The 129,645-nt window shown below is 36.0% G+C and overlaps 4 protein-coding genes and 1 long non-coding RNA gene across 8 annotated transcripts; 4 read left to right on the forward strand and 1 right to left on the reverse strand.

Moving 5' to 3' along the window:
* Nucleotides 1-8,832: 8,832 nt before the first annotated feature.
* LOC122047008 (probable DNA gyrase subunit A, chloroplastic/mitochondrial) lies at nucleotides 8,833-54,636 on the forward strand. The gene is made up of 27 exons (XM_042608004.1): nucleotides 8,833-9,397; nucleotides 9,924-9,993; nucleotides 10,164-10,229; nucleotides 10,776-10,877; nucleotides 20,196-20,240; nucleotides 20,327-20,425; nucleotides 20,538-20,624; nucleotides 22,675-22,745; nucleotides 22,832-22,940; nucleotides 23,022-23,084; nucleotides 26,434-26,499; nucleotides 26,599-26,687; nucleotides 28,093-28,141; nucleotides 33,385-33,471; nucleotides 33,546-33,639; nucleotides 36,444-36,514; nucleotides 36,597-36,686; nucleotides 38,134-38,259; nucleotides 38,363-38,520; nucleotides 39,488-39,569; nucleotides 39,678-39,842; nucleotides 39,915-40,016; nucleotides 44,448-44,581; nucleotides 45,009-45,129; nucleotides 51,431-51,485; nucleotides 51,574-51,682; nucleotides 54,319-54,636. Exons 1-27 carry the CDS (start codon nucleotides 8,979-8,981, stop codon nucleotides 54,410-54,412), a joined length of 2,823 nt encoding a protein of 940 aa, XP_042463938.1. The 5' UTR covers nucleotides 8,833-8,978; the 3' UTR covers nucleotides 54,413-54,636.
* A 1,496-nt stretch (nucleotides 54,637-56,132) lies between these two features.
* LOC122047009 (mediator of RNA polymerase II transcription subunit 21-like) lies at nucleotides 56,133-61,971 on the forward strand. 2 transcript variants are annotated; one of them, XM_042608005.1, is made up of 6 exons: nucleotides 56,133-56,245; nucleotides 56,420-56,637; nucleotides 56,936-57,007; nucleotides 57,161-57,212; nucleotides 58,465-58,552; nucleotides 61,653-61,971. In XM_042608005.1, the coding sequence occupies exons 2-5, from the start codon at nucleotides 56,434-56,436 to the stop codon at nucleotides 58,539-58,541; spliced, it is 405 nt and encodes a 134-aa protein (XP_042463939.1). In that variant the 5' UTR covers nucleotides 56,133-56,245; nucleotides 56,420-56,433; the 3' UTR covers nucleotides 58,542-58,552; nucleotides 61,653-61,971. The 2 variants fall into 2 exon arrangements, with proteins under 2 accessions (XP_042463939.1, XP_042463940.1); XM_042608006.1 differs by having other exon boundaries at nucleotides 56,154-56,245; nucleotides 56,452-56,637.
* A 21,951-nt stretch (nucleotides 61,972-83,922) lies between these two features.
* On the reverse strand, nucleotides 83,923-101,498 carry LOC122047010 (NADH dehydrogenase [ubiquinone] 1 alpha subcomplex assembly factor 2). Its single transcript, XM_042608007.1, has 8 exons — nucleotides 101,274-101,498; nucleotides 98,842-98,898; nucleotides 98,625-98,677; nucleotides 96,706-96,757; nucleotides 94,474-94,533; nucleotides 88,078-88,149; nucleotides 87,795-87,837; nucleotides 83,923-84,452 (listed from the first exon to the last, which is right to left on the reverse strand). The coding sequence occupies exons 1-8, from the start codon at nucleotides 101,383-101,385 to the stop codon at nucleotides 84,389-84,391; spliced, it is 513 nt and encodes a 170-aa protein (XP_042463941.1). The 5' UTR covers nucleotides 101,386-101,498; the 3' UTR covers nucleotides 83,923-84,388.
* A 3,819-nt stretch (nucleotides 101,499-105,317) lies between these two features.
* Nucleotides 105,318-107,083, forward strand: LOC122049508 (bax inhibitor 1-like). The gene is made up of 4 exons (XM_042610882.1): nucleotides 105,318-105,474; nucleotides 105,676-105,819; nucleotides 105,903-105,994; nucleotides 106,936-107,083. Exons 1-4 carry the CDS (start codon nucleotides 105,367-105,369, stop codon nucleotides 107,066-107,068), a joined length of 477 nt encoding a protein of 158 aa, XP_042466816.1. The 5' UTR covers nucleotides 105,318-105,366; the 3' UTR covers nucleotides 107,069-107,083.
* Nucleotides 107,084-107,242: 159 nt separating this feature from the next.
* LOC122049509 lies at nucleotides 107,243-108,499 on the forward strand. Of its 3 annotated transcripts, none has more exons than XR_006130979.1 (3): nucleotides 107,276-107,465; nucleotides 107,540-107,766; nucleotides 108,270-108,499. It is a non-coding gene; the product is annotated as an uncharacterized LOC122049509 (long non-coding RNA). The 3 variants fall into 3 exon arrangements; XR_006130980.1 differs by lacking the exon at nucleotides 108,270-108,499 and adding an exon at nucleotides 108,210-108,239; XR_006130978.1 differs by lacking the exon at nucleotides 108,270-108,499 and having other exon boundaries at nucleotides 107,243-107,465; nucleotides 107,540-107,705.
* Nucleotides 108,500-129,645: the final 21,146 nt, after the last annotated feature.

The raw sequence follows: 129,645 nt of genomic DNA on the forward strand, positions 1-129,645 counted from the left end.
AGCACTACAGTCTACAGGCGACGTGGGATGAGTCCTCCTCCGAAGATTCCGACGAAGAAGAACAAGCAAGCTTCCACGCTCTACCGGTACAAGTGAATTTTGTCGAAACCGAGTCCGATTCAGAAATCAAGAGTGAATCAGAAACCGAGTCCGAGCGAAGCCACGAATACATATCTGTTTCCAAAGGGCCTAACCCCACTGTAAGTTCTCTATTCGTCGGTACTCAAGTAGACGATTTACAAAATTTGGTTTCTTATTTATTAAAGAAATTGACCAAATCTAACATCCGGGTCAAGTCACTCCAAAAGGAGATAACAACTCTTAAGGAAGTAACTAACTCAAGTCCTTTGACTGAGCCTGTTCAAATTGGAAGTTCAACCAAAGTCCAACAACTTGAGGAAGAAAATTTCAATTTGAAAGCTTAAGTTAAAGAACTTAAGGACATGTTGGAACGATTCATTTTGGGTTCCAAGAATCTTGATCTGATTCTTAGAAAACAAAAAGTCGTTTACAACAGATCTGGATTGAGATTCAAGGCTAAAAGAAAATATAAGTCATATTTATCACTTGTCAATATATCGAATAGAAAAATAGTCCAAGCATGGGTACCTAAGTCCAACTTGGTCAATCAAGTTGGACTTGGTCAATATTGGGTCCCCAAGGATCAAGTACATTACCTTGATAGATCATATCGAGGCTATGATCCAGGGGAAGCCAATAGAAAAACTGTCTTTATAAATAAATAGAATTGTTTGATGATTGTTATTTTTTGCTTTATTTTTATGCATACTTAGATTAGGCTAGATTAAGGACCTAGGGGTGTCTAGAAGTGATGGATGATCTCATACCCAAGAAGGCCTAGTGCCTCGCTACAGCCTGGAAGTCAATCTTAGAAATAAATATTTAATTAACTTATCTTAAAACTTGAGTCTAACATAAATGTAAATTAATCCTTAGATGAAATTTAAATTGAAAATTAAAATTAACCATCTCACAAAATTATTAAAGTTCTCTGATTGATAATCTAGAAAAGATGAGATGGATCTAGGATTAAAATAGTTAATCAGATTAACTTAATTAATTTTTAAAAATTAATGGTAATTAATTTTAAAATTAGTTTTAAAATGATAATTACTTTAAAATCATTATCATAATTAATTTAATTTTAAAATTTTTAATTAATTGTAACTTTAAGTTTAATTAAATTAAGCTTCAAAATTATTATAAAATCATTAATTAAAAAAAGGCTAATTATTATTTTTCAAATCATAATTTCAAATTCTTCTTATATTCTTAAAATAATATTTGATGTTAAAAATCCTATTTAATTCTATAATTAATTTTAAATCATAATTAAATTATTTTTAAATTATGATTAATTTCAAAATCATTATTGTCAAAATTATAATTTCAAAATCATAAATATTTGATCTTTAGATCAAAATTAAAATTTCCAAATTAGTAATTATTAAATTTTCATTATTCAAAATCTTAAATGATAATTACTTTTAAAATCATAAATGATAATTAAATTTAAAATCATATTTAACATTAAAAATCTTAAATGATAATTATTTTCAAAACATATTTAATATTCAAAATTTTAAATGATAATCAATTTTCAAAATCATATTATCAAAATCTTAATTAAATTTTCAAATCATATTTTCAAGCTATAATTTTGAATATATTTTCAAGATCTTCAAAATTTTAAATATTTACTCATTTTGAAATTCAAACTCAAACTTATTTTAAATATCAATTTCAATATTGATAAAATTAAAATAAAGACAACTCCGTCTCATACTCACTCATAAGCTGAACATGCTTGATAACCAAGAATGAGTGAGATGAAAAATTAGTAAAATAAATAGTAATCTTTAAGTTTTTTTTGCTTGGGCTCTACAATCCTCAAAATTTTTAAGGTATTAATTAAGAGGGAGTGAAGAGAGTCAAGTTAAATTCTTCTTTAACGTTAAAGTTTTTGTTCAAAATATTCTGAAAAACAAAGTTCATTTTTTACTATTTTTGGAATAAAAAAGGAACTAAACTAAGTTTTGATCAAGCTTTTTATCAATTTTTTAAGGCGAAGTACTTAACTAAGTTTTTCTCTAACTTATTTTCGAAAACAATTTTCAAAAGCTTAGATAAGTATTTATTAAAATCTAAGTATTTTCAAAGCAAAAAGTTTAGCTAAGTTGTGAAAAAGAAAGTTTCAAAACTTAAGTTTATCAAATTTTATTTACATATTTTAAAGCTAAGTACTAAATTTATCAAAATGTTTTTAAGTTTGTTTTTAAAACTTTGGCTAAGTTTTCTTTGAAAAATCAAGTTAAAATACTTTTGAAAATATTTTAAGTTTGTAAAATACTTAACTATGTTATTCAAGCTAAGTATTTTTCAAGCTAAGTACTTAACTATGCTTTTATAAAAAAAAACCTTTAAGCTAATTACTTAATCAAGTTTTTTTTTAAACTAGACTTAGTTAGATTATTTTCTAAAACTTAGCTATTTGGCAAGGTGCTTTCTCAATGCAATCATTTTAAAACTGAATATTTAGCTAAGTTGGTTTTTCGAAAAAGATATAAAAAGTTTCAAAACTTATGTTTATCTAAGTTTTTGTTGAAAAAGTTAAATATTTTTCAAAGCATTTCTAAATTAGCTAAAGCATTTTTAAAACTAAATTCAACTAAGTGCTACTATTCAGGGGAAGCTTAAAATTACATAGAATATTTTTCTATTTTTTTCTCTAGCTATCCTTTTTATTTATGTCAAAGGGGGAGAGAAAAGTCAAAGTTAAGTAAATTAAGAAGTTAAGTAAACATAAGGAGGAGCATAAGTTTTACAAATTTTTACATTCATTCTCATAGTTAAAATTTCTTATCTATTGTCATATTTTACTTAACTTTGAACCGTGTTGTCATAATAAAAAAGGGGGAGATTGTTGGTGCAAGAAGCATCTGACGATTGAACCTGTATTTTGATTATGTTAAAGAGTTCAAAATTAAGTTGATTTGTTATCTGATATGTTGAATGAGCTTTGCAGGAAAGACTTAAGTGTACTTAGGCAAAAGCCATAACTCCGGTTAGGCAGGTGGAAAATCCTAGGGAGTGGTAATCCTAGGTCCTAGGGGGCGGTAATCCTAGGTGAAGAAAAGTCCTAGTTGTGGTTAGGCAAAGGGAAAACCCTAGGGGGGTGGTAACCCTAGGTCCTACGGGCTGGTAACTTTAGGCGGAAAGTCTTGGTGAGTCGAAGCTTTGGGCAAAAGTCCTAGGACGTCGTAACCCTAGGTGAAAAGTCCTGGTGTCGCAAACCGGGCGAAAAGTCTGGGCGGGGCGTGGAGCGGACATCCAGCGAAAAGACCTGAAGAGTCAGGCACTAAGCAAAAATCCAGTTTGTTTGGAGGACCGGACTGACAAACAGGTATACTCTCCTGAGTGGAGTAGGTGAGGATGCGTTCCCCGTAGAGGAAACAGTAGGCGTCGGTTCGACCTAGGGTTTCCGGTCGAAAATTCGAAGTCAGAACCGAACAACCTAGTGACTATCGAACATCCTTTTATCTTCATTATTATGTGCTAACTTTGTGGTGCAGGGTATTTTTGGGACTAACATATCTTGCAGGGACAAAGGAGCATGTTTTACCTCGGATGAACAATACCCGAGCCACCCTCCATGGAGCTTGGAGGAGCATCGGGTGCAAGGCAGAAGCTGTGCAGGAAGCCAGGCTAGAGGCACCCTCATGGAGACTTGAGGTGCCTCGGACGACATTGAAGGCACCCTCCAGGGGATTGGAGGCGCCCTCAAGTGGATAGGCGAAGACTGCTTCAGAGCTTATCTGCGCTGCGGATCCTGCGGAGATTGGAGGCACTCTCGAGGGGCTTGAAGGCACCTTCAACAACCTTTATAAGGCAGTCTCGACCAACAACTTGGGGTGACACTTTCCCAAACAATCATTCTTCCGTGTGCTGCTCAAGAGACATTCTATAAGTGCTTTAGCAACACCCCGACAACCCGGAGCTTCAATTTCAGTATTTTTGTTGTCGGTATAATTTAGTTATTACTGTACTTATTTTATACTTGTAACTTTGCGATATTATAGTTGTTGCCCAAAGTAAATGCTCAACGAGCGTGGGCCTTGGAGTAGGAGTCTCCCTAGGCTCCGAACCAAGTAAATCTTGGAGTTCACTATGTGTGTGTGTTTTTTATTTTAATTTCCGCTGCTCAACTCGATACGTTTACGAATCGAAAAATTGTGAAAGTCACGAGCGCTATTCACCCCCTCTAGCGCTTCTCGATCCAACAGTTACTTCTTTCAATATGTTGAAAGGATGACCTTGTCATTTTCGCTTCAACACAAATCTCACACTTGTATTTTGGGTCAAGGTGGAATGTAGGTGTACTTTGCATATTAATTAATCTACGCAACACATCGTAGTTAACATATCCTAATCTATCATGCCACAAACACGAAAACTCAAGCATATAAGTGGAAGAACTTTCAGTTTTATTTATCTTAGACCTAATCACTATTACATTGAGCTTAAACAGCCCATCAGATACATAACCCCTTCATACAAACACTCCATTTTTGGATAATACAACTCTATCCGACTCAAAAATAATACGAAAGCCATGCTTGCTTAGCAGTGATCCGGACACTGGATTCTTCTGAATCTCCGAAATATACAACACATTATTCACAGTAACGTCCTTGCCTGAGGTCATCTTCAGCACCACCTTTCCTTGGCCCATGATGTCCGAGGTTGCTGAGTTCCCCATGAACAGTTTGTCTCCAGTAATTTCTTTGAAGTTGTGGAGTAGCTCCTTGTTGCAGCACACATGTCTGGTGGCTCCAGTATCAATCCACCATTGCCGCGGGTTTGAACCGACCAGGTTCAGTTCTGAGACCACTGCGCAGAGGTCGTCCATTTCTGGTCCCTCGTTCATGTTGACCTTCTGCTTCTTCTTCAGTTTCCTGCACTCCGAAGATTTGTGACTCACTCGGTCACAGTTGAAGCACTTCCCAGAGAACTTCTTTTTGTCGATGCCTCCTCTAGGTCCCATCTTAGAAGACTTAGGGTTCTTCCGTTTCAAGCTTTGACTATGCTCGACCATGTTGGCTTTCACAGTAGCCTGAGAGAACAGTTTCCTCTTTGAACTCTTGTTGTCTTCTTCGATGCGAAGTCGAACAATAAGTTCCTTCACATTCATCTTCTTCCGCTTGTGCTTCAGGTAGTTCTTGAAGTTCTTCCAGCTGGGAGGCAACTTTTCAATTATAACAGCCACCTAGAAGGTTTCACTCAGAACCATCCCTTCTGAGTAAATCTCGTGCAAGATCACCTGAAGCTCCTAAACTTAGCTGATCACCATCTTGGAGTCAACCATCTTGTAGTCCAGGAATCGACCCACGATGAACTTCTTGGTCCCTGCATCCTTAGTCTTGTACTTCTTGTCCAGGGATTCCCATAGCTCCTTAGCCGTTTTCTTCATGCTATACACAACGTATAGCGAGTTGATAAGGCAGTTGATGATGTAGTTTCGGCAAAGGAACTCAGAATGAGTCCATGCTTCCTCTGCACTGATGGTCTGCGCATCAGCATCCTCAGCACGCTTGGGAGGGTCCTCGGTAAAGAACCGAGCCAGGTTGAGTGTGGTTAGGTAGAAGAGCATCTTTTGCTGCCACCTCTTGAGTTCAGTCCACTGAACTTCTCTGGCTTTTCCCCGTGGTTGATTGGCACAGTTCTAATCGGGGCGGAGGGGACCTGCACATGTTGAGTCTGTTGCACCTCAACATTCCGTCCTGTGTCCATCTCAACAGAATCGAGTCTGTTTCAAGATTGTTGGACAAAACAATCTGTAGCCGGAGATTTTGAGGACTTAGCTGAATTTTAAAATTACACATAATCTAAATTCAACTTACAATCAAGATGACCTTAGCGGATAATTTCAGGCTGCCAGCAGGGCTGGTTTCTGCTACGTGTTGAAGAGCGGTAGATCAGACTCAGTCACTGAGCAAGCATAAAGGCTTGGCGAGAGGTAGGTCGGGCGAGCCGACAGGCAAACAAGCCGGTCGGGCGAAGCAGTCTGGCCGTGCGCGAACAGACCGGTCGAAGTAGACAAGTCGAGTGGCAGACAGGCCGGTCAAAAACTGGCCGATCGGACGAAGCAGACAGGTCGGGCAAAGATTGGCTGATCGGGCGAAGTAGACAGGCAGGTCGAGCGCTGACTGGCTGATCAGGCGAAGCAGACAGATCAGGCGTAACGGTAGATCGAGCGCAGATTGGCTGATCGATCGAAGTGAACAGGTTGGGCACAGAGACCGAGCAAGTGGTCGGTCAGGCTTCGACGTCGAGTGGAACCGGCATATCAAAGCGAGCAACGAACCGAGGCCCGTGAGAGTCACAATTTCCTTGAAATAGATTCGCCCCACCTCCGGCAATGCTTCGAGGCACCTATTATTTAATAATTAGAAAATTATAGTTGTTATAACTATATAGTTATAATAGGTGTAAAATCATAACCACGGTAAGTAGCATACTATAATAACGTAGTAGTTATGCGCCTAAATTGCTACAATAATATAAAAAGTAAAAATGATTTTAAAAAATAAAATATGTAGAGATGGAATGTGATAACTTTTGATAATAAATAAAAAGAGGTTCTTTATTTAGAGGTGTATTCATTCTAGATTTCTAATGACTTTTAATGATTTTTTAAAATAATAGATTATTGTAGAGTTGATAACTTTTTATTGACTTTAATAGAATTCCACGTACTTATAAACAGAATTTCATAGACTCTTGTTGTCTTTTTTGCAAGATTTTTATAGACATTTATAATATTTTTCATAGAGTTCCATTTCGTGGTTTTTGTAACTTGTATAATTATGTCACAATTTTATTGATTTCTTTGAATCAGTAACTGAATGATAACATCTTCAACTTTTTATTATTTATTTGTATAAATGAATTCTTCTTAACTTTACTTTAATATAAGAAAGATGATGAATAAATCACTATTCAATTTATTAAAATCAAATTTCAATTTTTTAAGTCAATTCAACGTATATAATTTATTAATCAATATTTTTTAATAATACATACCAAAATTAGATAAACAATTACTAAAATATTGAGAAAATTTAAGATTTTTTCATTAGTCTTGTATGGAAAAAAATCTAATTATTATTGACAACATGATCAATATCACTCCACTCCACATTTGATTGGCTATACTCTCTCTCCATGAGTTAGCATTCATTCGTTGTTGTTCTTATCACGTCATCCTCACCTTGCAACATCAACTATAAATTTTAATAATTCATTGCTCTCCTCAGTAGTCCATATATTATATTTTGCTTGTGAATCTCCCATTGATAGTACTTCTTTAGCATGCATAAGATAGAAAAATGGTGGATGAACGCATATATAACAATATTCTTTGTTGTTTTATAATAAAAATTTGTCTTATGACACCAATTAAATAGAAAAAGAAAACTTCAACAATCAAATGCTTCTTAATTTATTAATTTCACTATTAAATTGTATGAGGCTTTCATTGACTCCTTCAATGAAAATAAAATACTATGTTATTTATATGCTCTCCCTAATGTCTCAAAGTTCATACCATTCTCGGTTACATATTTGCACATATTTATGAAAGCAAGCCATCATCTACCTTTGCAGTATAAATAAAAATTGACAAATAATTGATATATTTTTGATCCTTTGTTCTTTGGTAAAATGAATATTGGAAATTGTAGAACATAGAGCAGCTGCTCCATTTTTCTCAAATTACATAAATCCAAAACTAACAACATTTCAAAGTCGATTTTGAGTTAAAATGATGCAAAAACAATAACCTATGAACCACAAAAGAAGAATATTTTACGCAGAGTTTCTACGATTATTTTTCCATACACAAATTGTGCTCCATAAAATAAAAAAATGAAATTGAACACCCACTAAAAAATGAAATAAAAAAAAAATTTTGCTCCACTATTCATATAATAGTAATCGTTAGAGGTATAACAAATTATACGATTAATTTTCCATATACAAATTGTGCTCTGTAAAATAAAAAATGAAATCAAACATCCACTAAAAACTGAAATAAAAGAAAAAATTTTGTTCTATACCAATCGTTAGAGATGATGTTAGAGATTGTAGACAGATATATAGGTTTACATACCAATCGGGATGAGAAAAATTATAGATATATAAGCGAACAATTGAAACAGTACCAATCGTTATGAAATAAGGGGAAAATTATAGGTGAACAATCGAAACAATAACAATCATACCTTTGAAAGAGAATTGTATGGTCATGAGAGGAGACAACCCTAGAGACGTCATGAGAGAGTTTAGTGCGATTAAAATTTGTCAAAATATCTAGGATAAATGGAAGACAATTTTTTACTTTTTATGGTAGTACCTAAGACATTGAAATTTATATTAAAGAATTTTCTAAGAATCCTTGGAAATCTATTGTAATTTTGGATACCTCTGAATTTTTATGGAGTCTTTAAAAGTCAAGTTTGCATATCACATGATTTTTTAGAATTCTTTAAAAATCTATTTTGAATACCACTACATTTGTAAAGAGTTTATAAAAATTTAATTTCAATACCTTTAGACTTTTAAATTTCAAAAGAGTCATTAACAAATCTAATTTTAATACACCCCATAGATTATTTTAATAAACCGAATTTAAAAGGACGTATTTACAGTTTTGCACATAAAGATAAAGGGGCATTTTGATTTTTTGCCAATAAATAATGCTTTCCTAATTCCCAACGGTCAAATTCAATTTGATCCCCACCGTTTATTCCACCAGGTTTGGGGATCCGAAAACCCCCAAAACCCTAACGACGCAAAGCTCTTGCGTTTCATCGTTTTCGGCTCCTCCCGCTCTAATCCGAATGAAAGCGCTGCTCCGATTCGACTAACTAGGGCTTTCACTTCTCCCGTCTGTTGCTATGGCATTCTCCACCATGCTCCGCCTCGGCTCTTCCTCCGTCCTTCTTGCTCGCGGCCGCCCGTTCCTATTCTTCCCGGCCATCTCCGCCTCGCTCCCATCTTCCCGCCGCGTCTTTGTCGAGCTTCGCCCTCTCTCCACTGCGTCGCGCCGGGCCGTTCGGCCGGTGAGGGCGAAGCGGAGGGATCGAGAGGAGGAGCCCTCCAGTGCGGCGAAGCAGGGGAGGGCGGACGACGGCAGCGGACCCAATGGCGGGGTGTTGGTGAAGGAGCGCAGTGGCACCAGGGACGCAAGGATTGTTCCCACAGAGCTCCACACGGAGGCCAAGGAGTCGTATATGGCATATGCCATGTCGGTGCTGGTCGGTCGCGCTTTGCCTGATGTACGGGACGGTTTGAAGCCGGTGCACAGGAGGATACTGTGAGTGTAAATACTGAACTTGTGCTTGTGATTACTGGCGCAGATTTATTCTTGCGTGAATTTTTTTTGGCTTCTTTACAAATTATGTTGGTGTTTTCTATCCTCCTTCGTGTCTCAATGCCGATCCAACACATTGTCTGCCAATCTATCTGTTTGAGCTATTCTGCCAATAACCCTTTTATTATGCGATGCTTGGTTATCTCGAGTCAAGTAAAAAACAAAGCAAATGTCTTGCATTTTGGTATTGCAAATCCGTCCTTGCACCAACTTTGAGCATTATGTATACACATAGGCATTCAGGCTTATCATCTATAGTAACTGATTTATCTCTTTTGCAAAATCATTTGGTTTAACTGCCATTTTCTGATAGTAAGCATTGCTACCAGTTTTGTTTTTAGCATTTTGCCTGTTTAAAGTTTCTTGGTTGATTATTTTACAACATCTTTTTTCTGGTTGATTGTTTTCTAGTTTTCTCTATTATATCTGGTGCAATGTTATGCTGCTATAATTTTCATTTTGTTTGCAGGTACGCAATGCATGAATTAGGTCTTTCTTCTCGTAAGCCTTTTAAGAAATGCGCTAGGGTTGTTGGAGAGGTGACAACATCATTTTTTTCTTTTTTATCTTTCTATTTAGGTTCTTCTGCAATTAATGCTAGGTCCTAACTTCTCATGTGATTTTTGACTTTGCAAGTATATGGAGTATTTGCCTCCTTGCTACTGTAACCCTTGTGGGCTTAACAAATCATTCACATGATTTCTTACAGGTTTTAGGTAAGTTCCATCCCCATGGAGATACAGCCGTTTATGATTCTTTAGTTCGAATGGCTCAGGTATTCTCTCAATCCTTCTCACTTCTTTCCTGCAGTGTTTTACTGTTGAAAAATTTATGATCAAGGGCAGTTCCATGTCTATGGACATTAATTGCAGGTTTTTTTTTCCTTCACTCAATTTATCTGTTTTCCATTCTGATGCAATGTGTGTGCTGGAATCTATTGACTATGTTGTCTACCACATGAGAATACTAGTGCTAAGAATTGACCACCACCACCATCAAGAGACTTCTAAACTTCCTATTGTTCTCCATTTTCAGAAACTCTCACCTACCAAGTAACATAAATTTGTTAGTTTTTCCTAAAATTTCATTTATTGCTTGGATTATTATTTTTGTTGTTGTGTTTTTCCACAATGAATTTTGATGCCCATTGCGAGATGCACATGGATAAATATTGATTTATAATTTATATATTCAATATCTTGTCTTTAACCTTATGTTAGTATATAACATGTCATTTTGTTGTTGCTACAATTTGAAAGCTTATCTACATTGTTTGCTCTTATACTAAATCGCTACCTACTATGCTTTTACATCTTTCTAGGATTTCTCTCTACGATGCCCTCTCATTAATGGACATGGTAACTTTGGATCAATAGATGCTGATCCTGCTGCTGCAATGAGATACACAGAGTGCAGATTGCAAGTAGGTTTGGAGTTTATTTTGTTATCATTCACATCAAATGAAACTGCTAACAATTTTGTCCACTTTGACATGCATAAAACTTTTGGCGCACAATATTTAATATTTTAATTGGCTATCTAATCTATATTCTGGCTGTATTCCGTGGTGCAAACTTGTGCAGAAGTAGAACATATACTTTTGACATCCGTCTGCACACTTTAGTTAATGGATAACTTGCTTGTAGCTCGCAGGGTTAGTTCTCATGCTGAAGTACATCATTTTCTCAGAAAAATGTGCATGCTGGTAGATATCTTTTTTCTCCATCACTAGGAAAAACTGACTGAGGATTAGCTTCTTATCATTGTCAAACTTCAAACATATTTATTTGTAAGAGATGCTATTAGTTGTAGATCTACTTATCCTAACCATTCACCAATAGCAGAAACAATTTGCCTCTATATATATTGATATTTATTTTGGACATCATTATTTTATTTACTTATTTATTTATATGTTTGTTTCTCAAAGTTGCTATTAGTTCCAATTCTAATTATCCTGATTAATCTCCAAAGCAGAAACAATTTGCTGCAATACTACAACAACAATCAAACCTTATCCCACTAGGTGGGGCTGATTATATGGATCTTTTTACGTCATTGGGCTCTATCTCCTACTATATCATTATCAATACTTAAATAAATTTTATCTTATTTTATTATTGCCAACCAAGTCTTTTTTGGTTTTCCTCGTTTGATGTGCGTATTTGTTATAGTTTTACGTCACCTAACTAGAATATTTATTAATCGTCTAAGTATATGCTTGTACTATTTTAAATGTATTTCTCGGAGTTTTTCTTCAATAGATGTAACTATGACTTTCTCTTTATTGCTCTCATTTCTTATTCTGTCCATCCTCGTATGTTCACACATCCACCGCAACATCCTAATCTCTGCAACTTCATAACCCAACATTCAACTCCATATAACATAGTAAGTCTAACTACTGTTTGTAAAACTTTCATTTAAGTTTTAGAGGTACTTTATGATTATATAAAACATCCGACACTTTTCTCTATTTCAACCATCCTATTTGTATTTTATATAAGATATCTCTTTTAATCCTTCTATTGTTCTGCAAAAATGATCCTAAATATTTAAAGCTCTCAGTCCAGGCAGCTCGTCATCTCCTATCTTAACAATTGCCTCATTACATCTAATATTATTAAACTTAAATTTCCTTTATTCTACTAAGCCTAAAATCTTTCACTTCTAGGGTTTCTCGTCAACATTTTAGTTTAGCATTTATTTCCTCACGTGTCTCATTTACCAAAATAACATCATCTGCAAATAACATGCACCATAATACTGTATCGTGAATGTGTCTAGTGAGTTCGTCCATAATTAGTGTAAAAAAACAAGGACTTAAAGTTGATCTTTAATGTAATCCTATCTTTATTAGAAATGCTTTAGTTACTCCTTAGTCATCACACCGATCATTACTTCCTTATACATATTCTTAATTAGTTTAATATATGTTACGTTAGCATTTTTTTTTCTAGAATTCTTCATATAATTTTTCTTCAGACTCTATTATAAGTTTTTTCTAAGTCAATGAATACATGTGAAGATCTTGTTTTTGCTCTCGATACTTTTCAATAAGTTGTCTGAGAAGATGGATAACTTCTATTGTCAACCTTCTAGCTACGAATCCAAATTGATTTTTGGTAATCTCCTTCCTTAATCTTCTTTCTATTACTCATTCCCAAAGTTTCCTGATATAACTCATTAGTTTAATACATTTATAATTTACATAATTTTGTATGTCTCCATTGTTCTTATATAAGAGAACTAGAGTACTTGCCCCCCACAATCAGGTATTTTTTTCATTTTCAATATTATGTTAAATAATTTTGTAAGTTATTCAACACTTTGTTTCCTTATGCACTTCTATACCTCTATCAGAATATCATCTAGTCAACGACTTTTTCATTGTGTATTCCATTTAAAGTTTGTTTTACTTCTAAAATTTGAATTATATGATACAAATTTAAATTTCTATATTCATTTGATCTATTTAAATTATCTAAGTTAAGTTGGTCACTTAAACCTTCACCATCGTTTATTACTATCCTATTGCATTCTTTAATACATTTTATTTGGATAAGATTGATGGATCATGGTCGGCCGACAAGAGGGGGGGGGGTGAAAGCCTGAAATCAGAGTTAAAAAAGATATCTCTTTCTTTTGCTTAGAAAGGATGCACAATTTAATTAATCAAAATAAATTGTATAAAATAAAATAATCAACTCATAAAATAAAAAGAGGTACAGAAATTACTTGGTTCCACCTAGGTGGTTGTTAATTCAAGGTAGATGAAAGTATACTAAAATTCTTCTTCGTTGAAGGAGGAGAAGCCTCTTACACATTTTGAAAACTCAGAAAAGACTAGGAAAATGATTACAAGAGTTGTTGTTTAAGTTTTATTGAATCCTTAGTTTCAGGGGTCTTTTTATAGTCCTTAGAAAAATATTACCGTTGCTCGGAGGCGCCTCCAAAGAGGTCCAGGGCGCCTTCAAGAGGATAGAGTTTTATCCTCTTCGTAACGATAGCCTAACGACTACTGTTTGCTCGGTCTAGGGTGCCTCCAACATTGTTGGAGGCGCCTTGCCTTCCACAAGAAGGCGCGAGGGTGCCTCCAAGCCTCTTGGAGGCGCCTTCTGTGAAGTAGATCAGTCTCCAAGCTGATTCTCTTCGCGTGGGTGATGCTTCAGTTAACCGGAGTTGAGCTCACTTGAACCCAACTCTGACCTTCTCCTCGAGCAGGCTTCCTCCTTGGTTGCTCGTCCCTCGAACCGCCACGCGTGTCTTCTCGTCTATCGATGTACTCTTCCGCAACATCTCGTCCTTTGGATGCATTGAGCCCGCCGATTCCTTTCTCATGTTATCCTTCTCGCTAGCTACATTTTCCGCTCGACTTCTTGTGTTCCTAAGCTCCTATACACTTAGACATAAGGATCAAACACAACATGATCTAATTTAACCTAGTTGACCACATCAAAACTAAACCGGGTACGTACAATATCTCCTTTTTGATGTGCATCAATCTAAGTTAAGGTTAAATAAAAATGGAATAATTGGTACTAAGTAAACGAAATTGCAATTATAACAAGAATTTTACAATAAAGTACAAAACAAAAAAATCTCCTCTTTGACTTAACCTCCATATCTCTCCCTTTGATTATATAAAAAAAATAAGGAAAAATAGTTATAAAATTTTTGAAAAATTTCTAAGGGTTGACAGAATTAATAGTAAAAAATTCTCTGTTTTGCAATTAACAGAATTAATAGAATTTTCAAACATAATTTTCACAAATATTTTTATTTTACTAATTAATGATCTGTTTTGACAAAAATAATTTAAAACTTATTTTATATTTAGAAAAATCCTAATTTTTTTTGTCAAAGTCAAACAGAAGCAGTTAGATCAATAAAAAAATTTTCATGAAAAAAATATTTTTTATTTTAATAGAAATAAATCATTTTACTACAAAACCTTATTTTTAGAAAAATAAATATTAAAATTTTATTTTGATCTAGAAAATTTTTGATAATTTTGATAAGTATGTAAAACCAAAACTTTTTTTTTTTTGAAATTCGATTTTTGAAAATTTTCAATATTAAAAATTAAGGGTGCGTTTGATACGCGCGTTTTCCATTTTCATTTTCTGGAAAACGCGCGTTTTCTAGAAAACAGAAAACGACTTTTTGTCATTTTTTGTTTTTCTAGAAAACGCTAGTTATTTTTTTAGAAAACAAGCACGAAAAACGCAAATCAAACATCTTTTTTCAGAAAACGCGCGTTTTACAGAAAATGAAAATAGAAAACGCGCGTACCAAACACACCCTAATTTTTTGTTAACTAATTCATAGAAAATTAATTATTAATATGAAAATTCCAAAAAAAATTTAATCTAACAGATAGTCTGCTGTTATATCATTATTCAAGTTTTGAATAGAAAACTCTAACAGAAGAATTAGATACAAATGTTTTGCTAAGTTAAGAGATTTTATCATTCAAAAAAAAATGAAGATTTAGTTTAAACATGTTCCTACCTACTAGATCTATCACGAATTTTGGTGGAATATAATTTTTAGAGATTTTTCTAATTTGACTCCTATGGTTCTTGATATACCAATTCGGTCATTCATAATTCTTAAATTTTGAATTTCGAAGAATATTCGAATTTACTCATGCATAATTATTTTTTAATTTTTCTATTTGTGCTTTCAATTTTTCATTTTTAATTTTCAAATTATTAAAATCTCTTAGTCTAGTTGCATTTGCTAAGGTTAATTTTAACGTTGCATTTTCTTTTTCTAATTTAACCATATTTCTAGCAAACATTTTAATAAACTCAAATAACTCTTCAGGAGATCGGAAACGTACCTTACTTACCGTGATGACTTTGTTATCCGATGCTCCCCTTCGTCGTTGTTTTCTTTCGAAGACTTCACCTTCATCAATTCTCATTTTTGAGGTACTTTTTTCGTCCTTCTGATGGTTCGCCATTAGTGCCAGTCCGACATATGCCTCGATCTCGGACTCAGAGGACGACGATTCATTGCATGTAGCTTTTAAGTCCTTGTGCGTTGTTCGTCTTCACTCTTTGTCTTTTTTTTCTCTTGTACTTTAAGGCAGTCGTCCTTGATGTGCCATTCTTCTTGGCAATTGTAGCATCGTACCTTCCTTTTGCTCCGCATGTGTTTCATAGCATGCAGCTTGTTGAATTTGTTAGATTTGAGATATCTACTAAAGTTTCTTACCTCATCTTCGTCGATAGAGGCTTCGAAATTTGTAGGGGTGTAATCGAGCCGAGCCGAGCCGAACTCTTGAATGTTTGAGTTTGACTCGTTTATAATCGAGCTGAGCTCGAGCTTTATTTAATGAATATATTCATAGCTCACGAGCTTATTTGAGCTTTTATCGAGCCTAAACGAGCTTAATAAATATAAATTATAAATTTAAATATTCATTAAAAACTAAATTATATATTTAGAAAAAATTATAATATTCTTATTAAAATTTATAATTTTATTCTAATAAATAAATTTAATATATCTATCTATATTTTTCATAAGTAGAGTATAAAATATATAAATTCAATATCAAAACTATTATTTTTTTCATTTAAAAGTTGATTCATAAGTTTACTAACGAACATGTTCACGAGTTAACGAGCCAAATATTGTTAAATTTGAGCTTGGTTTATTTATCTTAATGAGCTTTATCAAACGAGCTCAAACGAGCTTTTATCGAATCGAGCTTTGAATAGCTTATGAGCGGCTTGGTTCATTTACACTCCTAGAAATCTGGTTCGTCCATTTTTGCCCTTTAGGGCAATGTTCTGATTTTGCTCCTTCATTAGTTCTGCACATCTAGATTCGTGAAGTTCTAAAGTAGAAATAAACTTTCTAATGACCTTACCTCTAGATCCTTAGAAATATAATAGGAGCCAATTATTGAGGACCATTCCAGTGTTCTTGGACAAGCATTTAGTGCATATCTTTTTGAATCTCAGTTCGTTACCATTTCTTTGAGATTTATGAGTCCGGTGATGAACTCTTTCAGTTTGGCGTGCAGTTGAGCAACAGACTCTCCTTTTTTTAATCGGAGGTTGATGAATTAGTTCCTGAGCAAATCCCGTCTTGTGAGTTTTGTTTCCGAGGTTCCTTCATACAATTCTAGGAACTTCTCCCAGAGTTATTTTGTCAAGTCGTAGGCGTCGGCCTTGTTGACTTTTTGCGGCGGTAGCACGCTTAGGAGGTGGAATTTTGCTCATCCGTTCACTACGAAATCAGCTTGTTTCTATTTGGTCCACATGTATTCTTATTTTTTAGCTCCTTGCTTGTCTTTAAGTGCTACAAAACCATACTTCATTATTAAAAGACTTTTGAAATCAGTTTTGAAAAATACCTCCACTTGGCATTTCTAGAGTGCGAACTCCCTCTCGAACTTAGGCAGGTAGATGCTTGGTTCGACTATCGTTGTGTTGCTTTAGTCGGCGGTTAGTTTTTCTGAGTTGGTTGAACTCTGATATCAATTAATAGATCATGATTGACCAGTAAGAGGGGGGTGAATTGCCTGAAATCAGAGTTAAAAAAGATATCTCTTGCTTTTGCTTAGCAAGGATGCACAATTTAATTAATCAAAATAAATTGCATAAAATAAAATAATCAACATATAAAATAAAAAGAGGCACAGGAATTACTTGGTTATAACGTAGGTGATTGTTAATTTCAAGACAGGTGAAAGCGTACTAAAATTCTCTTTCGTTGAAGGCGGAGAAGCCTCTTATACACTTGGAAGCTCAGAAAAGACTAGGAAGATGATTATAAGAGTTGTTGTTGTTCAAGTTCTATTGAATTCCTATCTTCAGGGGTCATTTTATAACTCCTAGAAAAATGTAGCCGTTGCTCGGAGGCTCCTCCAAAGATGTCCAGGGCGCCTATAAGAGGATAGAGTTTTATTCTCTTCACAACGGTAGCCTAACGACTACTGTTTGCTCGGTCTAGGGCGCCTCTAATGTTGGATGCGCCTTCCACAAGAAGGCGCGAGGGCGCCTCTAAGCCTCTTAGAGGCGCCTTCTTTGAAGCACGAGGGTGCCTCCAAGAGGCTTGGAGGTGTCTTCCGTGAAGTAGATCAACCTCCAAGTTGATTCTCTTTGTGTGGGTGATGCTCCAGTTAACTGAAGTTGAGCTCATTCGAATCCAACTCCAACCTTTTCCTTGAGCAGGCTTCCTCCTTGGTTTCTCGTCCCTCGGGCTGTCACGTGCGTCCTTTTCATCCACCGATGTACTCTTTCGCAATATCTCATCCCTCGGATGCACAGAGTTCGTCGACTCCCGTCCCATGTTATCTTTCTCACTAGCTGTGTCTTCCGCTCGTCTTCTTGTATTCACATTTAGACAGAAGGATTAAATATAACAGGACCTAACTTAACTGGTTGATCATATCCAAACTAATTTGGGATACTTATAAAGATTTCTTATCTTTTTTTCTTTCCCTTTAGCTATTCCATAAATGTCTTTTTCCCCTTCTTTTATATCCAATTTTCGATATAATCGTTAAAAAATTTCATTCTTTGCTTCATTCACTATTTTCTTTTTCTTTTTTGCTATTGTATATTTTTTTTAAGTTTTCTTTATTTTTACAAATATATATAATACATTGTAATATGGTGCTTTTGACTTCTTTCTTACGTGACAAAATAATATTCTTTGCTAAATGAATAATTTGACCCAGAACTTATCTACTCAGATATGAATTTCTTTTGAGTGAATAAATCACAGTCTCATTTTATTTTGGGATAATTGCTAAATATAACCTTTTTTTCCACTTTTTAAAATTTCATTTCTAATAAAATCTACACACATTCCAAAATATATAATTTTGAGCCATGTCGGAGTTTTAATCTCGGACCAGAACAAGATGGTTTCTGGACCGCATTGGGTTGTGTCGGCAAGATTTTTGAACCTAATATATTAATTAAGAACTTATTTTATTAATATTTTTTTATAGTTATAGATGGTCATGTTTGAATATTTAATTTTTTAATTTATTGAAAATTACGAAAGTAATTCTTAAAATAATTGATTATAAAAACTAAATAATTCTATTTTTTTTTTCATAACTAAAGCTAAAGCTAAAGCTAAAGCTAAAGCTAAAGCTAAAGCTAAAGCTAAAACTATAAAATTATTTTCATGTTATTTTTGAATATGTTTAATTTTTTTTTAAAATTTTTTTAAAAGTTGTTTGAAAATTTTAAAATTGTATCTTTGAAAATTGTTAGATTATCTTAAATTTACAATCAATTTTTAACATGGATTAGAAAATTCAAATTAAAATTTTTAATATTTTAAATATAATTTTTTAAACTTATGCAAATTTTAGAAATTGCTTTATATATATATACATATATATAGCTAATAATTTTAAAACTAATTTGTTATGAATTTTTAAAAAATATGACTATATTCTACCTAGGCAAAGGTGAGGACTCGGTATTTGGGAGAAAAAAAATCTAACCTTATATATATAAGACTTAAAATTAAAAAATTAAAATGGCTTAAATGCCAATGCAACGTGTTAAATTAAAAATATGCTAGACTTTTTTTTTATAAGAAATTGGAAAAAGATTTTCAAAAGATTGAAGCTTGTGCTAGACCAGATTAAGCAATTAATCATTTCATTTAGTTTTTTTTTCCCCTAGAAGCATGTTTATGAGTTCCAATTGTTTGGTTACTACAGTATGTTCATATCTGTTTATGTTAGATACTAATATGGTTATCATGATGATCTTATGCAACAAATAGATATATCACTAGATGTGTCAACACATGACTTGGCCGCTTATGCAAGTTCGGTCATATCAGTTATTCCCTATGTGTTCCATGGTAATGAGTTACATACATGTTGGAGATGCCCACATAGACTAGGTTGGAGGTGAAAGGTTGCCTATGTGAAAAGAAGAGACTGATTTTGCTGCACACAATATGCCAAAAAATATCTTTATGTAACGTCTAATGCTTTTTGAGTTTGATAAAGGAATATATTGTTGTTGATAAAGGTGGAGATGCAGATTCATTATGTCTGTGATATCATGACTGTGACAAGGGACATAGCTAGAATACCTAGTTTTAGGTGCAAAACCTTTGCATGCTATCCATTTCCATGAATGCTAGGTAAGGTGGAATATACAAATGATGAATGATATCATTGGGCTATTGCATTCATGCACTATCACTTTGTTTAGTTTTCCAAAGCATTAATTGTAGTAAATGCAACAACATCAAGTCAACAACAAGTTGGGCCTTACATGCATTTGGGGATCAATTCTAGTACTAGCACAACCACCAGTTTATATAATCACAAAATTCAAGATCCCACATTATTGTTGGTAACCATATCTTGGAATGGAGAACTCATCAATTTAAGTGATACTTGAAGAAAAATTGAATTTAATTGTGTAACACATTACCAATTTGGAATCTTCTGAGACGTTAATCCTGTACCAATGAAAGAATTCATCCTCGATGGAGGATGTACCAATGTTATTGGAAGAAAAGCAGGATTGGCTGATTAGATCTACTGCCCGATTACTCTAGTATTGCTTTTAACAAGTATCCTTTTTCAGTTTTGCTTTTAATATTATTTTCTATATTGCTTCGAGGTTTGCTAAGTAATATTGGTATCTGCCAGTGCCAGTGACTAATCTATCCTCACCAGATTATGTCCATATATGATTATGATGTTTCTGTCTAATTTCTACCCATTTTACAGGCTCTTACTGAGGCTATGCTCTTAACAGATTTGGACTTTAATACTGTATGTTTTAATAGTGCTCTTTATATTTTGAGAACATTTGATTTCTTCTGTTATGTGCTTTTATTTGTTCCCTGTTTGTTTCATAGGTTGATTTTGTTCCCAATTTTGATAACTCACAAAAAGAACCTTCTCTTTTGCCTGCTCGTCTGCCAAATCTGCTGTTAAATGGATCTTCTGGAATTGCGGTACAACCTGTCTTTCTCATGTTATGATTATACTAATTTATTGTTAAAACATTCTCTTACTGCATGATAGCCGCACAATGTGACCCATTAATTTGCATTTTGGAATAACCAGGTTGGAATGGCTACAAATATACCACCGCACAACCTTGGGGAACTTGTAGATGCACTTTCTGTTCTGATCCATAATCCTGAAGCTACCGTAAGCATGATTTATTTCCTCGACTTTTGTGCATTATTGTGGGAGTTGGTATCTAAACCATTTAATTCTGCATGCCTTTTTCTTTGTTCTGTTCTAATGGGTCTGCCTAATAGTGCGACAATCAGGACAATTGCCCACGTAGGTACTACAGAGATCCATCTAGATGCTCTCTCCTAATGATGTGTTGGTTGTCGAATATGCTTTAGCTGTAAACCTGTTAAATTATGCAGATTTTTGTAAGGTTAAAGTTCCTATTGGATGCAGTGACGCTCATTTTCTTGTTTTGTTGATAGGCAGGCATTTCTGTGATGTGTGGTTTCTTATATGTTTGACATACGGAGATAATTCCAATTTTTTTTGCAGCCTTGAAGTATTTGGTCGGAAACTAAATAATTTATTTTTTGATAGGTCATCCATGTCTAAACATGGTTATCTTGTCAAATTGCACTTAATTTAAATCCACCTTTTTGTTTTTATTGAACCATTTTGATTGGTTCTTTAGTTCATAGAGTCAATATGTATTATTAAGGAGATTTCTTGAGCTAAAATCTTAATATTAGCCTTATTTGATTGTTAGAATCAACAAACATAGATTAAAAAAAATTATATTATTAAAAATTATAATTTAAAAAGTTAAAGAAACTATCTAAATGAAATTGTTTATAAAACTTGTAAGAAAAAGTTGGAATATATATAAATAAATTTTCTAGTTTTTACTTACTAGATAATATCATACTATTTAGCTAGCTTTGATATAATTTTAGAAATTAGTAACATGATTTAAAAATTTATTGTGTGTCATTTGGGAGAGGTGAGATATCTTGTCGTTCTACTGGTTGTTAGCCATGCTAAACTGGCCAAGATAATGGAACCTCCATGTGGACAATGACAACGCCAATTGCAACAATGTCAAGGCCTTTGTGCAAGGTTTTTTTTTCTCTATGTAATGACTATGATGAACATTGCACGATGTCAAAGCCTTTGGGCGAGGCTTTTGGAAGGTCTACATTGGTGATAATGGCATTAGAGTTTTTATGCCAAGCCTTGGCAATGATGATCGTGATGACTATGTTAGAGCTTTAGCATGAGGCTTTTGCAAGCAGCATGAGGCGATCAGACAATGGCTAGAGATTAATATTGGCAATTCTCTTCTCATTCCCAATTCCTTCCTCCTGGTAAGTGCCTCTAGCACCGTGTGTTGGCACGCCTGACGCGACACCAATGCATCTAGTTTTGGCCAAAGATTGAAATCTCAGCATGGAACGAGATGTCAAAGCTTGTGTAGAAAACATTGTATGGTATTAAAATGAGAACCATTACATAGATATATAAACTCATGATCAATGCTAAACTAATGTGGGACTAAACCTACTAGACCAATAACACTATTAATATAATGGCTCTAACACTCACCCCTTTAGTTGGAATATATGTATTATCTATGTTTAGCTTGTTATGTTATCTGCTATTGTAGAATAAGACATAACATAATGAAATGATAACATATTATATGCTTCCAGTGAGCTCTTATGAACACCAATTAGCACACAACCGGCTATATTTTCAACCTCAAATTAACCCTTAGACAAAGAGAATATAAAGAGAGAAAGGATGAATTAAAATGGGAATGGCATTCTAAGATTTTGCTTTGCCATTATTCAGAAATGTACAATAATATGTTACATACAATTAATCCTCCTGTCAGCCTTTATTTTGTTGTATAAACAAATATTATGGGACATAATTATGCTGAAGAATTTCTTGCTTCAGCATTAACATATCCAAAGTTTTGGAAGATGTTGTCTTGAACGAATGAATAACTTGTTCCCTTTTAAGTAGTTAATACCTTTTTTTGGAATTATACAAATTTGTCCTTGTTGGAGTAATGCTCTTTGAAGATGACATAATTGTGTTTAATTTATAAATTTCTATTCAAACAGTATGTTTGGTCAACCCACGTTGCTTTTGTTGTGCATGCATAGATGCTTTACTTTGCCATTCAATTTCTTGTGTTCTCTGAAGGAACTAACTTCTTTGTTTTGTGCAATAGCTCCAAGAATTACTGGAATACATGCCTGGACCTGACTTTCCTACTGGAGGGCTGATTTTAGGGAATTCTGGGTAAAGTTGTGTTGAGTGTTTCATCCTATTTTACCTTTTGGCACAAGATTCATTTATACTATATGATTCTGTTTCTTCCTCTGAAGGATATTGGAAACATATAAGTCTGGACGAGGCCGCATAATAGTAAGAGGGAAGACAGATGTGGAAATGCTTGATGAGAAATCCAAACGCAGTGCCATAATAATTAAGGAGGTGATGATATATTTTATTATTAATCTCTGTGCTTGACATACTGGGTATTTTAGCTTATATTTGTCTTTTTCTTTCTTCTAGATCCCTTATCAAACAAATAAATCTGCCCTAGTTGAGAAAATTGCTGAACTTGTGGAACAGAAGGTAACTCTATGTTTCTGTCTGTTTATTTGTGCTATTTCCCTAATAGTGAGGTCAAGTAAAACTCTGTACAGTTGTTTGATATACCTTATATTATTTTTATGGAGTTGCTTCGTGTCTCTAAAATCCGCATCTCTAATTTAAATGATGGAATTTTGAATTGTTTTGTTGCATTTAGGAGTCTTATTTCTGATTTATCAAACAAAATATAAAAATTATAGTGATATTTAACACTTAAACTTTTTATCAGATACTCATAAACAAATTTCATTGTAGACATAATTACACAAATGCTTAAAATTATACGTTAATGTTTACAAATTTGTAGTAACTTATGCAACTCAAAATTTAAAAAATTACGATGAAAACAAATTTTTACTGAAATATTAAAAGAGCACTTTGAATTAATTAAAAGCATTATTAATTAATACCTTAATGACGAAGGTTTCTTAGGCCTTTAAACCTAAAATTATTCCAATGCTGTAGAATCTAAAGTAAAAATATGTCCAGTTTATAGAGAACCAAAGAAGGTTCTAGTCTTTCATCGCTCAATCTTGCATCGTACTATAACAATTGAATATATTATAATTATAAATCATCATGGAACGTAAGAAGTATAAAGTTTAGAAATGATTAAAGATAAAAATTAAAACTTAATTGGTTCAAGGCATTTTTAATTTTGAGTATAACAATGATAACAACCAAACCTTTATCCTATTCAGTGGATCCGATTATATAGATCCTCGTATGCCATTGGGTTCTATCTTCTATTATATCCTCATTTATATTTAAATGAATTTTATCCTCTTTTATCATTACTAACCAAGTGTTCTTTGATCTTCTCTCCCTCGATTAATCTGTGTATTTGTTATAGTCTCATATCGATTAATCTGTGTATTTGTTATAGTCTCATATCGCCTAATTGTGCCCTTATTTGTTGCCTAAGTATATGACCACATTATCTTAAACATGTATCTTGGAGTTTTCTCTCAATAAGCCCTACCTAACTTTCTCAATGTTCTCATTTCATATCTTGTACATCCTTATATGACCGCTTATTTTCCTTAACATATTTATCTCTATGACTCTTATTCTCATTTCATAATCCAACATTCAACTTTATATAATATAATACGTTTAATTATCGTTTTGTATAACTTCTCTTTGAGCTTTAAAGGTATCACAAAGAACACCCGATGTTGTCCTCCATTGCAACTATCTACCTTTATTCTATGTAAAACATCTCTATCAATCTTTTTTCCTTTTGTAAAAATGATCCTAGATACTTAAAGCTCTCAATTACAAAGAATTCATCATCTCTTATCCTAGCAATTTTCTTGTTATGTCAAATATACCATTCCAATGCTCCTTTTTGCCATGCATAAATTGAACCAAACTCAAATTTTATATGTTTATATTCAGTTTTTACTCTACTAAGCCTAAAACCTTTTATTTCAGTGCTTCCCGCAATGTTCGAGTTTAATATTTACTCCTTCACATCTCTCATCAACTTAAACAATGTCATTCACAAATAACATGCACCATGGTTACTTGTTTTGGTTGTATCTAGTGAGTTTATTCATGACTAGTAAAAAGGTATGGACTTAGAGTTGATCCTTGATGTAATCCTATTTTTATAAGAAACACTTCAGGTAATCCGCTTGGAGTCTTTATTCTTGTCGTTACATTATGATATATATCCTTAATTATTTCAATATATGCTACATTAACATATTTCTTTTCTAAAATTCTCCATATAATTTCTCTTAGAACTTTGTTATAATTTTTTTTATGTAATACCATGTGTAACTCTTGCTTTTTTTCATGATACTTTGTGATTGCTTGTTTGAGAGGATGTATAGCTTCTATCATCAACCTTTCATATATGAATCTAAATTGATTGTCTCCGGGGCTATGGTGTCGCGGTTGGATATCCAGGTTGTCACCTAGGCACTTGTGGTTCGATCTCTAGCTATGTTGTATTAGCAGGAATTTGCCCTCCAAATGGAGTGCGTAACCAAAGGATTCTGTGTTGGCCGTCGTATGCACTTCTCGATTTACTTGGTGACTGGTGGGAAACTTCCGTGGGGTCGGGCCGGTCACGCCAGGGATAGTCAATGAGGCTAATTGAGTTTATTATTTTTTTAAAATTGATTTTCGGTCACCTTGTTTCTTTATTTTTTTTTTTCAATTACTCTTTTCCAAAGTTTCATGGTATGACTTCTTAACTAATGCCTTTATAGTTCACATAATTTTGTACGTCTCTTTTGTTTTTATGTAGGCGACTATAATAAGTATGTTCCATTAAACGTTTTATTCGTTTTCAATGAGGATAAATAACGTTTTAAGCCATTCAATATCCTAGTTTACTAAACATTTTCATACCTCATTAAATGACTATTCTACTTCTAAAGTTTGAATTCTTTATAAAAATTTAAATTTCTATACTTTTCAATCTATTTAAATTATCTAAGTTATGTTGGTCACCACGTAAACTTTTATTAAAAAGTTGATAAAATGCCTCTTCGATTGCTCCTTTGTTTCTTTATGCTTCATAGTGCTTTATTGGATTCATCTTTAATGCATTTGATTTGGGTAAAGATTTCTTATTTCCTCTCTCACTTTAGTTATTCTATAGATGTCTCTTTCCTTTTTTGTATTAAATTGTGGATGCAAGCGTTGGCTATTGCATATTTTTTAAAGTTTTCTTCATTCTTACTAGTGTTGTATAGTAATTTATGGGCCGCCACTTTCATTTGTACTTTCTCATTCCACAATTATGATTCTTTATTTGGTGGCTGTTTTCAAAATTGATGTCATTTTATTCTATGTTGTATTCGAGAACAAATATAAATAGTTAATTTGCAATATAGGATGAAGTGACTAAATTAATAAACAAATATAAGTACAAGAACAAATTTGCATTAAAAACCTATTAGTTACAATAAAATAGTTAATTAAAAAGTTTATTTATGCTAAAGTAAAATTTAAATAATTAATAATTTCATTAATTTACTGAATGTACCAGAATAAACCTTTCCTTAGTCAATCTTTTGTACATCGTTTTACATGAAAATTTGATCTTGGTGGTTTAATTTGTTTCAATCCTCGGATGATTAGGAATATGGGTAAGCCACTGTAACACACTAATAAAGGATATTTTTCGTAAGGTATTTCATTAGATTAGTTAACCATACAATTGTTGTCCAACTGTCTATCCCCCATCTATGTGCTGTTTTACATAATTTTTATTGATAAATATATTTTGCAAATATCTAGTCTCCTTACCACTTTTTTGGGAAGTTGAGGCGCAGTTCATCTTTTTCATTTAATTATGTGATTTTTATAACAGATTTTAGATGGTATAAGCGATATTCGCGATGAAAGCGACCGCTCTGGAATGCGTGTTGTAATTGAGGTTAGTTCAGTTTATAGCAATTCTTCCTGACTTATCCTTCTTTTGCGTTATAATTCCTATCTATTAAATTACAGCATACTGATATTATTTTTCCTTCAGCTGAAAAGGGGATCAGATCCATCAATTGTTCTCAACAACCTTTATCGGCATACTGCTCTTCAGTCTAGTTTTAGCTGCAACATGGTAGGGTGAGTACTATGTCTTTGTTTGGGCTTCAGTTTGTTGTATCTTGGAGTTTTTCGCCATCCTTCCAATCTTGATATTCCAAGGTCCTGGTAATGTTCCTCAAAGACCAATATAACAAATTATACAACCTCTTTACTAGGTAAACTGTATATATTCATATTAGCACTGCACCCTGACATTAGACAACTAATATTTGGTATTTATTTTGTTGGTTGAAAAATCTTAAGTTATATTGTGTTTTTTGGTCTCTACAGTAGTGTTGTTCAGAGCTTATAATATGTTAAATTTAAGTTCTTTGCCCTAGTGCTCCTTTTTAGTGAGAATTGTGATTCTTGTCCTATGACCGTTGAAGTTTTGTTTGCCTGATGTTTTGCCAATAGTTTCAACTGACATGATCATTATGTTTCATCCTAGTAGTGAAATAAAATAATCTACAAACTGCTAATCGAAATATTGAAGTTGGTCTTTGACTGTGTAAGAGAAACTCATTTGATGGACAAAAATTTGCAAATTTGTAAAGATAATTATTCTTCTCTAATTCTCATTTTTTTTGTTGCATACAAATTACTAATGAAAATTTATGTGTGTTGGCCTTGTTTGTGCAATTTTTATTAGTATTGGCATTTGGGACTAAACAAATATTTTAGAATTTTCTCATAATGATGTCAGCTGTTAATCTGCTTAGTAATTATTATTTGAAATCTGTAAACGTTGGAATTTCTTTGTTTTTTGAAACTTAATTCCATGTGGTACATTTGTAATTGATTTTCAGTTAATTAAAGAATCTTTTTATAAATTGCTTCTATTTTCAGCTCTGTTTGAATTTTACAATATATGTATGATAGACATAGTGTTATGATAATATTACTAATTCTCTGGATTTTGTATTATCTCTATATCACCTTTATCTGTCTCCCTATGTCAAGCGTCATACTCCTTGTTGAATAGCACCTGCAAAACTATCAAATAGGCTCTATGTTGTTTTTCCTTATATTTTAATTGCATACTAGTCTAATGGTTGGATTAGATTTGTTTAATTTGAACATTGTGAACATCAAATTGAAATTCAATCAGGTGCTTGGTTCTGTTGCTGCCTATTGCTTGGTTCTAATGCTGCCTAGGAGCTCATGGTTATTGATTGTGGTAGTTATCCATAATTAGGGTCTTAGATCAGTGGTAGCTAATTCAATTGCTATCTCTCGGCCATATCTACTGTTTGATGCAATTTCTGAAATTTGAGTCGTTTCCTGTTTTATCTATTGATGGCAAATTTATATAATCCAATTTCTATGTTTGGTAAACTTTTTTCACTTGGTTATTGCAGTTTACACCTTTCCAATTCCATTTTTGAGGTTTTTGTGCTAATGTCCAATTTGCTTACTTTTCTTTATGCTTTTGGTCTTGCAGTATTCTTGACGGTCAGCCAAAACTGATGGGTTTGAAGGAATTACTTCAGGTATCCCTAAATGACAATTTTATTTTTAACTTTTTTTAACAATTCTAAAACATTACCATCACTACTTTGTACTTTCTAACAATTGACGTGTTTAGATTAGTTGGATGGAGTGGTATATTCAAATTGGATTTAATAACATTCCCTTCTAGGATCATGTAATAAGAGGCTTCCCCTTTAGGTTAGCATGGAGTGGCATGCCTTAAACTGGGAGTTCCTTAGTATCAATTTATAGGAATTGAGTTGAATTGGTGATCTGTCATACAGGAGAGTTATTGAGAGGACAAGAAGAAGAGTAGGTTAAGCCATTCCATAAAAATATCTATTTAAAATTAAAAAATTCTAATTAATTTAATTAATTCATATAAATCAGATTTATATTTTGATAATTTATTTTTTCCTGTTTTATAATTTTTTACTTATTGATTGTTTATTACTGATTGTAGCGGTCTTGATTATTGATTCTAAAGTTAATCATGTCAAATATAACAATTCCATCCACTTGAAAGATATTGCTTGGAATTATGCAACATATTTGGATCCTAAAAATCCAAATGTTGTCAGTTGTATTTTTTGTGATAAAATAACAAATAACGGAATTTATCGACACAAGCTACATTTAGTCCGTGTGCAGATTGTTGTTTAGATTTGTTGCTTGAGGATACATTCAAAATTCCTCATCTTAGAAAATTGCATGAACGGGCGTTGATGGTGAATGATTATATTTACAACAGACCATAAGTATTGAGCATGATGAGAGAGTTTACGGGACAAAGAGACATGGTAAGAACCACAAAGACACGTTTTGCAATCGCTTTTTTGACTTTAAAGCGGTTTCATATACCATAAACAAATCTGAAAAGGATGTTTACATTTGAAAAGTAGGCAAATAGTCGATTTTCTGAAGAGGCTGTAGGAAAACGTGCAGCAGAAGTGATATTGATGTCTTCTTTTTGGAAAAATATAGTTTTTGCATTAAATGTTGGTGGCTCATTGGTGAAAGTATTACGGCTGGTAGACGGTGAAAAAAGGTCTCCTATGGGTTATATTTATGAGTCAATGGACAGGGCCAAAGAAGCTATCGTTGTGTCATTGAACAATAATGAAGAGAAATATCGTAACATTTTTGAATTCATTAACAAAAGATGGAATGTTCAACTCCATTGACCTTTGCACGCAGCCAGATATTTCTTGAATCTAGAGTGTTTTTACTCAAACCCTGACATACAAAATGATGTAGAAGTGATGGATGGTTTGTACGTGCATATCTAGATTGATGAGGTGAGGATTTACGAGATAAGATCACGAATCAATTGGAAAAATACAAGAAAGCAGAAGGATTTTTTGGTTTGCCAATGGCTATCCGACAAAGAACTTTAAAATCACCAGGTAAATTTATAAATAATATATTGTGCAATATCAATATTGGATGGTAATAAAGTTAATCTCATAATTTATATGTTTTGTATTTAAAGCTGATTGGTGGTCTTCTTATGGTGCATCAACGCCTGAATCAAAAACATTTGCAATGAAGATTTTAAACCTCATATGCTCTTCTTTAGGCTGTGAATGTAATTGGAGTGTTTTTGAACATGTAAGTTGGAGTTTTTTTTAGTACATATTAAAATTTATATTATGAACTTAACCTTTTACTTTTTAATTTTTTTAGATACATTCTAAGAAAAGAAATAGGTTGTCTCAACAACGATTGAATGATTTGGTATATATCAAGTACAATAGAGTTTTGAGGAGAAAATATGACATGTGAGATTAAGATTGATCCTATTTCTTTATCAGAGAGACAATGATAATGATTTTATCTATGAAGGTGAAAATTTGCATTAGAGTGATGTAACACGAGCATCTGGGGTTGATGAAAGTGCATATGACTTTCGTTCTCGAAATGCGTCTTCTTTAAAAGGGGCATTATCATTTGTATTAGCAAAAAGAAAGCAATCTTCAGCATAAACTAGTCTTGTAAATGAAGAAGAAATTAATCTTGATGATGAAACTGAAGAAGAAGATACTGATGGAGACAAATCAAGCGATGGAGCTGATGGCGTAGATTTGGACAATGAAGAAGAAGAAGATGATTATTTTGATATTTGATATGTCCTCTATCATATTTTCAAAGACTTTTGATTTTCAATAATCTACAACTTCATCAAAGAATATTTTGTTTATGGTTATTTGGGTTTTCAAAGATATTTTGAAAGATTTTTAATAGATATAATAGTGCTTTTGTTATTAAGCTTTTTTCCGTAAAGCCCGCGTTTCGCCTTGCGCTTTGCGCCCCAAGACCCTTGAGCACTTTTTTACGCCTTGCGCTTTTGACAACTATGGGCGAAACATCTCATTTTGCCTAGCAACTTGCACCGACACGACCTCGGCACCAGACCCATGACAACTGCGACATGTTGCGCGACCTCGTGGTCGCAGCGAAGGGGTCGGTCGCTCGACCTCGCAACAGCAGCGGAGGGGTCGCATGACCCTTCAGTTGCTGTCGTAGAGGTGTCGTGCGACCTGTGGCCGATGCAGAGGGGTCGCACAACCACCGCAGTTGCGCCGGAGGAGTCACGCGATCCCCGCGGCCATGACTGAGGCAGATGCAACCCCGCGACAGCGCTAAAGTCGCGCTAGCTTGTGAGTGGTGTCGGATTTCGGATTTTTTAAAATTAAACTTAGGTTAATTATTTTAATCAACTTCTAGCTATGATGGAGATAATCTAAAGAGATTTTATTAAATCCTAATAAGATTATTTAATTAATTTTATATTTCATTTATTTTAATTTTAAAATTATAATAAATTATTTATTTATTTATTTTCATATCTTTTCCTTTTTTTAAAGATGATTTTTTATATTATTTATTTTGTTTACTTTTAAAATATTTATGTTGAATATTTTATTTTTTAATTAATATATTTTATATTTAAAAAATATCAAAATTATATCGGCACGACACGATACGGTACCGAAACAGTATCATTCCAGTCTAGGACCGAAACTAGACTGAAACTTCGGTACTGGTCGAAATTTTAAACCTTGAGAGCGGGTGCAGTAGAGAAAAAGAGCATCCCTTGAAAAAACTTTTTGGCCCCGCTGCTTCCTCATCTGCCGCACATCAAGTATCAAACTTTTTATGAGATAATATCCAATTTAGCTCCATGGAGAGTATCTATAGCAATTAAATATTAATAAAAATATTGTTTAATTAGTATATTTTTTATTTTAAAAGTACCAAAATAGTATCGGTATAACATGATATGATATAATACTGAAACTTTATCGTTCTGATCATAAATCGAAGTTTCATAAATTGCAGTTTCGACACAGCTTGAAATTTTAAATATGGAAGGAGATGACTACTTGGGGGAACTCTAATCATTTTCCCAACTCTAACCATTTTCCTACTATATTAAACTTGAAAAATGTTTATGATAAAATTCTTATACATTTATTATGGTGGATTTTAGAAAGGAATATCTAATAATTATTTTGATGCGATAAACAATATGCATGATAACATCATTACAATGATTAAAGTTACAAGGTGTGTGATATTATTTTCTTATAATTGTTGGCTTATATGATAAGCTCTTTGATAATAGCCGAGAAAAATCTCATTGGTGGAAGTTCTTTGTTGATGATAATTTTTTAATTGATGTGAGTGTAAACTTGAACCTCTAAAGATTTTGTATTACATAGAACTACAACCAAATATATATATGTAAGTTTGATTATTAGAACTGAGGGAATAGTTGAGATGGATGAATATAAATACTAACTCTTTTAGATATGTTGGATCTATAATTAAACAATGAGATATTGATGATATAATCAATAATAGTAATGAATGAATTGTTGAAATAAAAAATCATCTGAAGTATTGTATGAACCCTTTAAGGCTAAAAGGATCTTTTTTGTAAAATGTTATCTTCTATATTATAATTAGTTAGAATGTTAGTCATGTAAAACATACACAAAAGTTAATATAGGAAGATGAGAATGCTATGTTCATGTGTAGGGTTATTAAGAAAATTAAATATTAATATTATTACCCAAGAGCAATTGGATGAGCTCTAGTGGTTGTTAAAATGAAAGAAGTGATGGTCGGAAATCTTCAAAGGTGTACATTGAATTTTATATGTAGACACGTTGAATTCATTAGGGTGGAAGTTGTATAGGGTAAAGTGAGGCCAAAAAAATATTATAATTCATGTGACAAAACATAGTTTAATCAGTTTGATTGTTACTAATGATATAAATGTTGTATAGAGCTCAATGGACACATGAGATATATCTAATCAACACCAAATAGGTGGGACAAAGACTGCTATTCCTGCTGCTCTTAAAACAAAGTTAGGAAACTAATTGGAAAATAAGGATTTTCTCAAGAAACAAAACCTTGTGCTTTTCTTTGATGGAAGAAAAGTTTGAAAAGAATGTTGACTCGTTATTGGCCCAAAGGTGTGTTTTCTTGGATGAAGATATAGGAGAGGAGAGAAAAATGACACAAAAGATTTATATGAATTGAGCTTTACATGCAATTTTGTGTTCCTTTCTCTTCCTCCTCCTGACTTCGCATCCAAGTAATGTTTCCTAAGGGCCTGATTACTTGAATGCATAGATACAAGGGAAAAACACAAAGTTACATATCTAGTTTCATCATTTATGCACATCTTTCTAGTACTTCCCTCCCTCTCCCTTATATCTTCCATCCTAAGTAATTGGATTCTAAAAGGAACCAAAATATACAAAAATAATGTAGCAAAATTTAAAACTTGACAAGTGATATATATCTGTATATTTTATTTTTTGAAGTGAAATTTTAATCAATAAAAAATAAGGTTCCATCTACATTCTTCTTGATAAATTTTTTTGTGAAAGAGGCATTATGTTGTCAGAATCTTGTTCGCCTTTTATACAGTTGGAAAAAGATTACAAGACCTATTATGCTCATTCATTGTTTGATGTTGTAATATGTTTGTGCATGTTTGGTGAATTTAAGAAAACGTAAGTTCTTTATTATGCCATTCATATTTACAGAAATCATCCTACCAAAGTTCCTCTTATAGAATTTGGTAGGGGTTTGTCAGATATTGAATGGGTGAAATATTCATTTCAGCTGATGATATCCCAACATAAACTGCTATTTCAACATAAACTGATATTTCCTGTTAATAGATTTTTAGCTAGGCCACTTGAAATATAGCAAAAGTAAATAAATTTTTTTTTTATTCCAGGCGTTTCTTGATTTTAGGAGTTCTGTCATTGAAAGGCGTGCAGCATTTAAGCTTAGTCAAGCTCTAGAACGAAAGCATATTATTGAGGTATATATTCTACTATTTCAAATGCTTAAAGTTTCAAAAAATTGAGGCTTTTTATCCATTAATTTTATTCTCAGGGCATCATTATTGGTCTTGATAACTTGGATGCTATTATAAACATAATCAGGAAAACGTCTAGTAACACTCTGGCTATTACTTCTTTAGTGAAAGGTATGTCTTTATTTGTCTAGTCTGTCTCTGACTATGCTAATGTGTGATTAGTGAACGAACACTATTAATTTAATCATCATGCAATTGCTCTTGGAATAGATGAAGAATCTGTGCTATATATTTACCATTAGAAGGAGAACATGCATTCAATTTTGTTTGTGGGTTAGGTTCCCTTGGTCCCATTTTTTACTCTTGATTGTTGATTGAGAGTTTGGTCGCCTTTTTTTTTTTGGTTGAAATCCAAGTATTTTATGTTACCTTTGTTAGGGGTGGGTGATATTTACTTGTTGATGACTATTGTCTAAACATGCATAATCTTAATGGTAACCAGTGTTAAAGCAGAATGCGATAAAAAAGACAACATTTTATGGTAACTACTGTAAACATCAAATAAACTAGTGAGCCAAGGCCACCACTATTAATGAAATTGTGGACAATATATGAATGTCAGTGTGGAAGAAAGTGTTGGAATATTATGAAACGGATGCATATAAAATCATAAACCATCAGAAGTGCTATCAAAACAATTAACATTATGCATATAATTTAATCAGATTGTCATAACGCCATAACAATGCAGCCTCATAAAAAATGATACATCTAACCAATGATACATTATCGCATGATGCTATCATGACATTCACACCATGTATCAAAGTAATTCCATACTATTACAGTAACAATTTATACAAATTGCATTAATGCAACTCCTCACCAACATAGCATAAGCTCAAATGCATCAACACCGACTGTTATACCACAAAATTCATTGAATCATCAACCCGTAATACCTAAAATTCATCAATACTTGCACAATGATATCACTGTGTTTTCACCCACAATATTTGCAAGATGATGAATGTTCTACCTAAATTTTTAGTCAGGGAAAGGAACTTGAACTTACTTTGTTGAAAAAGTTATTGGCAGTGATGTAATCTTCATTATCATTGCATAGGAATAGGGCATTATCCCTCCAACCTTAACATGAATCAATCTGATTCACCTCTGCAACAAGTACCGGTTCATTTATGTTATGGTTGGATGAATGGGCTTATGTGTAAATATGTAATGTGTAGGAATCTGTTTAATGTTCTATATTTCTTAATAATACCTATGTATAGTAGAGGAAGCCTACCTAATATTCCACTGCAACTTACTTAATATGCTGTGTGCCACGGTCAGTCACTGGACATCTTGTGGTCTCCTGTGAGCCGTTTGTCTCATCTGCACGTTGTTTACCCCAGTCACAACATTCAGGCATCATTCAATCAATCGAGCACTGCCCGTCAAGAGGCATCATCTGCATGCTTTTCGTTCTGTCGATGTCACAGTAATCGGACAACCAGTTGAGGGTTACTGTCATCTCCTTTCATCCACTGGTCATCCTTGCCAATGCAACATGTGGCCATCTCCTTTCATTACGATGCAATTCGTGTTGAAGTTTTCAGGATCAAGAACAGGAAATCTGTTTTGTTTCTCAATCTAGCATTCACTGAGTGATGTCTTCCCTGGTTTCACTAGATTGTGCCACTGGTGAAGCAGTCCGACCTCTGGATTGTGTCATTGGCGTCATCTGCTGGATTCCAGCAGATCTGGTTGTTTTGGCCAGTAATCTTTCTTGGGCCAGCAGAATTTCATCTAAGTGCAGTCCAGCAGTTGGTTTTCGTTCTCTATCAGACCTATTGGGCTGGCAGACCTCAGGCTCATTTTCAGTTTGGGCAGCCTATTATCCAACATCTGTTATCTCCCATTTTACTGGCCCATTTACTGAGTGATCTAATTTAGTGAACAATCCGCACCTTTGGCTTCTTGAAAAGTCAGATTCCTCTACCACTTCCACAACGCCTTCCCTTCCAATCTCTCCTACCATTTCTAGATCTTTGATGATTACTAGAGAAAAATTGAATGGTAAAAATTATGCCTCCTGAGCCTTTTTGGGGCACTCTTATCCGTGAGTGGTTAATGGGCTAAGACCAGCTGAAGCACCTTAGCACCCTAGCTCCTGAGATTCCTGAGCATGCTAAGTGTGTGAGTGAAATGATGTTCAACAACTTGCTTTCTTATGACAATCCATTGACATGTCTTACTTTCTTTGCTGTTTCTTCTTCAATGAGGCTTGGATAGAGGCTCGAGATCTATAATATGGGCGCCATTTCTCAGATTTATGACTTGACAATCTATTCCAGTTATATAGGATAGATATGGAGATGTCCACTCACATAGGTCATTTCTAGACTATCATCGCTAATTTTAGAATAATTTTCTGATTAGTTCACTTATCTAGGGCATGCATGATCATTTTGCGAAATCCTTGGTGGCTCCATCATTCCTTTGTGCATATATATCATTGCTTCTCTCTAATTGCATAGTCATCTTGGGTATCCTACCCTTCAATATCTGAAGCAAATAGTCTAGTCTTTCTATTCTTCAGTGCCTTGAATGCAAATGCTGTCAAGTAGGTAAACATATTGGGTCTCTTTTCCTTAGGAATCTCCATAAGTGCGTTTGTGCTAAATGTTGCGACCTAAGTTTTGTCAGTTCTACTTTAACTTCAAATACTTTATAATTTTCATCAATAACTATTCTATAATAACAGTTTTTTAATAAAAAAGCTTACTGAACTTTGTTTCTATCTTTTTCTCTTTTTATTTTAAACTTAAATATCAGTTCGACATCTCCATCAAGGTTTACATAGTGTAATGCTAAGGAATTCTTTTTAGTCATTCCTATCAAGTCATACTATCTTTATATATATATATATGAATTCACTTCAGTTTATATACTGAGACTGACTATCATTGTAGAGTACCATTTATCTGAAAAGCAAGCTGAAGCTTTGTTGGACATTACTTTGAGGAAACTTACTCTTCTTGAGGTTTATACTGTATTTGCTATTGATAGTTGGTAATATATTCCAGTCATTCTTATTTCTGATGATGCTTTGCCCTATTTTGTAGAGAAAGAAGTTTGTGGATGAAGCAGAATCATTATCAGATCAGATTTCTAATTTAAATGAACTCTTGTCTAGTAAGAAGCTCATCTTCCAGGTGATTGTTCTTTTTCAACATTTCTCATGCATACAATTTTAAATGGCATTTACTACTTAGTTAAGGATTCTAATTCTCTACCACTAACTGCATAGAGATTAAAACTCTTGTATCTTTTTATAAGAATAGTGGCAATTTGTTGCTGTTAGCTTTGTTTAGATTTTTCAATCATTAAATTTTGATATTTAAATGATTAAAATAGCGATAAAAATGTTTGTTGGAATGAACTACGAAGTTTTTTGTGTGTATAACACGAGGGTAATTTGAATTCAAGAAAAAAAATGAAGCATTTAGAAATATGTTAGACATATGTTTTACAATAACAAAATTAAATTTGCATTGAATAATATATTGAAAGCTTTTCTACAAGCCATACAATTAATGCCTGTTATTCAATATCTTTGGAAAAGTTCCCTCCCCAATACATTCCTGATTCATGATATAAATATTTCATCATGTATAATCCAATCTCGAGCTATCTTTTATAGGGTGATGCAGACCTGATTAATTATAAGATGTGGACTTAGGTTAACTACTTTTTGAGTTTTTTTTCCTTCCTATGGACTTATTTCAGTGCCATTGTCTATTACAATAAAGCTTCTTGGCAAGAGTAATTGAGTCACGGAACATTGCTGGTTGTTTTGGAAACTTGCCTTCTATGATCTTGTATCAACCTTGAGTATCTTCAGTTTGGAATTGATTAAGCTTAAGATGTGAACACTCAGGTTAACAATATTTATATTCATTGCTTTGTTTTTCCTCCTATGAAGTTATTTGTGCACCATTGCCTGTCTTGTCTCACTGTCGAGCTTCTTGACTAGAGCCATTGCATCCTAGAAGATTGTTGACAGTGTTGAGATCTAGAGCCTTGAATTATATTGTGGCAATGCAAACATATCACTTAAGTTTTTGAAGGTGTGTGCCAAATTTTCTAGATTCATCATTCTTGATGCCTTACTCCTATGAGCACCATACTGCTGTAAGAGGGGTTCTAATGTACATAAGTGTGCAGCATATCTGCTCATGGAGAATTTAATGCAACAAGTTGCTCTTGTTTTTTCTTAAGTATAGAAGTTGACATTAGGCCAATTTAAGATTTTAAAAGTTGATCTTTTGTACTGAGGTTGGTGGCAGCTTTGTGAAAAATTTAAATGTCCAAAAACATGTTAAATGATTTTTCACACTCCTCTGAATTCAAGCTGAAAACTAATTGTGACAGTCTGCAATATTATGCTTTTTATTTTTGAACAAGATTGACACAAACAAGTATGCAAATGCTTTGGCAAAAGCTTGAGCATAGTAAGTTTCTTAATATACAAACTTGAATGAAATATTTTGAGATAGCTTGATCCAAGTTAATATATTTTTCTAAAAAACAGGCTTGAGTGTCGTCGATCCCATTATTGGCCAATGTTCATATTATTGTGTTTTTGTTTTTCTATTTCAGCTTATAGAGAAAGAAGCAATTGAGTTGAAGCATAAATTTGGAAGCCCAAGACGTTCATTTATAGAATATTCAGGGAGTAGCCAACTTGAGGAAATAGATGTTATTCCGAATGTGGAGATGCTTCTAGTATGAGCATGGAGTTGTTGATTATTGCTATGTAGATTTGCATTGATTTTTATAAAATTGACTTTTTCTGGGTTAAAAATGACTAACTTTTCTTTATGTGAAGACACTTAGTGAGAAAGGATATCTCAAGCGCATGAAGCCAAACACCTTTACCCTGCAACATAGAGGAACCATTGGAAAATCTGTTGGAAAGATGCGGGTTAATGACTTGATGTCTGACTTCATCGTTTGTCATACACATGACCACATTCTTTATTTCAGGTAAGCAAAGGATGGAGTTTGTGGACTATGTTCATTAGAGTATGCTTTTTACCTAGCCCATCATGTTAATATATGTCTCTTTAACTACCATGGCTACACATTTTGGGGTCCCCATTTAGCTATGTACCAGTTAATATTGTTTCCTTTTCTTTCAGGTACACCTATTGTTGTTCTGAGTCTTGATGATTGAAGAAGAGTAGGCTAGATGCTTTTCCTTCATAAATTGGAAATTAGATCTGTAGGCTAGATGAGTATGTGCTTTTTCTTTGTGAGAAAGTTAACTCTTGTCAATTTCTCACTAACTTAATAAAAAAGAAATATGGTGATGTTCCACCTTAGTGGATAATATGCTAGGAAACAGTATTTAGTAAGAGGATTTTTCGAGGACTAGGTGTGTATATATATTTGACTCAAGTCAAGTTTGAATTCCTAACCTGTTATCTGGTACCATGTTAAAGTAATAGGAAAGAGATCAATTTATATATATTGATATTGTTATAAAAAATTATTTCATATCTACTATTATATGATTAATATAAAACATTAACATAAATGTGGTAACCTGGTTAAAATATCTAAAGTTCAACATGAAAGGAGTCTCAATTCTATTGCACCTTCCACTCTAAACTCTGACAGGATTGATATACTTTATTCTGATAACATGGCTGTTGTGGTCTGGTTGGTCAATCTATGGTTTAACTTGAAGGGAATCCTCTCTAATGCAAATTTGTGCAGTGCATTGGATGCTGGACTGTGCAAGTAGACAAACCTTTAATAATGGTTGTTCATGGTTATATATATTTCAATGATGTGTAAATATATCAAAAGAATCATTACATTTTTTTTGTGTTACTCTTGAATATCAAATTTAAAGTGTTAGGAATCTTAATTCACAACGTCATGGGAAGACTAGCATTTCTATCACAAATGCATTGCATGTTTCTGATGAGTCAAATGTGTGATGCAGTGACAAGGGCATAGTTTACTCTGCTCGAGCTTATAAAATACCAGAATGTTCTAGGACTGCAACTGGCACTCCATTGGTCCAGGTTTATTAAGCCCTTTATAGTTTTATATTTTTTTTGGTTAATATGATATTTTTAGCAAATTAGTTGTTGTATCTCTTTCTAATATTACTTTTTCTTTGGTTTTTCTAGCTGCTATCCTTGTCTGAAGGGGAGAGAATAACCTCAATTGTTCCTGTCAGTGAATTTATTGATGATCAATACCTAGTAATGTTAACACTGAATGGGTACATCAAGAAAGTTTCTTTAAAGGCCTTTTCAGCAATCAGACCTTCTGGAATCATTGCAATTCAGTTGGTTTGTCCTGTTAACTGTGCTGATATTTTCTTCTTGGTTATGAAATGGAATGATAGCTTTGATATGCTACAGGTCCCTGGTGATGAGCTGAAATGGGTTCGTCTCTGTGCAGACGCTGACCTTGTTGCTTTAGCTTCCCAGAAAGGAATGGTCATTGTGAATTTTTGTAGCAAGGTCAGTGTAAACCTAGTGGCATATGTTTAAGCTGCATTTACTATTTTAGTAAGGTGCATGATCGTGCCAGTTCATCACTGAACACGTTTTAGTGAAGCAAAGGGCATTACTTTGCTGAATTCAATAAACAATAATAAAATGATTCTGGTTTGATTAATTTTTTAGAGAACAGTAGAAAATATCAATATTACATTTTGGAGCCATAAATGTTTTTCTTTTAAATTATTAGACAAATAATGAAGCTTGACTTCAATTCTAGGAATAATCACTAACTTAAGGAGATTTCCTATATATATATATATATATATATATATATAAAGATGTTATGTTGCGGACTTGTGCAATTTTTCCATTTATTTTTTATTTTTAATTTTTTTTAGCTTGCGGCTATGCCATGTAGGGTTTTGCTTTAGGGGTTAGGGGGTTGGGTTATATTATTAAGCAAAAAAAAAAAAAAAAGGTGTACATGAGGTGTGCGGCATAATAAGGGCCCCCCCCCCCCCCCCTTCTCTCTCTCTCTCTCTAATATACCAATTGGGAAAGAGAGGAATGCATATTGCCCCATTAATAACTCTTGGTGCAATACAAAGGTCTAAATCTATACATAGAAGTCCTCCTTTTATTGTAAATAAAGGAGTTGAACAGAAAAGAGGACAATCTAGAATAATATGTAATTATAAACGTCTCAATGACAATTATCATAAAGATGATTATAAAATACAAGACAAAGACCAACTTCTTAACAAAATTCAGAATTCAAAATGGTATTCCAAATTTGATATGAAATCTGAATTTTAACAAGTTAAGATGCATCCAGACTCTATAGAATGAATTGTATTCTCTTATCTCAAAGGACACTTTGAATGACTATTCTCTTATCTCAAAGGACACTTTGAATGACTAGTAATGTCATTTGGGCTTAAGGTAGCTCTTCAAATTTTTCAAAGAAAGCTGGATGATATATTTAGAGGAGTCTCCTCTTTCACTTGTATCTATATAGATGATGTACTAGTCTTCTCCAAAACCAAGGAAGAACACTTTCCACATCTTCATATGATATTTAACTTATTTGATAAACATGGTTTGATAGTTTCCATAAGGAAGGTGAAACTAGCTCTTAACTATATAAACTTTCTTGGAACTGAAATTGGACAAGGAAAAATTTCCCTCCAAGCTCATATCTCCACCAAAATACTTGACTTCCCAAATAAAATGGAAATATAAAGACTCTTAGATCTTTTCTTGCACTTGAATTATGCAAGACCATACCTTAAGAACATTGGAAAAATAAGTGTCTGCTGAATAATAAAACTTCGGCTACCAAACAAAGATACTTCAACCAACAGGATATTGATCTAGTAAAACAGATCAAAACTATGGTAAAACAACTTCCACTCATTACTTTACCCCTTGATTCTGATTATTTAGTCATAGACAGATGATTGAATTAGGATGGGAAGCATTATTTAGAAAAAGTTCTAAATATGATCCCAAAACATCTGAATCCCTATGTAGATTCCAGTTTATGACCGCTTCTCTATGGTACCAGTTATTGTTTCATTGAATTTACATCATTAATAGGCTCACGATTCGACTTTGATGGTTATGGATTGGTACCAAGATCGAGTCCTAGGCAAGCAGACCTAATTTTAACAGCCGTCACATATGCATCGGGAAAATATAAAGAAAAAGGACATCTCACTTCCTTGGATTATGAAATATTGACAGTTATTTACTCTTTTATACTATTTATTTGTAGAAAGGCCGAAATTACTATAAGAACAGATTGTGAAGCAATTGTTGGATGCAGTCAGCAAACTAATGGAACTAGAAAAGGATTAGGATCTAAAAGATGGATTAAGTTTGCTGATACAATCATCAATAGAGGATTAAAAATAAATTGGGAGCATATAAAAGACGGCAATAATTCTCTAGCTGATACACTTTATAGACTTTTGCACTAATTATCTATGCTTTGCATATAGGTACTACATACTTATCCACCAACAATGGATAGACAAAAGAAAGTAAGAACTTATGGTTACAAAATTATGAGGTTTGACAATCAGGAACTTCAGCAATTTACTAAAAAAGAAGATACTTTCCAATTTAATCTTTGATCAGCTATGCCTGATAGACAATGTTTGGAACATTCCTACAGCTCCGGGAATTGCTAACCATAAAATTTCAATTATTAATGTACTCTCTAACTAAACCACTGCAGGAAAGGAATTTTCGTGTTACTTTGTTTTCTCAGGTCTTGAGGCATTCTAGACTAGGAAGTCGTCAAAACAGCCATTCTAGAATGTGAAAACCTTCTTATAGAGGTTTTAACTTTTTAGATGAAGCCTTTGAAGTTGCCAGGGCAAAACTTGGTCCTAACTTCTTCATCAGTACTTCACTAACAACTGATGAAAAAATCCAGCCAGAAAGAAACTCTCCCCAACAGGAAGCCGTCAAAATAGCCATTCTAGAATGTGGAAACCTTCTTAAAGACTTTTTAGATGAAGACTTTGAAGTTGCCAGGGCAAAACTTGGTCCTTACTTCTTCATCAGTACTTCACTAACAACTGATGAAAAAATCCAGCCAGAAAGAACTTACTGCATGACAGCCACTCCTGTGGTAACTACTCACCAACTCTCCCAACAGGAATTATAATCCAATGGCAGAAAACTTTGATGAATTATTTCTTACACCAGCCACAAAGGTCCCACAAAGGCCATTGGATTATCAATCACTTGAGATCATGGGAGCTAAGGCTGGAAAAACTTCAGAAAGAATGTTTTATGGGCAGAATAATCTACCAGAACATATTACAACTTATATTTGAGCTCTTGGAGAGAATTCTACTTTTCAGACATCTTAGAATTATGCGAAGCCCTTAAAATGGTTTCATAATAATCCTACTCTTAGTATTCATATTATCTATGCAGAAGAATATACTATAAACTAAAATGCGATAAAGCCTTTCCTCAATGTTCTACTCCAGATACACACTGTATGCAGGTGCCAACTTTCTTATTCTTTCCGAAAGGCCAATGTTCATTTTGAAGAATTCAAACAAAATTATTACAGAGGAAGGCTCATTACACCCTTTACTTTGAGGGACTTCGGACTTCTATAGCAACTATGGATCCATGACCTTGATTTAGTACTAACATTTCCTTATAAATTGGGACTTGTCATCTAATATGCTCTAGAGGAACAAGAAAATTATGTACTCTGTACATTTGACAGTTCCTTTCTTAAATGACTCAATTTAAAAATTGAACTGGTCGGATATGTGATTAACATGGATATACCAGGTATTAATATTCCTGCTATCAAATTCGAAAAATATTCTTCGCATCTGGATCAAGACTGGACAGCAACAAAACCTATTGAAGATCAGCTTAGACATTGGAGAGTCTCAGTTCAAGGCAGTTTTAGGTTATGGGACAAATATCAAGATCCATTCGAATTCACATTAGCCAAAGAAACCTACACTGAAAAAATATATTGGCCAAAAGGGAGTTGTTTTCTTCCCAATCAAATACTCTACTAAGCACTCTACCCTTCGTCAATATTATCACAAGAAAAATGAAGAATGGTTGCACAAAAACAAATACAGTCCAACACCTTCTACATCACAAGAAAAATGAAGAATGGTTGCACAAAAACAAATACAGTCCAACACCTTCTACATGACCATCAACTTTACCCCCCTCCATGTGGTAAGAAGCCAACCTAATTAATTTGATGGAAATTTAAAACTTACTTTTGCAAGCACTAACTCTCACTACTACTTTATTATCTAACATAGCCAACACTAAAGAAGATGCTCCTTATCTTCTGACACTAAAGAAGTGCCTTTTCTCACTTCTCCATAAAAAAGATTCCTTCTTATCTAATGACTCAGCTTTGTTGGATTGCTTTTCCTTTCCTAAAGCCTGCGTGCTCATTCCTTCCTATAAAAACCCCTGAAGCCTGCGTGCTTCAGCATCGATGATTGCCCACACTTGAAGCATCCTCCATAGCTATTTCTTCTCGGTCTGTACTCGTGAGTTTGTATGTTTATAATTTCCTAGCTAGCATGCTTGTAATTTCCTAAGTAATTTCCTAGTTTAGATGCTTGTAATTTCTTAGTTTGTTTGTTAGCAATTTCTTGTAAAATTCCTATGGCAGCTTAATAAAATATTTTCTAGGCCGGAGGAAAAGTTACGGGCCATGATCCTTGAAAATAATATTTTCACTTGCACAACTTTTCAAGTTTAATTATGGTAGAACGAGCTAGAAATTAGAATGATTTACTGCCATCCTACTACTAAGGCTTAATCCTAGATTTCCTCATGTCTATTCCATTTGCAAAGTTTTCTTGGGTCTACTTTTCTATTAATTCCTTATAAATTGACCATCTAATACTTGTCATACATATATTTTCTACCCTTCAGCTTCGAGCACTTGGGAGGAAGACAAGAGGTGTGATTTCAATGAAATTAAAAGGAGACAAAATGGCTTCAATGGATGTCATACCTGCGTCTATACAGAAAGACTTGCAGAAATTGTCAGAGAATATTTACAGCAGGTTGTTTTGTTCTTCATGTAGAGTTTAGTGAGAATAAATTCACCTACATTCTTATGTCTTACTATTCAGATTAATAGGCATTGACAGGCTTATAAGAACATGTTTCATCCTATGTTGCATTTTTGCAACTTGTTTGCTTAAGCTCGCAAGCAATTACCATGCTACATCTGCAATACTCACCAAAATCACAGATACCAAGTTTCCAACTATGCATACCTGATAAAGAAGCATTAACAAGTTCCTATGAGTTCATGTTTACTCTTTATGGTAATTGTATTGCTAATCCTTTTTTGCTTTTAGGTTGCTGCTACTGTACTCAGATACTTCAGTGATACTATATCTTGCCACAATGATATCAACTATTTACCACCATCCTATCACATGTTAAAATAACAACAATTCTAATCCCTCCACAAACTTCTTGCAGAGGTAAAGATCTTGGACCTCCATGGCTGCTTTTTGTATCTGAAAGTGGTCATGGGAAGCGTGTACCTTTAAGCGCATTCAGGCTATCTAACTTCAACAGAGTGGGCTTGTTAGGTTACAAGGTATATTTTTCTTATATTTTGTGCTCTTAATCTTTAATGAATGGCTGGTGTGAATAATGTGAGATGAAGTTAAATATTTAGTTATACAATATAGTCGGGGTTGTCTTGTTTGGATCTTCTTTGAAGCAATTGAGTCATCAAGGCGCATTTCTAAGTTCTAGTCCTGTGGTTAAAGTCAATGTTCTTTGTTATTAGAAGAAGAGTTACTTTGTCGGATAACTAGTTTAGTGGTCTTATCATAATTATCATACATTTCCATTGGATTTAAGTCGCATGATTCAATTAAAAGTTTGTCGATTTAAGAGTAGAGTTTCTGGGAGTTGTCTTTAGTATACAACTTTATGATAGGATTTCTTATTGAAGTAGACAAAAAGAAATTGCCTTCTTTCTAAATTTTTAGCCAAAGTCTCCTCTTGATGCAAAACATAATAACGCTCATGCGAAACACCTCTCATCGTCGGCCCCACGATGAGATGAAGGGAGGTAAATCAGGTACTGAGCAATCCCCCAAGTGAGAGGGCTATTTGCCTTAGTTGTGTCTGGAACCCTTGCCCATTGATGCAAGACTATTACTTGAGTAACAACTTAGCCTAAGTCTGCTCATTAATGCAAAAAAACGTGATAATGCTCACGCTAAGCACCCCTCATCGCCAGCCCCACAGTGAGATGAAGGGAGGTAAATTAGGTATTGAGCGCCCCTAAGTGGGAGGGTTATTTGTCAGCTGTGACTCGAACCCTTGCCCATTGATGCAAGTCTACCATTTGGGTACTAATTTAGCTACACCCTAGGGCAGCCTAAGTCTACTTATTGGAACAAAGGTGATATCACTCACTCTAAGTGGCCAGTATCGCCAGTATCACCGGCCCCACGACAAAATACAGACAATTAAATCACGGGGGCATTGACTCAAAATGAGCCTAAGTTTGCTCATGAATCTATAAACCATGGAGCGATATTTTACAATGTCAGTATAAGATTTGATATTACAATGTCGGTGTAAGATCTAAAATTAGGATTAATATTCTTCCATTTAAGACTGATTGTTTGGAATTTTCTCAATTTACTATTCTTCCTTATAGTATGCTGGAATGTAATTTTCAGTGGGTCTTCTTTTCATTTTGAGTCAGTTTGTGATGAGTTATATTCTAAGCTCGTCAAATTTGGCCTGAATATTATGCCAAAATTTCTTAATAGGTCCTATAAGTTTGATTTTGGCAAATTGTGCTCCTAAAGCAGTCTTATCATATGGTGCCAAATACTCGTCCTCATTTGTTACTCAATTAAGAAATGCATTCGAGTCTAATCAGTTGTCAAAGATAAGGGCAACTTCTTTAGCATGCCTAGACCTATATTGACTATTATTTTTCGAAAATGGTGATTCTTTTCTAAATATAAAATTATGTGATTGCTGAGGAGGTTGCATGTTTATTTCCATGAATCACTTGTATCTATTTTAAGGAAAATATTTATTGAAGCTATTTAGAGGGTTCAATCTATTCTTGTGAATCTAAAGCACGCTCTCCATATAAAAGAAATTGGTTCTATGTTACGATTAGCATCTACCATATATTCAACAATAGTAGTGGTGTTTCCTTAATATGTAAGCATATTGACCAGCAATGTGCTTATAAAATTAAGCAATACGTGAAACAAGGGCATAATGATAAAATTTTGTGGCTGCTAGAATATGATGGTATGCAGAAGTTTTATGATAAAAAGGAATCAAATGGCAGAAATTTAATTATACCAAAAAACTAAATAAAATAATTTTCCAAAAAAAAATGAAAATTTGTTGTGTCAAAGTGATGCAGCCTAGTCTGCTGTTGAAGTTGTCATTGTCTATCTTGATCAATTGGAGTGATTGAATTTGGGTGTGACTTTCTCTTCTGACATTTGCAATCAATGAGGCACTAGATTCAATCAATCTTCTATTAGATCCTAATTCTTATATAAGGTCAGAACTTAACCAAGTCCAGACTCTTGTACCAAATTCCTATAAGGTGCGGTGCCACCATTTAATGGATGAGGTCTACATTAGTTAATTTAAAATTAGACTGCAAAGTTTGCTGTAGAATAGATTTGGCTGAACAAGTCGGCCAAATCAGCAACAATGAAGCAGTGTGTGTCAAATACACAAAGTTAGGCAACAGGTGCAGGTGGGCTGAAGAGGAGCTTAGGGCTTGTCTTCCTGACATTAGCGATGGGAAGAGAATCTCGCTGAAGAGGAAGCTTAGGGCTGGCCTTCTTGATATTAATGGTGGGAAGAGGATCTTGCAAGTGGGGCCATGTGGTGATGGTGTGGGGTGAGCTAACTAATGGCTACGGAGGACAGATGGGTAGGCCAATGAAGGTGAGTGCCATGATTGTTGTGTTGGAATTACCGTGCAAGGGTACGATGCAAGTGCTAGGACAGAATGTGGATGATCCAAATGAAGGAAACACAAAGTTGCTCGACCATTGGCTTGGTGAAGGAGGCAAATTGGAAAGTGTGGGTATGAGGAGAGGAGACAAATAACAAAGAATGGAGTTGAGTGGTAGTTGTGGATCTAAAACAAACCCGTGGAGGAGGAATTTCTAGTGTCAAATTCTAGAAGAGGCAATGGTGGAAAAGTTGGAAGGGATAATGTGGATCTCTAGCTCTGGGGAGGGGGGGCAAGTGGTGACAACAAGGTAGATGTAAGAATGAGAAGTGAGGAAGGTGTTTTACAATTGAAGGATTTACAAGAATTGTATACTGCAATGGGTGAAAGGAAAGACAAATGTGAAGAAGAGGATTAGTAATGTCTAAAAGGAAATCACAAATAAATCTAATTAGGAATTCAAATATGATTATCTACTGGCACAATGCGAAGTACACAATCGCACATGGAGAATAATACTCATGAAGAGGAAGCATTGAAGATTCCTTACATGAGAGTTTGATGTCTTGTATATATAATAACAACTAAGCTATATCTCATTAGGTGAGGTCGGTTGCATGGATCCTTCTATGCTCTACTATGTCATCATTTATATTTAACTAAATTTTATTTATTTATTACTAATTAAGTCTTTTTTGATCTTCCTCTTTTGATGTACATATTTGTCATAGATTCACATCGCTTGATTGGAGCATTTATGGGTCGTTAAGTATGTTTATACTATCTTAAACATGTCACCTATAGTTTTCTCTCAATAGTTGCAACTCTGATTATCTAATATTTTTATTTCTTATCTTGTCTATCCTTATATGCCCGCATATCCACCTTAACATTCTCATCTCTACAACTCTCATCTTGTGCTTATGTGCTCGGGTCATAGCCAACATTTAGCTCCATATAACATAACAAGTGTAATCGTTGTTTTGTAAAACTTTTTTTCAAGTCTTTGAGGTACTTTATGATCACAAAGAACACCTGATGCTCTCCTCCATTTCAATCATTTCACTTGTATTTAATGGAGACTTGCAATCTTTACAAATCTTTCTAACCTTCTCCCTAACCATAAGATAGTCAATTTGTCATTTATTATTTCTTCTTTTGAATGTGATTGAGAGTTCTTTTCTTAAAAAAATGTATTAGCTAGTATTATTGTAAAATCTAATATAATTTTTCCTTCATCATTTCTTGTTTCAAACCCATAACCCTTATGCACTCTATCATATTCCTTATTTTTCACTTCTACATGTCCATTTAGATCTCCTCCTATTAAAATAATTTCAATTGACAGAATGTTTTGCAATACCTCATTTAGGTCGTCCCAAAATCTAGATTGATGTATTCATCTAATCCTACTTGAGGTGCATATATGCTAATTACATTAATAGTTTCTCTTGTCATTACTATATTGAGAGTTATAGTCTTATCCTCCTTTCTAATTATTTTACTACTTCATCCTTTGGCGAACTATTGACAACAATACATACTCTATTTCTTATTTTATTCCTTATGTACTATAACTTAAAATCTAAATTTTCTATCATCTTTACCTTCTCTCCTACCCATTTTATATCTTCTACACATAAAATATGAATTTTCTCCAAATGATCGTATCTACTACCCCCATACCAAATCTTAGATAATTAGTTTTCCTATAGTATTTGTTCTTTCTCAACCTATGGTGTGAGAATTCTTGCATATTTAACATTACACCCAAGTTCTCATGGTATCAGTCCTTACTAAAACGTTATAGACACACCCTGCAACGCGTTCCTTCGGGGAACATCCTAGCATTAGCACAATAATCTAATGGATCTATTCATTGAACATTTACCTGAAAGTTCATGTTGTCTGACAGCCTAATACGTAACCCTCGCCCTTTTTATCCGGGCTTAGGACTGACATTGACGATTATTTTTTTGTATGTAAGGGAAAAAATGATCCATTCTCCATTCTTCCAATGCCTTCTCTTAAAAACTAGATAAGAAATAATCAATCCTTTAATTACTTGGTAAATAGATAACCAAACAGACTTCCTATACAAGGGAAAAAATTATCCATTCTCCATTCTTCCAATGTCTTCTCTTAAAAACTAAATAAGAAATAATCAATCCTTTAATTACTTGGTAAATAGATAACCAAACCGACTTCCTAAATTAATTCATTGCCCTAATACTAAAATTAAACTACCTAGTTTGTGAGGAGTTTGTTAAAATCCTACAATTATAAAAAAACTTTTGAAATTTAAATTTTGTTAGTTTTAAACTGCATCATCTCTTTTATAGGCATTTGTGTGCAAATCTTGTACAACTCCATTTGCCTGGTGGTTCCTAAACCTTCTATATTATCTTAAATCATAGCCAACCACACAATGGGAAGCTGTCTTGGTCCGAATCATACAAACATGTATTTTCAAGGTTTATTTTGCAACAGGATTATATGGAATAGGGCTGTAAACAAGTCGAGCCGAGCTTTGGGATGTTCAAGCTTGTTTGATAAGGTAATCGAGCCGAGCCAAGTTGAGCTTAAAATGAACCAAGTTTTTGAAATGATTGTTCAATCTTGGCTTGATTAATTTTTTATAAGCTTAAGCTTGTTTGAAGTTTAGCTTGAGCTTGGTTCGTTTAGATGTTATCGAGCTCTTAATTAAAAAAAAAATGTGGAACCGCCACATCAGCGACCCCCCTAGAGCCGGTCCCACGGATATGGAGGGAGGTAAATGCAGGTATACAGTTGAAAGTGCATGGCAGAGACGTTAACCCCAGGCTGTGACACTCCGAGGATCGAACCCTGGATCTCTCAGCCACAAGACCATGCGCCCCCAACTGTGCTACGCCCTGGGGACTATCGAGTTCTCAATTCAAGCTTGGCTTGAGATTGGTTCGAGCTTGACTTGAACTTGGTTCGAGCTTGGTTCATTTAGATGTTATCAAACTCTCAATTTAAGCTTGTTTGATTGTTTGAAACTTTTAGTTGTTTAATTGATTATTGAGTTTGATAGTTTAAATTTATTTTATTTTATTGTTTATTTAGCATATTGAAAAGAGTTTTATTAATGAATATAGTTTATGAATATTGTTCATGAACGTTGTTTACGAACGAGCTGAACACGTGTTCAAGCTTGTATGTTTAGTTTAACGAACTATTCAAGCTTGTTTGTTTAATTAATCTTGTGTATATTGAATGAACATAAACAAATTCTTACCAAGCCCAACACCAAACTTGTTCATGAACGTTGGTTTATTTAGAGCCCTATTTTGGGGGTGTATGGTTGACATGGTTGGGACCACACACAGTATTTTCAAGTTTTATTTTGCAACAAGATTATTTGGGGACTATGTTTGGCATGATTGGGATTATTGTGACTGGGAAGAAAATTTTAATAGGATTGTAGTATGTCAAGTTCGGAATAATTCGGTTACTGACTAAATTAATTGATTTTTTTATTAGTTTGGTTTGCTTGGTTTTAATAGTAAAAATTTGTCGATTCAGTTGGTCGAAAAAAAATTAGGTTAGTTTGGTTTTAACCGAACGCTCACCCCTAACCACCCATGGAGAGCCCTCAGTTTGATGTTCACTGTTGAAGATAGTAAGTAAAATGGCAGAAGACTTTAAAATGGCTCTATAGATGCTGGACAATGTTAAAGCAGAAGTGATGAAAAACATAAAATATGATAATGAAATAGACAAGACTTAAGTCTAAAATTTTTAAAAAAAATTCTAAATATATCTCAAATTTTCAAACTGTCACTGCTCCGGTCAATAGTAATTTCTCAAGTTTACTAAGCTCTTATAACTTAAATTTCAATGTAGTGTTTATGTGCACAAGAAAAGTACATGATTGACATTCTTACAGAAATTTACTTGTATTGTATTTTTGCAGCTTCCACCAGATTGTCGTCTTGCTGCAGTCTATGTGGTTGGGTTTTCATTGTCAGGTTATTTATTAACTTTAGCTGGACTAGTACAAGGTATTTTTAATTTTGAAGCTGACATGTGAACTGGTTTTTGTTATGTCAACTAAAGCTACCAATGAAGATGGAGAAAGTGATGGACAACTGGTTCTAGTTAGCCAAAGTGGGACAGTAAACAGAATCAAAGTTCGAGATATATCCATTCAGTCACGTGCTAGCAGGTAATTGGTAATATGACTTGTTCTAAGTCCTGCTAAATCATTTCTATCAACACACTGATAAGGACTTCCCTTTTAAATACAAATGTTTGGTTGCCTGTGTCAGACATATGGAGGTGTTTGAGCCTGTTAGTTATCCAAAATTTCTGCATTTGCCATTAATCAATTTGAGATATCATATCAAAATAAACCCAATCAGCCTTTGCATTTTTTTTTCATTTCAGTATCATCTGATTAATTTGACTAATATCTATTGGTGTGATCTTGTGGCTAAAAAATATTTTGGATGAAGTGAAGCAGAGATTGTTGGATCGAAAGCGCTAGAGGGAGGGAGGGTTTGAATAGTGCTGTGGCTTTTTATATTTTTCGTAAAAACTCGATCAGGATAACGCAGCGGAATAAAGATAGTAGTAAACGAAAACAAATGTTAACACTTTTCTTTTACTTGATTCGGAGCTTGTGACGACTCCTACTCCAATGCCAACGATTGATGATCGCTTTCGTTGGATAATTCACTATCAATTCGTAAATTATAAGTACAAAGACGAGTACAATAAGATTATAATTTAAAGTGCTAAAAAAATTATACCGACGACTTAAGGATTTAGAGAGTCGTGCTTTCGGTAGTTGGAGTCGTGTCACAGAGTCGTCTTTGAAGTAGCGCGCAAGAGAGAGATCGTAAAAAATGAGTTGTGTAGAAAGGGCTGCTCGAATAGGTCTTTTATAAGACTTTGAGGGTGCCTCTAACACCGTCTGAGGTGCCTCCAGCTGTAGATTTTATCCCCTATGTCTCGGTCGTGATAAACACCGCAATCTGCGAATTTTATCCTTCCGTAGGCGTCTTGAAGGCACTCCAAGGCAGCTGCTCCAGGGTGCCTTCCATGCTCTCTAGGGCGCCTCCCCGTGGTGAAAACCTTATTCCCAAGGTTTACCTACGCGAGGGCGCCTCCGGCTCATCCAGGGCGCCTTCCACCAGGTCGGAGGTGCCTCCGAGCAACTCTAAGGCACCTCGAGCATTGTTCACCTAAGTCTAATTTCTGTGTTTCAGCTCCTGCAAAATATGTTAGTCCAAATACATAAAGATACCCTGCAAAACATATAATACAAATATAGTATTTATTAATTTGACAGTCTCTGGACTGTCCAGTTCTGACTTTCAGATTTCCCAGAAACCTTAGTTCGATGTCTACTGCTCCCTCAACGGGGAGCGCGCCCTCCTCCTCTCATAAGAGTTTTACTTTTGCCAAATCGGTCCTCCAGTCTGTTTGGGCTTTTGCTCAGCATCCGAGACTTTAGGACTTTCACTTAGCGCGTCCTCGACTCTAGGATTTCCCACCTAGTGTCCGTGACCTCTAGGATTTTCACCTAGTGTCCTCAACCCTAGGATTTTTACCCAACGTCTTGACTTGTTAAGACTTTGCCCAGTCTCATGGACTAGGACTTCATTGTCTAGCCGTAGCTAGGACTATCCACCGGCTTAGTGTCCACTAGGACTTTTTTATCTAGTCTCAACTAAGACTTTTACCTTTCCTAAGATCATTTGGGACTTTCCTGCACACTTAGTTAGACTTGTTAGATCACAACGCAACTAGCTTTGAACCTTTGTCAATATCAAAACACAAGTTTGATTAGCTAGTGCTTCCAGCACCAACAGAGATGACAATTTTCACGATGGAGGTTATGCTATATTGAAACTAATTGCCTTTCTCCTGTTTTTTTATTCATGTCAACCTTGAGTGTGATTTGAGTGTATTGATTAGTGGGTACTACATTCCATCTCATGTAAAACACACACGTGCGCGGTTTGGTCTTCCTATCTGGTTTTTGTTATGACAACACTGAAAAATTGCTATTTATGATTCAATTGCGACAAGTTGGTTGTTTCTTATGTAGTTCTAGACAATTATTGTGCATAATAAGAATAGTTTTATGTGAGATATAGTTGTATGGAGCGGTGTATGATTTGTGCGGATGCAAATGCAAATGCCAATTGATGATTGACATATTGCATGCAATAAGTTTCTAATACATGCGAATAATATACCTAACATCTATTATTTATGCCAAACAATTATTTTTGTTCAATTCCCATCATTTCTGAAGATATCTTCTATTCTCATTTTGGTAATTCTTTATTTTTTTCCTGAAAGAAATTAAACATAAGTTAAATTAGTCAACTCCTTATCAGGAATGACCTGATTTGAAGTGTTATAGCTGCTCTAAGTAATGAGGTGAATGATGCACTGTCAATAATGAGCCAAATCCTGATTGATCAACTCAGCTGACATCTGATATTCATAGAATTGTGATGGGTCGACTGTTTCTCATGGTTAAATTTAACTAGTCTTCTACTTGTGCATTCAAATAGATCCTGCTATCATATATTCAGATGAACTAGGAAATCAAACCTAACTCTAATGCTTTGCTATTACAAGAAAATAGGTAATCAAGTGTAACTTTAATAGCTTAGCCAGCTTGAGACTGTTCTGTGCTAAATAGTTTAATCCGTTGTGCTCTGTGCTAAAGTGTGATTGCTTTGGTCTCATAAAATTTTCCATATTCATTTGGTTTTCATGTTGTTTGTTCTTCTTTCTGTTATCTAAACAATACCACTAAATCCAAATTATAAATGTGCTTAGGGGAGTTATCCTAATGAGATTGGAATATGCTGGAAAGATCCAGTCTGCATCCTTGATCTCTGCATCTGCAGATAATGTTGGCGATGACGATTGAAGTAAATAATTTCATACCAGCTTGACTCTGCAGCAAAATTGTGTTCTGCTGGCACGAATAGCCATTTTTGTAGTTGGAGATTTGTGACCAGCTGAATGTATTCATCTTGATTTACCTACATATTCTCCAAAAAGATTGTGATGTATGTAATGTATTCCACTCATGGAAGAGTTGCTATGCACCTTGAGAATTAATGATTTGCATCAAAATATTGTTTATGCTAATAGTTTTAGCGTACTGTCCGTATGCCTGCTTGATGGGTATCATTTCCTCTTGCAAGCAATTGGAAATATTATCTGGAACTGATCTTTAATATGTATGCTGTAAAGCATCGGTGAGTTTACTGGTTAACTTTTTATTGTACTTGACTAATTTACAATGTTATTGTTTCTGTTAAATTATTAATCTAGATTTTGTTAGATAATACTATACTTTGTAATATTAAGGGCCATGTATCTGTATAAGAAAATTGTATATTGAAGAGGCGTGTCTAGTATTAATTTTTGAAATGGTTCTCTATTCATCATTATGAGGAGATGATGTAATAGCGTTGCAACGGATGAGAAATCCATCAACTGAAGAAATTCGTGTGACAATATAATTTAAACATGTGTACTGTCCATTTTCTTCATTTTTTAATGCCGTGTTATTCATCTTGTGCTTTTTCGCCTTCAGTCAAAGATACACTTTGGCATGAAACTCTTATGTTGAGAACGATAGCACAAATGATGATTCTATGATGTTTGACATGTAAAACACCATATCAATTTTTATAGGGATATGGTCTGATGGTAAGAGGTGGGATGAATTTATGAAGAGTTTGAAAAATTTATGACGTTGAATTGTTCGTCAAGATTTATTTACGCTTCTCGATTTATTTTGATGGTTGGTGTAAAAATTTCATGGGGTTGGATGAGTTATTTTTAGGATTAGTCAAATGGTAGGAATTTAATTATAAAAAAATGTCAACAGGGGCAAGTTAAAGGTAGGGGTGTTAAAAACGAACCCACTCTGTTGACCCAATCTAAGTCGATTTGAAAAAAATCAAGTTCAGATTGGGCATTTTCGAGTTCGGGTTGAAGGATTTATGAGTTGAAAATTTTCGGGTTGGGTCGGGTTCGGGTTGACCCGGGTTGATTTGATTTTTTGGAGTTAAATTGAATTTTATTTTTAAAATTAAGATATTTTTATGTATATTAATATCAATGTTAGTATGATAATGATGAAGTATTGGGATAAAATTAAAGAATTATAGAAAAATAGCTAAAAAAAGTCATTTTGAATTAGATTTTTGGATTATTCAGGTTAGGTTCGGATTTAATGGTTTCAAGTTGAATTCAAGTTCGGATCGAATTTAGATTAGGTTAAAAAAATTTAACCCGATTTAATCCAATCTAATTCATTCAAATTGACACTTTTAGTTGATGTTAATCATCTGTCCATCTTTACATATATATGAGCGATTGTGAGTAAAAATTATGAAATATTTTCTCAATCTTTTTATTTTCTCCGACATTTTGTTTTTTAAAAAACAAAATTAAGAGTTCTAGACAACAATTTAAGAAAGTGGTGATAATCTATACCTTATTGTATTATAAATAAAAAATAATTATCTTTATAAATGAGTCTAATTATTTCAATCAATTGGTTTAGCTCTAATTAATTGTATCTAATACCGTATTTTTTAAAAAATATTTTTGAGCCGTAAGATATATAAGAAAAACACGGTCTCCCTAAAACCCTTAAAAACGCTCTCCCGGCCCGACCGATCTTCCTTCCCCCTCCGTCGACGACGCCCCTCCTCCTACCTCCTCCTCCCGTTGCTTGACGCAGGTATTTCCTTCTTCCTTCATTCTCTCTAGTTGTCCTTAACATGATTCCATCCTTCGAGGCTGCCGGCGAGGGTTTTGTGCGGACTTTATCATCAACATGAATCAGTCTTTTCCTAACTTCTTTTTGTCGCTTGTGTGTTTCTTATCATCTGGGGATGTTCTATTTCTGGGATAGATTGTGTGCGCATCATGGATATTGTTTCTCAGCTACAAGAGCAAGTGAACGCCATGGCCTTGCTGGCCATGAACACCTTTGGGACTTTGCAGAGAGATGCTCCCGCTGTACGCTTGTCACCTAACTATCCTGAGCCAACAGCTAATGCCTCAGAAGAGACAATTGGCGCTGAGTATCCAAAGACAATGAGCGCAGCTCTAGTGGAAGCTGCAAAGAAGGTAACTTTTTTTTTTTTCTGATCTTACTGAGTCACAGAGAGTTCGACTGAAATTGGGTATTTAAAATGCCTTTAAGGGAAAATGTAGTGATTGCGTTGGAGATGTCTTGTTTACTTGGGTGGAGAATAAGATAGATGGAAAGGAGTGAATGAAAGTCAGCAGATGAAATTCTCTGTATTCTTTTTATTGATCAATGCCATAATTCTTGTGTTTGAATTTGTATTTTCTTGTACCGATCTGCAGCCTTATCCACATTTTTTTCTTCTCTACATTGATACAAGGACTGTTTTTTTAACAGTTTGATGTTCTTGTTACTGCCTTGCCCTTGTCAGGGGAAGAAGCTCAGCTCAAAAGAATTGCAGAACTCCAGGTAAGATGAATCATTTGTCCTAATCTTCTCAGTTCTCATTGATCTGTAGAACAGGAAAAATTGGAATTTTAAATGGCAAAATGGCACAACTTTATGTTAGTACTTTTAATGAGCTGAAAGTTCTGACATGTTTGTTTGTCTCTTGATTTTCAGGAAGAGAATAAAGCAGTAGGTTTGGAGCTTGAAAAACAACTAGAGGCTGCAGGCATGTTGTTTTTCTACCATACTGGAGTAGATATTCTCCATTTACTTGTTTGTTTGTAATCTGACTACTTTAATGTTGTATTATTGTTAATATGATAGTTCATTTGATCTGCAGACATGCAATAAAATTTTTCCATCATTGCGGTATATGGACCAAATTTCGTTCAAGTTTGAGAAATTGGCATGAGTCACTTTTCGCCGATCATCTTATTTTACATGGTATCAGACTATCAGCGCTATCACCCTTCTTCTTCTAATCCTCTTGAGAATTAGCTTCAAGGCAATGGCTCTCGCTTGGCCTCCTTTCCATCTTATACCTATCATTCATCCTCTTAGCTTTCTACTCTTCATCAAATTGTCCTTAGACTACCTTGCCATCCACTAGATTACTGCTCCCAGTCACCACTACACCAAGGTCAAGATTCTCATGAACGGGATATTCATCAGCACTTGCTTCCTCAGATTTCACCCATCCAACCAAAATCCTTATGGCTCTGCATATTCTGGTTCTTTCTCATATTGCTTGATAAAGTTTAGGTGAATTGCAATGCTAGTCACAATGAACTCAAACATTGTATTACATTATTGTCTCTCAAACTGATAAATCTTATTATATCCACATGATTTTGTTATTTTGGCTTTAAGATGTGCTGACCATCTTGGACCATGTGTATCATCCGAGTTGGCATTAGATGGTAAACTCGAATCTGTGGATGTGTTGCAGATGTCCTATCATCCTGAAGTTGGTACAAATCATCCTAGGTTAAGCTTGCCACTGATCCAACTTCAGTAATCTGAATGCATTTGCTCCTCCAATCATTTTCTTTTGATTCACTTCAAACTGAAACTTCTTGCAGCATCTTCAGTTTGAAAGGGGGTATTAAAGGAAAGAGATGATCTCATAATCTCTTGCCAATCTTTACCAATTTCATTTTGATTATTTTCTGATCCACTTCTGATATTTTCTTGATTTGTAATATATATTTGCATTTAGTATTACCATATATTTATTTCCTTTTTTGTTATGTCACAATCTCTATAAATAAGGCATCATTTATACAAAAAAACATATTGATTGAATAATTATTTCTGCCAATCATTTTATTTCACAGACAGTGAATGATGATTAGCCTAAACAGGCACACAGATCAATAGGGAATATTATATGATTCATTTTGAAAATGGTCTATAATGCTATTAAATCGTTTTGTCTCATCTTTCTGATTCTTTTTGAATTATCTATCTAAATACAGAGAAAGAGTTGAAGCAGGTACAGGAACTCTTCAATCAGGCAGCAGATAACTGTTTGAATCTTAAAAAAACAGACTAATTAAATTGACTGTAAGTTAATATGCTAACTTTCCCACTATTTTCATATTGCAACTTCTATTTTTCTTGCTGTTTGATTTTACATTTTGGATTTTTTAGAACTCATTTAATATTGCAAGAGTTAATTCAGTTTTATGGGTGTTTCAGTTATTAAGATGATTTATTTTTTGCGTAATTTCTTCTCTAATATCTTGACAACTTAAGCACAGGATATGGCAGTCTAAGTTTCAATTTGAAGAATTTTTGGCTATACATTTCCACCCCCTTCCTGTATCATATTGTTTCCTCATACATTAACCAGCACCTTCTCTATTAGACATGATGTCCGTGATCCAATTATTTAGCTGTGCCTATATTTTAGCCTTGACTATATAAAATTATTACTATAAATATCCGCAGGTAAACTAGTATTGCAAATATTATTTTGATAATTTTCGATTGCCCATTGAATCCTTCACTATTTTCATCCAAGCTTACTACTCAAAGGGTGACATTTAATAATGGTAATAATCTATGCTATTCCTTCAGTTGAATTTGACTTGTATACATAAAAGTAATTGATATTATTTAGCATCCTGGATCTTCCTTTTGACCTTCCTACTTTTGCCTTTTCTAATTGACTTGAAACAAATAAACATAGGCCGGTCAGGATGAGTTAGTTATCACATTATGTTCACTATCAAAGCACTTATTAATGCCAATAAAAAAACATGTTTAATGCAACAAACTTAAATTCTAATAATTATAAATTAAAAAACCATGACTAATGATATCAAAAAACCTACTTAATGCAATATAATTATAAATAAAAACCATATAAAATAAGAATATAATGGCCGTACTATGCAAAGCCTAAAAACATAAGATTCTTACTTTTTTGTTAACCACGCTATTTTATCACTATTAGTGTTATTACAATTTATTTGGACGTACACATTTTATGGTGTAAATTAACTCTATTAATTAGTGACAAGGAAGAGTAATGAATGCTTGCTATCTATGCAATCAAAATTTGAGTAAATTATATATGCATATAATTAAACTTGGGTCAGTTCAGTGAATTGGTATTTTGAACTAGATATAATCTAAGATCTAAATACACTATTTTTTTTTTATTCACTAACCAACTCAAAACCAAAATAATCTGATTCAGATCAGACATTCATTCCACCCCTAGATGTATTATTCAAAACCATGTATAATAGATAAAATATTATCAATTCAAATTTGCAGCATTCATCAAAATTGTCATTATTTCTATGTTGGAAAGATTTTTAACTATACATTTTTGCATTATTTACAAAAGAAAAAAAAACACAGAAAAGTTCATTGTTATGTAGAGTACACAAATAATATGATTTTTCATTTTTGCCATTTTCTGAAGTATTGTTGTCTATTTTATTTGGTTGATGATGCAAAAGTGATAGTTATGTGGCACTTGTTTATTATATCGCTAAGATGTCATGATTTGAATTTGTTTATATCACTCCAAGTTCATTCATGTGATAGGTGATGACTAGTGAGGAAAATTTATAGGCGTTGATGTGTGAAGAGGAATTCAATTTTGCTGAAGTATTTAGGTTAGGATTGCCAATTATTCGGTCCAAACAGAAAAAATTAAACCAAAGTTTTGAACAAAACCAGTTCAATTTGGTTTAGGCTAAATTTTGGTTTCAATTAGTTAATTGTTAAGGAAAGAAAATCAAAATTTTCTCTTATATATAATAAAATACATACTTGCTATTAAGTTTTATTTTGAATAACTCAATATTTATTTGATTATTAATATGTGAAAATTTTACAAGATTCAACAACAATTTTTTGACCCAAGAATTATAATATAATAAAAAAATTTAAAAATGATTATGTTTGAAAGCCAATTCAATTCAAACCGAGTTAAACTGAACCGAACAATAGTTTCAGTTTGGTTTCAATTTACATTACGTGTTATTTCAGTTAAATTAGGTTTCCAAAAATTAACACACAAGATATTGGTTTAATTCAATTTGGTTCAGAGTGAACTGAATGGGCATCCTTATAATAATGGTTGATTCTCTCATCTAGTTGGGCTGTTCTCATCTGTTTGAGCTGTGACTTTGACCTTGGAACAAATCTTGGTACAGGGAGTGTGTTGGAAAGAGTTCGATTTGTGATGTTGGCGCCATGATCATAGCCTCACTTGTCATGAATTAGAGATGACTCTTGACTTAGACTTCAGGTTCTGGTGACGGCCTCTCCAACCTTTTGTTAGGCCTATAATCTCATATGGATGGTGTTGAGCTGACACCGAGATTTATTTTGATCAATGAATCGTGGCATAAGCCTAATATGCTGATGGGCTAGTTTTCAGATTGTGATATTTGGTATTGTACTGTGTCGACTCTTAGGCATGCTAATGTTGTAATTGAAGTGTTGTCTGTAATCTGCATGCCACCATTTGTTAGGTCTCACATGTCATCGATTAGGATTTTTTTTTTTTAAACTATGGATTAAACTGGTAACCTTGGCACCCAAGATGTCAAGACTTGAACAGTGAAACTATGGATTAAACTGGTAACCTTGACACCCAAGATGTCAAGACTTGAACAGTGAAACTATGGATTAAACTGGTAACCTTGACACCCAAGATGTCAAGACTTGAACAATGATGAAATTGCGATACCAAAGATTTAATCCCACGTTGGATGTTGTGGACTGTATAGAAGGCATTTATAGGCATTGATGAGTAAATCTAAGATACTCGTGTTCATAACCTACACTTGGACACTAATATTTGAAATGGAAATTCAATATTTCTATTGGTCACACTCGATGTCTTTGTCGATTACATTATTTACTTTTTTAAAAAATAGCAATGTCAATCGCTCCGGATGATCCATACCCATGAGATAGCCTCTATCTGAGTAACATTAGCAATGAACTATCAGTAACTGTTGTGGTTGAGTCCAACTAGTTAATGTGCCTATTCTGTGGAAACTTCTTATTTAATCGTATTTCAAAGGATGTGTTGATGCCGTTTGAGAATAGCTTTTAAGAACTGGTGATTGAAGTGCCTGATTAATTCAATCATTGTCTCACTGAGCTAATTACATTTTTTTTCTCTCAAATGCAGAGGGAGGGGGTTGAGCAGATGCAAACTTTGGCCATGGAATTTTGTATCTTGAGTTTTTGGACACCAAGTTCTTTACCCGGTAGGCGAATTAGGAGAAAGATTATCTATCTACAGGATTATTCAGGCGAAATCTGAATACCTAGATTATTATCATTTTATGTAGGCATCGCTTTAATCCTCGAATTAGTGATCATGTTTCACGTGATAGCTTGTTGGTTGAGTACTCACTCTTTATTTTTTTCTTCACTGCCTGTGTTCTCCTTCAGTGTAGACTTTGAAGCGCCTGAGAATGTTGGGAGGAATTATAAATTTTGTATAAGAGGCCAATCAAGCAAAGAAAATTATGATTTAAACGAGCGCGTTTAATTTTATAAATTCTTAATAGATATTTCTGAAATCTATAAACATCTTTTAGTCGAAGTAACTATCCATGTAAACGCACCTGCTTTATAGGTGTGATTTAATTAATTAATTTTTTTTTGGATCTGTACGTGTCATGATATGAAAAGTAAGATTGAACGCCTATTAATTTTTTTTTTCATAAAGTGATTTGATTTAGATTATTTTGATAGATAAAAACATATTAAAATGTAAAAGAGATCATGATTAAAATGATGGTCTCCCTAAAAATTATGTTTGTAATATTTTGATCCCTATCTTTACTGCAGGTCTTAAACGAGGTTAGCCGAGTTTAGTTGATAAACTAATTGAGTCAAGTTAAATCAAGCATAAAAATGAACTAAGCAAATGGTTATTTAATTTAAGTTTACTTGATTTTTTTTTTTTTTTTTGAGCTCGTGCTCGGTTTGAGCGTAACTTGTGCTTAGTTTCCTTAGATATTATCGAACTTTTAATTTAATTTTATTTAATTATTTAAATTTTTTATATTTTTAAACTTATTTATTTATTTAGTTAGTTTGTTAGTGAGGGTGATAGTACAATTTTGAAAGGGTGCATTTTTTTTTATTGGAATCATTGTAATAAGGCCCATTCTTCATTTAATATCAAAACAGTGTCCTATCCCACATCCGAATTTTTCTTCTTCGAAAACTATTTTTTATTTTAGGTATTGTTATAGCAACTATGAGTTCGTAGTTGTTATATAGTTTTAACAGCTATGATTTCATAACGGTTAGAGCATAAACAATTAAATTATGATAAATACTATGATTTCATATCTATTATAGTACATTGTTGTTACAATATGAATTTTTCAATTTTGGTCGATATTGATCAATATTAGTGTAACAAGACTTTAACTTATTAATAATAATAACACTGTAATAATTATATAGCTATCACAATATGAGCTCCTTATCTTGGTCAATATTGATCAACACTAGTTAACGTTGATCAATATTATATTATAGTAGTTACAAATTATAGTTAAAATTTCATTTATGATTAACATTGTGTTAAGAGGCGTAGTCAGGATTCAAAGTTACCTAGGGTTGACCACACACTATAATTGATATAAAAAATTAATTAATTCAAAAATACAAATAAAATAAAAAAAGTATGTGAATATTAATTTTTTAAAAACATGACATAAAATATTTAATATTCAATACATTCAAAAGTATAGAATAAAAAAATTATTGAAATTGTGCTCTTCAATTCTTCTTAGAATCAAACTCATTAATTATTATATCGTTATTAATATTTTCCACCAACTCCAGTTCAATGTAGATGACTATAGAATCTGTTAAAAACTCTTCTTCCATCTCGTTACGAGGAGTTATTTTAACAAGTTTCATAACTGAAAATGCTCGTTTCATTGTTGTTGTAGAGATGGAAAGATTTAAAACAAGACGAATCAACCTGTCAATTAAATAATATATTAGATTCAATATATAAGTAAATGATATAGTTATAATTTTTAAACTAACAAATGAGAAAAAAATACCCGTCAATCAAATTGTAGCTTCCTGATTTGTTTGTTTCAATTAATCTTCAAAATCTTTCATGGCCAACAACATCAATCTTATAGTGATTCAATTGCATTCTCAAGTGGTGTATATCCTGTGTATCAAAATCAAGGGGATAAAATTTCTCAGCAAGTCGATAGATGTGATCAACATTAAGAAACTTAATGTCTCATCCTTGAATCTACTATTAAGCTCTTCAATTTGAAAATCTATTGCAGCAGTAAATATATCAAATCGATAGTGGTGCTCAATTGTGATTAAATCATTTTATTGACAAGAACGACATGTAGCAGATTTATAACAAGCTTCTATGTGAGGTATCTCAATGTCATACTTGGCACAAACTTCTTTCACATAACTAAGTAGAATAACAGATCATTCTTCTCTCAAAGTATGAACCAAAGTTTTAGTAGTTAAAACATAGTCCATGACATTTAAAATATCTAAAAATTTCTCTTGCAATGCTCGACCAAGCAGATTGGTTAACCCCATTATCTTTTGCATCAAATGTAATATGAATATGAAATCAAAAGACTTCATCACTATCAACAAACCACTAGCTTCACCACGGATGGAATTAGAAGATCCATCATACACCATGTTTTCTAATACGCTATACATATCAATCATGTTACAAATTGAGTCAAAATTAGAACTCCAACGAGTCTTTCCAGGTCGTAGTAAATTTCCAATTTGATTACATCCTCTACCGGTATCACGTTCACCAATAGCTACCATATGCGCAACTTCAACTTTTTGAGCAAAAAGTAACTCAGCATGACATTTAGGAGATGCGTTAAAGAGATTACAAATGGAATTCAATTTTGAAAAGAATAACCAAATAGATACCTCTTTTTTAGCAGCTGCAATTAATGCTAGTTGAAGTTGATGAGCGAAACAATGTACATAATATGCACATGAACAATCTTTCAAGAAAAGAGCTTGTAATCCATTCCAAGAGTCACGCATAGTGTTAGCATCATCATATCCTTGTCCCCGCATGTTGTGGATGTGCAAGTCATAACAACCAAGAGTCTTAGATATTTCTTTCTTAAGTGTTGCAGCAGTTGTATCAATCACATGTACAATGACAAAGAACTGCTCTCGTAAAAAACCATCAATATCCACAAATCTTAATACCATAGCCATCTACTCTTTGTTAGATGTATCTCTTGCTTCATCAACTAAAATACAGAATTTTGCATCCTTGATTTCTTTATGAAGCTTAGTTCTCATTTGATTGGCAAGAATATTCAAAATATCTTCATAAATATCTGGTGAAGTATATTTTACATTTTTTGGAGCTTTCTCTAAGATGATGCCCCCAATATTGCCATTCATTTTTCCCATATATTTTATCATCTCAATAAAATTTCCGTGATTATTAGAAGATGGAGATTCATCATGCCCTCTAAATGTGCATGCTTGTAAAGTGAGCTATCAAATGCTTTCAATAGTTGATGTAAGTCACAATCTGTTCTTCTATTTTTCTTCTGAAGATTGTGCATTCATCACTTTATCAATATGAGAAGGTATATTCATCAAATTATCAAGATATTCCATAGCATTATTATGTGGTGAAGTATTGCATCCTATATGCATCTATCACCATCATTAACTCACTTCCAATATTTGAATCCATCCCGTAAATGCAGGATTAAGAGGATGCTTATGATTAAACAAGAAGCATGGAAAACAAAATGCAACATCTTTCGAAGGAGAATACTCTAACCAAGTGAATTTTTTAAACCAATGACTTTGGAATCATCGATTTTGACTTCCGAATTTGGTCGGTGGATACTCATTCTTAATAGATTGATATCACCCCATCTTAATATAAGCTTGTCTAATTTCATCCCTTTGATTAACTGGATATTTCCATATCAGAGTACGTAGTGCTGGATCAGGTTTAAGAGAACTGACATCAACATCTGTCATAGGAGATTTGTTAGATTGTTGATCACTTGAATTTGATAAATCAATATTGGATGGAGAATTCCCTTGACTTGTCAATGTTTTTGCTTTAAAAAAAATGAGTTAATAATTTTTCTTTTCTTCATTTCCTGAGTTTTCTATATTAAAGTGAATAAATTATCATCATCCGATGATAAGGAAATACCCCTTAATAGCAAATCAGATATAACATGATACGAAGTCATATGCATAGTTGTCAAAAGCGTAAAGCATAAAAAAGCGCTCAAGGGTCTTGGGGCTTAAAGCGCAAAGTGTAAGGCGATGCGTGGGCTTTACGGAAAAAAGTGTAATAAACAAAAGGGCTATTATATCTATTAAAAAGTTTTCAAAATGTCTTTGAAAATCCAAATAACCATAAACAAAATATTTTTTAATGAAGTTGTAGATTACTGAAAATTAAAAGTCTTTGAAAATATGATACATAAAATATGAAATATCAAATATCAAAATAATCATCTTCTTCATCTTCATTGTCCAAATCTATGTCATCAGCTCCATCGCTTGATTTATATCCATCAGTATCTTCTTCTTCAGTTTCATCATCAAGATTAATTTCTTCTTCATTTACAAGACTAGTTTGAGCTGAAGACTGCTTTCTTTTTGCTAATGCAGATGATGATGCCCCTTTTGAAGAAGACACATTTCGAGATCGAAAGCCATATGCACTTTCACCAACCCCAGATACTCGTGCTACGTCACTCCAATGCAAATCTTCACCTTCAAAGACAAAATCATTATCATTGTCTTTATCACTGTTATCAAATTTTTCCAACAACCATTCATTACTATCATCTATCTGACAAAGTAATTGGATCAATCTTATCTCACATGTCATATCTTCTCCTCAAAGTTCTATTGTACTTGATATATACCAAATCATTCAATCGTTGTTGAGACAATCTATTTCTTTTCTTAGAATGTATTTACAAAAAAATTAAAAAAAAAAGTAAAAGGTTAAGTTCATAATATAAATTTTAATATTTATTAAAAAAAATCCAACTTACATGTTCAAAAACACTCCAATTACATTCACAACTTGAAGAAGAGCACGTGAGGTTTAAAATTTTCATTGCAAATGTTTTTAATTCAGGTGTTGATGCACCATAAGAAGACCACCCATCATCTTGGAAAAAAATTATAAATTATCAGATTAACTTTATTACTATCCAATATTGATATTGCACAATATATTATTTATAAATTTACTTGGTGATTTTAAAGTTCTTTGTCGGATAGCCATTGACAAACCAAAAAGTCCTTATGCATTCTTGTATTTTTCCAATTGATTCGTGATCTTATCTTGTAAATCCTTACCTCTCACCAATCTAGATATGCACTTGTACAAATCTTCCATCACTTCTGTATCATTTTCTATGTCAGGTTTGAGTTGGGGTAGCCTAAACAGGCTTTCCCGGTCCCCGTTTTTATCCCCGTTAACTCGTCCGTACGAGCTCCGAAAAATTCCCGAAAAATTCCCAAAAATTTTGGAAAATTCCCTCCTTAATATTCGCCTATTTTCCGGTATTTTACACTTATCTTGTAAATCCTTACCAATCACCAATCTAGATATGCACTTGTACAAATTTTCCATCACTTCTGTATCATTTTCTATGTCAGGTTTGAGTAAAAACACTCTGGATTCAAGAAATATCTGGCTGCGTGCAAAGATTGATGGAGTTGAATGTTCCATCTTTTGTAAATGAATTCAAAAATGCTATGATATTTTTCTTCATTATTGTTAAATGACGCAATGATAGCTTCTTTAGCCCTGCCCATTGACTCATAAATATAACCCATAGGAGACCGTTTTTCACCGTCTACCAGCCGTAATACTTTCACCAATGGACCACCAACTTTTAATGCAAAAACCATATTTTTCCAAAAGAAAACATCAAGATCACTTCTGCTACACATTTTCCTACAACCTTTTTGGAAAATCGACTATTTGTCCACTTTTCAGATGTAAACATCTTTCTTAGATTTGCTTGTTGTACATGAAACCGCTTTAAAATAAAAAAAGAGGTTGCGAAATGTGTCTTTGTGGTTCTTACACTACAAAAAATTAGGTGTTTTTGAATCAATTACGTACTTTCCGCTGCAATAGATCTTTCGTAGGAGCGGTTATGATATATCGCTTCTATTTGGCACATTTAGATGTGGTTTTACATTCTGCTTCTAAAAGAATCCTTTTGAAGCAGTTGAAACCACTCCTAAAAGTAATAGGTTTTATTTTAAGCAAATATAAATAGAAGAGTTCACGTTGATTTAGACATTAATAACTCACCTATTTCATTGCTTCAATCGGCCAACCACCAAGTCCACTATAAGAAGAAATTATTTTTCTAATTTTTAGATAATTTCTCAATTTATATTTTGGATCAATTATTTTATTTCGAAAAACTTGAGATGATATTCAAATCGATTTCCCTTCATCTGATGATTTTTTGGATTTTATTATGTTCCATTGTTAGATTAATTGGGAGTGAGGTTGATAGATATCGTTAGAGTTTTGACTCATATTGTAATTGTTGATGCTTTAGATTATTAAAATTTTTATATAAATGATTTCTGTACATGTTCAAAACAAATATAAACATTTGTATCTAATATGTTTGTTTAAATGACTAAAAGAAGTGTTTGAAATTTTTTATTTCTTCACATACCTATGTTGTACCGTTTTAGTGTTTTAGGACTATACAATAGTGAAATTGATTGTGAATGATTTATATTACACTTTAAATAGTGGATGTGTATGAAACTTGGATGAGTAAATAGACTCATGCTTAGTCGTGTAAACATCTTCCAAAGTGATTGTATACTAGAGTGAGTTCGACTGCTTAAATAAAGGTGTACATGCTTTATATTAAGGTAGTGTCCTCTATTCTAAACAGTTGCTAATTAAAATAATTATGTATAAATCATGATGTTTGGATATTGTAAATGATAATAATGTACAACAAACTACAAGGATATGATAGAATATTTAAGTAGATGTAAGAAATAGAGCAACTGTACAGGATATATGGTGATTGAAATTATGAATAGGACATCCATAACATATGCATTTCATTTAAAAATTAACAAAGTTATTTATTATATTAATTTCTTCATGAATTCTTTCTACTTAAATAAATTCTTAAATTTTGTAAATAATTGAAAGGTTCAAACAATGAAGGCATGGATGGATTCTCCCTGTGGCAGTCTGGAGTATCAGGTTGGAATTCAAAATTTTTTACATTATGCATTTGCTAACACGACTAATGAAGTCACAAAACCATGTCCTTGTCGTAAATGCATCAACTCATTGAATCATGATCGTGAGACAGTATATGAACATTTGATGATAAATGGTATTTTACAATATTATCGTATTTGGAATTTCCATGGAGAAAAGTTGATTGTACAATCTCATGATACCATGAGAGATGAGCTTCATGCCTTACCAAAAGTTTATGAGACAATTAACCATGAATCAATGGTCCAAGAAACGTTACATGAAATATTTGGGATATCTGAAGGATCGCCTATGAGGAATGAAAATTACACTGGTGCATCAACTAGCCATACATCGATGGAGTCTAATGTGGAGGATCTCTATAGATTGGTAAAAGAAGGAAAACAATCATTATATGTTGGATGCACTGAGTTTTCTAAATTGACATTTCTTGTTGAGTTATTTCAGTTGAACGTGAGTGGAAAATGGAGTGATAAGTCCTTCACAACATTATTGGATTTTCTTCGACGAGTACTTCCACCTGAAGCACAAGTACCAAATTATTTTTATGATGCAAAAAACTAATTTCTAATTTGGGACTTCACTATGAAAAAATACATGCTTGTCCGAATGATTGCATGATTTATCGAGGCGAGGATGCGAATGAACTAGCTTGTAGAGTATGTAATCTTTCAAGATGGAAAAACATGCTGAAACAACCAAAGAAGTCATGCAAAGGTGGAAAAAATCCTTCAGATGAAAACTCCAACCAAGGTTTTTTGGTATTTTCCATTAAAACTGAGATTACAACAATTATTTATGTCATCTCAGACGTTTGATAATATGCAATGACATTCTAAGAAATGGGTTTCAGATGGAATTTTAAGGCATCCGGCTGATTCACCAGCATGGAAGGCATTTGATGAGCGACACAGTGAATTTGGAGTAGATCCTAGAAATGTACGTTTAGGACTCGCCACTGATGGATTTAATCCATTTAAAAATCAAAGTACATCAAACTGTACATGGCATGTTGTTCTAGTGACTTACAATTTGCCACCTTGGGAATCTATGAAGCCTCATTCAATTATTTTATCCACCTTAATTCCAAGACCCAAAGCACCTGGAAATGATATTTATGTATATTTACGCCCCTTGTTGGATGAATTCAAGGACTTTTGGGAAAATGGGATTACCACTTATGATGCTTGCAACAAAGAAATGTTTCAAATGCGGGCTGTATTGCTTTGGACAATTAGTGATCTTCTAGGTTTGGGATGTTTGTCTGGGTGGAACACATATGCCAAGAATGCTTGTCCAACATGTGCTGATAAGATAGATGCAGTGTGCTTGAATAATGGAAGAAAATGGTCATTTAGAGGGCATCGCCGCTTCTAACCGACAGATTCAAAAATCCGAACTATGACAAGTTATGGCAAGCCAGAGAAATGTGAATTAGATTTGATACCATTGTCTGGATATGATGTTCTACAAATGACCCAAAACCCAAATGTGGTATTTGGTAAGAGTAACATATCGAATCCATTGGTGCGAGCAAAAACAGGTTCCACTGACAAATCTGGAGGAAACAAAGTATTTTTTTTCACTTTGCCTTATTGGGAGTTTAATTTGATAACACATAATTTGGATCCTATGCATATTGAGAAAAATGTTTGTGATAATATCCTTGGAACACTTTTAGATGATTCTAGCAAGAGCAAAGATAACGTTGCCGCACGTAGAGATTTGAAAATATTGGGAATTATGAAACAATTATGGCCACAGCCACATCCAAATGGTACAAAATATTTGCCACTAGCATGTTATTGTTTGAACAAAGTTGAAAAAAAGTTGTTTTGTTCAGTATTGAAAGATATTCGTGTCCCCGATGGTATATCATCCAATATTTCAAAATGTGTAGATGTTGGACATTGTAAGATTTGGGTCTGAAAAGCCATGATTGTCATGTCATAATGGAGCAATTTCTTCCAATAGCTCTTCATCGTGTGTTATCAAAAAAGGTAACTGCACCATTAATTGTTTTGTGTGAGTATTTCAGAACAGTGTGTGTAAAGTCACTACGAGAAGATGAATTAAAAAAGGTTGAAGAAGGAGTTGTATTGGTCTTATGCCAATTAGAAAGAATTTTCCCCCAATCATTTTGACAATAATGGTGCATTTGGTGGTGCATTTGGCATATGAAGCAAGAGTAGCCAGGCCTGTACATTATCGATGGATGTATCCAATAGAAAGATATCTTGGAAAACTAAAAAATTTTGTTAGAAACAAAGCACGGCCCGAGGCCAACACTGCAGAGACATATTTGGCAGATGAATATGTTGTGTTTTGTTCCCATTATTTAAAGTATATAGACTCGTTTGGCAATAAAGGTGCAAGACACCAGGCGACACTTGATAACGAGTATCCTTTACTTCCATTGTTTCTACAAATTGGACGAGCTACAAAAAGGCGTCAAATAGTTACCATGGACAACAAAACTCTAAGCCAAGCTCACAGATATATCCTTTCTAATTGCACAGCTCCACAACCATATCGTGAGTAAGTATTATTTTGTAAATGTAATTTCAATTTTATTGTTTTGTCAATACTACAAGTTTCTAACCATCATGTTGTGATGAAATAGAGAATTAAGAGACGAATTGAAGAGAAATCATAGATATGGTCATCGCCCAACTAACTTTCAATTGGATGATATGGTTCGAATGCAATTTCCAGAATGGTATGCTAAACGAGTAACATATCAATTGATTTATTGGTAAATGGACTGGTTATTATTTTAAAAAAATATTAATATTAAAACTATCATTTATGTATGTATTATAGGTTGATCGGGCAAATGAACGAATTGATGACTTAACTCTAAGGGCACTTGCACGTGGTCCAAATCTTGTAGCATTTACTTATCATTGGTTCAATGTGAATGGTTTTGCATTTCGCACAGTAGAATCTGAAGGAAACAAAAAAGTGCAGAATAGTGGGGCATAGTACTGTCGATGCATGATAATGATGATAATGAGTCAACCTATTATGGTCGGTTAACCGATGTTATCTCACTTGATTATAATGGCCATGGACGGATAGTTCTGTTCTGATGCGATAGGGTTAACACTACTGTTGGCATGAAAATTGATCATTTAGGATTTACAATGTTGAATTTTTAGCGTTTGACACATGCAGGAGAACGAGAAGAGCATGAACCTTTTATTTTGGCTTCACAAACTCAAATGGTTTATTATGTTCGTGATCAAAAAGAAGAAGATTGGCATTGTGTTATTCGTCACACACCAAGACACACATACAACATGGGCAATGAAGATGATATTGATATAATGCAGTTCATTACTAACAATTTTTTTAATGCAGGATTTTTGTTAGATGATGTAAACACTATAGATATTGAGTTAACAAGAAATGATGTAGAAGGCTCAATTGTTGATGGCATGGCTATTGTGAACAATGAAACTGATGATGAAAACTTGGATTGACTTTTATGTTTGGTTTCATGGTTATTGAAACTCTCTTGATGTGTTAAATATGATTTGGTGTTGCATTAGATATTTTAGTTTCATTTTATTCATTAACATGCGTATCTCTTTAAGCTATGTATTGGTTCTGTAGGTAGCATGTGGGGTCGCATTTTTAAAAGTGATGAATTGGAGAGAATGGTTGATTAAGATTTGGCACACTTGTTCCTGAAATAGGCAGCTATTTTCAGGATAGTGAATGTGAAGAGATATTAAGGCAAATGATGTTTCTTTGGTGCCTTGGACATCCGGAGTATGGTTGTAGAGCTTTAGATACTCTGCATTGAAGCACATGAACTTGTATGAATGTGTAGAGAAAGAGAAGCCTATTGAGAGGCATAGGTGAATTTCATTTTATTGTTTTTGTGCAATTTTTATATGAATTTAAGTGTCACCACACAAATGACTATTGTCACATGGGCAGAGTTTTCAATTACTTTTCATTGTTGATTTAAACTTTGTCAAGTGTTTACTATAAATTTTACCAATCTTAATAAATTTATGAGCTCAATTTAGTTATTATTAATAAATTTTACCAGATATTTAAAATGAAAAAATTGGCTAAGTGTAAAACTCAGCAAGGTCTACTCTTCAAGTCAGATCGTTTTTTTAAGTCTACCAATTCTTGGGCAAACAACGTTATTATCAAGTTTATTTACTTTGCGGATTTTTTTGTACCATCTACTGAGTTGAGACGACTACTAATTAATTAAATTGGTATCTGATTAGGGGATTGATGAGATTTTATTTAACTAAATGAAATTCTTATAAAATTGAAAAGATTTATTAGGATTTGAGCTATGGAGAAAATATAATTACTTTTAATATTAACTGTTTAGATCTATCTCGTAAATTTCATTATTTCTTAAAAATCATAAAATATTATATTTTTGGAATCGTGTACAGTAAATTTACAATTTTTGGAATCATAGCTAAAACTCTGCATATACTATTGCCATATTTTCTCATGTCTAATTTAATAATCTAATATTTTATAAAGTTAAAAATGATATGCCTTAATTAAAAAGAGAATTTGGAAAACGAAAAGGCTCTTATCTGTCTCCTAAAAGAACTTGGGAAAACGAAAGGGCTCTTATTTTTCTCCTAAACCCTAAAACCGCCACCTTATTTCAGAATCCCATGATAGTATTTGATATTCCAGCTTGTAAGTTCTTTTTTTTCGAGAAAATCCACCTGTAAAGTAAATCTACCTCACGATCGATTTTTTCCATCTTGTGTAAAGAAAATCTATGCTCTACCGTAAGTTACAATTCGTTTTCAGGTTTTGAGGTAAATTCTCTTAACATTATGTTTTAAACGAATTTGGTGTTCAGATAGCTTAGAATGGACATTTGTAAATCCTCCATAAAATTTCTTTTATGTTGTGAAGGATTATGAGTGGTGATTATTTTAATATTGTGTTTGTTCTTTATTTGGTTGCAAATATTTTTCATTTGACATTGGAATGTAGAATTTGTTCGCTAGGAGAGAAATTTTCATACGTATTGTTATCCATCCAAGTTCATGACCAATATTGATAGAAACAAACAACCTGTTCATCTCTACAATTGTCTATTTGTTTATTTTTTTATAATTATTTGTTATGTATCTTTACCATCTTCCTTACCGTTGTATTATTATTATTATTATTATTATTATTATTATTATTATTCTCAGGTACATATGAAAAATGACAACCAAAAGACTTCAAAAGTTGATTAAGAATATCAGAAGGTGATCTAAGGGACAAGAATCAAATAATAGGCATGACGATGAAGTTGAATCAATGACACAACATCATATTCACCATCTGGAAACCCAAAACAATGCACTAGAATCACAACAACATGATGAGGAGTTCCATGAGGAAGGCTGGAAATATATTTTAAATATATTTAATTAAGTTTAAAGCATGACAAAACAATCATATTTTGCATGTATATTTATCAGGCGAAGATGCACTGTTGCGTTTGCAGAGGCAGTCAAATAGTCATGGGAGGACTGTAATGAAGGATGTTCATGCATTGCATCACAATGATTTGCTAAATGTCACATTTAATGAAAGAGGCCAGCCTTATGGTGATTTACAGCTAGTACTAGCAAATTATGTGGGGACAATAGCTCGAAATGGAGTTTTGTTGCCCCTTGATTATTTAGACTAGCGAAAAATTCCAAAGCATCGGTTGGAGGAGGCATGGAAACTTGTTACTGTAAGTTGAGAAGTACTTAATATCACACATGAGTTTCCAACATTAACATATTTAATTTTATGCTTATAGGCACGATTCATAATCTCCGATCAACATCAAGATTTTGTGATGCAAATGATGGGAGTTGCATGGAGGCGATGGAGGACCCAAGTTAAAGCTATGTCTTATGACTCGAATATCCCATTAGAGGAGCTTGTGTCTATTCGTCCTATTCCTCATGGTCTGGCTACAGAAATCTGGGAAAGATTATGTGAGCACTGAAAGGTTACTGAGCTAATCACGAGTATTGATAATTTTTTATATATAGTTATGGATATTCCTATTAAAACTTAAACTTTTTTTTAGAAAAGTTCAAAAAGTAATTCGAGAAAATGGAAAAAATAAAAAAGGAACTCATGCAAGGGACGAATAAATATTGCTTCTCTGGAAGACAAATTTGTAAGTATCAAATCATATTTTTTCTTTGCAACAAGTTTCATATTACCTATTTGTTGTTTAAACTTTGATGTTATAAATAACTGGTGTTATATGCTTCTATGGTGTTGTAAAGTAAATATAGATTAACAATGATATAGAATGTAGTTAAACTTTAAAGATATGTTGTTAACGATTGATTCTACTTTTTCTTTTCATTTATTTTGTAATTTGTGAATGTGCGAATTAAGAGTATAAGTTTTGTTTGCAATATTTCAACTGTCACATTTGTTGTATATGTGTTATTGTTCTTCTATTTGTTGAAAGAAAATGGTAGGAAGCCGACTCGCATCGAAATAATGCATTTGAGTCAAAGCAGTAAAAAGAAAGGAGGTGCTCCAGTTGATGTTGAAGTCATACGCTATGAGGTACTGATTTGTTATAATTTTTTTAAAATGGCTTTTGAATAAATTTTTCAATTAATTGACGTTTTGTTTTTTAGCATTTGTTGGATGAGGCTGTGCAAATTCGTCGACAAGACATGCCTGAGGGAACACAAGCAATAGAAGTGCATGAGGATGCATTTCGGTTATATTTTCTTTAAAATTTAATATCATTTTTGTTAAGGCTATTACAAAATGTATATCTATTAATTATAAAGTTTATGCAGTGATGTATTCGGAACTGAGCATTCTGGTCGAGTTCGATGTCTAGGAGCAGGAGCACTGCCTAACCAAGTCTTCCCTGAACAATGTAAACGTAGTTCATTCTACAATAGGCAAAACTATCACTCCACTACGAATATGATAGATAAATTCAAAACAATGCAAGAACAAATGAACAAAGATATGGAGATACGTGAATCATAGCTGCGAGCAAAAATGGAGGCTCAAAAAGTACAATTTCAAATAGAAATGGAGCAAATGAGACAAATGCAAGATCAATTTGAAAGTTTTACACGTGTTATGCATAGTAGTATATGGAGCTGCTGGAGGGTCAAATGGACCTGAATTGTTACCAACACATGTATCTACATATTATATAATATCAAATTAACAAGTTGGTTACTTGTTCAAATCTATGATTTTAATTTTGATTTATTTTTACAGATGGCAATTGTAACGACAAACATCATTCAGAAACACATGCATGTCACATCAAATCCAAAAGAAAATAACACCTCTCCCAGAAGATTCATCTAATAATTAGATATTGAAGGAAAAATATATTTTAGTTTATGCCTTCATTAGTAATCATTAGTATGCTTTTGTTTTTAGAATTTCATGTTTCTTGAAACTTAGATACTCATTTGTGGATTGTTGGATTTTTGTTTGGTTTATATCCCAGTAAATGACAATTCATTTTTGTTATATTTTTGTTATTTTTCAGTTATTTCTCTTAGATGTACCATAATTTTTTTCCATCATGGAGTTGCTTGTGCAATAGGAACGGAATAGAAAAATCTAAAAATATTTTTTTAATGACTTCTAAAGCGGTTAACAACCACTCTTAGAAGGGAAAATGTATTGCACTGCTCATGGCTATACAATCGATTTACAATAGCTTCAGAAGTTTGTACAAGTGTTCTGAATAACCGCTCCTATATATTAATTTGAAGCGTTAGTTAACCACCTCAAGAACAAAGCAACCACGACGCTAGAAAACCGAATGTGATGCATGTTTATAGGTTCGGTTATCAACCACTTCCAAAGATTAGAAACACCAGCGGTTAAACAACCGCTTCTGTGACTACCTGTTGGAGTTGTTTATAACCGCTTCGAATAATGTTTTTAGGAGCGGTTATTTTTGTTTCACCACCGGTTGTTGTTGTGGTACAATACATGCTAGGAGCGGATGAAATTTTGCCAGTAATGGAACCGCTTCAAATTTATATGAAGCGGTTAGAATACGCTTCAAAAGGTCCCAAAATCGGTTTCTAAAGCCCTTGTTTTTTTGGTGCTACCATGTCTCTCTGTCCAGTAAACTCTCTCATCATGCTCAATACTTGTGGTCTGTTGTAAATATAATCATTCACCATCAACACCCGTTCATGCAATTTTCTGAGATGAAGAATTTTGAATATATCCTTGAGCAACAAATCTAAACAATGAGTTGCAGGAGTCCAATAAAAGTGTGGAAATCAGTTTTCCAAAAGACGACCTGAAAAAACAAAATATATATATATATAATTCAATTATTAATTGGAAGTAACATCTAACAAAAATTTTAAATACTACCTGCACTGACATTGTAGCTTGCATTATCTGTTACAATCTAAATCACATTTTTTTCTCTAATGCGATACACAAATTTAGAAAGTAACTTAAACATTTTATCTGCTGTGTGAGAATAGTCTGAAGTATCAACTGATTTGACAAATACACTTCCTTTGGGACCATTCACCAAAAAATTTAGAGTCCTACCCTTTTTATTTGTCCATCCATCTGTCATGATTGTGCACCCAAACTTAGCATGATCTTCTTCATAGGATTTAAGAAGTGAGTTCGTATTTGTCAACTCCTTCTTCAAATACTTAACCCTCACTTCATGATATGATGGAGGTTTCATCCCCGATCCAAATTATGCAAAAGCTTCAATACAAGGCTTAAAAGAATCATATTTAACAACATTGAAGGAAATTCCAGCATCATACATCCATTTCGCAAATTTCTTAACTGCAATATCTATTAACTTCTTTTTATTTTCATCAAATTGTCCTTTGCTTTTTGCACGTCTTTGTTTGACAATTTCATTGACATCTTTCATAAAATAAAGATTAATAGGTCCAGTTTGTTTACACTTTTTACCTTGGGTCGTAGGATGGTTGTTTGAATCGGATATTAGTCGTTTCCCTTTTACTTTAGTTTAATGATCATCTTCTTCATGTTCTTCCAAATCTTTCAAATTATCAACATCATCAGAATGAGGAATTTCATCTATTTGGTTCTTCAAATTATTCTTTTTTGCATAAACTCTCTAATTTCTTTTTTAACATGCTCGGGACATTTCGGGCAAGCTTTCACATTTCTATTGCCCCAACTAAATGTAACTTGTGTCGATAAATTCCACCATTTATTATTTTACCACAAAAAATACAACTGACAATATTTGGATTTATAGGATCTGAACCTATTGCATAATTCCAAGCAATATCTTTTCGAGTGAATGAAATTATTATATTTGACATGGTTAATTTAAGAATCAAGAGTCAAGAGCATTGTAATCAGTAATAAATAATCAGTAAGTAAAAATATATAAAATAGTAAAAAAAAATATCAAAATATAAATATGATTTACATGAATTAATTAGAACTTTTAATTTTAAATATATATTTTTATATATTTAAATCTGATTTATATGTATTAATAAAATTTATTATATATTTTTATTTTACATATATTTTTTATATATTTAAATGATTAAATCTTATTTATATATATTAATAATATTTAATAAATTATTTATTATATATATATATATATATATATATATATATATATATATATATATATATATATATATTAATATATTTTATTAAATTATTGTTTATTAGATTTTTTAAATATTTTTTATATGTTTAAAATTTAAATAATTAAATAAATCTAGTTTAGAATTAATAAAATTATTAGATTTTTAAAATATTTTTATACATTTAAAATTTAAATAATTAAATCTGATTTAGAAATTAGAATTAATAACATTTATTAGATTTTTTTATTTTAAATATTTGTTATATATTTAAATCTGATTTATATAAATTAATAAAATTTATTAAGTTTTTTAAAATTTTAATTTATTTTTTATATCTTTAAATTAAATTTATATGAATTAATAAAATTTATCAATTTTTTTATATTTTAATTTTGTTTATATATTTAAATTTGATTTAATAAAATCCATGATAAATAAATTATTTTAAATATATTTAAATTTGATTTTCATGAATTAATAAATTTATTAGATTTTTTATTTTAAATATGTTTTTATATATTTTATTGGGATAAAAATCATCCCCTTTCACGTGACGCTTGCGACGCCGCTGGAGACGTCGGAGGCCTCCTGCGACGCTGCTGGAGGCATCGGAGGTGTCCCGGGACACCTTCGACACCGCCGGAGGCAATCCCAAGATGCCTCAAACTGATTTTAATTAACAGAAATTGAAAACTTACCTGCAGGTGATCGAAGAAGCAGCAACGACACACATGAAGAAGCAACAACGACAGATGTGTCTAGTAGCATTAGTGGCAGACGCAACGACAACAGCGGCAAACGCAATGACGAAGGTTTAAAGAGATTAATTAGGGCTTTAAATAAGATTAAAAATAAAAAAGGAATGTTTCAACGTCAATGTGCTTCGCTCGCTTCTGCGCGAAGCGCAGCGACGCGCACTTCTTAATCCTCTTGCGCTTCCAAGTTCCTGGAAGCGCAAGGGCTATGCCTCGCTTCGCACGCTTAAGAGAGTGAAGCAAGCACTTTTGACAACTTTGGTCATATGTTACTAATATCGAAATAATAATAACTAAAAATGACCAATTATATAAACAAAAGTAACCAATTTAATAATCTAATCTATGTGATTGAATCATTTTATCTAACAGATTAAACTAAGTATTACTTATAAAATCAATTAAACTTATTAATATTTAATCATCTAATTAAATTGATCTAAATTAACTAACTAATTAATTAATCAAAATGAATTCAATTACCTGATCTGGCCACAGTTCTCAGCGGTAGGCTTGCGGCAGGGAGAGCAGCGGTAACGAAACTCTTGACAAGGAGAAGAGTGAACGCAACACTATGATGGTCAGAGAGGAAGACAGAGTGAAATAGGTTACTCCATAGCAACCAAATAAAATTCCTGTAGCAAATGATTTTGAATGATATCTCAATTCTTGAATAATTCCATATTCATCAAAGTATCCTTCTTGTACCTCAGTTCCAAAATCTTCCCTCAATACAATATGTATATCACGATTCCAAATAACCAATTTGCAAACAAGCAAGTTCTGAACCAACCCCTTTCCCAGATATTTCGTGTGATTAGGGATAAGGGAGGTTGCAATATTGTGATCGGACGAGTACAAGATGGGACAAGGAAAGCGGTGGATCGTCGTTGTGGTCTTGTGGAGGCGGCAGCGTGAGATGAAGCAACCCACAGTAAAAAAAAATTAAATTTGATTTGGGGGGAGCATAGGGCTAAAAAAAAATTTCATTTTTTTTTTAAAAATAGGTGAGGCTGGAGCCCACTCTAACCCAAGGGTGGCTCCGCCCTGATTGTGTTATAGAAGTTATAGCCCGTAGTTATTATAGTTGTGCAGTTGTAACAGCTATAAAATTATAATTGTTATAATTATGTAGTGATTATATAATCATAGCTGTTATAATTATATAGTAGTTATGATCTTGTACCTACTAAAATAACATTTCTTGAAATCTCTCTTCTGATTCAAAATCGTGGTGTAACGTGTATCCCCTTTTGTTCCGGTCATGGAATAGATGAAATAAATCAAAAAAATGGATTTTTGTTCAAAAATGAAATAGGATGAATTGAGACGGTATTTTATAAATACGTAATTATCTTGAATATATCAACCATTTCCTTATTTTCCGCTCGCCTGGAAGGGACAAATGGAACATCTTGTTTTTTCTTCAAAAATAATATAATTTCATAAAGTAAAATATATATTATTTGTTAATAAATGGAAAAAAAAACACCCTTTCCGTGGTTCAGTTTTAAATTTTACTCTTATTTCCTGCTCCTCCTTCTCTCCTTTCTCTTTTAACTTCTCTCCGTGTGTATTAATTATCCAAAATTTTCTCGTGTCTTCGTCTTCTTCCGTAGTGTTGCTTCGCTACGGGTCACACCGATGGATCATCCCAAGCCATACCTAGCTAGACCCCAACCAGACCCCCACCGAATGGCGATCAGATCGTGGCCGAATTCCGACCGAGCCCCAATCGGACCTTGAATCGATCATGGCCAAATTCCGGCATCGGTCGGATTCCGACGTCGGTCCGATTCCGGCTGGATCGCATCCTGTCGGATTAAGGCTAATTGTAGTCAGATTTCGGTTGCAATCTAATCATGAATTAGCCAAGGTCTAATAGCTCGCGCATCAAAACACGGCCGGATTCTGCCTGTGATCGTGACCAGAATTCGGTCGCAATTGGTTGTGATCCCCTGAGTTCACGTTCCTCCCAGGTTATAGTTTGGGACGGAACAGACTTCCGGAGGCTGCTGGCAGTGGGCGAGCGACAGGGTGCCGAGTGGGGGTGGTCGACAACATGCAGGCGTGGTAGGCTCGGCGGGCGTTGAGCGGGCAGGAGTTGGTCGTCGTGCGGTGAGGAGCGATTCGGCGAGAAAGACAGCGATTTTAGAAAAACAATACGTAGACCTACCACCAGGACAAGTCATAGCAGTCCGTGGCAAAGTATATATATATATACTCATCTCACTCGGGGAATAACAAAAGCATGCGTGTTAAAGCATCCACATCAGTTATCATATTCAAAGATTTTACCCTAAATTTTGGATAAGTTAACTAAAAATCCTCTGCATCAGTTACCCTATTCACTATCTAAATTTAGATTGGATGAATAATGATTCTCTAAATTTAGGGAATCCAATCTCTACCCTAAAAATAAAATAATATTTTTTTTAATCTCTCTACTTCCACTCAATCTCTCTCCTTCCACTCATTCCATAAATATAATAATAAAAAATAGAAGAAAGAGAAGAAAATAATAAAAAAAATTAAGGATCATGAAAATTTAGGGTATTTGATATAGTGTGTATGAAAAATGATTATCTAAATTTAATAAAGTGGATCATTTACCCTAAATTTTAAATATAGTAATAGAGAAATTGAGATGGATGATCTAAATAAATCAAGCTCTCTAATTCTCAATTGCACGCAACAAATATATATATATATATAATTAACACGATTTAGCCAACTAACTAAAGCATCAACTCTCATATACAACCGTCTTCCCCCGCCATCTCCGGCACCGGCTGCAGCTCCGGTGCCCACCTCCGCTGCCGCCGACGCGCATGGCAAACCACCCCTCGGCTCATGATTCCAGCGATGAGAAGCCGATCATCCACTTCCACACCGCCGCCGCCATTAACACCCGCGCTGCTCCTCAACAACTCCTCAAGTTGCTTCTTCGAAATCTTAACCTTAACCACCGTACAAGCCTCCGCCGCCCTCCTCTTCTTCTCTCGTAGCCTTTCCAAGGCTCCCCTCGCCTTCTCTTCCTCGGCGGCGCCGCCGTCGTCTGTCCATGCGGCGACCCGGTGGCTGCAACAGTTCCCCATCAATCGCTTCTCTTGTTCTAATTAGCTTACAACAAAACAGAAAAACAGTAGTACTGCAAAGATTTGCATGTGCCTTAATTATCCACATATAAAGAGGAGGAGGAGGAGCAGTAGATTGGAATATAATTTGGATTAAACAAATCATTAATTCTTTGATTAAACAGTCGCATCAGTGAATGGTCGTCGCCGTCGTTGGATTCCCTATTGGAATAACCATCATTTGTTAGCGTTCTTAATCACATATATCATTAATCGAGGGATTATATTATTTCTGGGCCCCTCTGCTCAGTCGTCTGGATCCAGATTGACTTTCTTCGGTCAATTCAAATGTTATACATTAATTGGCGGTGGCTGTTGTGATGGTCATATATTTTTATAATGTCTATTTTGAGATTAAGCTTTCCTAATTTTATTTTTGAACTCTTCTCAACAAAAAAAAATATTATGTCAATGAAGATATTCTATATCCTTGAACTCACTCTCAATTTTGTTCAAAGTTATCTCACATGACATCTTGTTTGGACCATGACTTTGATACTATTTATTATTGTGCCCAAAGATGTCCATATATCTCCACAATAATATGATATTGTCCGCTTTAAATCTAAACTGTCATAATTCTACTCTTAGATTTTCTCCAAAAAATTTCAATACCAATGAAAATATCCTATATTCTTTTAAATTCATAATTTTTATCAAATTTTTTTAATATGAGATTTTGATTAAATCTCAGTGGTAAATAAAATAACAGGTGAATTCCGAAAAGTCCCCCACACACTCAAAGGGAGTAAATCACGGAAATTATTCAGTTTTAGGGACACGAAACAATCCAATACAGTATTTGTACTGGTAAGAATCGAATCATGTCTTATATAAAAGGACGATATTATAGACTATACCGTGGGGGCAATATTATAGATTAATTGTTTATATAAAAGGTACTAAATCATTGGTACGGTCAGGTCTCGTTCAATGGTTAAGTGCTGAAGGGGGGATCAAAGGGAATCCGCGTGGTCTACTTTGATCTGCACGACTGCATCAACGAAATCAGGCATGCACACGTACGTGTGGAATTAATCCCAAGTGAATCAATGGCCGCGTCAAGACTAGGTTTTGTTGTGCAAGTGATTTTAAAACTCGGAAAAAATAAAAAAAAAAAAGACATCCCATTTTATTTTTTTTATTAAAAGGATGCACTAACCTACTGTAAAATAGAATAAATACCCTCTGACATAATGTTCGGACACGTGCATTAAATCCTAATATTGACTAGCTGTATGAATAGAATAAAATTATATTATAATAATTATAATTTCATAACTGCTCCTCTTACCTAATTCTCAACTAAAAGAGATATATATCTCTCTTCTTGACTTAAAAGAATGTTCATTAACCTCTTCATCCATTGTTTTTTTTAATAATTAAGGTGTCCGAATATTGCCGGATTAATCATAAATAGGCAACACCATTAAAATATTCATCCTATTTAAAATTCAAAGTCTGATCCACGCTCACCCGCAGGGCACTCTTCATCCATTGTTGATTAAAGAATTGAGACGTCTAGGCATAGTTGGAAATCATTAGAATTTGATATGATGCCCACTAATTTTGGTGGGCGTTGACTTAGTGTTCAATCTTCATAAAAAAAAAATCCATATTCTTATTTTATCTAATTAACTAAATCACTAAAATTTAAAATTCATATCAGAGTTCACACATCTCAAAACTGCATCGCTCCGATGTGAAATGGCAACACTTTTTTTCCCGAAGATGAACAATTCAACTAATTGAATGTTTCTGCTGGTGCCATGATAAACGAGCAAACAAGTTTTGCAAATCAACGTACGATGGATGAACACAGTTCTTTTTGCAAATTGGACTCTTTGGAAGCTGAAAAATAGAGCAAAATCCATGACAAGCCCACGTAGTTGGGGTATCTGATGTGAGGGACCATGAACTGATCGAGAATGGCAGTGTTTAGCTGAGGCGTCACAAGAACACTATCAAAATACCATGTTGGAACAAAACATCTCGTGGGGATTAAGCAAAGCTGGACTCCAGTTTCCTCTGCCAATTTGATTATTTCTGTTAAATGGCTTGAATATGTAGATTGACTTAACCGACTTTCATGACGGTGGTTGCCATGTTCCAGGTTGATAAGTTGGGCCAGATCCTGTTGGCTCTGAAGACCTGAAATTAAGTTCAAGTTAGAATATGCGATAGTTTTGCAGCTAGGACCAAACTTCATTGCATCTATGTGAAAACTAGTATATCTCAAGTCCTGTGATCTATCTAAAAGTACTGGTCAGCCTCAGAAAACATGGATGAAAAAAATGGAGAATCTCTTTGGCAAGAAAGAGTAAACTTCAAATCAAATTAATGGACAAAACTATAGAAAAAAAATGTTGGGGCTCCTGACAAGGCATACATATATTGATCAGATTACACTAATTCTATTGGTAAGATCCACCTGAATCAATCTTTTCATCTCTATTTGACATTTTGTAGTGATAACAAAACATTTCGATGTAAACTCCAAAACACCTATAAAGTAGAAAGATGAACAAAACCCAATTGACTATTTTGGACTTCCTCATTGCGAATACCACTTGAAAAATAATTTGATTATGAAATTCAATTAGAAAAAGAATTTATCTCTTTCATTCGAGAATTTCAAACAATACATGCCAGTACAACATAGTGGCAAAAGGCGATTCGCTTGTCCCCAACGCTTTCGTCAGCCTGTCCCTAGGCCAACACAGAAGAGATAAATCACGGGTGGCTACTAGACTTGGACAGTTGAATGGCGCATGAGGGAGAGCAGGCACCCAGCTACTAGCCAAGATTGGACCACTAGACCTCATGGTGACAACACTACCATACGCTAGCCAACTATCCATCCTGAGGGGACTAGTACAGCATGATGCTAGTTTTACTTTCAATTACCCTCATAAAATCTCAAAATACCCCTTAAGATCAATAATCCTGACTCGAGTGACAGAATTTTTGTAATATTCATGTTGTGCAGACTATGATGACAAATAAGATCGAGAATTGATTTACATTCTTGATTGATCTAAAGATAGAGGTAAATCATACAAGGAGAGAGTTATTGGTAGTGTGACGATATACAAAAGGCTATTGGGGCTGGCCTGAAAATGCCATGAAGGCAAGAAGAACTGCATTATTCCAAGGGACATTTAGTTGGCCATGAAGAATGGCAAGGAGCAATTGGTAAGTTCCTCTCAGGAGCAATGATCTCCAGTAGTGGAGTGGTGTGCAGTTTCTACCAGGCCTTGCTGCCCAAGCAGCAAAGGGTTAGCCAAATATTGAAGATCAACCTTACAATAATTCCAGGGATTTTAGTGTTGTTTGTCTTCCTTGCAAAAGCTTGGCATATGCAAGTAGAACCCTTTTTGAAACACTTTTTATTTAAAGATCTTAAAAATGCTCTTGTTTGAATATTAATGAATTTACAAGTGTTCTTCCTCAATTTATGTTACTACTCATCGATTTCCTTTTAACCCCTGTGATATTGGAGTGTCTTAGTAACAGTGCTTGATGAAATTTCTTTAATATTTACTGTGTTTACATTCAATTATATTTACATATTTATTTTTTTTACTGAAAGATGATAATAGTATTACAGACAGGAGGATAAATTAAGAAAGTAAATCATGCTAATTTATTTGCATGAGATTTTAAAGCTAGAGATTTAAAATAAATCGAGTACAATGATGTTGTAATTAAATATAATCAATTAATGATAAATGTTTAATATTTTTTTTGTTAAATAATATTACTGTGGATTAATAACTAGTGTAATTGTAATAACAAAAAGAATGATGGGATAGTCAAGATAGATCACCATGAAACCTTGTTTGCAATGTTGCTAGGACCAAAATCATACCTAGGAATAATGAAAGGTTCATCATCTTAAACGTGGTATCGCTACGTTCATCATCTTAGATTGCACGATTGGAGCTTATAATTTAACATTTTTTTTGGAAATTATATTTGAAATTTAGAATTATCACAAATGACAACTTTCAATATATAATATAGTTATGAATTTGGATCATTTTTATGTCATAAATTATATTATGAATGTAAAAATTAAATAAATGATATGAAAAAGGTTAAAAGCTAACTTTCACATAATGTAGAATATTCTCATTTCCTATGCAAGTGTTAATTAGCTAATTAGTCTCTTGGAGAATATGGGTTGCACGGCAACACGCCTCCTCACGCGCACAGACACGCACACACACCCACACCAACACACACACGTGCACACACGGACACACACACCCATGTGTGCAAGCACACACACGCACACACAAATATATTGTTACTATTTCTTTTCTTGTTTTCTAAATGTGTATCATTTAAAAGTTAGGGTTATATAATACAATTTGATGTGTAGTAAAATTCATCTTCTCCAATTTCCTCACATTATTTTTTAGATTTAATGACAAGATTCCCAAAAGGAGCACATTACTTTCATTTTGTTTTTCAAATCAGGCACATTAGTTTGGACATTCTAAAAACACACCACTTTAATCATGAGAGTCCAAATCAAATTTTAATTTGTCATTTGCAAGTATTTTAGTCCGCTAAGGAGTTTTGAGTCAAAATGGATTGACAGCTCAAACCAACTCATTTCAACTAAAGAGGTGCATTTTTATATCAAGAGGCATTTAATCCTTTTTTTTTTACCAATTAATTTGCCCATAGGTGTATTTCGAGGACTCTAGTGCTTGCACTTTCTTTCAGAGCGGAAAGTGCTAGCCTCCATAGCACTTAAAAATACAGTGCATTGAAAACAAATCCCAGATATTATTAATACTTGGGTCATGGAAGAACTTTGTGATATCGTTCAGATGTTTGTCTAGATTGAGCAATAAGCATAAGAGTCATGTCCACTAAAGACACCCTCTGACCATCCACTGTGCGCCTATGTTCAGCAGTGCAAAGTAATTTAGATTGTCTTATCTTCTCACATGGCAAGGTCGAGTTCTTTGTGGGGAGAATGATATTGTGGATAAGATTGAGGGATTACAATATCTTGTTTAAATTTTTTGTTTAGAGTTCGTTATATTTTTCTGATTGTTAGGAAATGAGTTAACTAGAGCATCTTTAGAAGTGGTCTTTTGCTATAAAAGGGAATCTTAGCCTCCCATGCAACTAAATATCTTTCAGCTTTAATAAAGGTAACTGTGTATGAGATTTGTTCTCGGTGCTACATCAAAAGTCGAGAAAATTCTACTTAGCAATTAAAAGCAACTAAAACATAAATATTGCAAACGGCAGAGTCTTGCATAAATTTTAATGGTGTCATGAATCATGTAGCAAAGCTCAAATAGTTGAGATTTAACATTGCATAGATTTCAATGATGTGATATGAATTGTGTGGCTAAATCCAAATAGTTGAGACTAACATGATGATGACAACATGATCAAAAAGTAGATAATTATCTGCAACATGAGAATCACAATGACTTGTTTGTACACAACTTATTTGGAACATACCTTTCTTCTCTATTTGAAGAATCCTGTGTGTCTGAGGGTTCCTCTGAGGGAAAAAAAAAGTTTAGGGATATTAACCAACTAGTAATATATTTAGAAAAAACTTAGTCATCACGGAAGACGATTAGAGAGAATAATTTGTGAGTTCACTAACATGAGTTACTTTTTAGTAATTCACGTCATTATTCAACGAAAATTACAAAACAGGAATTTGCATAAAGGGAAGATGCAATCTAGAGTTACTCTTTAAAGAAAAAATATAAACTGATGTACAAATAGAACATACCGCTTCTTTGAGCAAAAGAAGCTTCTGGGAATTGCTGAATGAAACTTTTAAGGTCGGGAGATCCATCTTTACCTACATTGTGATGGCGAACAAGTTCATTAACACTAAAAAAACAAATGTCTAATCAGGGTAAAATATAAAATATAAAATTAACTGTTCCCTTCCATTGTTCTGCAGAACAACCTACTGTTAACTAAACTCCTTCAATTACAAACATCAGATGCAGCTTTGTTGTCCATCATAATCAAGTTTATGTTTGGAGTGTTATACCCTTGATCTCTAAGAGATTATTTCTTAGGTTGGATACAGACAATCCTTTTTCTGGTATTCACTCACTAAGTTATCTCTGCTTAATCCATAAAAATAAGCTCGGTGATCCTAATGTAACTAGGAGAGAGCAAGGGGGGAAAACAACAATTCTTTTGAGATGCAATTATAAAAACTACAAAATCCTTTATTTTGTTTTAGGTAAGAGGCTACTAGTGGGTTATTCTTAGAGTTGAATTACTATATGGCCCCTGGTGTACAATGTGTACTCCAAATTAATTCCCAAGTTATCACCGATCAGCAAACTGAATATTTACATACTCCAGAATGAAACAATGTGTCAACTAAAACCCACAATTATTGTCTACTCAAATGACTTTAAATTGCTCCCACAAGAAATGATTGTCCAATCAATCACCTAGTTGTTTGCCTGTGTTTAAGATAAGCATTTTTTTACTCTATATCCAATGACGATTATAGCTATCCTTCTCTTTGAGTCTTTGCAAGAGGCAGAATGCAACATCTAGCATTCTTGTATTGTACCATATTGATACTTGATATGCACTGTCATATGTTAAAGCATGCCAAGAAAATTGCTTTACATATTTACTCCTCTTTCACTTAGATTTTCTATTTTAATAAAAAGCTATAGTAAATAGATAGCTGAACAAAAATTATTTTTGCTCATTTTTACTTCAATAGGTGTCAAGATAAATTCATATAAATTTTACTCATATAATTTTTCTTTCACTCAATTTATTTATTTTAGAGATATAACAATTAGATAATAAATTGAATTATAATTTTAGAGATAAAAGGGCAGCATGGTGCATGAAACTCCCCGTCATTGTGGGGTCCTGAGGAAGGGTATAATTTTAGAGATATTATCTCAACACATGCCAAGTGTCACCATGATATAATCTGTACAATCAGCACAGGTGGCATACGATCAGCATAAGTGGCAAAATAGAGATTACCTAAATCAATATTAATTTTAGGTCATTTACTTAAACAGAATGTTTCGATTGTGTTGCCTAACACAACACAAAATTTCACAGCATGATTACATGTATACTTCTTCCATAAGCATCATAGAGGAAAAGATTATTAATATCCAATCTATGAATGAGTCAATGAAATGAAGTGAACAAGGTAAGGGTCAATGGCACTAAAACAATTGTAAAAGAGAAAGAGGTCATATATTTCTCTACACAATAATCCACTTACATGTAGGTATTTATATACTTAAGGAGGGAAAGAAGATCCTATAATTATGGTATGTCTATCAATCATTAATTACAATCAATTACAATCCCTACAATCAAGCTAATCTAAATCAATCATAATCCCTACAATTAAGGGAATCTTCGAAAGTATTCAACACTCCCCCTAACGCTGGCTAGCGCATGAGGTGTTGTCACCATGAGGTCTAGGGTTCGAATATCGACAAAACCGAGATAAATGTCTCCCTTATGTGCTAGTCACTATTCCAAAGGCTAGTAGCCAGCCACCCGTGATTTACCTCCTCCGTGTTGGCACTGGGATGGATTGGCAGGGGCGCTGGGGGCGAGCGTATTTGCCTTTTTTGCCACCATATATGTCAATCATATCTAGCTTGTTACAAAATTCCGAGAATCGTTTTCCTCCTAATGCTTTAGTGAAGACATCAGCAACTTGGTTGGATGATAATGTGAATGGAGTGACAATTTTCTAGCTCATTACACACTCGCGAATAAAGTGGCAGTCAAACTCAGTATGCTTAGTCCTCTCATGAAAAATTAGATTACTTGTAATGTGAATAGCTGCTTGATTATCACAATTCATTGGCAGTGATTTATTATAGGTGAACCCTAATTCTTCAAACAACCATAACATCTCAGTTATAGCTCTGTACTCAGCTTTGGCAGCCGACCTAATAACAACAATTTGTTTCTTACTTCGCAATGTTACTAGATTTCCCCCTACATAAGTGCAATACCCATAAGTGGACCATTTGTCGGTCTTAGATCCAGCATAGTCGGCATCAAAATAAGCTTCGATCTTTAGATGTCCATTTCTCTTAAATGACAACCCTTTTCTTGGAGATTTCTTAATGTACTTAAGAATCCTGATAGTTGTATCCCATGAATTTGCTTCGGTTTATGGATAGTAAAAAAAAAGGGCAGCCCGGTGCACGAAACTCCCGCCATGCGAGGTCCTGGGGAATGATCCATTGTGCGCAGTCTTACCCTGCTTTTTGCAAGAGGCTGTTTCTAAGATTTGAACTCGTGACCTTTTGGTCACATGGCAACAACTTTACCATTGCGCTAAGGCTCCCTTTCCTTATGGATAGTAAATTAACAAGAAATTTAGGTGTAAAAAGAATATTATCAAGAGTGATATTTGCAGTGGGTCTGACAACACCTCTTCCCATAATCAGAGAATAGGTATCATTAGCTAAACGGACAAGGAATAAAGATGAGGAAACAAACGAGGAAGAGAAAACAAACTTGTTACCAGTAATATGAGCAGACGCACGGAATTCAACATCCAAGACTTATCACGAGGCATGGCAAATGCACCTGGAGAGGATGAGACAGTAGGGACGGAATGCTAGCAGAAGAGCGAAGCAATTTCTCATAATCAATACAAGAAAGTACAGATCATATCATCATGACCGCCGGTGTCGGATGATGGAGTCGATAGTTCGATAGATGCATTATTAGCCCATTAAAACTTACCAAACTTCGTCCAACACTTCTCAGAGGCATGGTTGGAACAGTCTGAACACACGAATGACTACTCTTGGTGGTATTAGTTCCATGACCGCGACTACTATTACGACCCTGAAAGAACCCACAACCGTGAGCGGCCATAGCCGAAGTGTCGAAAGATGAGGAAAAACTGATGTCAAGATAGCCCGTGGTTATACGAAGAACCCGAGGTAGAAAAGGACGTCGACGAAAATCGACAGCATAGGGCATCGGTGCCAAAATCGGTAGAAAATGACATTAATGCCAAAATCGGCGGCACAAGGTATCAGCACCAAAATCACTAGAAAAGGACGTCGATGCCGAAATCGACAGAGACGTCGGTGCCGAAATCGACAGAGACGTCGACGCCAAAATCGATAGAGACGTCGGCGCCGAAATCGATAGAGACGTCGGCGCCGAAATCGACAGCAGCAAGAGCTAGCTACAACAACAGGAAGCAAGAATAAGGGAAAAGAGAAAGAGACCATATATTTCTCCATACAATAATCTGCTTATATGTATGTATTTATATACATAAGGAGGGAAAGAGGATCCTATAATTATGGTATGTCTATCAATCATTAATTACAATCAATCACAATCCCTATAATCAAGCTAATCTAAATCAATCAAAATTCCTATAATTAAGAGAATCTTCGGAAGCATTCAACAACAATATTTACCATGAGTGAGAAAATGTCCAAATAACCTACTTAAGTGTATCCTTAAGACATCAAACAAGCCTTCAATTGATCTACAATATTTGTAAGTGATGAGTTCACTCTGGATGACCATCTATAACGAATACTCTATATATAACATATCACGGACTTGCAAGAGGAAGAGGTACTAGCTTATGTAGCATAAAAATATAATATTTGCATCTCCACAACCATAATCTATTCCTATCATGATTGAGTGCTTCTAAAACAATATTAAACGTAGAAAATGAAGCTAAAGAGAAAAAAAAAGGTAAACCAGTTAGGTGACGATAACACATAGATAGAAAATGAAATAGGATGAGAGGTAAATAGATGCACGCACCTTTCTAGAAAGCAATAGGAAGATCTAAATCGAAACCTAGACCTATAATAGGAAATATGTGCAGTGAGCAACAAGATCTCATGGTCATCTACTATCCAACTTGAATGGTGGGGGCTCTGGTGTTGGCAATAAAAGAGAAGGTAATAAAATGGACAAAGTTATATGAACTAAAAGCGCCTTAGTTGTAGTCTCAGAAATAGATGATAAGTTTGAAAAATGGAGTGGAGCAAAAAGAATGTGTAATTGGCAAAGATAACATGAAGACCAACATCCAAAAATTCAACCATCATCAGTGGTTAGTGTTAGTTGCTTCATTTGTGCATATGTATAGAAATATTAGGCGGAAGCCAAGAAGAGAGTATCAAAAGTCCCTGATGTGCTCTATCTTTCTATAATGGATACATTTGGGCTTATCTTGCCAAAATATTACAAGGTAGTTCAAGGCAATTGATCTACTGCCTAATGCCTAGGCGGTAGGTGGGAACCCAAGTTGGGGCCTAAGCAATAAACATTAAAATAATATTCAAATAGAGGGAAAAAAATATTAATTAAGAAAACTAATACTAATGCATATGCATATATATATATATATATATATATATACATATAAACTGTATCCACAAAACAAGTAAATATTAAATAAATAACAACATTGAAAATTTTCATATTTCACATTGCAACCAAGAAAAAGAGCCACAAAATTTTAAAATAAATATATTCTATGTGCCAAGATTAAATGATGAAAATATTAACAATGAATGAGAAAAAGGACAAAAGAAGAGGGAGAACATGCCTAAAGAATCACCTAGATTGGGTGAAAAGATAAAGTGAAAGTGACATGACATGGTGTGGGAGGGTCGAATGAACAAAGGGTGTTGGCTGGGATTATAGATAAAATTATAATATTTTATAATATCAACTAAACCAACAATTTATAAAATAAAACTATTTTTTACCTTAGACTCACCTGCAACATCTAAACAGTCCCTAGGCTACTTTTTTAAATGGTCATCTAACACGAGGACCACCTAGCAACTCGGCAAAATTGTCCCTTGCTAAATTGACTAGGGGATCACCTTTTAAAATAATAGATTGGTACACTAGTATAATCTCCATCGTGCCTCCAATGACCTCCTCCATTACCATGCTTCATTCTAGATGACACTTATATGACCAAAGCAAATCTGTCTGCGGAGGGGTCAAAATGGTGCTATGGATATGGAAGATGCCCTCTTAAATGAAGGTGCCTCCTAAAGTATGTCTTAACGCTTAACCATTCCAACTCGGGTGAACTACGTGAAGAAACATAATTATGAGAACCAATCACGACAATCATATATGACCCTTAAATCTAATGTGATCTAAAATATATTTCGAAGATCAACATTAACAATAACGGCTTAGAATTGGCCAAAATGTTTGTTGATCTCTTTATCATATTATTGCAATTTAACAAGTCAATCACATTGCATGCTCAAAAAATATGATCTCTAGCCCATATCCAAGTCTTGTAAGAAGTATTAAAAGATGCTTGTGAGGTTGAGATCAATAAACTACTAAAAGAGAGCAAACTTGTCGGAATTAAAAGATACTCATGAAGTTGGGATCAATAAACTACTAGAAGAGGGCAAGCTTGTAAGAAGTATTAAAGATGCTTGTGAGGTTGGGAGAAGAAGGCAACAACTAAGTATCAATATGCTACAATGAGGCTTTAGTAGACTTAAGAGTCTCAACGATCCAAGTGGTGAGATGTTCTAACTGACCCTGACCCATAAAACAAACTCAAATCATTGTAGCACAATTCTTCTCATTAAGCTTCTCTATGATAATAGCTATGGGACTTGAAAGGCTTATGTAGTAGATTGAGCTTGAAATATGGTTAAGGAATTCGACATATTGAGATTGGGGCCAATTTAGCAAAAAGATAATCAAAATCTAGAATTTGAAAAAAAAAATCATGATTTATAGTTTTTAAAGAAAAAAAATGGGTATGCTTTTAATTAGGATCCACTAATAGCCTACAAAAGGGACCGAATGAGACAATCTTGAGATCAGACCTGCACCTACACATATAGATGTTGTGGAGGCAATCAACATTGCTAAGGAGACAATGACAATCAACCGAGGAGGGAGAAGCGATGTAGAAGGAGACGGCAGTGTGGTGGGATCATAAAGAAGAAGAATTTCATGTGGATGATGTTGCAACATTGAGCATAAAAAAAGTGTGGGATAAAAAGCAGTTACATCTCTGTAAATATAGCAAAAATACTGAGAAATTGTTTATCAAGAAACAGAAGTAAAAATAATAATAATAACTTTACATGCTAGAAAAGACAAGGAGAAAACAATTTACCTATTGTCTTTCTTGGAAGAACACCAGATTTTCTTTCTTCTTCCTCTTTCTTCTTCAGAACTTCACAAAGGAACCATTATCAATAATTATTGTAACTTGATGTGAATTAATTGATGCATGTATTTGGAAAAGGGAGCAGGTTCTGGTGAAGTAATTAAAATAAAGAACTTATCAAACAAATTATGTATCTTACCTTTCAGCATGCATTGATTACACGATATTCTAAAGGAACATAAGATTAGATAATCAACAACAGTGCATGTATAATCAATTTACAGTTCCATGGAACAGATTTAAGTGTGTAACAACAGATTCAACATATGTAACAACACATGCAGCAAAAATCTTAGTCGATTGCCAATTTTAGCAAAAAGAAAAAATACAAACTGAAAAGATATCCACGGTAGATAGTCTTCACACACAAACCAGTAAAACGGAAACACCACATAATGTTTGAAGAGTGAACTACAACAAGAAGCCATAAGTCTCATCTATTTAGGGTTTATTGCATGCCTATTTAAATTTACATAAGGCTGCATTGCAAGCAATGTCAAAATATTTAATCATTTTTAATTCTGTTAAATACAATTTCCTTTAATCTCCCTCTACACTTCATGCCTTCCAACTCTAATCAATTCAATTTGTCCAACGATAGAATATTTTCTCATGTTTCTACCATCTTAACATATTTTATTATCTACTGGAGCAAACTTAATTGTTCATCATAGTCAAAGACTCAAGATCAGCTCCTTTCATCCATGTTGGCCCATTTTCCCTCGGCATTGAGACCATTGAGACCTCCCATCTTCCTCAACGTGGCTCACACTCCTTCGAGCTCCTTTGTCTTAGAGCTATGGAGGGCACAACAGTCAGCACCAATGCATCTTATTCTTCTAAACCATCATCAAAGACAAGAGACCAGCTCATCTTCCCTTCACGTTGAGACCAATCAGACCACCTTGTCTTCCTTCAAAACCATTGTTCTAACGCCATCGAGAGCACCGCAGTCAGCAGTAGTTCCTCCTACAACATCAATTCGTTTTCTTTTTCTTCTTCTTAATTCATCTTCCCTTCACATCAAAACCAGTGAGACCACCTTATCTACCTTCAAGGTCATTGTCCGAGGAACATCAAGAGCACTGCAGTCCACCCAGTTCCCAGGGCATTGAGAACACCATAGTCAGTCCCTAGTCCTCCTATTGCGGTTGGACACAATCCCATTCTGCAAATTGTTCTTCTCCTCTGTTGTTTCCTATTTTCTTCTTCCATCGTCAGGGTTTAATAGAATCATGTTTTGCAGTGTCTTCATCTTTATTGTCAGGGATGGCACAGGGACCGACATTACCCATCCGACATGGCACTAATACATCTTGCTCTGACTTTTGTAAACAATTCTACTATTCTAGTAACTCCACATGTTCATTTTAGCAATATCATCTTTGTTATACCAATTCTTTATGTGTTATTTCTTAACTATGTAACGCTCTAGCCGATATGATATCATTGCTTGTAGCCTTCTACCATGCATTTATAAACCTTTTTCTTTTTAGTCTAGGGGAAACACACGACTAAAAGAAACTCTATACTTTAACCACTCATCTTTTTCCTAATAATCATAGCCACATTAATAACTCTCTCTTGAAAGAAAATACCGATATCTAAAAATACAACAGAAATTTCAAAAAGTGAAATATAGAAAAGTAAGAAGCTTGGTTTAAGTCTTTATAGGCATATGGCAAAGGTCAAAGCATATCATGCCAAAACAGTAATCCACACAACAATGTAGGCAAAATCTACACAAAATGTGCTAGCATATTCACTTGTTAGCTCATATAAAAGATACCAACATGGCAATAGATAATTTATCTTTCTCTAAACCAGCATGACCCCATTTCTAAGGTAGCAAAAATCCTCGGCAAGGGTGACCGCTGCTGACAAGATTAAAACAAAATCAAAACAAACAAAGATCATAGTCAAACATAAATATTTGAATGTATGAATTAACTGCAGCAAACAGTTAATAATTTTACAAGTGTTGTAATCTATTTTTGGCCAACTAGAATCTCAAATCATTATATAGGGCTGTTGTCGCAATGAACTACATTTTCATAAAAACTGCTATTATCTGCATTCATTAACTGTACCGTGAAATTCTAGATGAACAAACTAAAAAGTATCATGCTAAGGAAAATAGCACAAACTAACGAAAATCAGAAGTAAAAAGGTATATACGTGCAACATTTTGTTTAATAAGTGCACGCCTTGTCTCCAATTCAACCAATTCCTGAAACATTGAAAAGAAATTATATCAGTATTCAGTAATATAATAAGTCAGCCAATACATAATGGAATTAACATGGACTCAATGAATAGTGTCAATGAATGCCAACAAAAGAATTATAATCAGTTAAGGTAGGTGGTTACATACTAAAATTTGTATGATCTATTTCAGCATAACCTAAAGCATAGTGTGATGACTCAATCAAGAATCTAACTATTTAAGATCATATTTTAATTTTCAGTCAGTCGATAAAACAATGTTTGTATGGGATGCATTTGAAAATTTATTCAATGAAATTTTTTTTCAACAAATACATATATGATTATGATTATTGGAGCACAAAAGTGAGAATATCCTATTGTCAAGTCATGTTTGTCCAACTGCTTGTCACCAGCTACATGGATCAAATCACTCCATTGAACTCTAGGCAAAGTGACGCCATTAGTAATTTTTGAATCTCTTACATCACTTTTAGTAGTATTAACTAGGTTTTATCCCCATGTTGTTACAATTCACCTTGATTCAACTTGTTCAACTTTAGCTCTGTCTTTTTCTGGTTAGGGTCTCAGTAAGCTGCTGCCTGCAGCTCACGAAAGAAGAAGACTAAGATGGAACAGATCTTTCACATAAGTAGTACCTCCTCTCTTCCTCGTTTTTCTTCCCTCTTTCTACTTTGTTGATGTTACAATTCGGCACGTGGATTGGCACAAGGCTCACTATGCCAAACATGTCCTCAGCGCATCTTGTTCTAGTTAGGAATTGATATCCTGCCCGAAATAAGATTTTAAACCTTGTGCACACCATATTAACGTACTTTATCTCATTTTATCCAGAACTACACCTAAATGCATTTGAAAATTAAAACGTTTAGTTTAGCTGCCTAGTTACACCACATGTTCATCTTAATATTCTCATCTCTTCATCATTAGCTTTTGTATGTGTCAGATCCCTGGTGTCCACACTCTTCCATAGGGTATGGAGAATCATGTCATAATCTTATAAAATTTTCTTTTAGTGAAAGGGACACACAATTATCACACAAGATTAAGAAGCTTATCTCCAATTCAACCACTCACTCTTTATTTTATTAATGAAATCTTCATCAATATCTCCTTGTTGATCTAAGATATTTGACATTCTTATAGTAAGTAATTTCATGCCCATCTATCTTGTTTTTCCAGTTCTTTTCTAATTATCCAAGCTATAGTTCAACTTAACTACAACCCTTTAGTTCATAGATTCCTCTCCTTAATTCAATCTTAGAGTTTAATCATTTCCGCTCATGTCAAATACTTGAGCAATTTACACTATTTCTGTGTCAAATATCTTTGAGTACCTAATCTCTTCTTTTGTGATCTTCCTAAACATTTCATTTGAAGACTGGTAGGACCTTTAAATTACAAAATTATTGATAAGATTGCATTAGTAATATTACGGTGAATCCAAGGAAATTAAGCTCAGTGATCAATACAATAATTGCATAAATTTGGACGCAAGGTAAGAAATCAGAAAATGATGAGATTTTCTGTTTTCTGTAGCTAACATACCTTAAAGCTTCATTAAGAAATTGAAACACAAGAATATATCAAGGAACTGAACATTGAATTTCAGATTATTTTATCTTTATAATTTTTTTGTTATTATTCCTTTTTTATTAAAAGTTTATTTTCAATAAAAGCTATCTGATCCAATGGATTCTATCTAAGAATGTTCTATTAAAATTTAAAGCTCAATAATAAAAAGATGGAGGATTATGTTTCATCAAAACTAAAAATCAGGTTTTTAAATGACAAATTGAAGCAATCAAGGTTACAGAAAAAGGTTGCTAGATGTTATATTTGTCAAAAACATCTGTCCTATGTGTGCTTGCCTCTGGAGTTGGAGCTATCTTCCTTTGGCCATTCAACCAGCAGATCCACTCAACTGAAGCAATCAGAACACTCTTGGTTAGTTCCTAGAATAAGATAATGGACATTAATGCAGGTGTATCAAACACTAAATGCACATAATCTTGAACTTCAATTCTTCCCAATATATCTTGGTATCTCATCAGTAAGCACATGATTAAGAACAATAACAAGACTAACCTGGAATGGATGTGGGCTCTGCCTCATCTTTGAAAATAACCCATCTTTTCTCCTTCACTAGTAATATACCAAAGTTCAGCATCATACCCATGTATTGGTCAATGAATTTCATAACAGAAACACTTGTAACAGCTTATTTAAATTGCATTTCATCACAATTTAATTTGAATAATTTCATTACAATATATCACGGAAGAAGATTAAGACATTAGCTAAAGAAATTCAGGTAGTAACAAGTTAACAAATAAAAAAATAAGTACGTGTAAACATAAATTTTTCAGTATGTAGAAGACACAGTTGCAATCAATCATTTCATCCATCTATAGTATGAGCTAGTTGAACCATCTTAATTCTGGATTATTTGTTGCAACATAACCTAGAGGTTTCCTGGAGAAAGAAATAGTGGTGCTGACCATTCCTGTAGTATGGCGGTATTGAAGTATAATTGGAATATATGATCAGAGAGGTAACAACTTCAAATCAACTTTTTTGTTCCATTATATTTAAAGAACTTGAAGGATATTAACAGGAAAAATGTGAATATATACTAGGTCATATGAATTTTTAACAGTTGCGTACTTATAGCATCCAATTACAAAATTTATCCTAACCTTCACAATACTTAGGTTTAGTATATCTTTTAATATGAATTAGATATTTTTTCTTTATTTTTCAGGTCATGATCAATTAAAGATGAATAAAGCATTATTTCAACCAAATAGAAAAGAAAAACAATAAACCTAAGTGTCATTGATGATATGATGATTGAGTTTGATAAAATTTATCATACGTTTAAGATATCATGCCAATATTGAATTCCAAATAGATGATAAATTTAATGAAGGGATAAAAATTGTTAGGAAGTTTAAATGGGTTAGGATAGGATAGAATTGACGCAACACTAAAATGGAACTATCGAACCATCCAAGAACTTGGAACGAGATTGATGAAGCGAATAAAATAAGAACCTCACCAGAGGAGATACTCTCACACGGAGAACTTAAATTGGAAATTATATTAATTCAAAATTGATTAAAAACCCAGACTCTAAACTGCTTTTATAAACTCGAATAAACAATAAATACAAAAAAATAATCTAAATGGAGAAAATAGACTAATCTTAATAGGGATTCTACTTATTCACTATTTATTACTAAAATAAAAAAAAATATTAATTACCAAATAATAAAACTCAAATCTCTAATTTACTACAAATGCACAAATGTCAAATATTTTTCAATTATTTCCATTTATAATGAATACACCAATCTAGAATTTATCTTTAATTTATTTTCTCCAAAATTAATTGTTTTACTGTATTATTTGTTTCCTCGTCTTCATTAATTGAAAAGTAAGGATAATTGTTTTTTAAAAGTGATAAAGGTTGGGATATACTTAACAATTAATCTTTCTTTTACTAGGGGCAATTGCATGTTTGATACTGCAATATTTTAATCCTTAAGTGTACTTGAATACACTTTCAAACAAACCACTGTAAGGGATTTGAGGGATAATAATCTTTGCATTGTCGAGTGCCTCTAAAAATTAAAGTGGCTGAGAAGTTTATGTTTGAAATGTACATGAACTGCTAAATCACTTATCTCAGAATTCCATGTTTGTCCAAATTACATTATGCAACTATATAGCTTAAGAGATGAAGATAAATCCAAACATAACTATGTTCCTTCAAAAAGAGGTCCATGGCATGTGCAACAAGATCCTTGTCTTACGTTGGAACTTCGATTTCTCATCATCTACTATGCATTCACCTCATCAGTAAAAGGAGGAAATGGGAAACAAACAAATGCATATCTGACTTCTGATCACTCCAACTCCTCAAAATTTCTCTTACAATACAAGATCGGTTTAACCCAAGTACAGAGTCAATAATAGGCTCGCCCTGTGGAAATCACATTTCTTTCATTTAGTAGGACAATATATATATAGATAAGTAACTAGATTCCTCGCTAGTCACTGCGAGCCTAATATATACGGGTATCCTGCAGCAGTATAACTTACTATTACTATCTCTATTTTCATAAGAGAACTGACTATCACTAAAGTCCCTACATTTGTCGTTTTCTTAACCTCTTCATCCATCAAGTGGATTAAAACCAAGAATACACGCAGACTAAAAAATATAGCAAAATGAGGATTATATTCCTTTTATTTTCTTTCATTTGTCAGTTACATCTCTGGAGTGATCAAACTGAACGGCCTCATCTAACAAAATTCTCTCTTTGATCTGACTGTATTGAACTTCATATCTAACGAACCTAATATTAGCATTTTGTAAACAAAAATCAAATTACTAAAACACAACGGATATATCCTAGGTACACAAAAATCAAGCGTTGACTCCAAGATTTCATCATAATGAGCAAAGCCAAGAGGAGACCGAGCAACAAACAGGAGACACATGGTTGATTTACCGATCCCGTCGATCTCCTCCGCGCGGGTGAAGTAGCGATTACCGGCCTTGTCGACGCCGACCAACTTTCGGGAGCTGAAAAACCCCAGGAATTTGGAGAAGAGCTTCGACATCTGCTTTTGGGCGACCAAATTAGAAGAAAAAAAAGGAGAGGAGAGTAGGGTGGAAACGATGCGGGCGTTCTGTTCGGCAAAATTCCCACCCAAATGAGCCTCGCGCTTGAACAAGCAGTGACTAAACCCGGTTCATTAAAATGGGCAATTTACGGATTGCACCCAAGTTGTTAAATTTTCATATAGCACTACCATATTCTAGATAAAACAATCTATTCAATTCTAACTTAATGGCTATAGAATTTTGTTACCTTAAACATCTAATATTAATGTTTTTTTAAAAAAAAAACAGTTTCTTTACTCTAAATTCTAAAAAAATTAAAAAAATAATACTATTATAATAAAAAATAATTATGTTTACCCTAGATGCTCTCACAGTCAATGGCGGAACTAGGAATTATAATCTATCCAGGCTAAAAAATTTTAACGAAAAATAAAATTATATATATGCTTTAGATATGAACAAATAATTATTAGAAACTAATATGTCATAAAAATTTTGATCGCTAATGCATTTTGTAAAGAAAATTTGATTTCATCGTTAAATTTAGTTGTAAAATTTAATATCCGTTGTTTAGCGATGAAATTTAATATCCGTCATTAAGTTTCTTAATATTTTTTAAAAAAATATTAAGAAAAACATATAACATTATCCCACAAAAATATTTTAGAAACTAATTTTTATTACTTTAACCCAAATCTATACAAACACTCATTGTCTCATTCATCAACTAGATAAGAAAATGATAGATACTAAAAATATAACAAAATATAAATTATTAAAAGATTTATAGAAGTCTAAATTTGAGTAGAATTATAAAACTTATGGACTAGACAAGCACATCAAATAGGTAACTAAAATTCTGAGTTGAAATCACATCAAATTCTAGACAAAATATAACTATAAAAGCAAGTTGGTAACTCTGGAGTTAATCCTTGGGTCATTACGGATAATGATACTATGAGCTGCATCAACAGTAATGACCTCGAAGTATTCGTAGGTCAAATCATACAAAACATGAGAGGACAAGTATAAAATGTTAGCAGTATAAAGTTCAATAACATAAAAAGGAAAACTAATCTCGCTTCATTAATCCAAAATATTAGGTGTAGCAAACACAAACAAATAAAAAGTCTTGAAAGGTTGAGTGGCCAATGAAATATATAGCAAGTAATGGGACAAACATGAAAATGTATCTAATCAACCAACCACTTGAATTGCACTCCAGCTGCAGTTTTCAGTTGAAGAACTTTCATACCATCAACTTCTTAAATAAAAATAGAAAAAAATTAATTAGCACATAAAACTCACAAAGTAAAAAAATTATTTTATGATCCATATATGTATACACATTATCGAAGTTGTGCTCTACGATTCTTCAAAGTATAATATTCATCAATGATATAATTTGAATCAATACTTGAAGCAAACTCTTTTTCAATGTAGATAATCATAGAATCTGTTAGAAAATCCTATCTCATTCTATTACGAAGAACTATTTTAACATGCTTCATAGCTGAAAATGCACGCTCTGTAGTTGTCGTAGAAACGGGCAAAGTTAAAATTAGACGAATCAACTTGTCGATCAAATTATAGTACTGTAATTTTTTGTTTCAAATAACCCTTGACACAATTCTGAGATAGTGGACATTTTTTGAAAATTTTCATGACAAACCACATCGAGCTCATAATGTTGTAGCTGACATCTCAAATTATGGATTTCCTGTTCAGTGAAGTCCTCAGGATAATACTTCTCAGCGAGATTACAAATCTTATCAATGTTGAACCGATTAAAATGATCTTTTGGATCCAAAGCAGAGCTAAGCATAAGAAGTTATACTGTCTCATCACTGAATCTAGAGTTTAACTCTTCCAATTGAAAATCTATTGCAGCATTAAATATATCATAATGAAAGTGATGCTCAATTGTGATGGCATCCTTTTGCTGGCATGAACGACTAGAATGCTTATAACGAGCACTCAGCTCCGGTATATCAACATCCAATCTTGTGCAAAATGATTTGACATATTAAAGAAGAATATCAAAACCATCATTTCTCAATGTCAGAAGAAGTGCTTTAGTTGTAGAGACCAAATCCATTGCATTTACGATATCAAGAGATTTTTGTTGCAAGGCACGACAAAGTAAATCTGTGATCGCCATAATTTTATGCATCAAATGCAAAATAAAAATAAAATCAAAAGATTTCATCACTATTAAGGAACCACCAGCTTCCCCACGCATCGAAGTAGAGGAACCATCAATGATAATATTTTCAAGTACATTAATAGTTGCATTATACTTATCTATTAAGTCGCAAATAGAATCAAAATGGGAGCTCCAACAAGTAGTTCCTACTCGATGCAAAGTACCAATCTAATTAGCTCCTCGTCCAGTCTCGCGTTCACCAGCAACAACAGAACGTGCAATTTCATTAACTTGAGCAGATTGTAACTCGACATTGCGTTTGGACGAAGATGTAACAAGATTAACAATAGTCGTCAAATTTGAAAAGAAAAGTCATATAGAGATCTCATTTTCAACAGTTGCAACTAACGCTGGTTGCAGTCGATGGGCAAAACAATGTACATAATATGCATAGGGGCAATCTTTAAGAAATAAAGCTTGCAATCCATTAAAAGCACCACACATGTTACTAGCACCATCATACCCTTGACCCCGAATATTGTGTATTTCTAGATTATATCTGGTGAGGACATCACATATTTCTTTCTTAAGTATTGCAGTTGTGGTGTCATGAACATGCACAATTTGGAAAAAACGCTCCCGTAAAAAACCATGAGCATCAACAAATCTCAAAATTATAGTCATCTGTTCTTTGTTAGATATATCCTTCGCTTCATCCACCAAAATACAAAACTTAGAATCTCCAATTTCAGCACGAATTTTGTTTCTGACTCTATTACCAATAATATGCAAGATTTCTTTTTGAACTTCTGGTAAGGTATATCACTACAAGAAAAACCTCATTTAACAACACTCAAACGACAACGGTTTTATACCAAATCGTTGTCTTTTTGCCTTTTAACAACGGTTTTAACAAAAATCGTTGTCTTTTAGTAATTTTTTTGGCCTATGACAACGATTTTTAAAAACTGTTGTCTATTTATATTTTTTGGGGACTACGACAACGGTTTTTAAAGGCTACGACAACGGTTTTTTAAAAACTGTTGTCTATGTGCGCTTCTTTCGCCGCTTTTTCCCCTTCGCCATTTTTTGCTGCGGCGTTTTTTCTTTCCCTCTCCCCGAAATTTTTTGCCGCCGCCGTATTCCATCCCTTTACCTTCTCGATCCAAGCCCCTTCTCCTTTCCTCTCCAAGCCCTAAACTCGTTGCCCCTTCTTTGCCCCGCCTCCTCCCTTCTGTCGTCCGCTTCCACCGCTCCGTTTCCACTACCACTCTACACCTCTGACTGCACACTCGTAGGTCCTCCCTCTTCCCCCGCCTCTTCATCTCTTCCGCCTCTGCCCCTGCCGTCACAACCACCATCTCCGTCGGAGACAATCTTCCTGACGCCAACCTCTCCTACTTTGGCTCCGATGGGGAGCTCCAGACCGTCACCATCTCTGATCTCACCAAGAGCAAGAAAGCCATCTTCTTCGCCGTCCCGAGGCCTTTACGTCGACGTGCTCGCAAAAGCACCTCCCTGGATTTGTGGAAAAGGATGGGGAGCTGCATGCAAAAGGCATGGACACCATTGCCTGCATCTCGGTCAACGACGCTTCCGTGATGCATGCCTGGAAGAAGGATCTCAACATTAGGGACGAGGTTTTGCTACTCTTTGACGGAAACAGGGAGGTTTTGCTACTCGCACGAACCCCCGAGACGCTCCCAGAAGAAACCAACGTTTAATCATCATGCCGTATAAAGGGCGAAGGGAGAACACACCTTCTCTCCTCGCCCGGAGACTTTGATCTGTTTTCATTGTTCGCCGAGAGAGAGATAGAGAAGAGAGAGAGATGGATGCGTTCTTCCAATCCCGATCTCAGTCCCATGGCGGATGGACTCGGAATTCCTTCAAAAATTTCGGTCAGATCCCTTCGAATGTTCAAAATCATATGATGCTGGTACGGATCGACGCCTTTTCCCCTCTTTGTCCCCCTTATTTGATAGTTGTCTTAAAGATCGGTTGTGTGTCTTTCGATATCGAATTAATTTGGTGATTTTCCCCTTTTTTTCCCCCCTTTTCTGGTTTCTTAGGGTTTGCTCTAGTTCTTGTGGGAAATTATGATCTGTTTTCTGACTTCTCGATTGGGGTTGTGATCCAGGTTTACTTGACGCTATGTTGCGCGCTCGCGGCATCAGCGGCTAGAGCTTATCTCCACATTTTGATGAACATTGGCGGATTTTTGACGATGATGGGTTGCTTTGGTAGCATCATGTGTCTGCTTTCCATGCCTCCATATGAAGAGGTGAGCTCTTCTTCGTGATCTTCTGAAGAGAAGATAAAAATGCTTTTTTTTTCCTTTTGTTCATCTGTTCTCTGGTGCAACAGAAGAAGAGGTTTGGGCTTCTGATGGCCGCATATGCTTTCGAGGGGGCTTCCATTGGCCCTTTGATTGAGCTTGCCATTGAGTTCGACTCCAGGTACTTTTTTTTATTTGTTAGTGTATGTAGCCTGATTATTTATTTATTTATTTCCTTTCAAGAAATCCTTTGCTTTGTATGCAGCAAGTTTACTTATATATGATAAGTTGCTAGACCCGCTCAAGATATCTGATTAGTTGTAAATTATGTGAGTTGTATAAGTTGCTACAGGTTAAATAATGGGTAAAGACATTCAAATGGATTTACCTTCCCTCTTTTTCTTTTTTGGTGTCGTATTACTTGAATGTGGTACATGCAAAGAGTGCCTACTATAATGTTCAAGTTCCCAAAACTGTGTTTGTGCTCATTAGAAGTTTGATAATTTGTAGTAACATTGTTATGGTTTGGCTGAATTTAAGTGGTTCAATGATTAAAATTTGGTATTATTGTCCTTGTACTAGACATCTTCAATTCGTCTTTATAGTAGATCCATACAAAAGTTATGTCCTATAAGATTGTACAGAGTAACATTGAACTCCAGTTACCGTTAGCTTGTACTTGAAAAAATTACCAAAGAAAAAAAGGGAAAAAGATTATTTAAAACAAAGAATTATTTGAAATATATATATATATATATATATATATATATATATATATATATATATATATATATATATATATATATATATATGCCCAAGTTACTGAGGATTCTCGACTTGCACCTTATTAGAATTTTGTAATATATAGTCTATGCTAAGGCTATCTTTTTTGTTTGATACTTGTTCTGAATTGGATAGGGTTGTTGTCTTCTATTACAGAATTTTGGTTTCTTATTCTTAGCATCAACAGTCACACTGTAACTATTTGTCAATGATTGTTATGTTTTATACATATAGAATTCTTCTGAAACCTTTAACAGCAAGTGATTTAGTAGCAACATCTTGAGTTGGGAAAGCCACTGCTAGATTGATACTCATGTTGATATTTCTATTAAACTGTAGGTTGATTATGCTTGCACCCCTAAAGAGGTTCAACAACATTTTCAGTCGTGTGGTACTGTTAACAGAGTCACCATTCTCACTGACAGAAACGGTCAGCCTAGGGTTTTGCTTATGTCGAATTCTTGGAAGTTGAGGCAGTCCAAGAAGCCTTTTGGTTGCATGAGTCTAAGCTTCATGGTCGTCCAATCAAGGTTTGTCTATTTAATCTTAAGTATTTTTCTTACCAGCACACTTTTAAATTCTTATTAACAGCAACGTTGGTTTTTCTAACAACAAGATGAATGCTTTGTTTCAGGTTGCCGCCAAACGAACCAATGTTCCAGGGCTGAAGCAGTTCCGTCCTCTGCAACATAATCCCTACCCGATGTATTCATATAGCAGGCCTCACATGCCATCCTGATGTCGAGTTTGTGGACAAAGAAGCAGTCGCAGTTACCAGTGTGTCTCGGAAGGCAACTTTCTACAATGGACCAAGCTCTACGGACTTCATAAATGTCCATGACATTTTTCTTGAATGTGATCATGATTCAGTAAGCTTCCATAAGATAATATAGTGTTATTTGATCAAAGATTTTGATGCATTACTTTTACTGCCTTTGTTTAGATCATATACCTTGGGAAGTCTGTTGAACCAACAATATATGATCTTTTGGGTGATCAAGAGGTTTGTAATCTGGACTTTTCTGAAAACTTTGTAATATCTTCTTTCTGCTATGCTTCTTGGTTATTTTGGAATCTTTCTGCCACAATTTTGCAATGCAAGGTTGAAATCTGCTTGTTGAAAAATGGAAAACCATCATGGACGAAGAAGTTTCTTTGCTCCAAAGTCAGGTCTGTCTTCATTGTTGTCACATACAACTCATGCAGAAGTGTGAATTAATTTTTTTTGTATTGTGGTTGATATAATTTTCCTGTTCATGTTGGGTTAGGTTATATTTTTCTTTGCCAACCATTTTTTGGACCTCAGAGATATATTGTATATTTTCTATAACAATCTTGCCAAAAGATAAGGGTCCTGGTATAATGAAGCTTGATGTCAATTGGTATTTAGCCAATAAATTAAAAATATCATAAGATTCAATTCACTTTAAATTTATGCTTGTGTATGGTTGACTCTGATGAGATTTAGCAAATTGATGACTTTTTAAATATCTTTGATATCCATATAACAGCATTTTAACAATTATACTGCTTGTTTTGGGTGGTACAACAACTTATCGATGTATAGTTACCTTGATGCATCCTTACTATCTTGATTATATTTGGTTTGTCAGGTTGTTGTGTCTTAGGACTGGCTCGAGGTGACAAAATATGCTGGATTGGTCTGTGCTTAGGCCCGTCAAGAATTAATTCAAGATATGTTTAAGGTCTGGCAAGATTCTCAGCAAGGAACTCTTACTGGTGGCATGATAAAGTATGAAAATGCAATCCTACATGACATGAACCACCATCACAAGTTTCTAGTCTTTTGGCTATTGTTCATTAGTTGCAAATGGAGTTTATTTGTTTATTTGTATTGGGATAAATTTTATTTGAATATGAGACATGTTTTTTCTTTTGTGATTGTAATTCTTGTATAAGTAACATTTTGAATGATATTGATGTGGGGAATATTCTTTCTTGATTATGATTCTTTATTATATATTTAAATTGAAATATGATATATTGGTATTAAAAGATAATAATTCAAAAGACAACAGTTTAAAATTATTATTGTTGTCTATCACACTCAAAGACAACGGTTAAAAACCGTTGTCGTAGCTCCAAAACCGATTGTAACTGCAGTAAAAATGCTCTAAATAACAACGGTTTTAAACCGTTGTCTTTTCATTCAAAGACAACGGTTTAAAACCGTTGCAAAACTGTTGTCTTTTCACTCAAAGACAACGGTTTAAAACCGTTGTCGTAGCCCCCCACTTTTAACAACACTGCCAATTACAACGGTTTTAAAGGGTCTACGACAACGGTTTTTAACCGTTGTCTTTTAATATTTTTGTTGTAGTTTGCATTTCCCAGTGCTTTCTCTAAGATTACGTCGCCAATACTAGCATTCCATTTTCCCAAAAGTTTTAACATCTCAATGAAATTACCACAATTTTGAGAAGCTGAAGATTCATCATGACCTCTTAATCCACATGCTTGCAAACTAAGCCAACGGACACTCTCAATTGTTGTCGCAAGTCTTAATTGATTCTTTTGAATCTGTTCAGAAAATTCTCGATTCATAACTTTATCTATATGTCGAGTTACATTCATCACATCAACAACTGATTTTGCAGATTTATTATGCACTGAGTTATAACTTCCCATATGCGACAAAAAGGCACACTTGGCTCCATCATTAACGCGTTTCCAACTTTTAAACCCTTCTATTGTAAATGCAGATTGTTGTGCTTCACTTAATTCAAAAAGATAACATGGAAAACAAAATGTTGCATCCTTTGAAGGAGAGTACTCTAACCATGGAAATTTTTTAAACCATGTATATTGAAATCGACGATGTTGCTTTCCTGATTCAGACCGTGGGTACTCCTGCAATTTGGGTTGATATGGCCCCATTTTGATAGAAGCTCGTCTAATTTCATCACGATGATTAACAGAATTTCTCCACATGGGAATACGCAATCCAGGATCTCGTTCAAATGAAGTTTCATCAAACTCAACTCTTTGAGATTTAGAAGAGGTTCGAACTCTTCGTTAGAAATGGATGTATTAGTCTCGGTCCTCTCGGGAGGATGAAAGATTATCAATTCTTGACTTAAAGAATGATACAATATTATTCCCCCCTTTTCTCTCTTGATTTGACATTAAAATAACCTAGGACAAACACATTTTGATATGATAAAATCTTATGAATTTTAAATAATGATTTCTAATATAATTCTCACTTTCTCTTAAATAGATTCAATATCAACTTCAATAGCTAAAATTTCAACATTATTTAAAGTAAAAAATAATTAAGAAATCAACTGGTTTAATTCTATATAAGAAAAAGATTAATAAAAAGAAATAGAAATATGTTGTCCCTTTCTTAAGCGTAACCACATATTAAAAATTAAAGCTTGGTCGTATATCTAATAAAAGAATCTTTAATTAATTTCAACATTGTATTAAAAACATTGATTAAGCATTTAATCATGCATATTTATGCATTTCATTACTAATATTTCTTGCCATAGTAGATAATAAATAATTAATAGAATAAAAGTTAAAAAGTGAAACTAAGCAAACAAATAAAAGCAAACCATTTTGCGTTTGTTGTAACATTTCAAACTAGTTGTTTGATTCGGTTAAACATTTAACTGTGATGGATTTAGGAATGCATTTTAATCTTATAAATAGGTTATTAATTAGGCATGCATTTCAATTAGCTGTGATAAAAAAACTAAGGAATTGGGATCATCTATCAAAGCAAAATAAAAAACATTTTAATTGAAGATTAAAACAGAGATAACAATTATTTATACTTACAGAAATTGTAGAGCAGTAGTAATCACGAAGCAACAGCGGAAGAGAAAAGGAGGGGTAAGGATCGATGGAGCAATTGCAACGTCGTATTTGTGCAGGCGTGCAGCAATCAAGAGAGAGAGAGCAATAAGAATCACGAAACAAACTAGCAATCACCGGAGAGGAAAAGAGGGATCAGCAGAATTCTAAAAAAATTGGAGTCACGGAGGAGCAATCGTGAGAATCTTAGGAGTAATGAGTCGGCGGCAAGAAACGCACAAGGAGGAAAAAAAATAGACTGATCCTGTCCGAACGCTGAATCGATGGACGTTAGGCACGTGGTGCTCTTCAAACTGATGATGACGTGGATATCTGACCGACCGTATGGATCTCCGGCGAACCTGCAAGGAAGTCGGGCCAGGAAGGGGTTCCCGGCGACGACTCTCCGACGCTCAAGTCAGGCAAGAGGAAAAATAATGAAGTGGCTTCGAAGATACGAGATCGCGTAATTGCGTACCTTCGGCGAAGTCTGAGGGCTCTTATATAGAGCTGCGGAGAGGCTTGTGCACACCTACCGAGGCATACACGTGTCCTGTACCATACCTTAGCATGGGCTTGCCAGAGGAGCATGCCTGACATCATACTACTACAGTCTGAGCACCTTTCTGATGGGACAGCAGAACCTTCCGTCGTACGATTCTGCGTATGGCCTGGTCGTCGAATATGCCTGCTGTCAGAAGATGATGTTCCCCAATGTCCTCTTGTCCTTGTCTCCTTTTTCCCTGAGCCGAGCGTCCGTCAGCTCGGCAGACATCGATCCGACCGGGCGTAGGTATCGGTCCGACCGGGTGCTAGGCTGTGACTGTTCCTTCACAGTATTGATGTTTTACGCCTCGGTCAAGCGGGCCACCCGCTCGGCCCGGCGACCCTGTTCACCATGAGCGTCGGAAACCCGACTCCCCATCGGGTTGTCTTTGATTCCGCTTGGACTCGTTCGGCCAGTTGGCCCTATTCTTCTCCGATCGGTCGTTTGACTTTTGACCTCCAAGTGGCGTTGACTCCCCTCAAAGGGGGTCCCCCGACCTTACTACCGGATCACTTGCCTCCCCTTCAAGTCTAGTCGAAGGAGGCAATTAGTCCGACTGACTGGACGCCTGTAGTGCCGAGCGGCGTATTTAAGAAACCATCCTCCACTCGACTCGTGTGAGGGTAGCTACGACCTCAGTCAACGCCACCTTCCCTTGTATCTCCTTGAAATTCGTGCCAATCTCCGTCATTAAGGCCGAGAATGCACTCATTAAATGCACTCCAGTGGCCAAATGCCACGTGGCGCTGTTGCCGTCATCGCACGACAGCGGCGTGGTGTCCGACGAGACATCGGCGGTTTAAAATGAATGGCTCGATGCGTGCTTCGGTTCCCGTGACCTGCATCCAACGATGGAGACCGCTTGGGCTCAACCCTATAAAGCCTTCACCTTCTTCCTTCACCGCATTTCTGCTCTCGCGTGCCCAGAAGCTTCCTTTGGCGTTTCAGTGCTCCGGCAGCTTCGGTTCTCCTCTTTCCGGCGATTCTGTGTTCCTCGTCGATCTTCATTCTTCTCTGTAAGGTTCTTCTTCTTTTCTATCTTTGATTCTTGTGTTCTCTTTGCGTTTCTTTCCCGAGTTTTGGTCCTCTGGGCACTGTTTCGTTTGTCGTCCTCTTCCTTCTATCATCTGTCTTTTGTGGTTTCGTCCGTTCGGACAATAGTCAGTTCTTCTCAACCTCAAGACCAAGCTCTCGGCCCGTGGTATACTACCATGGAGTCGCGCTTCGATCGGCGCGACGCCGATATTCTGATGGACAGTTTTGACATCCCCTCTGATTTTGAAATTATCTTACCCTCCCCCTCCGCTTGACCACACAAACTGCCGCGCGGAGCTTTCTGTGTTTTCCGCGACCAGTTCATAGCCGGTCTACGCTTTCCAATCCATCCCTTCATCATAGAAGTTTGTAACTTTTTTGGCATTCCACTCGGAAGCCTAGTCCCTAACACCTTCCCCCTTCTATGCGGCGTTGTTGTCTTGTTCAAAATCCACAACATTCCCCTCCGACCGGAGGTCTTCTATTATTTTTATTATCCTAAACAGTCCGAGCTGGGTACTTACATGTTCCAGGCTCAGCCCGGTTTAGTTTTCTTCAATAAACTGCCCTCTTCCAATAAACATTGGAAAGAGTTCTACTTCTATCTTCGTCTTCCTGAACGGGCCGCTTTCCGAACCCAGTGGCAGGTCGGACCGCCAATCTCCCCTGAGTTGAAGAGGTTCAAGACCCGATCGGACTATCTTCACGCTGCCAACATGCTAGCCGATCTGAAGTTTGACATCACTAAGTTCTTGCCTGAAGGGGTGATGTACATATTTGGCCTGAGTCCGATCAGGACCCCCCTCCCGAGCGGCTTCGGTAAGAATTTTACTTGTGCATTCGCTTTGATTGCTAACTGATTTTCTCCTTTTTCCTTTGCAGTGGACATTGTCATGGAATCCGTGATGGCCGGAATTTTGAAGAGGATAGTGGCAACGCTCGAGGCCGCAGCTGCCAAGGAGATGGAGGCGCTTGGCATTGAGCCGGTCGGCTCCAACGAAGGGGAGAGCGACACGAATGCGGGGGAGTCGGCCGCTCAGGCTTCTCTCTCGGAGCCGGCGGTTGGCATAACTTCTAGCCGAGGGCCTTCCGCCCGGGAGGAAGGCTCTGCTCAGGAGGAAGAGCGCCCTCTTTGACAAAAGAGGCGCCGAGCGGAGACACCACTTCGCTTGGCTACTTCCGCGGTCCAGCCATTCGAACGGACCACCGCCGATTCTCGCGACAAAGCCCCAGCGGTGGAGGCAATCTCGTCCGATCGGACCCCATCCCAACTGGACGCGTCCGTGGACCCCCTCGAGGCTATTCCTGTCAGCGCCCTTCCGCCTGCTCCCCGCCGAGTCGAACGTTCGGCGATTTTGTCCCAGTTTTCTGCGCCAGCTTCCGATCCTTCCCCAGCCTCCGCTCAGACGACTCCCGGTCGGCACCGTACCATCAGGGTTTCCCTGCATCTCCCCACCGAAGAGTTGTTGCCCGAGTCTGATCGACCAACCGCGCCCGAGCACATGATCACCATGAAGGGGCCCCTAGCCGAAATGTGGGCCGACGCTCGGGCGCGTGTCGCCATGATTCCGCTCAGCAATCTGGCCAATAGCCATATGCAACAAGCCACTGGGGTAAGTATGTTTTCTCAAGTCCTTTATACATTCTTTCCGATCGGCTATTGACAATCTTGCTTATGTCAGAGATGGGTGGAGGAGATCGCGGTCTCCAATCGTCTGGCCATGGTGGACGAGGAGCTAAAGAGGTTAAGGAGTTCGGGCAGCGCGCCTTCTCAGGGTCCTTCCTATGCCGAGCTGTAGAAAGAGCTCAAGAAAACCCAAGCTCTGCTGGCGACTGAGCAAAAGAAGACGGCCAACCAGGCCCATACTTTATCCGAACTCGAATGACAAGTCAAATCACTGGACCGCAAAATAAGCCTGGCCACCGAGCGGAAGAAAACGGCTATCTCCGATTTGGAGAAGAAGAATGTCGAGGTGTGGGGCCTGGAGCAACGGGTTAAGGAGCTGATGGATCAACTGGCCGGCGAGAAGGCGGCCCTATCGGATGAAGTGACAAAGCTTGAGGCTGCCTTGCAAGAGCACCAAGCCACCGCCGACGCCTCCCGAGCGGCCCTCAAAGAATACCAGGAGGCTGAGCCGGGCCGGGTCGCCGCCTTGAGGCTAAATTACATCTGTTCGGTCGAATTCTCAGAAAAAGTATGCAAGCGGATGTATAATGCTTTTGAACTTGCCATCATCGCCACAACGGACTACCTGAAGTCCAAGGCTCAGCTTCCCGATTCCACAACTATCCCGGTCGAAGACTATGTGGCGCTTCTGTCCTCCATCCCCAAGACCGTTTATGATTTTCTCGAGTAGTGTTCCTTGTAACTCTTTCGATCGACCATAAGGGCCTACATTGTAATGAAGATATGCCGTATTTTCAACAACTTAATCTTTTTCTTTTGTCTTCTGATCGGCTTGCAAATTACTATTGTTCGCGTCTCCCTCTTCTTTCCTTTTCGTTAATCGTTTCACGAAGTATTCTACATAACCGGGTCGCTCGTCTGAACGCACCCCACTTCTTTAAATGGGATTTCCGATAAAGTTCGCGAAGTACCTTTGGTTACTTGGTCGATTGTGTTAGGATCTTTCGTACGGCTAGAGAGGGGGGTGTGAATAGCCGCCCCAAATCGCTCTCGTTTCTTCCTACAATTAGGTTAGTCGCAGCGGAAAATACAAAGAAACGAAAGAGAAGAAAACCAAACCTTAACACGAGGATGTAACGAGGTTCGGAGATTAGGGCTCCTACTCCTCGGCGTGTCCGTAAGGTGGACGAGTCCGGTCAATCCGTCGGTGGATGAGTCCTCGGAGAACCGGCTAATACAATATACTCCTTGTGGGTGGAGAAACCTCGCCACAAACGTTTGCAACAGCAAACAAAGAGTACAAGAGCAGTAAGAAAAGCAATACAATATGAACACAATCGCACTCTACCAATTGCTTGCTTTCTTGTCGACTGGAGGTGAAGCAGCAACTTCACGCGACGCCTACAACAGCAGGATCCCAGCCGGAGAAGGGTGGAATGAGGCAACACTGGCAGCCCCAGCGGCTTCGGCTCAAAGAAGGAAGAAGCGATGGCGAGAGGTAGTGTCGACACTAATCCGGTGTCGCTGACATGGGGAAGGAAGGAGGCAGCTCGGAGGCGATCGTCGCCGGCGGGAGTCGCTCGTTGGTGGCACCGGGAGTCGCTCGTTGTTGGCGGCGAGAGAAGGAGAAGAAGCTCTCTCCCTCCCCTCTTGGTTGTGGCAGTGGAGAAACTCCACGAAGCAACAACCCCCTTTCTTTCGTCCAAACCCTTCGACCTAAAAGGGGGATCTACAATGGAATCTCCAAGATACCCCTGCCTCCTTTTCATTATTCCACCGAACAGAGAGCTTCTGTTCGATATCTGATCGGTCACCGGACCGATCAGAGCAAACAAGTATCACTGGATCGGTGCGGTGACCGATCCAGAGCTTGGGTTTGGCCCAAACCAAGTCCCAAGACTTCCAAACCAATATCCGGTCAACCTTGACCTATTGGTACTTCATCCCTAGCATCTGGTCACTCCCTTGACCTGCTAGAACTCCCTGCCAAGTGTCCGGTCAATCCCTTTGACCTACTTGGACTTTCCTCAACACCAGATGTCCGATCATCCCTGATCCATCTGGATTTTCCCTTGCCTGGCTTCACTTACCAGGACTTTCACCTGGCTTCACTCACCAGGATTTCCACACTGCCTAACATCCCAGTTAGGACTTTCCCACTGCCTGGCTTCACTCACCAGGACTTTCACCTGGCTTCACTCACCAGGACTTTCCCTTTCACCTAGCTTCACTCACTAGGATTTTCACCTGGCTTCACTCACCAGGATTTCCACACTGCCTAGCTTCACTCACTAGGTCTTTCCCCTGCCTGGCTTCACTCACCAGGACTTTCTCCACCTGGCTTCACTCACCAGACTTTCCACCGCCCGGCTTCACTCACCGGACTTTCTCCCGTGCCAAACTCCCTGCTTGACTTTTCCCGTGCCAAGTCTACTTGGACTTTTCCAGCCAAGTCTCCATACTTGGGCTTTTCGCGTGCCAAGCTCCCTGCTTGGACTTTTTCGTTTGCCAAGTCTCCATACTTGGACTTTTCAGGTCAACCAGGTCAACCTTGACCTAGGGTTGCACCAATAATCTCCCAACCATCTATTCTTGTCTCACATCAAGAATACAACTCTTCCACGAGTGTCAAACATCAACATGCAACTCAACTAGGTCAATCTTGACCTAAGGTTGCATCAACAATCTTCCCAAGTCAAACATCAAAATACAACTCGAGTCAAGTCAACTCGAGTCGGGTCAACCAGGTCAACCTTGACCTAAGGTTGCACCAACAATCTCCCCCTTTTTGATGTTTGACAAAACTATAATCAAGTTAGGTTAACCCGATAACCTAACTTAGGTTTTCCAACCATCTTCCAATGTCCAATGTTCTTTCCTTGAACATTCTCCGGACATTCTCCCCTTAGGTTAACCCGATAACCTAACTTGGGTTCTCCAATAGTTCTCCCCCTTTTTGACACACATCAAAAAGAATTCCAATGTTCTTCCTTGAACATTCCTTGACATTCTTCCCCTAGCTTAGGTTAACCCGATAACCTAACTTGGGTTCTCCAATAAACACTCTCCCCTTTTTGACACACATCAAAAAGTAAAAGGAGGATATCAAGGTCAAAAGTTTCTTCCTAATGAAAGTCCCATACCTTTCATTGAAACTCTTATTTTCCCTTTGATACTAAGCTCAACAATCCACTTAATGATAATCCCATATCACTAATCCTCAAGGAGTAAAAACTCCCCCTAAAAGCCAACTCCCCCTTGACCATTGCACCAACAATGTCTTGGAGAGTTTCAAACCTTTATAAATCTAAAAACCAACTGTCAGCCGAAATTTCAGACATGCAGTCGAATTTCAGCACATTGGCACGCTATCAGACCTCACTGGATCGGTCACCAGACCGATCCACAGCACTCTGGATCGGTCCAGTGACCGATCCAGCCCTCCCTGGATCGGTCCAGCGACCGATCCAGACACTGATCACAGGGATTTCTGATTTTTCTTCTCCCGAAATTCAGAAACCCCTAATAAATTCCAGAAAATTCGAAAAATTGTGAAATTTTGAGGATACATTCCTCATAACATACATTATCATGGAAAAATAGTTTTCTATGAAAATAGTTTCCATTTTCAAATCTTGATACAAAATTTGAAAACTTTGAAATAGTTCAAAGTTAAGTCATCTTTGTATCATCTTGCTCAATGAAGAATGCTATCACTAGGAAAGCTTCATCAAGGTTTTTCAAATCAATTTTAAAATGCTTTTAAAACCATTTGAATTTAGGACCATAATCTTAGGGCTAAATGTACATGACTTGTACACAAGCTTTCCCTATGATCCCTATTTTCTTGAATTAGGCTCATCTAGGTACAAAACCTATGCACCTTGATCCTAACTCATGATCCTAATATCTCACACACATCTAAAGTGTATCAAACACATCCAAGTCAATTTTGATGTGAGATATGGGTTAAGGTCAACTTAGGCTAAGTTCTCATGCATTTTCTAAACACCAATTTGATCTCAATATCAAATTATATGTTTGTCCTTAAATCAATTCAATTGATTATTAATGCAAGAGATGATGACATGGCATAAAATGGTATCATAAATGAAAACATGTGCCAATGTCATGATGTCATGGCATAAAGTTTGAAACTAAACTAACACATGACATATTATTACCTAAGCATTATCATGGCATTTCAAATGATCATAAATTAAATATGATGTCATGACATGGCATATGGCAAACAACCATGGTAAGTTAACACAAATAAAATACCTAGATTACCTATCTAAGTATCCTTAATCACTTAGCTAACTTAAATTCTAATCCTAGATTGCCCAAAGTGCTCCAAGGAAATGTCAAAACCCAAATTGACATTTCTTGATCTCTTGTTTGATTTATACCATTTAAAATTCTACAAGAGTAGCACTTCTAAATTAAGGCCCGGATTGCCTTGATTACCTAAGAGAATATCAAAATCCCAATTTGACATTTCTCTAGGTTTTTCCAAATTGTGTCAATTCAAAGTAAGATTAATATATTCTCACTTTGGCACACCTTACTCTTCCAAGGAGTGAATGATAAAGATTATTCCATTTCATTTTCAAAGGTTCCCAAAAACCTTGAAAATGCTCCTTGAGTGTCAATTTCCTCAAAGTTGGGTTAACTACCCTTCTAATTGGAGTTGACACTCTCTAACCCATCTATGGGATAGAGAAGATGCTCCTAGGAACCCAATACCTATTAGAGCTCATTGGGTTCACTAAATATTCACTAGGGATAACTTCCCTAGCAACCCTCCTAATGACCCTCTTAGGCTTTGAAGCCTTGGTCATTTGGGTCTCATCAAGGTCAACTATAGGGGTGACTCCCCTTGTAACCTTGGTAATGGTCTTCCTAGCCCTAGGTTTTGTTCCATAATCGAATGGAACATTGTGGTAAGTGGGCTTGACCACTTGGGACTTAGGTTTGTGACCCAAACCCTTTTTGTCCTTGGACATTGGTTTTTGACCCTTAAACCCTAGAGATGACTTCTCCAAGTTCTTAAGAGCCTTTTCCAAAGTATCAAGTCTTGACCTCAAGACTTGATTCTCCTTCTCTAATACCTCAATTTTTGATTTGTCATTTTTCTTTGAGGCATTCCTAGGCATGTGTCTAGTTGATTTGGGATTCCTACCTAGGTTCTTCTTAACCTTAGATGAGGTAATTCTAGGGTTGGCTTTCCTAGTGTTATCCTTATCTAGGCTCACATGTTTGGCACCTAAGCATGTGTATCGATTTCTAATGTTATCATGCTTATCATTATTGACTAGTGCAATAAAATTTCTAGCATGCATCTTACTAGTATTGCACGAATGAGACTTAAATGATACCTTAGGGTTTGCCTTAGCTCCCCCTATAGAAGTGCTCGGTTTCTTGCCCTTGTGAGGTTGCCTCCCCCTCGGACAATGGCTCCTATAGTGTCCCCTTTGCTTGCATTGGAAGCACACGATGTGCTCCTTGCCTTTGCGTGTTGGGACTCCGGCTTCCTTGACCTTTGGTGCCGGTGGAGTCTTTCTTACCCTCTTTGGACACTTACTCTTGTAATGTCCATGTTTCCTACACTCAAAACACATTATGTGTAATTTGCTTGAAATCACAGTGTTTGAGTTACCTAGAGTTGTGAATGGAGATGAGCTTTCTTCTTCAACCCTTCCGGAGGTGGAAACTTCTTCTTCTTGCTCCGAACTTGAACAAGAGGAATTCTCCTCCTCTTCTTCCTTGGATGTTGAGTAGCCCTCAACTCCCAATTCGCTCCCTCCATGATGTGAGCTACTTGGCTCACTAGGCTCCTCTTCATGGCTTGAAGTGGAGCTCTCCTCATGGTACTTGGCCAAGTTATCCCATAATTCCTTGGCATTGTTGTACTTACCTATCTTACACAAAATATTAGTAGGTAATGAAAATTCAATTGTTTTAGTTACCTCATTGTTGATTGTAGATTGGTGGACTTGTTCCTTCGTCCACTTGTTCTTCTCTAGAGGCTCTCCTTCTTTATCCATTGGAGGAGTAAAACCTTCTTGTACACAAAACCAATTCAACATATTAGTCCTAAGAAAATACATCATCCTTACCTTCCAATATGCGAAGTTGTCGTTGTAGAAGGGTGGAATGGTGATGTCTTCTCCATAGAGATCCATCTCTAGCCCGTGCTCCCCCGGGTGTTGATCCGTCGAAGAGCGGCCTCGCTCTGATACCACTTGTTAGGATCTTTCGTACGGCTAGAGAGGGGGGTGTGAATAGCCGCCCCAAATCGCTCTCGTTTCTTCCTACAATTAGGTTAGTCGCAGCGGAAAATACAAAGAAACGAAAGAGAAGAAAACCAAACCTTAACACGAGGATGTAACGAGGTTCGGAGATTAGGGCTCCTACTCCTCGGCGTGTCCGTAAGGTGGACGAGTCCGGTCAATCCGTCGGTGGATGAGTCCCCGGAGAACCGGCTAATACAATATACTCCTTGTGGGTGGAGAAACCTCGCCACAAACGTTTGCAACAGCAAACAAAGAGTACAAGAGCAGTAAGAAAAGCAATACAATATGAACACAATCGCACTCTACCAATTGCTTGCTTTCTTGTCGACTGGAGGTGAAGCAGCAACTTCACGCGACGCCTACAACAGCAGGAACCCAGCCGGAAGCTCACGCGAAGCTTTGGAAGCCCCAGCGGCGTCGGCTCAAAGAAGGAAGAAGCGATGGCGAGAGGAGTTTCGACACTAATCCGGTGTCGCTTACATGGCGAAGGAAGAAGACAGCTCGGAGGCGATCGTCGCCGGTGGGAGTCGCTCGTTGGTGGCACCGAGAGTCGCTCGTTGTTGGCTGCGAGAGACGGAGAAGAAGCTCTTGTTAGGATCCCACGTACTCGGCTAGAGAGGGGGGTGTGAATAGCCGCCCCAAATCACTCGTTTCTTCCGACAATTCGTTCGCGCACCGAAAAGATGGCCCGATCGTGGACCGATCACCGCCTCTCTTGCCTTGCTGGCGATCGGTCACCCGATCGATCAAGAACGAAGAGCTTGACCGTATCGATCGGTCACCGACCGATCGAGCAACAGACATCCGATCGGTCCGGTGACCGATCCGAGCTTGGCCCAAACCAAGTCCCAAGACTTCAAACCAATATCCGGTCAACCTTGACCTATTGGTACTTCATCCCTAGCATCGGTCACTCCCTTGACTGCTAGAACTCCTCGCCAAGTGTCCGGTCAATCCTTTGACCTACTTGGACTTTCCTCAACACCGGATGTCCGATCATCCCCGATCCATCTGGATTTTCCCTGCTCGGCTTCACTTACCAGGACTTTCACGGCTTCACTCACCAGGATTTCCACCGCCTAACATCCCGGTTAGGACTTTCCCACCGCCTGGCTTCACTTACCAGTTTCACCGGCTTCACTCACCGGGACTTTCCTTTCACCTAGCTTCACTCACTAGGATTTTCACCCTGCTTCACTCACTTCACACCGCCTAGCTTCACTCACTAGGTCTTTCCTGCTTCACTCCCAGACTTTCTCCACCGCCTGCTTCACTCGTCAGGACTTTCCGACTGCCTGGCTTCACTCACCAGGACTTTCTCCCGTGCCAAACTCCCTGTTTGGACTTTTCCCGTGCCAAGTCTCCGTACTTGGACTTTTCCAGTGCCAAGTCTCCATACTTGGACTTTTCGCGTGCCAAGCTCCCTGCTTGGACTTTTTCGTTTGCCAAGTCTCCATACTTGGACTTTTCAGGTCAACCAGGTCAACCTTGACCTAGGGTTGCACCAATAATCTCCCAACCATCTATTCTTGTCTCACATCAAGAATACAACTCTTCCACGAGTGTCAAACATCAACATGCAACTCAACTAGGTCAATCTTGACCTAAGGTTGCATCAACAATCTTCCCAAGTCAAACATCAAAATACAACTCGAGTCAAGTCAACTCGAGTCGGGTCAACCAGGTCAACCTTGACCTAAGGTTGCACCAACAGATTGGTCAAGCAACTCATAAGCCGACCTCTTTATTGTCTTCTTCCGACCGGAGGGTTTATAGTCGTCGGTAGGACTCTCGATATTTAACGTCGGAGCTCGACGGTCTTCCGCCCGGAGGGTTTATAGTCGCCGGTGCGACTCTCGATATTTAACGTCGGAGCTCGACGATTCTTCCGACCGGAGGGTTTATAGTCGCCGGTGCGACTCTCGATATTTAACGTCGGAGCTCGACGGTTCTTCCGACCGGAGGGTTTATAGTCGCCGGTGCGACTCTCGATATTTAACGTCGGAGCTCGACGGTTCTTCCGACCGGAGGGTTTATAGTCGTCGGTGCGACTCTCGATATTTAACGTCGGAGCTCGACGGTTCTTTCGACCAGAGGGTTTATAGTCGTCGGTGCGACTCTCGATATTTAACGTCGGAGCTCGACGGTTCTTCCGACCGGAGGGTTTATAGTCACCGGTGTGACTCTCGATATTTAACGTCGGAGCTCGACGGTTCTTCCGACCGGAGGGTTTATAGTCGCTGGTGCGACTCTCGATATTTAACGTCGGAGCTCGACGGTCTTCAAGGCTAATTTCAACACGGATGATTTCGTGTAGCCGGTCATTCGGCGAATAATGCCGAATGCGTTTTATCACTTTGCTTCTGACATTAAAAGGACACAGGCGACCAAGACATACATAAAATGAATTACATCGGCGCACCTCTTACCCAGCTCGGTACGGTTGGAGATGGTTTGCGCTCAATGGTCGACCCAGCTGCCGCCCGTCTTCATCCTCCAAATAATAGGCACCTGAGCGGAGTTTTTCGATGACTTTGAAGGGGCCCGCCCAAGGAGCATCCAGTTTGCCAACGTCCCCGACCGACTTTACTTTCTTCCACACTAGGTCGTCGACCTGGAATGCTCTAGGGATCACGCACCGGTTGTAATTCTGCTTCATCCTCTGTCGGTATGCCATCAGCCGGATGGACGCCTTGGCTCGCTCTTCGTCGATCAAGTCCAACTCCATGTTCCTCCGCTCGGCATTATCATCATCATAGCTTTGGATCTGGACAGACTCTACGCCGACTTCAATTGGGATAACTGCTTCACCGCCGTACACTAAATGGAATGGCGTGACGCCCGTTCCCTCCTTTGGGGTCGTGCGGATAGCCCATAGGACGCCCGGCAGCTCGTCCACCCAACTTCCTCCCATATGGTCGAGCCGAGCCCGAAGAATGCGAAGAATCTCCTGATTGGTTACTTCGTCTTGACCGTTGCTCTGGGGATACGCCACGGAAGTAAAGTGTTGTTCGATGCCATAACTTTTGCACCATTCTTCGAGCTGCTTCCCTGCGAACTGTCGCCCGTTATCAGATATGAGCCGGCGAGGAATGTTGAACCGACAGATTATATGCTGCCAGATAAACCTTTTAACCATCTGCTCGGTGATCTTGGCCAGTGGCTCGGCCTCCACCCATTTGGAAAAGTAGTCGACCGCCACTAGTAGAAACTTCCGCTGATCGGTCGCCATAGGGAACGGACCTATGATATCCATTCCCCACTGATCGAACGGACAGGACACTGTAGATGCTTTCATCTCCTCCGCCGGTCGGTGGGAGACGTTGTGGTACTTCTGGCAGGAGAGGCACGTTGCGACGGTCCGAGCGGCGTCTGCTTGCAGGGTTGGCCAGAAGTACCCGGCCAGCAGGATCTTCCTAGCCAGCGATCGTCCGCCCGGATGCCCTCCGCACGATCCTTGGTGCATTTCCTAGAGGATGTACTCCACGTCCTTCGAGCTCACACACTTCAAAAGTGGGCGGGAGAAAGCCTTCTTGTAGAGTTGGTCTCCAACAAGTGTGAACCGACCAGCTCTCCTCCTCAATAGCTGGGCTTCCTCCCGATCGGACGGTGTCGCACCCGAGCGCAGAAACTCTATGATGGCTGTCCTCCAATCGCTCGGGAATGCGAGGCCCTCCATTCGGTCAATGTGCGCCACCAAGGACACTTGCTCAATTGACTGCTAGATGATGACCGGTGATATTGAACTTGCGAGCTTGGCTAACTCATCTGCCGCCTGGTTCTCTGCTCGGGGTATCTTCTGGATAATGACTTCTCTGAAGTGGGCCTTGAGCTTTTCAAAGGTCTCAGCGTAGAGCTTGAGCCGAGCGTTGTTAATCTCAAAAGTGCCTGAGAGCTGCTGAGCGGCCAGCTGGGAGTCTGAATATAGTGTCACCCGACCGGCTCCTACATGCCGGGCTGCCTGTAAGCCGGCAATGAGGGTCTTATACTCTGCTTCATTATTTGTGGCTTTGTAGTCCAGTTGGACGAATAGGTGCATCCGTTCTTCCTGGGGGGAGAGTAATAGCACATCAATCCCGCTCCCGAGCCGAGTGGACGATCCATCCACAAATATTTTCCACCTAGCTTCGGGCTCGAGCTTTTGCACTTCGGTAACAAAATCTACTAAGGACTGCGCCTTTATCGCCGAACGAGGTTGATACTGAATGTCAAATTCACTCAACTCCATTGTCCATTTGATGAGTCATCCGGACGCTTCTGGTTCAGCAGCACTCTTCCCAATGGGCTATTTGTCCAGACGATGATTGTATGTGCTAGGAAATAAGGATGAAGTCTCCGAGAGGCAAGGACCAAAGCAAAAGCCAGCTTCTCGAGCCCAGTGTAGCGAGATTCAGCATCTTTTAGAATATGGCTCAAGAAGTACACGGGTTGTTCTTCTCTGCTCGTCCTCACTAATGCCGAGCCTACTGCTTGCTCGGTTGAAGATAAATAAATACAGAGTGGCTCACCTACAGCTGGCTTGGCTAGCACGGGCAAAGAGTTCAGGTATGTCTTCAGCTTTTCAAACGCCCGATCGCATTCTTCATCCCAATGAAACTTAGTAGCTTTGCGTAGGATCTTGAAAAAAGGGAGACTCCGGTTGACAGTCTTGGAGATGAATCTTGACAATGCAGTTATCTGCCCGATCAGGTGCTGTACTTCCCTCAGATTTCTTGGGGGCGACATATCTTGCAACGCTTTTACCTTGCTGGGATTTGCCTCTATGCTCCGCTCGATCACTATATAGCCCAAGAAACGCCCGCCTTTTGCTCCGAACAGACATTTTTGAGGGTTCAGCTTGACTCCATACTTCCTCAGCGTTCGGAAGGTCTCCTCCATGTCCATAAAAAGATCAACCGCTCGGACAGACTTGATGAGAATATCATCCACGTACACTTCTAAATTGTGTCCGATCTGCTCCTTGAATACCTTGTTCATTAAGCGATGGTAGGTTGCTCCCGCGTTCTTCAGTCTGAACGGCATTACATTGTAACAGTAAGTGTCGTCGGCTGTGACGAAGCTGACCTTCTCTTGCTCTTCTCGGGCAAGCGGCACCTGATGGTAGCCCTGATAGGCGTCTAGCATGCATATCAGCTCGTACCCGGCTGTGGAGTCCACCAATTGATCAATCCGGGGCAGAAGGTAGAAATCCTTTGGGCATGCTTTGTTGAGATCTCGGAAATCGATGCAAACCCTCCACTTATTGCCCAGCTTGGAGACTAGCACTACATTTGCGAGCCAGCTCGGAAACTGGACCTCCCTTATATGGTCGGCCTCCAAGAGCTTCTCGACCTCCGCTCGGATGATGGCGTTTTGTTTGGCGCTAAAGTCCCTCTTCCTTTGCTTCACCGGCTGAGCGTCCGGTCGGACGTGAAGCTCATGCTGTGTTATACTTGGCGAAATTCTCGGCAGCTCATGGGTCGACCAAACGAAGACGTCGCAATTTCTCTGGAGACATTTGATCACCTCCTTTTTCTGGCTTGCCTCCAGATCGGCTGCAATGAATGTGGTGGTTTCCGATCGGGTCGGGTGGATCTGTATCTCCTCTTTTTCTTCATAAACCAAAGAGGGTGGTTTTTCAGCTATGGCGTTCACCTCGATCCGTGGCGTCTTCCGCGCGGAATTAGCTTCGGCTCGGACCATTTCGACGTAGCATCGCCGAGCCGCCAGCTAGTCTCCTCGCACTTCTCCAACTTTATCTTCAACCGAGAACTTAACTTTCTGGTAGAAGGTGGAGACGGCCGCTCGGAACTCACTGAGCGCTGGTCGCCCCAGGATAACATTGTATGCTGAGGGAGAGTCGACCACGACGAAGTTGGCAGTCCGCGTCCTTCTGAGCGGCTCTTCTCCCAGCGAGATAGCTAGTCGGACCTGTCCGACCGGCAGAACTTCATTGCCCGTAAACCCGTAGAGGGGGGTTGTCATGGGCAGCAACTCAGCTCGATCTATTTGCAGTTGGTCGAAAGCCTTTTTGAATATGATGTTGATCGAGCTGCCTGTATCGATGAAAATACGATGAATAGTATAGTTAGCTATTACCGCTTTGATGAGGAGGGCGTCGTCATGTGGCACTTCGACTCCCTCAAGGTTCCTGGGCCCGAAACTGATTTCAGGCCCTCTCGCCCGTTCTTGACTGCAGCCGACCGCATGGATTTGGAGCTGCCTAACACTCGCCTTCCTTGCTCTGTTGGAGTCACCTCCGGTCGGCCCGCCAGAGATGATGTTGATTTCGCCCCGGGATGTGTTGCTTCTATTTTCTTCCTCCCGTGTGGACGGCCTAGGCTGCTCCCTAGACCTACGGGGATTGTCCTCATGCCTCTGAGGATGATACCGCTCGGGAGACTTTCTGGATATCCGCCGACCGGCTTCATGGTGTTGCTGTCGCCTGTCAGCCGATGGCGAGCGACGACGGCCACTCCGGGGAGCGGGGTGGGCGATCAGGGGAAGGCTTCGACAATCTCTTGTGTTATGCGTGTCGGCCCGGTGGAACGAGCAGAACATGGGGGGTCCATATCTTCTTTTTTGGTTTGGGTTGCTCGGCGGCTACCTCTTGGATGGCGTGGGACCTTGCTTGTTGAGGGCGGACCGCTTCGACTCGCGGCCCTCTGGGCGGCTGGTGGCTAGTGAGCGGCTTCCGCTCGGCAGGAGGTAGGCGCTCCGTTGGAGCTTCTTTTCTTCGGGCCACCTGGGCTTCCTCCACATTAATGTACTTATTGGCCCGGTGTAACATATGATCATAGTCTCGGGACGGCTTTCGAATAAGTGAACGGAAGAAGTCACCGTCCACGAGGCCTTGCGTGAACGCATTCATCATTGTTTCTGAGGTGGCCGTTGGAATATCCATGGCCACCCGGTTGAATCGTTGGATGTAAGCTCTGAGCGGCTCCCTGGGCTCTTGCTTGATAGCAAATAGGCTGACACTGGTCTTCTGGTAACGCTGACTGCTCGCAAAATGATGGAGAAAAGCGACGCAGAACTCTTTAAAGCTGGTGATGGATCCGTCCGGTAGCCTCCGGAACCATCGTTGCGCCGATCTTGAGAGGGTGGTAAGGAACACCCGGCATTTCACTCCATCTGTGTATTGATGTAGTGTAGCTGTGTTGTCGAACTTACCCAGATGGTCGTCCGGGTCGGTGGTTCCGTTGTATTCCCCGATCGCCGAGGGCACATAATGCTTTGGCAGAGGGTCCCGCAGGATGGCCTCTAAAAATTGCCGGTTGATCCGCTCGGGGGAGGCGTCCGTTCGGGGAGCCTTGCCTTTTCTGTTGTCTCGCCTGGGCGCCTCGTCAGATGAAGATCCTCGATCACGGTTAACTGTTGCAACTTCAGGAGGTGTACGGAATAGGGCCCGACGAAATAGAACCGTAGCAGGCGGTGCTTCCGCTCGGCCTCCTGACGCTGACGTCGCTTGTTGCTCCAACCGCTCGGCTTGGGCATTCTGTTTCTGTTGCTCCACGAGCTTAGCTGCTCTTGCCTCGATTAGAGCGTCGAGCTCCTCCTGGGAGAGCATCACGGTGTGCAGTCGTCCAGCTTCATCCATCTCTTCCGCTCGGATGCAGGTGCTTTCCCACAGACGGCGCCAATTTGATCCTGTCCGAACGCTGAATCGATGGACGCTGGGCACGTGGCGCTCTCCGAACTGATGATGATGTGGATCTCTGACCGACTGTATGGATCTCCGGCGAACCTGCAAGGAAGTCGGGCCGGGAAGGGGTTCCCGGCGACGACCCTCCGACGCTCAAGTCAGGCAAGAGGAAAATAATGAAGTGGCTTCGAAGATGCGAGATCGCGTGATTGCGTACCTCCGGCGAAGTCTGAGGGCTCTTATATAGAGTTGCGGAGAGGCTTGTGCACACCTACCGAGGCATACACGTGTCCCTGTACCATACCTTAGCATGAGCTTGCCAGAGGAGCATGCCTGACACCATACTGCTATAGTCTGAGCACCTTTCTGATGGGACAGCAGAACCTTCCGTCGTACGATTCTGCGTATGACCTGGTCGTCGAATATGCCTGGTGTCAGAAGATGATGTTCCCCAATGTCCTCTTGTCCTTGTCTCCTTTTTTCCCTGAGCCGAGCGTCCGTCCGCTCGGCAGACATCGATCCTACCGGACGTAGGTATCGGTCTGACCGGGTGCTAGGCTGAGATTGTTCCTTCACAATATTGATGCTTTACGCCTCGGCCGAGCGGGCCACCCGCTCGGCCCGGCGACCCTGTTCACCATGAGCGTCGGAAACCCGACTCCCCGTCGGGTTGTCTTTGATTCCGCTTGGACCAGTTCGGCCGGTTGGCCTTACTCTTCTCCGATCGGTCGTTTGACTTTTGACCTCCACGTGACGTTGACTCCCCTCAAAGGGGGTCCCCCGACCTTACTGCCGGATCATAGACGAAGAGTAAAAAGGAATTAGGGATATTAATTACAATTTTTTTTTAAGTTCCCTTTTAAATTAGTTAAAAAATAAAATGTCATGGAAATAAACTTTTTTAAGTTTCGTTTTAAATTTGTTAAAAAAATAAAATGTTATGGAAATAAATTGGGCGGACAAAACAAGATTGCATGGACTAATGATAGAATCAAGGAATTAGGTTAGAAATTAAACAGGACATGGGTTGGGTTGGGTTGGGCATGGGCTACCGAGCTAAAAATTCAATGATACACAAAATAAGAGAAAAGTAAAACGTAAATTATATATATATATATATATAAAATAAATTGGGACCCGGGCTATAGTATGTGCCTCCACCCTTGCTCACAGTATATCCTCGGATTATATTAAAAGAGATAAATCATAGAGTCAATTTATAATTGATCGTCAAATAGCTATCTTATTATAATAAATATATCATCAACTGACTAATTGGACATCCATGAGGAAAAAAACCAAAAAACCCCATTGTTAACATATTGTGTTAAATAATTGTACTTCTATATGTATAAAATTAATAAACCTATTAGCTACTATCTAAAAATATACTAAATCCATGGTGGCATTAGTTTTTTAAGCAGTAGACATTAAGCCTCACAAGTTTTGAATGTCTTAGTTTTTTCATTTGAAATTCGAAGTTGATTCTTGCGGGATGCCTTTAATTTTATTGTTGAGTTTGTTTATAATCATAGTCATCTTAAAAAATTATTTTTACTAGTTGACTATTATTATTAAGACGTCTCCATCTTTTAATCAAATTGCTCATAACTTCCATTTGAAGCTTTTTGTTGCCTTTTCTCCTTGATTACTCTATTGTCCTTCTTTATTTGAAGTTGAATAATTGAGTTCTCGAGTCTCATTTTCTTGCATTTATGCTTGAGCTTGTTATCGAAATCGTGTTGACCTTGGGACGGGTTGACGGCGGCGTTGAGGACGAGTGTATTCACATTTTTACCACAATTGTTATCGAAATCATTCTAGGATAATAATATTGTATTTTTTTTATTTTTATTATCGTCCTCTTTTAAAAGGGTCTACTGCACATGTAAAGTCTTGGCCTGTGACTTATTAAGTTTGTTAGATTTAAAAAACTTTGAAATTTTTCTTACCATGAAAGTCGCTTCATCTTCATTGAGTGAAGAATCTAACTCCAATTCATCCTTTTTGTTGGCTTTCAAAGCCAAGTTATGACTTAGCTTAGTTCTTTTTCTTTTCTTATACCTACACATCTAGACTCGTATAATTCTAA

Source organism: Zingiber officinale, chromosome 2B (genome assembly GCF_018446385.1).
Source record: "Zingiber officinale cultivar Zhangliang chromosome 2B, Zo_v1.1, whole genome shotgun sequence".
NCBI classification, from domain to species: Eukaryota; Viridiplantae; Streptophyta; class Magnoliopsida; order Zingiberales; family Zingiberaceae; genus Zingiber; species Zingiber officinale.

Excerpts from the sequence above, each read along its gene's own strand:
- LOC122047010 (XM_042608007.1), bottom strand. The coding sequence starts at position 101,385 with ATGTCGAAGCTCTTCTCCAAATTCCTGGGGTTTTTCAGCTCCCGAAAG. Across the intron at positions 94,534-96,705 it reads TATTAAACAAAATGTTGCAC|TTCTGAAGAAGAAAGAGGAA; the intron begins GTATATACCTTT and ends TCCTTTGTGAAG. Across the intron at positions 84,453-87,794 it reads TCTTCAAATAGAGAAGAAAG|GTCTTCAGAGCCAACAGGAT; the intron begins GTATGTTCCAAA and ends ACTTAATTTCAG.
- LOC122047008 (XM_042608004.1), top strand. The coding sequence starts at position 8,979 with ATGGCATTCTCCACCATGCTCCGCCTCGGCTCTTCCTCCGTCCTTCTT. Across the intron at positions 20,426-20,537 it reads ATGGATCTTCTGGAATTGCG|GTTGGAATGGCTACAAATAT; the intron begins GTACAACCTGTC and ends TGGAATAACCAG. Across the intron at positions 33,472-33,545 it reads AACGAAAGCATATTATTGAG|GGCATCATTATTGGTCTTGA; the intron begins GTATATATTCTA and ends TTTTATTCTCAG.
- LOC122049508 (XM_042610882.1), top strand. The coding sequence starts at position 105,367 with ATGGATGCGTTCTTCCAATCCCGATCTCAGTCCCATGGCGGATGGACT. Across the intron at positions 105,820-105,902 it reads CCATGCCTCCATATGAAGAG|AAGAAGAGGTTTGGGCTTCT; the intron begins GTGAGCTCTTCT and ends CTGGTGCAACAG. Across the intron at positions 105,995-106,935 it reads GCCATTGAGTTCGACTCCAG|GTTGATTATGCTTGCACCCC; the intron begins GTACTTTTTTTT and ends ATTAAACTGTAG.
- LOC122047009 (XM_042608005.1), top strand. The coding sequence starts at position 56,434 with ATGGATATTGTTTCTCAGCTACAAGAGCAAGTGAACGCCATGGCCTTG. Across the intron at positions 57,008-57,160 it reads AAAGAATTGCAGAACTCCAG|GAAGAGAATAAAGCAGTAGG; the intron begins GTAAGATGAATC and ends CTTGATTTTCAG. Across the intron at positions 57,213-58,464 it reads AAAACAACTAGAGGCTGCAG|AGAAAGAGTTGAAGCAGGTA; the intron begins GCATGTTGTTTT and ends ATCTAAATACAG.